General features: G+C 50.6%; 1 protein-coding gene across 2 annotated transcripts; it reads right to left on the reverse strand.

Annotated features, from left to right (window-relative positions):
• Positions 1–9,126: 9,126 nt before the first annotated feature.
• LOC122923432 (glycogen synthase kinase-3 beta) lies at positions 9,127–81,545 on the reverse strand. Of its 2 annotated transcripts, none has more exons than XM_044274242.1 (11): positions 80,735–81,545; positions 56,272–56,465; positions 47,366–47,449; positions 43,360–43,470; positions 41,629–41,759; positions 24,250–24,356; positions 23,168–23,265; positions 20,791–20,886; positions 20,321–20,525; positions 17,215–17,313; positions 9,127–12,103 (listed from the first exon to the last, which is right to left on the reverse strand). In XM_044274242.1, the coding sequence occupies exons 1-11, from the start codon at positions 80,820–80,822 to the stop codon at positions 12,036–12,038; spliced, it is 1,281 nt and encodes a 426-aa protein (XP_044130177.1). In that variant the 5' UTR covers positions 80,823–81,545; the 3' UTR covers positions 9,127–12,035. The 2 variants fall into 2 exon arrangements, with proteins under 2 accessions (XP_044130177.1, XP_044130178.1); XM_044274243.1 differs by having other exon boundaries at positions 20,321–20,507; positions 80,735–81,542.
• Between the last annotated feature and the right edge of the window lie 24,140 nt (positions 81,546–105,685).

The following is a 105,685-nucleotide window of genomic DNA, read 5'->3' on the forward strand; positions in this document are numbered from 1 at the left end:
ACATCTATGGTCCCCAAACCAGGTGGGATCGGAAGCGTCTCTTTATGAAGATCAAACCTTTCCTTTTTACGAGTCGGCAGGTGGTCTTTGGCGGGGACTTTAATACAGTCACAAGGTCCCAAGACCGGGGAGGCGCCAGAAACCGGCTGGCTTATGATAGTGTATCCCTGAATAGCATAGCTAGCGAGGCTCGCCTGGCGGATGTCCACATTAGGCACACCCCAGGCCACGGTGGTTTCACTTATTATAGAGGTAGTCAGATTAGGTCTAGAATAGACAGGTTTTATTTAAAGGAGGAGACTACTTTTTCACCTTTAGAGGTGATAGAGGTGGAATTCTCTGATCACTGTTTGATTATGTTCTCTTTGAATGTTGCAGAATCCCCCCAAATGGGAAGAGGCTATTGGAAGCTAAATTCGGCCCTCCTGGAGGAAGCAGAGGTGAGACAATCCTTTAAGGACTTCCTTCAGAGTCAGGTAGAGTTGCTGGATCTTTGTGACACTAAGTCTGAGTGGTGGGAGATATTCAAAGATCGGGTGGCAAAATTCTTCCGCCAGCTCTCAAGCCTCAGGTCCCTGGACAGGTACCGCTTGTATCAGGGTCTGAGGAGGAAACTCGAACAACTGGTCTCGACTGGAGGTAGCCGAGAGGATATCTCCAGGGTGAAATCTTTGCTTAAGAGGTGCCAGTACGATAGACACACATCTTTGGTTTTTGAGAGGGATTTCGGGAAGTACCGCTCGCCCGACCCTTACAGAAACTGTAAGATGTCAGTGAAAAGTAAGTTGGTGACGGGACTGGTCGATGGTACGGGATCTCTGGATAGGTCCAGATCAGGGATCTTGGAAATCGTCAAGTCCTTCTACTCGTGCCTCTTGAGGAAGAAGGATCTGAATTGGGACAGGATTTCGGCTTTCCTGGCTGAAACCATCCCTGAGTCAAGAGTAGACCTCTCTCTTGGCGTTTTGATAGAAGAAATCAGAGAAGAGGAAGTCAGCCTGGCGATCGAAGGGCTTGCCCTAAAGAAGTCGCCAGGCCCGGATGGCTTAACATCCGAGTTTTATAAGACCTTTAAGGACTCCTTGGTTCCCCTCTTGACTAAGGTATTCAATGAGTGCCTTTCCTCGGGTGCTCTGCCGAGGTCAATGAGGAGGTCAGCTCTGATCCTTATATCAAAGGGTAAAGATCCGAGCCGTATTGAGAATTGGCGTCCCATAGCGCTTCTCAATACGGACAGAAAGATCCTGGCCAAGATACTGTTTAAACGGTTGGTGCAGTTTGTGCCCCGGCTCCTTTCGGAGACCCAACATTGCTCAGTTCCAGGCCGAAGCACGTTTAGTGCTGTGCTCGGTGTCCGAGAGGCAGTGGAGCAGAGTAGGGCGGGTAACTGGAAGGGGTACATGCTGGCTTTTGATCGGGTTGACCACGAGTACCTCTGGGCAGTCCTTCTGAAATATGGCCTGCCGGGGGGGTTTGTCGATTGGTTAAAGATCTTGTATGCAGGGGCAGAGAGTTTCCCTCTGGTGAACGGTTGGTCTGGCAGCCCTTTTGAGGTCGGGTCTGGAGTCCGCCAGGGTTGTCCATTGAGCCCGCTCTTATACGTGTTTGCGATTGATCCTTTTATTAGGAGGATTGATCGAGGACCGTTGGCGGGAGTCAGGATGAGTCTGGAAGAGCCGGAAGCCACTCTGAGGGTGGTGGCGTATGCCGATGACGTCACTGTTTTCGTGTCCTCGGGAGGGGAGGCGGAATACGTGATGTCGGAGGTAGAACGCTACTCGGAAGTTTCCGGGTCCGTGATTAACCAGGATAAGTGTGAGAGTCTCTGGCTGGGAGGGGGTGATCCATCTTTCGGTCTCCCGGACACCCTCCCAGAGCCCCAGTCGTCAGCCAAAGTCCTAGGCGTTCAATTCGGCCATGGGGATTATCCCACCCAAAATTGGGACAGCAGGCTCACGCTCAGAAGGTTGACCAGTGGAAGGGTTGGTCTTTGACCCTCAGGGAAAGGGTGAACCTGATCAAGACTTACCTTCTCCCTTTGCTTATCTATTTGGCCAGTGTATGTGTCTTGCCAGAACCTCTCTGGACTCGGGTTTACAGTCTGTTCTTTCAACTGTTATGGGGGAATAGGCTGAACCTAGTCAAGAGAGAGGTGACATACCGTATGAGGAGATTAGGGGGTTTGGGTATGGTCAACCCAGTGGTGTTCCTTGTGAACACCTTTGTTAAGATCAACCTGGCAAACCTCTGGAAAGAGAGGGCTCCTCCGTGGGTAGTCTCTTGCAGGGGTTGGTTTCGGCCTTTCTTCCAGGAGTGGGAGACAGGAGGGCAAGTGAAGGATTTGCGTACACCTCACGGATATCTTCCGGCTTATGTCACCCCGATTCTGAAGGTGATCCGCCGGTGGGGTTTGGGAGTGAGGGAAATCAAGACCCAGTCAAGGAGATCCCTTGACGAGAGGGTCTTGTTGACCCACTTCCGAAAGCCCCTGGCCCTTAAGGATTGCCCAAGCCGGGATCTAGACAGGGGCTTACAGTTGTTAAATTCGGCAAGGATCCCCTTGAAGTTTTGGGACTTGGCTTGGCGCTGCTTTCACGGGAAGCTGTATGTAAGGGGCAACTTGAGGTATAGGAACTCTGATGAAAGGGGTTGTCCCCGGGAGGAGTGTGGCGACATACTGGAAAGTATGGAGCACTTCCTGCTTCAGTGTCCCTTTAATACAGAGGTATACAAACGGTGGGCGCATCCATTGGCTGGCCTAGGCTAGCCAACCTCTCCTATGCGGAATGGGCTTATGGAGCATTCAAAGGTTTGGGAAGAAGGGACCCATGCACAGCTTTTGTAGTTAGCATAGTGGTCAGGTACTTCACATGGAACGCACGGTGTTTAGTTTCAACCCAGCAGAAAGTCCTCCCTGTGGAAGAGGTGTGTAGGAACATTCTAGGTGACCTGGCGAAGGTTCGCTCTCTTGAGTGCGAGAAGGTGGGTACGGATGGGGTCTCTTACCTCTGGAGAGGCTTCACCTTTGATGTACCTTAGCCTCAGTAGCACTTTTCCTGGTGTTGGGCTGAGGCTTTCACATTAGGTTTTTGTTTTGTATTTAAGATGAGTTTTTGAAGAAAGGTTTGCAAATGACTGAACTTGGGCCTTCGGGTGGATTTTAATATTGGTTTGTATAGATAGATATGGTTGTTATAAGATGTATATATTGTATGATAGGGTAAGTGGGGTGTAGTTAGGTTGGGTGGGATGGGGTGGGGGGGGGGTTCATATTTATTTATTTTTTCGTGTGGGGAGGCCTGCATCCAGCCCTGGACTATGCGGACATAGGAGGACATGAGGCGAGGGGCTGGGTGTGGGTGGTGGAGGAAGGGCTGGCCTCATGGAGGGACAAGAGGCGGAGGTTGGCCCTGGGTGAAGGTGATGGGATAGATAGATTGGTAGGGTTAGTATAGGTTTGTTTTTGTTTTTCTCATATATGTGTGTGTATATATAAAAAAAAAAAATAAAAAAATAAAATAAAAATGTAATTGTTATTATTTATGTTAGAAACAATTTGTATATAGTCGGGGTTCAGCCGGATCGGATGTTTACATTAGGCTAGGTTTCATTTTCTCTTTTTAGTAGGTATGAATGAGATAGTATGCATGGAGCTGGGCCAGGAGGGTAAGTGTATATACTTGTTTTATATATTGTTTGTAAATTTTATGGCAAAGTTTTGTATTTTTGTATAAAATTAAAAAAGAGTTCCTCAGTATCTGCTCTTATTCTGTATATATATACACTGCACAGTACCACTTCTCCTGTCCTGTATACTGGGTGTAATCCTCAGTATCTGCTCTTATTCTGCACATATATACACTGCACAGTACCACTTCTCCTGTCCTGTATACCGGGTGTAATCCTCAGTATCTGCTCTTATTCTGTATATATATACACTGCACAGTACCACTTCTCCTGTCCTGTATACCGGGTGTAATCCTCAGTATCTGCTCTTACTCTGTATATATATATATATACTGCACAGTACCACTTCTCCTGTCCTGTATACTGGGTGTAATCCTCAGTATCTGCTCTTATTCTGTATATATATACACTGCACAGTACCACTTCTCCTGTCCTGTATACTGGGTGTAATCCTCAGTATCTGCTCTTATTCTGTATATATATACACTGCACAGTACCACTTCTCCTGTCCTGTATACTGGGTGTAATCCTCAGTATCTGCTCTTATTCTGTATATATGGACACTGCACAGTACCACTTCTCCTGTCCTGTATACTGGGTGTAATCCTCAGTATCTGCTCTTATTCTGTATATATAAACTGCACAGTACCACTTCTCCTGTCCTGTATACTGGGTGTAATCCTCAGTATCTGCTCTTATTCTGTATATATATACACTGCACAGTACCACTTCTCCTGTCCTGTATACTGGGTGTAATCCTCAGTATCTGCTCTTATTCTGTATATATACACTGCACAGTACCACTTCTCCTGTCCTGTATACTGGGTGTAATCCTCAGTATCTGCTCTTATTCTGTATATATAAACTGCACAGTACCACTTCTCCTGTCCTGTATACTGGGTGTAATCCTCAGTATCTGCTCTTATTCTGTATATATATATACACTGCACAGTACCACTTCTCAGGTATTTGTTAGGTTTCATTCTTAGTATTAATTGTTTTTTTATTTGCCTGTAAATTCACTGCTCCAGTAATATCCAGCGATGCAATTGTAATTCCGCCATTCTCGGCTCTCTGCTGCTCCTGCTGGAATGTCAGAGGAAATGCAGCTCTGAAGGTGACTGGAGGACACAGGTTGCTGCAATCTCAAAATACACTGATGAATGAAAATCCTGCACAAGAATCTGTTGTTGGGATGAAGGTTTCTCTGTGATGATGATAAACAGAAGACCTTATATTAGAGGAGAGGAGACTCCAGCCTGGATACAAGAGGAGATACGGCCTCTAGCCCGGATACAAGATGAGATACGGCCTCTAGCCTGGATACAAAAGGAGATAGGGCCTCTAGCCTGGATACAAGATGAGATGGGGCCTCTAGCCCGGATACAAGATGAGATACGGCCTCTAGCCCGGATACAAAAGGAGATACGGCCTCTAGCCCGGATACAAGATGAGATGGGGCCTCTAGCCCGGATACAAGATGAGATGGGGCCTCTAGCCCGGATACAAGATGAGATACGGCCTCTAGCCCGGATACAAGATGAGATACGGCCTCTAGCCCGGATACAAGATGAGATACGGCCTCTAGCCCGGATACAAGATGAGATGCGGCCTCTAGCCCGGATACAAGATGAGATGCGGCCTCTAGCCCGGATACAAGATGAGATACGGCCTCTAGCCCGGATACAAGATGAGATGCGGCCTCTAGCCCGGATACAAGATGAGATACGGCCTCTAGCCCGGATACAAGATGAGATACGGCCTCTAGCCCGGATACAAAATGAGATGGGGCCTCTAGCCCGGATACAAGATGAGATGCGGCCTCTAGCCTGGATACAAGATGAGATGGGACCTCTAGCCCGGATACAAGATGAGATACGGCCTCTAGCCTGGATACAAGATGAGATGCGGCCTCTAGCCTGGATACAAGATGAGATGGGACCTCTAGCCCGGATACAAGATGAGATACGGCCTCTAGCCTGGATACAAGATGAGATGCGGCCTCTAGCCTGGATACAAGATGAGATACGGCCTCTAGCCTGGATACAAGATGAGATGCGGCCTCTAGCCCGGATACAAGATGAGATACGGCCTCTAGCCCGGATACAAGATGAGATGCGGCCTCTAGCCCGGATACAAGATGAGATACGGCCTCTAGCCCGGATACAAGATGAGATACGGCCTCTAGCCCGGATACAAGATGAGATACGGCCTCTAGCCCGGATACAAGATGAGATACGGCCTCTAGCCCGGATACAAGATGAGATACGGCCTCTAGCCCGGATACAAGATGAGATGCGGCCTCTAGCCCGGATACAAGATGAGATACGGCCTCTAGCCCGGATACAAGATGAGATACGGCCTCTAGCCCGGATACAAGATGAGATACGGCCTCTAGCCCGGATACAAGATGAGATGGGGCCTCTAGCCCGGATACAAGATGAGATGGGGCCTCTAGCCCGGATACAAGATGAGATGCGGCCTCTAGCCCGGATACAAGAGGAGATACGGCCTCTAGCCCGGATACAAGATGAGATACGGCCTCTAGCCCGGATACAAGATGAGATACAGCCTCTAGCCTGGATACAAGATGAGATACGGCCTCTAGCCTGGATACAAGATGAGATGGGGCCTCTAGCCCGGATACAAGATGAGATACGGCCTCTAGCCCGGATACAAGATGAGATACGGCCTCTAGCCTGGATACAAGATGAGATACGGCCTCTAGCCTGGATACAGGATGAGATACCACCTCTAGCCTGGATACAAGATGAGATGGGGCCTCTAGCCTGGATACAAGATGAGATACGGTTGGACATGGTGTTCTGCTGAGTGATGGAAGCCCTGCCATCAGAAGAACACATGTGGCGGCAGGATGTCCTGCACATATCACGGAGATGTTATTGTCCTCGTATCATACTAGGGGGTGACCGACTGTCCTATGGGATGCTCACCAGCAGTGGGGGCAGTGTGTCGCTCCACAGGCAGGACTGAAGCCTTCACCACCAGGCCTCCATACTACTAACTGTCACCAGATCTCGAATAGAACCTGAATTCATCACACTTCAGTTCCAGTCCATACTCCCGGTTTCTCGTACACACCACCACTGCAATACGAAGGTGATGGTGGCGGTCTGTCAATGGCAGGACATGTCATGTGCGCCGTGACACCAATTCCCTTCTGCTGAGCTCCTGGAAAAGGTCCGGACAGAGTCGGGGTGTAATGAACGGGCCGCCAGTGTCTGGACGGTGGAGCTGCTCGTCAATCCTCTCTACTGGTGTCTGCATGCACTCGCACAACTACTGCTCCCAACATCTAGGGCAGAATGGGCTAGGTCAGTGATAGGCAAACTGCGGCTCTCCAGCTGTTGCAGAACTACAACTCCCAGCATGCAAAGACTGCCTACAGCAGGGCAAGGTGGGAGTTGTAGTTTTGCAACAGCTGGAGAGCCGCAGTTTGCCTATCACTGGGCTAGGTGGTTGGCAATTCATTGAGACGACCATCCTGCCCTCCTCAGTCCACGTATCCACGCGTTCTCAGGCCTCTTTCTCACACGAGCGTGGCGGATCAGGTCCGGATGCGTTCAGTGAAACTCGCACCATTTTGCAAGCAAGTTCAGTCAGTTTTGTCGGCAACTGTGTTCAGTTTTTTCCGTGCGGGTGCAATGCGTTTTTCACGCACGTGATAAAAAAAAAAAAAAACGTAAGGTTTACAAACAACATCTCCTAACAACCATCAGTGAAAAACGCATCGCACCTGCTTGCGGATGCGATGCGTTTTTCACTGAAGCCCCAATCACTTCTATGAGGTCAGGGCTGCATGAAGAACACAGAATATAGAACATGCTGCGTGTTTCACGGAACGCAGAACTGATGCGTGAAAAATAAAGCTCATGTACGCGGACCCATTGAAATGAATGGGTCAGGATTCAGTGCGGGTGCTATGCGTTCACGCCCTGCATTGCACCTCGCTCGTGTGAAAGGGGCCTCAGAGTCTGTCAATTGGGCAACGTGCCTTAAGAGGAATGTCTAGCAGTCAACAAGCTCTCACCAAGAGGTACACTGCCCAAAAGTATCCTCTGAGAGCCTTTTTTATAGGACAGCGGTGGAATCCCTTTTAGGCCCTCATGTGGCGAGTCCCAGACCTGTAAGCATTTACTTATCTGCAGCAATCCGACCTTTCTATAATTTCAAAGAATCAGTTAAAGGGGTATTCCGATTATATTGTTACCCCCCATCCTATGTAGAGGAAAAACTATTAGACACCGATCACGAGAACGGGTCGTGCCTCATGGAGCCTCCCAAAATGGGGCAGCCATTCCATTCATTTCTATGTGATCGGTGGGGGTCCCAGCTCTAGGACCCCCACTGCTATAATAATTATACCCATCCTTCGGGTAGGAGGAAACAATATAATCATTTGTTTGGATTTTGGGAGATGCAGGGGACACGTCTGTCAATCATGTCGTACACATGAAGTCCAGCGTTGGGCCGACCCACAAACACATCAGCGATAACCTTAAAGGGTCTTTAACTCTTAGGGCTCATTCAGACGGCTGTTTGCCGTTTTTTTGTGGACAGTTCAGCATGGGCCCCGTCCCCAGCATTCATACACTGGCTCTATGGACAGAACATCATTGTGGAGAATTCCTTTAAGACCATGACCAGCTGCTGTGCAGGAGGCAGATCATGTCGCGGCCCCCATGACTCCAGAGGCGGCTGGGAGTCCTCAGTCGTACTGAGCAGTCAGAGACAACCCCAATCATCCGCAGAGGTTTCCAACCCCCTCCAATCTGTAGGGCAACATCAAGTCTCCACGCTCCAGTCACATCCAAAGCAGCAGTTTACCATGCATTTTTTTTCAGCTGATATGCCTCTGTGTGAGATGCAGCAGTTACACCCTTTCCAGTTTGCTTTTGGGCCTTCTCTCCTGGCTCGTTGCCTGGTGGGAGTAGTAGTAGAAGCAATAGGAACACAATGTCATGTCGCTATGTGACCTCAGCACAGCATGGACATTATCCAAGTTCACTGAGCAGAATTTTAAATGCAGCTCTGGCTGTGACTGGAGCACCTTTCCAAGGTTGGAAAGTATACATAACAGCTGTGTGCGTGCGCAGCGGATCAGTGAAGCAGATGTAGATTCTAGCTGCACGCTATGCCCACTTTCCACCCTGCCTGTGGACACGCACGCTCGGCCGCCATTGGAATGAGCCCCTGCGGCGCCTCCTTTCTTCATTTCATACCAATGATAAAACAAACACCCAAACCTTGCGGGCTTTCCATGCCCCTCACTGTTCTTTTCCTTCACACAGACACGACCATGACGTGCGCCCCCAACACATGGACATACGCCGCAAGCACTTCACTCCCCGGGCGCTTTTTCTCCAATTTTGTTTTTGAGTATTTTTTTTTTTTATTATTTCATTTCCAGACTAAACCTACTTTTTTTTATTTAATGCAAATTACAGATACCAGGTAACTATCTCCGGAATTGTGTCACACAGAACAAAACGTATTTACAGAGAGGGAAGGGAGGGGGAGGGGGGCGGACATCAGAAAATAAAAGATATATGCAGAACGTGACCGCGCCGAGGGCCGAACACACGAGGTTGGTGGATTTCAGTCACAGAGGCGTTCAAGTAGTAGTAATGTCCTCAGCCCGTGGATGCAGATCTCGGAGTAACCGCCGCCAGCTGGAAACTTTAGGGTTTTTTTTCTTTTCTTTTTTTCTACACGTATCATAATGGACTCTTCGCAGCTGATTCAAGGCTGTTCGCCAACTCGTCCATCAGAAACCACACACTGAAGCGATATTACAGGCAAAGCAAAAAAAAAAAATATATATATATATGTGTGTATATATAATCATCTATAGAGACGAAGTCACAGCTGTGGGCGACATTCTGGAGCACGATGCCGGTCACGTCCCTTTCCAACTCGCGTCGGGTAAGACTTCAGAATAAGAATTAAAAAAAATTAAAATAAAATTATTGCATTTTTTGCAGATTAAGAAAAAATAAAAAAATAATACAAAGAGCGGACACCAGGGCCTCATCCTCACCAACCCCTCCCCCCCCATGCTGACGTGACATGGAACTTTCCGGTCGTCCGATGCATGCACTGTGCTTTTATTGGGGACATCGCATACGTGATTGTGGGGGAAAGTGGTTTAAAACAAAAAAAAACCTGCGGCCACTTAAAGGGAACCCGTCTCCCCTCCTGACATGGCTGTCACCTGCATTCCCCTTGTAATAACAATTCTGGAGCATCTATTCCTGAATTATTCCTACTAGAAGTTTATTAATAACTGGACACCTGGGTGTTACCAGTTGGGGGCGTGTCCCTACAGTCCGACACTGTCCAATCAGTGAAGTCCGTGTCAGACGCCCAACTGGTAACACCCGTCAGTACCTTTATCAAGAATAATAGAGGAACAGCGCCAAATAGTCAGGAGAAAGGCTGATCCAGAATTAGTATTACATGGGGAACACAAGAAGTCACTTTGACACGTCCAGAGAGGGGACAGCTCCTCTTTAACCTCTTCATGGCTGATGGGGGGGGGGGGGGGGGGACAGGGGCCTGTTTCACTGGAGTGGGGGGGGGATGGTGGAGCGGCATAGTGCATACAGATGGGATGGGGATATGTACATTGTCGCCAGACGCCGAGCTCTGATCTAACGCTCCCCAGCATTTCACAGGTTAAATCATGCCTCATACTCCAATCACATCCAAAGCTGCATTCACAAATCCGCTGGCTGCCACTTGGAATTCGTCAGCACTGTGCGGACAGACACGGCCTGTAGTGCACTGTATTATAACACCCCATGCCTGGTGTCATTACTAAGCTGCCCACATTGGCAGAACATGCTCAGTGCAAGCGCAGCACGGGCAACCTGAGTGCAAATGGAAACCAGCCCCGTGTGGCTGCAGCCCTGGCTGTGAGTAGAGAATAAGACAAGCTACTAATACCGCTTTAGAGGTCCGGGACCTTCGGAGGAGCAGCTGCTTTACACCTTCATGAGAACGGAGGCCGCTCCACCCTATGGAAGTGTACCGCAGCTGCAGAGCGCCACCAGGTGGACGACAGGCAGGGTCAGATCTCCGCTTTATGATCTACATATAAAGTCCATAGGATACAAGTGTCTATCTACTCATTGGTGGCCTCAGTGAGGTAGCTGGTGCCTCATACCCCAGACCTCAGGTTTACGTATGAATTACCAGAGACGGGGGCAGAGCGCACTAACACCAAGGACTAGCGGGAAATAAACCGAAATCAGCCGCGATGTGCCCCCACCCATCATATGCAGCGAGGTCCGTGACCTCCAACCCGCACAGCGAGACCATTCTGCAGGCGCCATTTTGTCCAGCAGGTACATTGATGTGCACAGGGCTGTGCGCTCAATTCTCCAGTACCCCCCCCCCCCCCCCCCCATGCCCAGCCGCAGCAGTGAAAAGGTTAATGGCCACTCTCCTGTGCCGAGGGCTAATGTGACGCAGGGGCAACACTAGTCCAGCAAGCAGAGTTAATGCCCATGGGTGTAGCAGAACGATGTGGAGGTATAATGTCCTTATTACATAGTGAAGCCCCTCCCTTTCATCTAAGCCGACCAATAACAGAGGCCAAAAAAGAGCCAATGAGAAGCCACATACACGTCCCCCCCCCCGCCCCCCCCTCCAGAAAACCAGGCAAAACTTACAACAGGAAAGTAATAAAACTAAGAAACATGGAGGAGAAAACAGAGAGCGGGCGTCACCAGGGGGCGCTGTGCGCAGCAGCGGGGAGGGGCGGTCACGGGTCTCATACAATAAGGCACTCCGAGATTCAATCCGGTGCAATGAAGGGAGGAGCCGACCCCCCGCTGACCGCGCGACTTACAGTGAAATAAAAGCCACAGTAACAGACAAGGGCCCGAGGAGCGACGAGCGTGGCAGCGGCCAATCACCAAGCCGTCCTCTGCTGGGGCCAGTGGGGGGGGGGGGAGGGGAGGAGGACACCCCCCGCACCAAGAAAACTCCTATGGAGTGAGATTTTAAAAAAATAAAAACAAAAAATAAAAATTACAGAAAAAAAAAAAATCCTGCGATATTTATAGATATTTTACAAGGTTAAATAACAATAATAATAATTATAATAAAAAACTGAACCACTAAAATCCACATGGATGGCGCTTCCTTTACAGTTTATGTATATATATATATTTTTTTTCTTTTTCTTGATAAATGTGGCCAGTGTTTGGTGGAAGAGTCCGGGACACCGGGTGAGTGCTACCCCTCTCTCTTTCCCCACCCTCTTGCTACTTTGCCCGTTTCCTTCTCGTCCGTGCGCGGAACATGCTGCGATTATTGGCTCAGGTGGAGTTGGAGGCCGAGGCGGAGGCTGCGTTGTTGGTCGGTCCGCGGTCCCCGGCGTTCGAGTCTAAATGGGAACAATGGAGGGAAATGAACATAAAAAGATTCAAAATCACATACACAAGACACCGGGGTGGGGGGAGGAGAGGTCACACCCACCAGACACCGGGGGGGGGGGGGGGGGGAGGAGGAGAGGTCACACCCACCAGACACCGGGGGGGGGGGAGGAGAGGTCACACCCACCAGACACCGGGGTGGGGGGGGGGGGGAAGGAGAGGTCACACCCACCAGACACCGGGGTGGGGGGGAGAGGTCACACCCACCAGACACCGGGGTGGGGTGGGGGGTGGGGGGGGAGAGGTCACACCCACCAGACACCGGGGTGGGGAAGGGGGGGGGAGAGGTCACACCCACCAGACACCGGGGTGGGGGGGGGGGGGGGAGAGAGGTCACACCCACCAGACACCGGGGTGGGGGTCACACCCACAAGCCATCGGGAGGGGAGAAGAGGTCACACCCGCAAGACACCAGGGTGGGGGAGGAAGCTTGTCAACCCTTAAAGTAATGGCGGCACTGGACTCAATAATGTTTGAGACCACAATGGATGCAAACATTAACCCCTTTACTGCCCTAGACTACCAAGCACGCAGATACTGGCCCCTTCCTAACCTCTAATATTAGAGATGTAGACTTAAAGGGCTTCTGTCACCCCACTAAAGTGATTTTTTTTTTGGGCTAGTTACATTCCTTATAGCGCGATATAGGAGAATATAATCTTGTCACTTACTTTGATGCGGCCGTTTCTTGAGAAAACGAAGTTTTATTATATGTAAATCCGGTCTCTACCAGCAAGAAGGGCGTCTACTTGCTGGTAGCCGCAGCAGAAAACGGCCCCCTAGTCGTGTTGATTGACAGGGCCAGCCGGGATCTCCTCCTCCGGCCAGTCCTGTCAGTATTTCAAAAATCGCGCGCCTCTGTTCATTCGGCGCAGGCGCTCTGAGATGAGGAGACTCATCTCCTCAGAACTCCCTCAGTGCGCCTGCGCCGATGACGTCTTCTCTTTCGGTGATGTCATCGGCGCACGATTTTTGAAATACTGACCGGGCCGGCCGGAGGAGGAGATCCCGGCTGGCCCTGTCAATCAACACGACGAGGGGGCGGTTTTTTGCGGCGGCTACCAGCAAGTAGACGCCCTACTTGCTGGTAGAGACCTGATTTGCATATAATAAAACTTTGTTTTCTTAAGAAACGGCCGCATGAAAGTAAGTAACACCATTATATTCTCCTATATCGCGCTATAAGGGATGTAACTAGCAAAAAAAAAAAAAAAATATCACTTTAGTGGGGTGACAGAAGCCCTTTAAACCCAAAATCTGCCCTACACCAAGAAAACAGACATCGCACCCTCCATTATCTTGGGCAATGAATGGGTTAATGTCTTTCCCGGGTGGCCTAGAGCAGACAGGGAGTCAGTGTCACTGGAGGTTTAGGACAGATAGAGTTAATGTCCACATTCCTGGTGGTCTAGGGCAGAGTAGAAGTCAGCGAGGCAGCGGAGTGTGGACATGCCCTAGACCACCAGGGATAGACATTAGCCCCTTCCATGCTCCAGCCCACAGGGGTGTAACCCCAGATCTCCTAGACAACACCATGTCTCCTAGGCCACCATGAGTAAAGACACAGATCCCCGACACAATCTGTACCGCTCCTGAGCAATAAGCCCAAAACCCTTCACTAACCTAGACCACCCGAGACGCTGGCACAGAAACAGACCAGGGGTGCACCACCTTTTTAGGTCTGGGGGCCGTGTTGTCATATTGCTGTATTTCAAGGGGTCACAAAACAGGTCACTGTTACACAGACCAATCCAAAGTGGACGGGGAGGAATGATCGCTGCCGCAGTCGTTCCTGCCTCACTGAGCTCTACTGATCATTGGTAGCAGTGATTACACCGGGAGATGTGCGGACGATAATCGTACGTCTTTCACCCGAGTGATTGCTTTATCGGCTGATGTAGATGATGTCGTGGGAAGCGGGAAAAAAAATGTCCGACACAGGATAAATTTTTATTTTTTTTACGACGTTCAATATGCGATAAAACGAACCAGTTACGTTCATTCTATAGGTCTGTACGAATCCAGTGATACCTTATACGTATAGTTTTTCTTGCGTTTTGATACTGACAAATAATAAAAACCTTAGAAAAAAAAAAATCTGTTTTATTTTTTCTTCACCATGTCCTGACCCCTATAACTTTTTTGTAATGTGTACGGAGCGGTGTCAGAGCTCCGCGGGGCGATCTGTACTTTTCATTGATGCCATTCTGGGGCGTGTATGACTTTTTGATAACATTTTATTACATTTTTTGTGGCAAATGAAGCGACCAAAAATGGCGAATCGGTCATTTCAACTTTTTTTTTCCCACCTGTAAGGCGGAAAATATTTACATATTTGTATAGTATGGGTGTTTTCGCACATAGCGATACCCATTATGGAGTTTTCATCTTTTTACATTTGGATTTGATTTTTTTTTTTACAGTTCCCATAGGGAAGTACAAGCAGCAATCGGACTGCTAATGTCACAGACCCATGGAGCTACAGACCGCGGCTCCAGCTACATACAAGCTCCGGCTCCTCCGATCGCCGCTGGAGCGAGTTCTGGGTTTGCGCGTGCCGCAGTTGGCGTGGACTTTTATATTCTTTTACTTATTTTTAATTTATTTTTGGTACATAATATGTCCCGCAGGAGGAGAGGAGCAGATTGCTAAAAGTTTTACACATTTCTATCTGTGCTCTTTCTGGGCTTTGAAGTCACAGAGGGGGTCCTATCAGTGACTGACAGCCTGCCCTCTATGAGGAGGAGGAGGTCCTATCAGTGACTGACAGCCTGCCCTCTATGAGGAGACGGTCCTATCAGTGACTGACAGCCTGCCCTCTATGGGGAGGAGGAGGAGGTCCTATCAGTGACTGACAGCCTGCCCTCTATGGGGAGGAGGAGGAGGTCCTATCAGTGACTGACAGCCTGCCCTCTATGGGGAGGAGGAGGAGGTCCTATCAGTGACTGACAGCCTGCCCTCTATGGGGAGGAGGAGGAGGTCCTATCAGTGACTGACAGCATGCCCTCTATGGGGAGGAGGAGGAGGTCCTATCAGTGACTGACAGCATGCCCTCTATGGGGAGGAGGAGGAGGTCCTATCAGTGACTGACAGCCTGCCCTCTATGAGGAGGAGGTCCTATCAGTGACTGACAGCCGGCCCTCTATAAGGAGACGGTCCTATCAGTGACTGACAGCCTGCCCTCTATGAGGAGGAGGAGGTCCTATCAGTGACTGACAGCCGGCCCTCTATAAGGAGACGGTCCTATCAGTGACTGACAGCCTTCCCTCTGTAACTGTGCATACAGAGTCAGCTGTCAATCACTGACAGAACCGCCTCCTCGACTTCAAACCCCAGAATGAGCACAGATATACCGTATTTTCGCTCCATGAGACATACTGTGGCAGTGCGCCTTATAAAGCAAATACTAATGACATTATGGAAGCTGTCTTCAGTATGAAGGAGCGGCGAGTGTAGTGGTGTCCTGGCTGTACTCACTGAACCCTGGTCTTCTTCCAGACGACATCAGGTCACAGTGCAGCGCTAGGATGGCAGAAGCCAGGGAGAGGAGAGTGTCAGCATCCTCCGGAGCAGGAGAGGTAAGTTCATTTATTATTATTATTTTATTTTTTTGTTTGATGGAGCTTTGGGGTCTGATGAGCTTGGGGTCAGAGGAGGAATGGAGGTCTAATGGACATCTGATGGAGCTTAGGGGTCTGAGGAGGAATGGAGGTCTAATGGACATCTGATGGAGCTTAGGGGTCTGAGGAGGAATGGAGGTCTGATGGAGCTTAGGGCTCAGAGGAGGAATGGACGTCTGATGGAGCTTAGGGGTCTGAGGAGGAATGGAGGTCTAATAGAGCTTAGGGCTGAGAGGAGGAATGGAGGTCTAATGTAGCTTAGGGGTCTGATGAGGAATGGAGGTCTAATGGAGCTTAGGGGTCTGAGGAGGAATGGAGGTATAATGGAGCTTAGGGGTCTGAGGAGGAATGGAGGTCTAATGGAGCTTAGGGATCTGAGGAGGAATGGAGGTATAATGGAGCTTAGGGGTCTGAGGAGGAATGGAGGTCTAATGGAGCTTAGGGATCTGAGGAGGAATGGAGGTCTAATGGACGTCTGAGGTAGCTTAGGGGTCTGATAAAATAGATTTTTTTTCTTATTTTCCTCCTGTACATCCTAGCTGCGTCTTCTAGTGCGGTAAATCGCCTGACCTACGAAAAGTGCTCAGACCCCCCAAAATGCTCTATGGTTTATAGTAGGAGTACTCAACTGGAAGACTGCATTCCAAATACGGACCGTGGACGCCAGCTGTCCGGACCCCTGCCATCCCTTCCATAGGAAGCAGCACTTTAGGCAGCTTCCTAATCTTAGAATGCGTCCGGAAACCTCTGGGGCACAAGCTCCTCCCCCCACGCAGGCACCAGGACATGTCTCTCTCAGCACTTTCACCCGGCGCCTGCACGTGGAGGAAGCAGTCTCTCTCAGCGGCTCAGTCCCTTCTCTCCTGCAGCAGCACGTAAGGGAGCTTCAAGCTCCAAAGGACACTTACCTGCTGCTAGAGGTTCCACAATCCCCATTATTGGACGTGGGCCCTTCATTTTAAGGGGGCCGCAAAAGATGCAGAGAGCACACTGTAGGAAACGCTCACTGCTGACTGGAGCGCCGGTCCTGTCCTGAGCTTCCAGTCAGCAGGGGGCTTTCACCTTGGTGCGAGAAAATGAAGGAGGGGAGTGCTTTTTTTATTTTATTTTTTGCAAAAGCAGAGATGGGGGCATTATTCTGACTGGGGGCACTAATGGGGGCATCATCTTTACTGTTGGCATTCAGCTCGGACCTTCACCTGACTGCAGACCCAGGTATGTGGACCCCTGGTTTACAGGGAACATTCAGGAACCTGGGAGAGCTGGGCAGTCACTTATACGGCTGCTGTAGCGGCAGCTATATGGTTGTCGCCCAAATTTTATAGACCCCACAAACAACGCAGGATCTGTTCCCCTACTGCTAAATCCACGACCATCACCCCCATACATCAGGAGGAGATCCGACAGACCACCACTCAGTACCACGGGGCACGCGGACTCACCTGATGTCGCTGTGGCATTTGTGGGGGTGGACACAGAGGCTTGGTTCCGAGCGTGGGCTGGGATCAGGATAGACGATAGGGAAGGGTTACTGGACAGTTCTGCAAACGAGAGAAAAGAAAAGGAAGAGAAAAGTCAGAAAAGGCGGCAACGATACAAACACTGAACGTCTAGAGGGCGGCTGGAAAGTCTGTGACCCTTCAGAGTTCTGCATCGGCCCTAAAACTACATCCGTCCTAAAAGCAGATAATGAAGCAAATCAGACAAATGAGTCAGAAATGTTAGACTTGGAAGGGTGCCCTTAGTCTGTACACAGTGGGGGTCATCTACTAACATTGGTAGTAAACAAAACAAAACAAAAAAAGGTCGAAAGCCAGCTTTAACAACTTAACGCAAAGTGCGACAATATTTAGTTGTACGGCCTCATTTACACCGTCCTCATCACTAGGGTGGGAGGGGAAGTGACGGGGGCCGGGACCTCAGCTCCAGCAAATTTACCACAAAGTAGGAAAAGAAGAGTAAAAACAAGTAAACCAGGGCCTGGAGCACAGACCGCCAGAGGTGCACGCCTCGTCACAGCCAATCCTCCAGCAGCACGGGGAAAACGCAGCTTATTTTTAAGTGATCCCCAGGGCTCCACCGGCAGAATAGTGAGTGCAGCTCTGGAGTATAATACAGGATATAACTCAGGGTCAGTACAGGATAAGTAATGTATGTACACAGTGACTGCACCAGCAGAATAGTGAGTGCAGCTCTGGAGGATAATACAGGATGTAACTCAGGATCAGTACAGGATAAGTAATGTATGTACACAGTGACTGCACCAGCAGAATAGTGAGTGCAGCTCTGGAGTATAATACAGGATGTAACTCAGGATCAGTACAGGATAAGTAATGTATGTACACAGTGACTGCACCAGCAGAATAGTGAGTGCAGCTCTGGAGTATAATACAGGATGTAACTCAGGATCAGTACAGGATAAGTAATGTATGTACACAGTGACTGCACCAGCAGAATAGTGAGTGCAGCTCTGGAGTATAATACAGGATGTAACTCAGGATCAGTACAGGATAAGTAATGTATGTACACAGTGACTCCACCAGCAGAATAGTGAGTGCAGCTCTGGAGTATAATACAGGATGTAACTCAGGATCAGTACAGGATAAGTAATGTATGTACACAGTGACTGCACCAGCAGAATAGTGAGTGCAGCTCTGGAGTATAATACAGGATGTAACTCAGGATCAGTACAGGATAAGTAATGTATGTACACAGTGACTGCACCAGCAGAATAGTGAGTGCAGCTCTGAAGTATAATACAGGATGTCACTCAGGATCAGTACAGGATAAGTAATGTATGTACAGTGACTGCACCAGCAGAATAGTGAGTGCAGCTCTGGAGTATAATACAGGATGTAACTCAGGATCAGTACAGGATAAGTAATGCATGTACACAGTGACTGCACCAGCAGAATAGTGAGTGCAGCTCTGAAGTATAATACAGGATGTAACTCAGGTTCAGTACAGGATAAGTAATGTATATACACAGTGACTGCACCAGCAGAATAGTGAGTGCAGCTCTGACGTATAATACAGGATGTCACTCAGGATCAGTACAGGATAAGTAATGTATGTACACAGTGACTGCACCAGCAGAATAGTGAGTGCAGCTCTGGAGTATAATACAGGATGTAACTCAGGATCAGTACAGGATAAGTAATGTATGTACAGAGTGACTGCACCAGCAGAATAGTGAGTGCAGCTCTGGAGGATAATACAGGATGTAACTCAGGATCAGTACAGGATAAGTAATGTATGTACACAGTGACTGCACCAGCAGAATAGTGAGTGCAGCTCTGGAGTATAGTACAGGATAAGTAATGTATGTACAGAGTGACTGCACCAGCAGAATAGTGAGTGCAGCTCTGGAGGATAATACAGGATGTAACTCAGGATCAGTACAGGATAAGTAATGTATGTACACAGTGATTGCACCAGCAGAATAGTGAGTGCAGCTCTGGAGTATAATACAGGATGTAACTCAGGATCAGTATAGGATAAGTAATGTATGTACACAGTGACTGCACCAGCAGAATAGTGAGTGCAGCTCTGGAGGATAATACAGGATGTAACTCAGGATCAGTACAGGATAAGTAATGTATGTACACAGTGACTGCACCAGCAGAATAGTGAGTGCAGCTCTGGAGTATAATACAGTATGTAACTGAGGATCAGTACAGGATAAGTAATGTATGTACACAGTGACTGCACCAGCAGAATAGTGAGTGCAGCTCTGGAGTATAATACAGGATGTAACTCAGGATCAGTACAGGATAAGTAATGTATGTGCACAGTGACTCCACCAGCAGAATAGTGAGTGCAGCTCTGGAGGTATAACACAGGATGTAACTCAGGATCAGTACAGGATAAGTAATGTATGTACACAGTGACTCCACCAGCAGAATAGTGAGTGCAGCTCTGGAGTATAATACAGGATGTAACTCAGGATCAGTACAGGATAAGTAATGTATGTACACAGTGACTGCACCAGCAGAATAGTGAGTGCAGCTCTGGAGGATAATACAGGATGTAACTCAGTATCAGTACAGGATAAGTAATGTATGTACACAGTGATTGCACCAGCAGAATAGCGAGTGCAGCTCTGGAGTCTTGCTTGGTCCAGTCACCTTCCTTCCCAACCATTGTCACGTGTGAACATGCTCTTTGATCAGCCGACAATCGATCAACTGCCATCTTTTATATGGCTAGACCTCTCCCCTGGTCCTTTCAATCTCGCACCTGCGCTGTTACTGTTACTTCGGGGTGTATCAGGACATGAGTGGCGCATGCACAGTCGGCATCTGCACTTGCATCGGTACTCAAAATAACAGCGCAGGTGCAAGATTGAAAATGCCAGGGGAGAGGTCGTGGCAGTTGCTCGATTGTCGGTTGACCACAGAGCATGTTCACACGTGACAATGGTTGGGAAGGAAGGTGGCCATTGCGCAGTATTCTGATGCTGGGGCTGGGCTCACAAGCCAAGACTACACAGTAAACCGAGGGGTGCGCTCTCCCTTTAAATGCACTCCATTATGCCCTTGTACTTACCTTGAGTGGTAAAGTTAAATAGTGCAGGGAATTCACGGCCATTGGGAAGCTTGGGGTTGGGGTCTCGCAGCTCATCAAAGAAGGAGTGGGCGCAGGCATCCAGCGGGGTGAGGCGGGCGGTGGGTGTGTATTCCAGCAGCCGGCTGCACAGTGCAATGGCCTCCGGGGGAGTCCGAGCTCTAAAAACCTGCAAAAAGACATAACCCTTTAAAAATAAAAAAAAATAGATCTGACTGAGTGTGCGGCTTGTGAATCCTGGTCATGGAGCAGATGAGATGGAGGGGGGAGGGCAGGAAGAGGTAATGATGGGGAAGTCAATGAGAAAGGGGGAGACTGCAAAGGTTAAAGGTCACACCCCATCTCCTCCCCAGATATCCCCCCACATGCACTGCAGGCTCGCTGCTCTTCTCTCCTTGACACAGTCTTTCCCACTCCATCAGACTGGGGGGCAGCTGGTACGGGGGGCTCACCTTAGTCCAGGGGTGCGCCTTTATCTGAGGGAACTTGAACTCTGTATAGTTGGGGTTCATTTCTCTGATCTGCTCCCGCGTTGGGGTGCCCAGGACCTGCAACAAGACACAATCCGATTACAACACAATACATGGGAATGTGGGGTGACAGTGCCACCGTCATCGTGGGCGACCTCAAATAATCCCCTCCCCCGCAGCAAATGCCAGTGTTCTGACCTCCCCCCACCCCTTCACTGATGAGGTGACGGGTGACTGGGATAAAGGGGTCGGCAGCAGCAGACGAGGATCCCGGTCAATGAGGGGGAATGGATTTAAGATGACAGGTACGCGTGTCCGTGCCAGGCACTGAACAAAGGACAAGACCCAGACTGCTCTGTGCGCCGCCACTCCCAACATCTTCAATATGATCCGTATAATCATGGCTCGGAGAAGACTCCCTATAGTCATCTCTCTGCCCCCACCGCACCCTGTGCCTCACACACTATGAGGCGCACAGCTCTGCTATACCACCGCCTCGCCCCGGCAGAGTAACGCTTCCCTGCTAAATCACCTCCTAAATATGTTACAGGGACAACGAGGAACAAATGGTCTACAGGTTAAGCGGACGATGGGTGATGTAGTGCATTAGAGATGGACATGCAGCAGAGCGATTCAGACTCTTCTTATCCCCTGCGGCACAGACGTCAGCGGCTCTAGACTGGAAGATCTGCGCTAAATTTAGTTCCTGGATGACGACACAGAAGCGAGGCCTAAAGCAGGCAGACCCCCGGAGACCGATGCCCACCACAGTGGGGGGAGGGCAGGCGATGCAGCACACTGCTGGCCCATGACCCGCCTGGACCTGAGGCTAATTTTTAAAGAAGCATCTCCCTCCCTCCATGTTCTCTCTGCCATAAGATTGAGAACCTCAGCATGAGCAGTGGCTGCTAGGTGATTTCATGTGGTGACACTAGAGGGCAGCACAGAGCAGGGCCCGGCACCTACAGAGAAAACACCCGAATCTGGGGTTTATTCAAAGAAACTGGGGTCAAATACACCCCCTACTGCCAATAGAGGACGTGAGGTGACACAGTATACAAGGTACGGGGAGGACGTGAGGTCATACAGTATACAAGGTACAAGAGACGGGGAGTATGTTAGGTGACACAGTATACAAGGTACGGGGAGGACGTGAGGTGACACAGTATACAAGGCACGGGGAGGACGTGAGGTGACACAGTATACAAGGCACGGGGAGGACGTGAGGTGACACAGTATACAAGGCACGGGAGGACGTGAGGTGACAGTATACAAGGCACGGGGAGGACGTGAGGTGACACAGTATACAAGGCACGGGGAGGACGTGAGGTGACACAGTATACAAGGCACGGGGAGGACGTGAGGTGACACAGTATACAAGGCACGGGGAGGACGTGAGGTGACACAGTATACAAGGCACGGGGAGGACGTGAGGTGACACAGTATACAAGGCACGGGGAGGACGTGAGGTGACACAGTATACAAGGTACGGGGAGGACGTGAGGTGACACAGTATACAAGGTACGGGGAGGACGTGAGTGACACAGTATACAAGGTACGGGGGAGGACGTGAGGTGTCACAGTATACAAGGCACGGGGAGGACGTGAGGTGACAGTATACAAGGCACGGGGAGGACGTAAGGTGACAGTATACAAAGCACGGGGAGGACGTGAGGTGACAGTATACAAGGCATTGGGAGGACGTGAGGTGACACAGTATACAAGGCACGGGGAGGACGTGAGGTGACAGTATACAAGGCATTGGGAGGACGTGAGGTGACACAGTATACAAGGCATTGGGAGGACGTGAGGTGACACAGTATACAAGGCACGGGGAGGATCTGAGGTGACAGTATACAAGGTACAGGAGACGCGGAGGACGTGAGGTCACACAGTATACAAGGTACAGGGAGGATGTGATGTCACACAGTGTACAAGGTACAGGGAGGACGTGAGGTCACACAGTGTACAAGGTACAGGGAGGACATGAGGTCACACAGTGTACAAGGTACAGGGAGGACGTGAGGTCACACAGTATACAAGGTACAGGAGACGGGGAGGACGTGAGGTGACACAGTATACAAGGTACAGGAGACGGGGAGGATGTGAGGTCACACAGTATACAAGGTACAGGAGACGGGGAGGACGTGAGGTCACACAGTATACAAGGTACAGGAGACGGGGAGGACGTGAGGTCACACAGTATACAAGATACAGGAGACGGGGAGGACGTGAGGTCACACAGTGTACAAGGTACAGGAGACGGGGAGGACGTGAGGTCACACAGTATACAAGATACAGGAGATGGGGAGGACGTGAGGTGACATACACCACGATACAGGAAGGCCTTGGGGCTTACCTTGATAATCTCCACCAGTTGGTCTACACCGCTGTCCCCAGGGAAGATCGGCTGACCCAAGAGAAGCTCTGCCAGCACACAGCCCGCTGACCACACATCTGAGGAAGGAAAGCAGAGCAGTCAGGTGGCATTGCACTAGTGGTGCCATCTCTGTGCACTTTACATGCTCGTTTAGCCATTATTTACCAGCATCCCAGAATTACTCAGTGCAACAACACTACACTACACCTCCTGCAATGCAGCAGAGTTAAGAGTATTATGTGCAGGTGATAGAACAGCTAGGGGACATGGAGGAGTTCTTGAGCCTGGAAATTTGGCTGCACTGGATATGAATAGAACAGGGATGCCCAACCTGCAGCCCTCCAGCTGTTGCAAAACTACAACTCCCAGCATGACCTAATAGCTGTAGGCTGTCCAGGCATGCTGGGAGCTGTAGTTTTGCAAGAGCTGGAGGGCCACAGATTGGGGACCCTGGACTAGACGATAAGAGGTTAGGTAGAACATTTACAGGAAAACGCCTACAAAAGGAGACTGTCTGAACCTCACCCATCCCCTCCACCAGTGACAGGTATGGACGATGCACCCAGACGGACTGTTTACAGTGAACAGTGCCAGCAATAACCCTGCACTGTGCGGGTCCCTGTACGGCTGCGGAGACGTCAAGTTAAGGGCACTCGCTGGGGTTGTTTGCCCCAGGGACTACAGCTCTCATCTGCGCTGGGTTTGTATAGAAGTTGAACTTTTCTGTGACAGGGCGGTGCCCCTTTAATCGCGGCTGTGTGGGGTTAGGATAAGTACGGTTTCTGTGACCGTAGCCTAATACCCCGCTAACCACAACACAAAACGGATAAAACACATGAAAATAATCCCAGCAATTCCCACCGTAATCTCCTCATAATACTGAAGACAAAACTGAGACCCCAAAGAAGAGATCAGCCATGACGGTGCCCCCTCCCCACCAACCTCACATCAGACCGCCATCCCCTGTAAGGACCGTACGCCCCCCCGTATCCCAGGTGAACACTCGCCCCAACCCAGTCACTGATCTCAGCCACCCCTGCACTAACAAGATGGCTACTTACCTATGCTGGAAGTGTAGTCAGTGGCCCCAAAGATCAACTCTGGAGCCCTATAGTACCGGGAGCAGATGTAGGAGACATTGGGTTCCCCACGGACGAGCTGCTTTGCACTGTGAGAAAGGAGGAAAGATCGGATGAAAGACGCCGTATACTGTAAAACACACAATATATGATATAGCGGCATATCAGTCACACATCGTCCAGTACAACACCTCATGTATGCAGATATATATATGTATTATAGAAGTGGCCCCTGAGCTTAGAGCATCACAGAGAGTCCTCAGCAGGTTGTATCAGAGATACAGAGACTGGAAGAGTCACAGAAAGGCAGAGAAGTGGACGTCCTGTGGCCACATCCCACACCGATGACCGCTTCATTGTGAACACTGCTCTGCAGAACCGGATGATGAAAGCCACACAACTCCAGGCACAATAAGGGAGGTGAGAGGCACCAAGTGTCACGTCAGACCATCGGAAACCGTTTACATCAGCGTGGTCTGAGTGCTAGATGACCTGCAAGGTACCTGACTGCACCACCAGGCACAGGCGTCATCGTCTTGCATGGGCCAGGTTGCATCTACACTGACGAGGGACCGGTGGCCTCAGCGCTGTTCACTGATGAAAGTCCATTCACGCTGAGCAGAAATGATGGCGACATCAAGGAGAGCGCTCTGCATCAGCCACTGTGGTCACCAGACGAGCCTGTGGTGGGGTCACAGTGCGGGCCGGTGTGTCTGGTCCATACAGAACTGTCCTATACTGTGAAGGGTCCAGTGACCGCCCAGACCACCTGAAGAACATCAGTAATCCAGTCATTGTGCCTCTGCAGGAACAACACCGGCCTAATGTCATCTTCATGGAGGACAATGCTCCAGCTCATCGAGGTCCCATCATTAGGGAACAGCTGCTGGAGACGGGGGACCTCACATGGAGCGGCCTGCACTTTCTCCAGACCTGAATCCCATTGAAAACCTCTAGGATCAGCTGAGGCCCCGTGTAGAGGCTTGTAACTGTACCCCAGAACCTCCATGACCTGAGGGCCGCCCTTCAAGAAGAGTAGGATACCATGCCTCAGCGGACAATAGGTGACTTGTGAACAACAGGAGACGTCGTCAGGCTGGAATTGATGCTCAAGGCCACAGGGCAAGTCATTGAGACACAGACATTTTGTGGCAGTGTACCCAGCACTGTGGTCGGCTTCTGTGTCAGTAAATTGTCCGAGATGAGGAGATCACCATCGCTGCTTCTACTTAATGCCCGACTTTAGCCGGAACTGGTTAAGTTTTCCATAAATTTCACCTGAAAGCCTTTTTGTGAGTACTGTATGTATATTAAAATTCCAGCAGCGAGAAGAAGCTGTAAGGTTGTGCAAATCGAGGAAGACCTTGGTTTATCACTCCAGCAGATCACTATGCGCCGAGGCCAAGATATCAGTGCCGTTCAACTTTGTGCCCCAGTGTTAGGGAGAACGACAGCAAGAGGTACAGAGAGGAAAACCTCTGCGCGGACGGATCGTCTGATTAGGAGAATGTAGCAGTGATGATCCAGTCTGTACTGCAAGAGAAACAGCCGAGGGCGGCAAACCGCGTCTACACAAAGTGCACCACTGGCCTACGAGCCAGAGGTCCAGCTATAGGAGTCCACTGACCTCACACCACCGCTATCAAAGGCCATCATGGTGCACAGCAAGACAGCAATGGAGGCCTCTCTGACACAGTGATGGCTGGAGACCACGTGGGCAACACCATGAAGAGGCCTTCACAAGGGAATGCCACACCGGCCCTACTCCCGGGATTATGGTGCGGGTGGTATAATGTACAGTAGCTGGACAGCTCAGTGTTACTTTGATTTAGTTGTTGAGCCAGTGATACGGACATTTTTCAACAGGAATAAAAGGTGAGGAAACAAGAAGAAACCAATGTGGATAAATAGAACTGTAAAGAAAGCAATAAATGTGAAAAAGAAAAGCATTTAAATCACTAAAACAGGAGGGAGCGAGGAAACACTGAAAAACTATAAGGAAAAAAATAGAATATGTAAAAAACAAATAAAAGCGGCCAAACTAGACGAGAGATTAATTACGAAAGAGAGTAAAACTAACCCTAAAATGTTTTTCAATTATATAAATGGTAAAAAGTATAAATCTGAAGGTGTCGGCCTCTACAGAGTGATGAGGGGGGAGTCGCAGAGAGCGACGAGGAGAAAGCAAAGCTGTAAAAAAAAAATTTCTCCAATGTATTCACTGAGGAAAATAAATTGTCAGATGAAATACAGAATGTAAAAGTAAATTCACCAATAAAAGTGCCCTGTCTGACCCAGGAAGAAGTACAACATCGACTTGAAAAGATTAAAATAGACAAATCGCCGGGACCAGATGGCATACACCCCCGTATCCTAAGGGTATTAAGTGATGTCATAGCCAGACCCTTATTTCTGATATTTGCAGACTCTATACTGACAGGGAATGTCCCACAGGATTGGCGCATAGCAAATGTGGTGCCAATATTCAAAAAGGGTCCAAAAACAAAGCCTGGAAACTATAGGCCGGTAAGTGTAACATCTGTTGTGGGTAAACTGTTTGAAGGTTTTCTGAGAGAGGCTATCTTGGAGCACCTCAATGAAAATAAGCAAATACCGCCATATCAGCATGGCCTCATGAGGGATCGGTCATGTCAAACTAATTTAATCAGTTTCTATGAGGAGGTAAGTTGTAGACTTGACAGCGGCGAATCAATGGATGTCGTGTATCTGGACTTCTCCAAAGCATTCGACACTGAACCACATAGAAGGTTAGTATATAAAATGAGAATGCTCGGACTGGGAGAAAACGTCTGTAAGTGGGTAAGTAACTGGCTGAGGGATAGAAAACAGAGGGTGGGTATTAATGGTACACACTCAGATTGGGTCACTGTCACTAGTGGAGTACCTCAGGGGTCAGTACTGGAGGGGTCACTGTCACTAGTGGGGTACCTCAGGGGTTAGTACTGGGGGGGGGGGTCACCGTCACTAGTGGGGTACCTCAGGGGTCAGTACTGGAGGGGTCAGTGTCACTAGTGGGGTACCTCAGGGGTCAGTACTGGGGGGGGGTCACTGTCACTAGTGGGGTACCTCAGGGGTCAGTACTGGGGGGGGTCACTGTCACTAGTGGGGTACCTCAGGGTCAGTACTGGAGGGGTCACTGTCACTAGTGGGGTACCTCAGGGGTCAGTACTGGGGGGGGGTCACTGTCACTAGTGGGGTACCTCAGGGGTCAGTACTGGAGGGGTCACTGTCACTAGTGGGGTACCTCAGGGGTCAGTACTGGAGGGGTCACTGTCACAAGTGGGGTACCACAGGGGTCAGTACTGGAGGGGTCACTGTCATTAGTGGGGTACCTCAGGGGTCAGTACTGGGGGGGGGGGTCACTGTCACTAGTGGGGTACCTCAGGGGTCAGTACTGGAGGGGTCACTGTCACTAGTGGGGTACCTCAGGGGTCAGTACTGGAGGGGTCACTGTCACTAGTGGGGTACCTCAGGGGTCAGTACTGGAGTACCTCAGGGGTCAGTATTGGGCCCTATTCTCTTCAATATATTTATTAATTATCTTGTAGAAGGCTTGCATAGTTTATATATATATATATATATATATATATATATATTATATATTATATACATACACATACACACACACTACAGAGGACAGTATACTGTATATATACACTACAGAGGACAGTATACAGCATATATATACTACAGAGGACAGTATACAACTACAGATGAATATGGATAGATTGGAGGCTTGGGCAAATAAGTGGCAGATGTTGCTCGTGCTGTGGCAGCCTGCGTGGTCTGGGGCGCTGCACTACCATGGCCTGCCGCGTCTCCGGACTTGTCTGCCATCAAGCACATCTGGGACATCCCTAGGCGGCAATTACAAAGGGAACTGCCAGCAGCAGATCTTGATGATTTGTGTGCCCAAGTGCATTCAGTGCGGCAGTACATGCCTCAGGCGACCATTAATAGCTGCCAAGGCGTCAAAGTGCGTAGGTTTCCATGTGTGGCCTCATACTCACTACTGAATACATTCAGATGTTTTGTTTCCATTTTTTTTTATCATTTGCAGATAATTAACATGTCTACCGATCCCGTGATTTCACAACTTTTTCCTTCTTGGTGTTTCAATTTCAGTACCGCTATTTATTTATATATATATATATATACACACACACACACACACACACACACACACACACACACGTGCAGTACCACTACATACACAATACCGCTATATATACACACACACACACACACGTACACTACATACACAGTACAGCTATATACACAGTACCGCTATATATACACACACGTACACTACATACACAGTAACGCTATATATACACACACGTACACTACATACACAGTACAGCTATTTATATTTATATATATATACACACACACACGTGCAGTACCACTACATACACAATACCGCTATATACACACGTACACTACATACACAGTACAGCTATATACACTACCACTATATACACAGTACCGCTATATATACACACACACGTACACTACCACTATATACACAGTACCGCTATATATACACACACACACGTACACTACATACACAGTACAGCTATATACACAGTACCGCTATATATACACACACGTACACTACATACACAGTACCGCTATATATACACACACGTACACTACATACACAGTACCGCTATATACACACACACACACATGTGCAGTACCACTACATACACAGTACCGATATATATATACACACACACACACGTACACTACATACAAAGTACCGCTATATATATATACACACACACACGTGCAGTACCACTACATACACAGTACAGCTATATACACTACCACTATATACACAGTACAGCTATATACACTACCACTATATACACAGTACCGCTATATATACACACACACGTACACTACATACACAGTACCGCTATATATACACACACGTACACTACATACACAGTACCGCTATATATACACACACATGTACACTACATACACAGTACCGCTATATATACACACACGTACACTACATACACAGTACCGCTATATACACACACACACACACACATGTGCAGTACCACTACATACACAGTAATATATATATATATATATATATATATATATATATATATATATATATATACACACACACACACACATGCAGTACCACTATATATATATATAGAAAAAGAAAGTCCAGCGGGAGCACCAGCCTGAAGAGTGGGTGCAAAATCCAAGGGGGATGACGGCAGTCCCCAATAGTATAATCGAAAAAATAGGACTGCACTCCAGATATTGATGAAAAAATCAAGTGGTTTTATTCACCCATGTTATGGCAAATCATGCGACGTTTCAGCTCTTGCGAGCTGAAACGTCGCATGATTTGCCATAACATGGGTGAATAAAACCACTTGATTTTTTCATCAATATCTGGAGTGCAGTCCTATTTTTTCGAATATATATATATATATATATATATATATATATATATATATATATATATATATATATATATATATATATATATATATATATATATATATATATCACAAAAAAATCTGCGGCACTCCTTAAAGTAGAAAAAATGTGCAATTTATTCACACATGTCAGCAAAGACAACGTTTCGGTTCTCTCACAGAACCTTTTTCAAGTCAAGTGAACATATAAAGTGCATATGTGCATATATAAATACATCATCACATGGTGACTAATTAATTCAACAGCCAATGCAATAGCAGTGCACTCCCCTTAGGGGTAAGCTACAACTCATGTGGTCAATTCCAAATGTTAACATGGATACCAATCTATCCTAAATGCATGTAGGTGAGATTTCAAAAAACATATAATTCATTGAAATCCTCATCAATGCGTGCAGGTGCATATCATAAGGTGAACAGTGCAGTTAAAATCATGACTGTAGTACCTTCTCAGAGCAAGTTTATGGAGAGAAATATGGGACAGGGCGTCTTCACTTGTATGGAGGCTCACGCCACTCTTCCGCGTCTGCTACTCCCCACTGCGCATGTGTCAATCCTTCTTCCCTCGTGCCGCCATTCATAGCCACCCTGCGTCACGTATGGGCGGAGCCCCATATGGTGACGCTCGATCGGCCGCGTCAGCACCATCCCCGCACGCGCTGCGTGCGATATTGAGCTGCGCCAGTCGCACCGAGCCCCATCACTGGTCTGTAGCCGCCATTTTAAGTTAGGGCACTCATCTGGGCAAAATATTACACCTCTGTTTTTCCATAGTTCTTCTCCAAACTTATAATCCGATGTGGACCACAGTCAGAATAACAATTTAAACAATGCCTACAAGCAATTAAGCCATATGTTTAACATGAACATATCCGTAGCTTCTATTAATTCACTATATACAGTATGCAATGTACATCAAATCACAGGACTGCGAACATGAGATTAACTGACCATTTCTCCTGTTACCCTAAATTCAACGTTTAACCCTTTTGGTTTCAAAGTATCTAACCGAAAGATCCACCTGAGCTCGGTTTTCTTTAATATATTTAAACGATCCCCTCCTCTCACCAAAGGTTTAACGTGGTCAATGACCATAAATCTCAAGTCACTCTCCCTGTGATTTTTTTCCACAAAATGTTTCGATACAGGCAAATCAGTTCTTTTACTCCTGATGGACTGTCTATGGTTATTCAACCTGGTCTTTAAATCACATGTCGTTTCACCGACATATAGCTTTTTGCAAGGACACCATAGTACATATATCACCCATGACGAGTCACAGGTGAGATAATGCCTTATGTTAAAGATCTCTCCCGTGTCCATCAGGAGTAAAAGAACTGATTTGCCTGTATCGAAACATTTTGTGGAAAAAAATCACAGGGAGAGTGACTTGAGATTTATGGTCATTGACCACGTTAAACCTTTGGTGAGAGGAGGGGATCGTTTAAATATATTAAAGAAAACCGAGCTCAGGTGGATCTTTCGGTTAGATACTTTGAAACCAAAAGGGTTAAACGTTGAATTTAGGGTAACAGGAGAAATGGTCAGTTAATCTCATGTTCGCAGTCCTGTGATTTGATGTACATTGCATACTGTATATAGTGAATTAATAGAAGCTACGGACATGTTCATGTTAAACATATGGCTTAATTGCTTGTAGGCATTGTTTAAATTGTTATTCTGACTGTGGTCCACATCGGATTATAAGTTTGGAGAAGAACTATGGAAAAACAGAGGTGTAATATTTTGCCCAGATGAGTGCCCTAACTTAAAATGGCGGCTACAGACCAGTGATGGGGCTCGGTGCGACTGGCGCAGCTCAATATCGCACGCAGCGCGTGCGGGGATGGTGCTGACGCGGCCGATCGAGCGTCACCATATGGGGCTCCGCCCATACGTGACGCAGGGTGGCTATGAATGGCGGCACGAGGGAAGAAGGATTGACACATGCGCAGTGGGGAGTAGCAGACGCGGAAGAGTGGCGTGAGCCTCCATACAAGTGAAGACGCCCTGTCCCATATTTCTCTCCATAAACTTGCTCTGAGAAGGTACTACAGTCATGATTTTAACTGCACTGTTCACCTTATGATATGCACCTGCACGCATTGATGAGGATTTCAATGAATTATATGTTTTTTGAAATCTCACCTACATGCATTTAGGATAGATTGGTATCCATGTTAACATTTGGAATTGACCACATGAATTGTAGCTTACCCCTAAGGGGAGTGCACTGCTATTGCATTGGCTGTTGAATTAATTAGTCACCATGTGATGATGTATTTATATATGCACATATGCACTTTATATGTTCACTTGACTTGAAAAAGGTTCTGTGAGAGAACCGAAACGTTGTCTTTGCTGACATGTGTGAATAAATTGCACATTTTTTCTACTTTAAGGAGTGCCGCAGATTTTTTTGTGCTACATTACTGGTCCTGGATCGAGGGATCACTGCGGGCACCGCTACAGCTTCAGCTGCATATTAAGGAGTGCTGCCTGACCTTTGTTATGGATATATATATACATATATATATATACACACATATACACACACACATACAGTACAGACCAAAAGTCTGGACACACCTTCTCATTCAAAGAGTTTTCTTTATTTTCATGACTATGACAATTGTAGATTCACACTGAAGGCATCAAAACTATGAATTATCACATGTGGAATTATATACATAACAAAAAAGTGTGAAACAACTGAAAATATGTCATATTCTAGGTTCTTCAGAGTAGCCACCTTTTGCTTTGATTACTGCTTTGCACACTCTTGGCATTCTCTTGATGAGCTCCAGGAGGTAGTCACCTGAAATGGTCTTCCAACAGTCTTGAAGGAGTTCCCAGAGATGCTTAGCACTTGTTGGCCCTTCTGCCTTCACTCTGCGGTCCAGCTCACCCCAAACCATCTCGATTGGGTTCAGGTCCGGTGACTGTGGAGGCCAGGTCATCTGGCGCAGCACCCCATCACTCTCCTTCATGGTCAAATAGCCCTTACACAGCCTGGAAATGTGTTTGGGGTCATTGTCCTGTTGAAAAATAAGTGATGGTCCAACTAAAGGCAAACCGGATGGAATAGCATGCCGCTGCCAGATGCTGTGGTAGCCATGCTGGTTCAGTATGCCTTCAATTTTGAATAAATCCCCAACAGTGTCACCAGCAAAGCCCCCCCACACCATCACACCTCCTCCTCCATGCTTCACGGTGGGAACCCGGCATGTAGAGTCCATCCGTTCACCTTTTCTGCGTCGCACAAAGACACGGTGGTTGGAACCAAAGATCTCAAATTTGGACTCATCAGACCAAAGCACAGATTTCCACTGGTCTAATGTCCATTCCTTGTGTTCTTTAGCCCAAACAAGTCTCTTCTGCTTGTTGCCTGTCCTTAGCAGTGGTTTCCTAGCAGATCTTCTACCATGAAGGCCTGATTCACACAGTCTCCTCTTACCAGTTGTTCTAGAGATGTGTCTGCTGCTAGACCTCTGTGTGGCATTGACCTGGTCTCTAATCTGAGCTGCTGTTAACCTGCGATTTCTGAGGCTGGTGACTCGGATGAACTTCTCCTCCGCAGCAGAGGTGACTCTTGGTCTTCCTTTCCTGGGGCGGTCCGCATGTGAGCCAGTTTCTTTGTAGCGCTTGATGGTTTTTGTGACTGCACTTGGAGACACTTTCAAAGTTTTCCCAATTTTTCGGACTGACTGATCTTCATTTCTTAAAGTAATGATGGCCACTCGTTTTTCTTTACTTAGCTGCTTTTTTCTTGTCATAATACAAATTCTAACAGTCTATTCAGTAGGACTATCAGCTGTGCATCCACCTGACTTCTCCACAACGCAACTGATGGTCCCAACCCCATTTATAAGGCAAGAAATCCCACTTATTAAACCTGACAGGTTGTGAAGTGAAGACCATTTCAGGTGACTACCTCTAGAAGCTCATCAAGAGAATGCCAAGAGTGTGCAAAGCAGTAATCAAAGCAAAAGGTGGCTACTTTGATGAACCTAGAATATGACATATTTTCAGTTGTTTCACACTTTTTTGTTATGTATATAATTCCACATGTGATAATTCATAGTTTTGATGCCTTCAGTGCGAATCTACAATTGTCAGTCATGAAAATACAGAAAACTCTTTGAATGAGAAGGTGTGTCCAAACTTTTGGTCTGTACTATATATATATATATATATATATATATATATATATATATATATATATATATATATATATATATATATATATATACATATACACATACATATACATACATACATACACACACGTGCAGTACCGCAACATACAGTCGTGGCCAAAAGTTGAGAATTAGATAAATATTGGAAATTTGAAAAGTTGCTGCTTAAGTTTTTATAATAGCAATTTGCATCTACTCCAGAATGTTATGAAGATGATCAGATGAATTGCATCGTCCTTCTTTGCCATGAAAATTAACTTAATCCCAAAAAACCTTTCCACTGCATTTCATTGCTGTCATTAAAGGACCTGCTGAGATCATTTCAGTAATCGTCTTGTTACTCAGGTGAGAATGTTGACGAGCACAAGGCTGGAGATCATTATGTCAGGCTGATTGGGGTAAAATGGCAGACTTGACCTGTTAAAAGGAGGGTGATGCTTGAAATCATTGTTCTTCCATTGTTAACCATGGTGACCTGCAAAGAAACGCGTGCGGCCATCATTGCGCTGCATAAAAATGTCTTCACAGGCAAGGATATTGTGGCTACTAAGATTGCACCTCAATCAACAATTTATAGGATCATCAAGAACTTCAAGGAAAGAGGTTCAATTCTTGTTAAGAAGGCTTCAGGGCGTCCAAGAAAGTCCAGCAAGCGCCAGGATGGTCTCCTAAAGAGGATTCAGCTGCGGGATCGGAGTGCCACCAGTGCAGCGCTTGCTCAGGAATGGCAGCAGGCAGGTGTGAGCGCATCTGCACGCACAGTGAGGAGAAGACTTTTTGGAAGATGGCCTGGTGTCAAGAAGGGCAGCAAAGAAGCCACTTCTCTCCAAAAAACCATCAGGGACAGATTGATCTTCTGCAGAAAATATGGTGACTGGACTGCTGAGGACTGGGGCAAAGTCATATTCTCCGATGAAGCCTCTTTCCGATTGTTTGGGGCATCAGGAGAAAGGCTTGTCCGGAGAAGAAAAGGTGAGCGCTGCCATCAGTCCTGTGTCATGCCAACAGTAAAGCATCCTGAGACCATTCATGTGTGGGGTTGCTTCTCATCCAAGGGAGTGGGATCACTCACAATTCTGCCCCAAAACACAGCCATGAATATAGAATGGCACCAAAACACCCTCCAACAGCAACTTCTTCCAACAATCCAACAGTTTGGTGAAGAACAATGCATTTTCCAGCACGATGGAGCCCCGTGCCATAAGGCAAAAGTGATAACTAAGTGGCTCGGGGACCAAAACGTTGACATTTTGGGTCCATGGCCTGGAAACTCCCCAGATCTTAATCCCATTGAGAACTTGTGGTCAATCCTCAAGAGGCGGGTGGACAAACAAAAACCCACTAATTCTGACAAACTTCAAGAAGTGATGATGAAAGAATGAGCTGCTATCAGTCAGGAATTGGCCCAGAAGGTGATGGAGAGCATGCCCAGTCGGATTGCAGAGGTCCTGAAAAAGAAGGGCCAACACTGCAAATACTGACTCTGCATAAATGTCATGTAATTGTCGATAAAAGCCTCTGAAACGTATGAAGTGCGTGTAATTATATTTCACTACATCACAGAAACACCTGAGACAAAGATCTAAAAGCAGTTTAGCAGCAAACTCTGTGAAAACTAATATTTGTGTCATTCTCAAAACTTTTGGCCACGACTGTACACAGTACCGCTATATATATACACACACACGTGCAGTACCACTACATACACAGTACCGCTAGAGAAATATATATAAAAAATATCTGGCCCTAGGAAGGAGTTGTTGGGATGAAGGTTTCTCTGTGATGATGACAAATGGAAGAGATTATATTAGAGGAGACTCCAGCCCGGACACAAGAGGAGATGCGGCCTCCAGCCCGGACACAAGAGGAGATGCGGCCTCCAGCCCGGACACAAGAGGAGATGCGGCCTCCAGCCCGGACACAAGAGGAGATGCGGCCTCCAGCCCGGACACAAGAGGAGATGCGGCCTCCAGCCCGGACACAAGAGGAGATGAGGCCTCCAGCCCGGACACAAGAGGAGATGAGGCCTCCAGCCCGGACACAAGAGGAGATGAGGCCTCCAGCCCGGACACAAGAGGAGATGAGGCCTCCAGCCCGGACACAAGAGGAGATGAGGCCTCCAGCCCGGACACAAGAGGAGATGAGGCCTCCAGCCCGGACACAAGAGGAGATGCGGCCTCCAGCCCGGACACAAGAGGAGATGCGGCCTCCAGCCCGGATACAGGATGAGATACAGCCTCTAGCCCGGATACAGGATGAGATACGACCTCTAGCCCGGATACAGGATGAGATACGACCTGTAGCCTGGATACAAGATGAGATACGACCTGTAGCCTGGATACAAGATGAGATACGACCTCTAGCCTGGATACAGGATGAGATAAGACCTCTAGCCTAGGATTGAAGCGCTCACCACAAGGCCTCCATGCTCCAACCCAACAGTCATTAAACAGAACCTGGATTCATTGCTAAAGACGATACGGTTCCTGTCTGTAGAGGTCCAGGTTTCTGGTTCACAACATGACTGCAAATGAAGGTGAAGGCGACTGTCAATGGCAGGACATGTAATGGGCGCCATGACACCAAATTTCCTCCTGCTAAGTGCCTAAAATCAGTCCGAGCAGAGACCGGTGTGGAGCACCCAGTGATGCACCCCATCTCAGCAGATGGGAAAGCACTTTTACGCCCTCTTGTGGCAAGATCCAGCGTCTAATCCGACCAGACCTGTAATAACTTGCATATCAGCCGGAGAGATAACTGCAGCAATCCAACATTTTTATCTGAGGGCGGGATTGTTTTGGTCAATGAGTGTATGAGTATATACATATATCTATACATACCGGTCACATGTCATCCTGTATATAACCCCTGGAACCATATAACCCAGGCACAGGCTGAGCCCCTGTATAACCTGCTATAACCCGGGCACAGGCCGAGCCCCTGCATAACCCAGGCACAGGCCGAGCCCCTGTATAACCTGCTATAACCCGGGCACAGGCCGAGCCCCTGCATAACCTAGGCACAGGCCGAGCCCCTGTATAACCTGCTATAACACGGGCACAGGCAGAGCCCCTGCATAACCCAGGCACAGGCCGAGCCGCTGTATAACCTGCTATAACCCGGGCACAGGCAGAGCCCCTGTATAACCTGCTATAACCCGGGCACAGGCAGAGCCCCTGTATAACCTGCTATAACCCAGGCACAGGCCGAGCCCCTGCATAACCTGCTATAACCCAGGCACAGGCCGAGCCCCTGCATAACCTGCTATAACCCAGGCAAAGGCCGAGCCCCTGCATAACCCAGGCACAGGCCGAGCCCCTGCATAACCCAGGCACAGGCCGAGCCCCTGCATAACCCAGGCACAGGCCGAGCCCCTGCATACCCAGGCACAGGCCGATCCCCGGCATAACCCAGGCACAGGCCGAGCCCCTGCATAACCCAGGCACAGGCCGAGCCCCTGCATAACCCAGGCACAGGCCGAGCCCTGCATAACCCAGGCAAAGGCCGAGCCCCTGCATAACCCAGGCACAGGCCGAGCCCCTGCATAACCCAGGCACAGGCCGAGCCCTGCATACCCAGGCACAGGCCGAGCCCCTGCATAACCCAGGCACAGGCCGAGCCCCTGCATAACCCAGGCACAGGCCGAGCCCCTGCATAACCCAGGCACAGGCCGAGCCCCTGCATAACCCAGGCACAGGCCGAGCCCCTGCATAACCCAGGCACAGGCCGAGCCCCTGCATAACCCAGGCACAGGCCGAGCCCCTGCATAACCCAGGCACAGGCCGAGCCCCTGCATAACCCAGGCACAGGCCGAGCCCCTGCATAACCCAGGCACAGGCCGAGCCCCTGCATAACCCAGGCACAGGCCGAGCCCCTGCATAACCCAGGCACAGGCCGAGCCCCTGCATAACCCAGGCACAGGCCGAGCCCCTGCATAACCCAGGCACAGGCCGAGCCCCTGCATAACCCAGGCACAGGCCGAGCCCCTGCATAACCCATGCACAGGCCGAGCCCCTGCATAACCCAGGCACAGGCCGAGCCCCTGCATAACCCAGGCAAGGCCGAGCCCCTGCATAACCAGGCACAGGCCGAGCCTGCAAAACCCAGGCACAGGCCGAATGCCCTGCATAACCAGGCACAGGCGATCCCCTGCAGAACCCAGGCACAGGCCGAGCCCCTGCATAACCCAGGCACAGGCCGAGCCCCTGCATAACCCAGGCACAGGCGAGCCCCTGCATAAACGGCACAGGCCGAGCCCTGTAAACCTGCTATAACCCGGCAAGGCCGAGCCCCTGCATAACCCGCAAAGGCCGAGCCCCTGTATAACCCTTAAAGGCACAGGCCGAGCCCCTGCATAACCCGGCACAGGCCGAGCCCCTGTATAACCTGCTATAACCCGGCACAGGCCGAGCCCCCTGCATAACCCAGGCACAGGCGAGCCCCTGCATAACCCGGCACAGGCCGAGCCCCTGCATAACCCAGGCACAGGCCGAGCCCCTGGCAGAACCCAGGCACAGGCCGAGCCCCTGCATAACCCAGGCACAGGCCGAGCCCCTGCATACCAGCACAGGCCGAGCCCCTGCATAACCCAGGCACAGCGAGCCCCTGCATAACCCAGGCACAGGCCGAGCCCCTGCATAACCCAGGCACAGGCCGAGCCCCTGCATAACCCAGGCACAGGCCGAGCCCCTGCATAACCCAGGCACAGGCCGAGCCCCTGCATAACCCAGGCACAGGCCGAGCCCCTGCATAACCCAGGCACAGGCCGAGCCCCTGCATAACCCAGGCACAGGCCGAGCCCCTGCATAACCCAGGCACAGGCCGAGCCCCTGCATAACCCAGGCACAGGCCGAGCCCCTGCATAACCCAGGCACAGGCCGAGCCCCTGCATAACCCAGGCACAGGCCGAGCCCCTGCATAACCCAGGCACAGGCCGAGCCCCTGCATAACCCAGGCACAGGCCGAGCCCCTGCATAACCCAGGCACAGGCCGAGCCCCTGCATAACCTGCTATAACCCAGGCAAAGGCCGAGCCCCTGCATAACCCAGACACAGGCCGAGCCCCTGCATAACCCAGGCACAGGCCGAGCCCCTGCATAACCCAGGCACAGGCCGAGCCCCTGCATAACCCAGGCACAGGCCGAGCCCCTGCATAACCCAGGCACAGGCCGAGCCCCTGCATAACCTGCTATAACCCAGGCACAGGCCGAGCCCCTGCATAACCTGCTATAACCCAGGCACAGGCCGAGCCCCTGCATAACCTGCTATAACCCAGGCAAAGGCCGAGCCCCTGCATAACCCAGGCACAGGCCGAGCCCCTGCATAACCCAGGCACAGGCCGAGCCCCTGCATAACCCAGGCACAGGCCGAGCCCCTGCATAACCCAGGCACAGGGCCGAGCCCCTGCATAACCCAGGCACAGGCCGAGCCCCTGCATAACCCAGGCACAGGCCGAGCCCCTGCATAACCCAGGCACAGGCCGAGCCCCTGCATAACCCAGGCACAGGCCGAGCCCCTGCATAACCCAGGCACAGGCCGAGCCCCTGCATAACCTGCTATACCCAGGCAAAGGCCGAGCCCCTGCATAACCCAGGCACAGGCCGAGCCCCTGCATAACCCAGGCACAGGCCGAGCCCCTGCATAACCCAGGCACAGGCCGAGCCCCTGCATAACCCAGGCACAGGCCGAGCCCCTGCATAACCCAGGCACAGGCCGAGCCCCTGCATAACCCAGGCACAGGCCGAGCCCTGCATAACCCAGGCACAGGCCGAGCCCCTGCATAACCCAGGCACAGGCCGAGCCCCTGCATAACCCAGGCACAGGCCGAGCCCCTGCATAACCCAGGCACAGGCCGAGCCCCTGCATAACCTGCTATAACCCAGGCAAAGGCCGAGCCCCTGCATAACCCAGGCACAGGCCGAGCCCCTGCATAACCCAGGCACAGGCCGAGCCCCTGCATAACCCAGGCACAGGCCGAGCCCCTGCATAACCCAGGCACAGGCCGAGCCCCTGCATAACCCAGGCACAGGCCGAGCCCCTGCATAACCCAGGCACAGGCCGAGCCCCTGCATAACCCAGGCACAGGCCGAGCCCCTGCATAACCCAGGCACAGGCCGAGCCCCTGCATAACCCAGGCACAGGCCGAGCCCCTGCATAACCCAGGCACAGGCCGAGCCCCTGCATAACCCAGGCACAGGCCGAGCCCCTGCATAACCCAGGCACAGGCCGAGCCCCTGCATAACCCAGGCACAGGCCGAGCCCCTGCATAACCCAGGCACAGGCCGAGCCCCTGCATAACCCAGGCACAGGCCGAGCCCCTGTATAACCTGCTGTAACCCGGGCAAAGGCCGAGCCCCTGTATAACCTGCTGTAACCCGGGCAAAGGCCGAGCCCCTGTATAACCTGCTGTAACCCGGGCAAAGGCCGAGCCCCTGTATAACCTGCTATAACCCAGGCAAAGGCCGAGCCCCTGTATAACCTGCTATAACCCAGGCAAAGGCCGAGCCCCTGTATAACCTGCTATAACCCAGGCAAAGGCCGAGCCCCTGTATAACCTGCTATAACCCAGGCAAAGGCCGAGCCCCTATATACCACGGGCACAGGCAGAGCCCCTATATACCACGGGCACAGGCAGAGCCCCTATATACCACGGGCACAGGCAGAGCCCCTATATACCACGGGCACAGGCAGAGCCCCTATATACCACGGGCACAGGCAGAGCCCCTATATACCACGGGCACAGGCAGAGCCCCTATATACCACGGGCACAGGCAGAGCCCCTATATACCACGGGCACAGGCAGAGCCCCTATATACCACGGGCACAGGCAGAGCCCCTATATACCACGGGCACAGGCAGAGCCCCTATATACCACGGGCACAGGCAGAGCCCCTATATACCACGGGCACAGGCAGAGCCCCTATATACCACGGGCACAGGCAGAGCCCCTATATACCACGGGCACAGGCAGAGCCCCTATATGACCCGGCAGTGCTTCCTGGCAGATTGTGATGGTTTCTGGTTTGTGACTCTTGTGGTGAAACCATCAGAGTCAAAATGAAAGCAGCAGATCGGCGTCTGGGGAATTTGTCAGTACGAGTCACAGCGCGGATAACAGCCCCTTTCATATACACGGGCACCACAAATATACATCCGGCCCATCCCCCAACATACATCAGCATTGTGTAATAAACTTCATAATACACTCCCGACTTTCTATTTCTCACCACTTTATAAAGATCAGCAAGCAGAGGTCTTGAAAACGGAATTAAAATAATATGAGAAACTTCCCCCGGAGAGTTAATAGCTCTGGAAGAATTGGGTGCAGACATCATCCCCGTCCCCAGGAGCTCACAATCACATGTCACTATAACAACACATAGTAATATAACCACCATCATCCCCGTCCCCAGGAGCTCACAATCACTTGCCCCTATAACACATAGTAATATAACCACCATCATCCCCAGGAGCTCACAATTACATGCCCCCATAATAACACATATTAATATAACCCCCATCAGCTCACAATCACATGCCCCTGTAATGACATATAATAATACAACCACCATCATCCCTGTCCCCAGGAGCTCACAATCAAATCCTCATCTCATGGGGCAGCCATAACACAGAACAGGCAGACAAGTGTACGAGAGGTGGGCAACTTACCTGCCAAAGTCACAAAGCTTCAGCACGGCGGTATCGGGGTCCAGCAGCAGGTTCTGTGGCTTGATGTCCCGATGGCAGATCCCAAAGGAATGGATGTAGGCTAAACTGCGGAACAGCTGATACATGTACAACTGTGGAGGCGAGAGAACAGGCAAGCGTGACTGCGGAGAACTGCGCGCCTCTCACCCCAAATGTAAAGAGGAGGCCGACTTCTAGGTCCGAGCAGCTAAACACTCACAGCTTTCTAGTATCGTGCGTGTTTCAACGCCACCATTTTCAAGATCACCGTTTACTGTCAATGAATGTGACCAGACACTTGAATACCTGGCTAAATTTAGCATTTCTCACAGCGGAGGGTGTGTTACAATGTTATGACGTAGACCACACTTTAAGCTAAAAACGTCTGGGGTACTAAAGTCGTCCTCAAACTTTGTTACAGTGTGTCAGTCTGGAGTCAGCGCTGATTAGCTCACGGCCAGAAACAGAACCCTCAGCTGTGAGAAGGAGGCCATGATGTCTCTGTTCACTGAAAGCAAGCAGGTGTCTGGAAAACAACGCTGAATTGAAACAGAGGGGGTTTTATCAACAGCTTTTTGGCAGTTTATTGACATAAACAAGTCATAATTTGCACAAAAATGTCAATTTTCACACGTGCTTTCCAAAAAGAATTAAAGAGCGTCTGTCAGCAGTTTTGTCCCTCTGACACCGGCTGACCTGTTCCATGGGCGCTCGGCAGCTGAAGACATCTGTGGTGGTCCCATGGACATCTGTGGTGTCCGCATTGCAGAAGAAAAAAAAAAAAAAAAAAAAAAGAAAGAAGATTATATGCAAATGAGCCTCTAGGAGCATCGGGGGCGTTACCATTACACCAAGAGGCCCCGCTCTGCAACTGTCAATCTAAGTGCAGAGAGAGCTGAGCCTCTAGGTGTAATGGTAACGCCCCCGTTGCTCCTAGAGGCTCATTTGCATATAATAAAACATCGTTTTTCTCAGCAATGCAGGCACATCTGAAAATGGGACCAACGGAGATACCTTCAGCTGCCAAGCAGGGGGGCCCGGGCACTTGCAGCAAACTCTCTGCCCCTTGGCACGGCTCATTAGCATATGATAAAAACGGAGTAAGAAAACCGATTTGATACATATGCAAATTACAGTGAGATGAGTCCTGTCCCTGACTCCTCTCACGTACAGGACTCCTCTCGGTTTAATTTGCATATGTATCAAATCGGTTTTCTTACACAATAAAAGCACACAGAGCTATGGGGACTGGATATTGCGGATGTGCTAGCGGCCGTCTAGCAACCGATGTCCTCAGCGCTATACACAAAATTCCGGTGACAGGTTCCCTTTAAACGGCTGCAATCATTACAGGGGTCTCCAGGTTATGGGTCCTCAATACAAAGTGGGTTAGGTCTGACACCTGGCACCCCCCATCAACTGTCTCCGGACACTATACGGGGTGCAGAGCTGGAGGCGCAGGGCTCCGTCCGCGGCATATACTGCCGCTCGTGGCTTCTACACAGCATACCGGGCCCTCTGCAGCTACCCAAAGTAGGGGTACCAGGTGTAGGAACCCCACCAATCTGACATCAATGACCTGTCCCAAGGATAAATCCTTAATATGGAATTCCTGCAACACCCCCTTAAGTTTAATAACTCAGTGAGTGGCACTATGGCATCGGTGTGCTCGGCAGGGCCAGAAGGACGGGGCAACGTGCCAGTATACATCACCTTGACGTAAATTATGGGGAGGGCTTGCTTGGCTCGGCTATAGTGTCTGGCCACTCTGTACACCGTCTCCGGAACGTAGTCCAGCACCAGATTCAGGTAGACCTCATCTTTCTAGAAAAGGAAGAAATAAACGGTTATATAAAAAAAAACAAGTGCTGGTAATCCAGCATCTAACAATCCAGACAGGCTGGTAATCTGGCGCTTACTCCCAGTGCAGATGTGGAATACTATACTGGAAGGCACTGGCTCCTAGCAGAGCTGTCATACCGAGTCTCACAGGCAATGGGAAAAAGGATGCAAACTACCGCCTCTCCAGAAGGAAGACCGCTGACCCCCTAGTGCCACCGACGAGGAGCGTCATGAGTGTAAAGGACATGATTGCCACCAAAGAGGGGTGGGGCACAGTGGAGAACACTGCCACCAAAGAGGGGTGGGGCACAGTGGAGAACTGCCACCAAAGAGGGGTGGGGCACAGTGGAGAACACTGCCACCGGAGGGGAGACACTGCTACCAGAGGAGCACTGTGGGGATATAATTAGCAGCATTAATGGGGCACTCTAGGGGAATAAAAATCATTACTGGTGGCACTGGGGAGTTTTATTACCGAGGCCCTATAGGGGGCATTACTGGGGGATTTTTTCAATATGTGGGTACTATATTGGGCCTTACTGGAGGCATTTTAATACTGGGACACTAGTATAGCAGGATTTATTACTGGGGGCACTATAGGGGACATTAATAATGGCATTTATCCTGGGGGGTAAAGTAGGGGCATTTCTATTACAGGACATTATGTCTGCGGACACTACACATGTTCCAAATTATTATGCAAATTATATTTTTCTCTGATTTCCCTAAATGGTCGATAATTTTCAAGACATCAATTCTTTTTTTTTAAAACCTCCCAATGAGAACAGGATACTTTTTCACAAACTAAAAGACTCGAAATGCGCTGTTCCAAATTATTCTGCAAACCTTTTATAGGTTGTAAAGAACGGAAAGTGGTCATTGGTTGAAGTTGCAGCGCTGGGCGATCACATTTAGTGAAATCAGAAGCCATTTCAATCACAAACACCTTATCAGGCCAAGTTACATGGTCACGTAGGACGCCTCCTCCGATGTCACCTTCACTATTCTCGCATCCATTCAGATTTTGGAGAGTTTCTGCTCGCAGCGTTCTTTGCAGGATCTCAGAATAGCCTCCCAGATGTCCACTGCCTCCCACCTCATAGATCTTTTGCTCGAGGAGACTCCATAGGTTTTCCATAGGGTTGAGGTCAAGGGAGGATGGTGGCCACATAATGAGCTTCTCTCCTTCTACGCCCATAGCAGCCCATGACTCGGAGGTCTTCTGTGGAGCCTGAGTTGGGGCATTGTCAGCATCAAGAGGAATTTGCTTCAGGTTCTTCTTTTTGTATCATGGAAGACAGTGGTCATTCAGAAATTCTACATGATGTCATTTCCGCACCTTCAGGGACCCTAAAGGGACCTATGGGCTCTCTCCCCATGACTCCACCACTTCCTTGCTGACGTTGCAGCCTTGTTGGAAAATGGTGGCCTTCCACCAACCATCTACTACTCCATCCATCTGGAAGACGCAGGGTTGCACAGCCCTCATCAGTAAACAGGTCTTCATGCGTGTCTCGGCCCACCGTGACCGGTCTCCTTGTGACTGCTGGTTGGGGGTGGCCGAATCGTAGGTTTATGCACAACTGCAGCCTCTGGAGGATCGTACGCCTTGAGGTTCGCAGACTCGAGGCTCCAGCCGCCTGTGCTCTGAATCAGCCGCAATCTCTTCACAGTGTGATGATCACGCTCAAGTTTTCGGGAAATATCCAATGATTTCATACCTTGTCCAAGGCATTGCACTATTTGACGCTTTTCCCATATTGCTGGAAACCTGTGGCCTGCTTAATAATGTGGAACATCCTTCTTAAGGCCTCTTGCACACGAATGTTGGGTGCCCGTGGCCATATTGCGGCCCGCATACAGCGGGACCACAATAGACAGGCACCGGCCCGAGTGTACTCAGCATCATGGATGCGGACCCATTCACTTGAACGGATCAGCAATCACGGGACGGAACCCCACAGAAGCATTACGGAGTGCTTCAGTTTCTGTCCGTGCCTCCGCACCGCAAATAAATTTTTGTACTTACTGTAAAATCTTTTTCTCGTTGGATGCATTGGGGGACGCAGATCCCACCCTTGTTGTTTTTTTTTCTTCGTTCAGATTTTGCGGGACTCTTCGATAATGGTCCTCTTTCTGGTCTAGGACATGATGGCTTCATTTTTCGCTCTGGATTTTGGTGCTCCTACTGCTTTAGTACCAACTGGTGAGTTTAGTGCCCGTGCAGAGGGGCTAGCCATCTGGGTGGAGCCAACACTTTACTTTTCTAGTGTCATCTGGGCATGTACCCATGGTGCTGTGTCCCCCAATGCCATTCACGAGAAAATAGAACTATTTATTTGTGGTGCGGACAGATCACGGACCCATTCAAGTTGAAATTGCAAATTGCGGTCCCCAATGCACGGAACGGATGCACAACGATCGTGTCCTAGAGGCCTAAGGGCATTTTCACACCAGCGTTATTCTTCTCCGGCATAGAGTTCCGTCCTAGGGGCTCAATACCGGAAAAGAACTGATCAGTTTTATCCTAATGCATTCTAAATGGAGAGCGATCCGATCAGGACGTCTGCAGTTCAGTCTTTTTGCCTTATCAGGACGGAGATAATACCGTAGCATGCTCCGTCCAAAAAATCCGAAACACTTGCCAAAATGCCGCATCCGGCATTTTTTCCCATTGAAATGCATTAATGCTGTATCCGACACCGGCAAAACTGATCCGTTTGTTACGGCAAAACTGTTTGTTCCGGCAAAACTGATCCGTTTTTGCAGTCTGCGCATGCTCGGACCGCAAAAAAATGTGAAAAAAAATAAATAAATGACAGATCCGTTTTTCCGGATGACACCGGAGAGACGGATCCGGCATTCCAATGCATTTGTCTGATAAAAGTCTGACAAATGCCATTAGTTTGCATACGTTTTGACGGATCCGGCAGGCAGTTCCGGCGACTGAATCCTCTGCAGCAAGCGTGAAAGTAGCCTTAGTCCCTTTAATTGGGCTCACCTGGAGAACTAATCATCAGCCCTGAGACACAAAAGCATCCATGGCTCTGACACTGGTATACAGGCACTATTACTGGGAGCACAATGGAGGGTTTTATTATTATTGCTGGGGCATTACAGGGACACCATTTCTACTGGGGTCACTATTTTGTCAGCAGTATAGTATTTGGGGGCATTGTGGAGCACAGTGGGCACAGTACTGGGGGTGGCAGCAGGGTGACAATGTTGGGACACCAGGACGGGGAGGTTGATGGAAAAATTGAGAAATCTAACCTGTCTGTGTAACAGACGCAGATGACAGAATGTGTCATGGCGGTCTGGGTCAAACGGAGGAGAAGGGGAAAGAGAAGGTCTACATGATAGGAGATGTCCCTGGGTATAGGAGGGGAGTAGTGCTGCGTTCTCCTGTATGTTTGGTAGTGGCCAGCAGTAGAGCAGCGCGCCACCTCCTCCAAGTCTTTTTTTATTATAATTATTAGTGTTGAGCGAGGCAGGGCACAGATCAGAGATCCAAAGCCGCTTCATTCAAAACTGTGTGTGAATGCTGTATGGAAACCCGTCTGTACAGCACTAAAATGTATGGGCTTCGGGGAGGTGAAATTCGTCATGTCCGAAGTCTCAAGAGACTTTGATGAATAACTTCGGACTTCAATTATACAATTGAAAACCATTTTAAAACTGGCATCCAAAGTCAGATATACATCCCATAATACCTAGCACGTTCCGCCGACATCCCATAATACCCAACACATCCCACATACTTGCCATAATACTCACTGTATCCCATAATACCCAACACATCCCATCTACATTGGGTACATCCCACCTACATCCCATAATTCGGCCACCTGCCGACACACCCCATAACGCCCCTCACCTTCTCTCCGCTGGAGTAGAAGAAGTAGCGCAGCCGCACGATGTTGCAGTGGTCCAGCTTCCTCATTATCTGCAGTTCTCGGTTCTGAAATTTGAAAGAAAAAAACATAATCATCATTGAAGCGTTACAATGTGTCAGGAAAAGAGTACAACAAACCCTCATCCGAAAAGTGGAGAAGGGTAGACAGTGGTGGTCGCCCTCCTGAACGGTAAATCTTCTCCACCATTCAGTAGTGTGGGAAAGCCACAACCAATATGGCCGCTTCCAGAACGGTCCACGGCGACCCCCAAAAGGTCACAGATGGGCGAGTGCCCCTGGGAAATAAGGAGAGGACTCCAGCACCCTGCAATCTACTGACTGGTGGTCAGGAGCCCGGCCTACTGAGCATAGGGGGGCCACAGGGATTATCGCCCCACCAACCCCCTGCCCCTACACAGCCGGCAATACAAGGGTTAACGGTCACCAAACCAGAATTCTGAGATACCAAGAACAGTATTGTGATACTCAATACCAGGCGAAAAATACCCCACATTAACCCCATAACACCTTAATGTGAGGCACATAGAGGTACCAAAATATTAACCCCATGTGCCTCACATTAATACAGGCATACAGCAGCGTCTGGACTCCATGAGGCATCACCACAATAAGACCTCCTGGATGCTGGTAGGATAAAGGACCTGTGATGATGTCAGAAACATATGGATGGAACTGGTCACATGGCGATGATGTCATCACAGCGCGGTCAGTGAACACTACTCCTATTCTCCTCCCCGACACTCCCCCCATCCTCCACTGTGCGGCCTGTGTGCACCCTCCCATCATCTGGCCGGGGCGGGCCTGTGGAGCGGGATTATCTAGATCTTCGAGGGATTCTCCATCACTTACTATTTATCCCCTTTATAATTATGAACACATTTTTAGGTTTTTACATAACCGGTCTCAATTTAATTTGAAAACGATGATAGGACCTTAACTCCTTAACGTCATATTTGGTATCGCCGCGTCCGTAACAACCTGCTCTATAAAAATACCACATGATCTAACCTGTCAGATGAACACTGTAAATAACAAAAAATAAAACCGTTTTGTTACCTTACCTCACAAAAAGGGTAATATAGAGCAACCAAAAATCATATGTACCCTAAAATAGTACCAACAAAACTTCCACCCTATCCCGTAGTTTCCAAAATGGGGTCATTTTTGGAGTTTCTACTCTAGGGGTGCATCAGGGGGTCTTCAAATGTGACATGGCAGCTTAAAATTATCCCAGTGAAATCTGCCCTCCAATAACCGTATGGCGTTCCTTTCCTTCTGCGCCCTGCCGTGTGCCCGTACAGCAGTTTACAGAAACACCCCATATGTGGTCGTAAACTACAGAATCAAGGCAATAAATATTGAGTTTTGTTTGGCTGTTAACCCTTGCTTTATTAGTGGGAAAAAAATGGATTAAAATGGAAAATCTGCCAAAAAAGTGAAATTCTGAAATTTCATCTCTATTTTCCATAAATTCTTGTAGAGCACCTAAAGGGTTAAGAAAGTTTGTAAAATCAGTTTTGAATACCTTGAGGGGTGTAGTTTCTAAAAGTGTCATTTTTCGGTGGTTTCTATTATGTGAGCCTCACAAAGTGACTTCAGACCTGAACTGGTCCCTAAAAAGTGGGTTTTGGAAATTTTCAGAAAAATTTCAAGATTTGCTTCTAAACTTTTAAAGCTCCATTCACACGTCCGTAGCGTGTTTTGCAGATACACAAAACACGGACACGGCAATGTGCGTTCCGCATTTTTTGGACCGCACATCGCCGGCACTAATAGAATATGCCTAGTCTTGTCCACAATTGGGGACAAGAATAGGACATGTTCTATTTTTTTTCGGGAACGGAAATGCGGACCCAGAAGTGCAGGTCCGCATTACCGGAGCCGGGCCGCAAATGCAGAACGAAATTGCGGACGAGTGAATGTAGCCTTAGGCTTCACAAAATGATCCAAACATGAAGTAGAATATGACATGTCAGATTTGCTAAAAATGGCCTGGTCCTTAAGGCGTTAAACCAACCTCAAAACAGAAACCGCCATGAATAGAAGGTCCGCTCGCGGCTCCGCCGACGCGTCTACACAGAATGATGGGAATTCTTCTTCTTCTTATTGTACGCACGTGTATAGCGGTGACATATCGCACACTGTCCCCAATGGGGCTCCCAATCTAAGGTCCCCATCAGCCACGCGCTGCCCCAAGTGACGGAGAGTCCTCACCTCTGACACCTCGCAGCTGATAATGAGAACCACACAGAGCGGGAGTAGTAGCATGGAGGCCACGGAAGGGGGCACCACACAGGTCACGCCCAGAGAGCGGAGAGTTACTGGTGTAATAAAGGGTAACAGCAAAAAATACAAAGGCCCAGCGGAGGGCAGCACCACCGGCAGAGGGTAACTCTGCAACGGACACCCTCAGTACCCCACCCCGAGGCCTCCACTACCTCCTCTGTACCCCACCCCGAGGCCTCCACTACCTCCTCTGTATCCCCACCCCGAGGCCTCCACTACCTCCTCTGTACCCCACCCGAGGCCTCCACTACCTCCTCTGTACCCCACCCGAGGCCTCCACTACCTCCTATGTATCCCCACCCGAGGCCTCCACTACCTCCTCTGTATCCCCCCCACCCTGAGATCCTCCACTACCTCCTCTGTATCCCCCCCACCCTGAGATCCTCCACTACCTCCTCTGTATCCCCCCCACCCTGAGATCCTCCACTACCTCCTCTGTATCCCCCCCACCCTGAGATCCTCCACTACCTCCTCTGTATCCCCATGCCAACATCCTCCACTACCTCCTCTGTATCCCCCCCATCCTGAGATCCTCCACTACCTCCTATGTATCCCCCCCATCCTGAGATCCTCCACTACCTCCTATGTATCCCCATGCCAACATCCTCCACTACCTCCTCTGTATCCCCCCCATCCTGAGATCCTCCACTACCTCCTATGTATCCCCCCCATCCTGAGATCCTCCACTACCTCCTATGTATCCCCATGCCAACATCCTCCACTACCTCCTCTGTATCCCCCCCATCCTGCGACCTCCACTACCTCCTCTGTATCCCCACCATCCTGCGACCTCCACTACCTCCTCTGTATCACCCCACCCTGAGGCCTCCACTACCTCCTCTGTATCCCCCCATCCTGAGGCCTCCACTACCTCCTCTGTATGCCCCATCCTGAGATGTTCCACTGCCTCCTCTGTAAGCCCCCCCCCATCCTGCGACCTCCACTACCTCCTCTGTATCCCCCCATCCTGAGGCCTCCACTACCTCCTCTGTATCCCCCCCATCCTGCGACCTCCACTACCTCCTCTGTATCCCCCCCCATCCTGAGGCCTCCACTGCCTCCTCTGTATCTCCCCCATCCTGAGGCCTCCACTGCCTCCTCTGTATGCCCCATCCTGAGATGTTACACTGCCTCCTCTGTAAGCCCCCCATGTCCCAAGCCCTCCACTAGCTCCTCTGTATCCCCCCCATCCTGAGGCCTCCACTGCCTCCTCTGTATGCCCCATCCTGAGATGTTCCACTGCCTCCTCTGTAAGCCCCCCATGTCCCAAGCCCTCCACTAGCTCCTCTGTATCCCCCGTCCCGAGGTCTCCACGACCTCCTCGGTATCCCTCCGCTACCTCTGCTGCACTCTGGAGGACATGGCGTGTTGCAGAGCGGACACGTGATTTATGGCTGCACTTTAGGACAATCAGGGGAGGGCCGTTTCTTGGCTGCTTTGAAGTGTAATCTATTCCTGGAGGGGAGGAAGCCCCCGTGACCCTGCAGCCCACCCGACTCACCTGCACAGAAAGTCAGGGAACATGGAGTAAAAATAACATCTGCCCCAAACCCCAGAGCAGCCCCTGTACAGACTAGGTCTTCTCCTGCCAAAAAACAACCCATACATGACCTACAACACACAGGAACTACACACACACATACATACAGAAATAACCCGGCAGCGAGGATACCGCCAGAGAACATGCAATGACCCCGCAGCGAGGATACCGCCAGAGAACATGCAATAACCCGGCAGCGAGGATACCGCCAGAAAACATGCAATAACCCTGCAGCGAGGATACCGCCAGAGAACATGCAATAACCCTGCAGCGAGGATACCGCCAGAAAACATGCAATAACCCTGCAGCGAGGATACCGCCAGAGAACATGCAATAACCCTGCAGCGAGGATACCGCCAGAAAACATGTAATAACCCTGCAGCGAGGATACCGCCAGAGAACATGTAATAACCCCGCAGAGAGGATACCGCCAGAGAACATGTAATGACCCCGCAGTGAGGATACCGCCAGAGAACATGTAATAACCCTGCAGCGAGGATACCGCCAGAAAACATGTAATGACCCGGCAGCGAGGATACCGCCAGAAAACATGTAATGACCCGGCAGCGAGGATACCGCCAGAGAACATGTAATAACCCGGCAGCGAGGATACCGCCAGAGAACATGTAATGACCCGGCAGCGAGGATACCGCCAGAGAACATGTAATAACCCTGCAGCGAGGATACCGCCAGAGAACATGCAATGACCCCGCAGCGAGGATACCGCCAGAGAACATGTAATGACCCCGCAGTGAGGATACCGCCAGAGAACATGTAATGACCCCGCAGTGAGGGTACCTCTAAAGGACACAGAACATCCATGAAGCTTGGGGCCTTATTTTCCCGGATGCCTGCCCTCATCACCATGCTTCCGATAAAAGTGGACCAAGCGGCAGCACCACAGCCCGGACCTCCACTCTCCACACGGAGTTCAGTCATTTTACAGTGAGGTCGATACATAAGTTGTGGATCAGGAGTAGGTGGATAATGGGGGGGTCCTGAAAACCTCACTGATGAAGGGGCGTCTGTGCTTACAGGGGCTATAAATGGTGCCCCCTGCTGTGCCCCTAACTCCATACACCTCAATCACACAGCACCACCGCCATATACTGTACAGTTACATGTAGGGAACCGTCCCTGACCTAGTCCTGCACACACAAAGAAACTTTGTAACAGTGTTTCAGTGTAGGCAATCCACAGTCCTATATCTAAACTGATACAGCTGAGGGTCTGATACAGCGTATCAGCAGGACTACAGTTATCAGCCACTCCGCCGAGGCAGCGAATGCAGGATCCCCCCCACTACAGCACAGACAGCACCAAGGAGCGGGCACCCCCTCCGTGCCAGATACAGCAGCAGTCACATGACTGGATGGTGCCTGGGTAAGGAAGGGTTAAGGTGTGCTCAGACATGTGACCTGAATTCCTTTGTCCCAGCTCCAGATCTGAGAGGGATGTGGGGGTGGGGGAGGCTTTGTCTGTCCTCACAGCTGTCCTCCTGCTACAATGTGTCGGAGCCCAGCTGCTGCCCGGACCTCGGCCCAGCCTCCGCTCCATCATTAGCTCCAGACCTCACCCCCTGCTGCAACAGACGCTGCCGCCACCGCAGCCAGACAGCATGACAGTCAGACTGACCGGGAGCGCAATGTGATCAATGTTTACACAAAGCAGAAGTGTAAGGACCCGCGATCTCCCAGCCCCAATTACCTGCGCCGATCCCCAGCCCCATGCCCAATTACCTGCGCCGATCCCCAGCCCCATGCCCAATTACCTGCGCCGATCCCCAGCCCCATGCCCAATTACCTGCGCCGATCCCCAGCCCCATGCCCAATTACCTGCGCCGATCCCCAGCCCCATGCCCAATTACCTGCGCCGATCCCCAGCCCCATGCCCCGCTACCTGCGCCGATCCCCAGCCCCATGCCCAATCACCTGCGCCGATCCCCAGCCCCATGCCCAATCACCTGCGCCGATCCCCAGCCCCATGCCCAATCACCTGCGCCGATCCCCAGCCCCATGCCCAATCACCTGCGCCGATCCCCAGCCCCATGCCCAATCACCTGCGCCGATCCCCAGCCCCATGCCCAATCACCTGCGCCGATCCCCAGCCCCAATCACCTGCGCCGATCCCCAGCCCCATGCCCAATCACCTGCGCCGATCCCCAGCCCCATGCCCAATCACCTGCGCCGATCCCCAGCCCCATGCCCAATCACCTGCGCCGATCCCCAGCCCCATGCCCAATCACCTGCGCCGATCCCCAGCCCCATGCCCAATCACCTGCGCCGCTCCCCAGCCCCGCTACACGCGCCGATCCCCAGCCCCGCTACACGCGCCGATCCCCAGCCCCGCTACACGCGCCGATCCCCAGCCCCGCTACACGCGCCGATCCCCAGCCCCGCTACACGCACAGATCCCCAGCCCCGCTACACGCACAGATCCCCAGCCCCGCTACACGCACAGATCCCCAGCCCTGCGCCCAATTACCTGCACCGATCCCCAGCCCAATTACCTGCAGTTACCTCTATGTACAGTAACCCCCCGCACTGCCAGTCCATGCACAGTAACCCCCCGCACTGCCAGTCTATGCACAGTAACCCCTCCCACTGCCAGTCTATGCACAGTAACCCCTCCCACTGCCAGTCTATGCACAGTAACCCCTCCCACTGCCAGTCTATGCACAGTAACCCCTCCCACTGCCAGTCTATGCACAGTAACCCCTCCCACTGCCAGTCTATGCACAGTAACCCCTCCCACTGCCAGTCTATGCACAGTAACCCCTCCCACTGCCAGTCTATGCACAGTAACCCCTCCCACTGCCAGTCGATGTACAGTAACACCCCGCACTGCCAGTCTATGCACAGTAACCCCTCCCACTGCCAGTCTATGCACAGTAACCCCTCCCACTGCCAGTCTATGCACAGTAACCCCTCCCACTGCCAGTCTATGCACAGTAACCCCCCGAACTGCCAGTGCACATCAAAATTTCATTTTTTGCCAAAATCACCCAGCCCTAGTTCAAGGATACATTAGTGAAAGCATAGACATGCCCACGCACATATATACACCGACCTACCTATCCACACACAAAGGTAAGTGTATCCAATCAGTAGGGAGGTGAAGCCGCTCGGACGCACACCTACGTGTGGACCCGCATCCCCAAGGGGAAGTGCATGACTGTATGAGGAGCTGACACGTATTAAAGGGAATGTATAAAATATGGATGGTAAAAATAATCATAAAAGGGAGAAAAGGATAAGATATAATGATCATTTCTATACGTAGCCATATGGGTCTCATTCATTTAACACGTGTCATGCTTTTTTGCCTGTGCCGTCTTCAGAGGCCGCACCGTCCTGCGCAGAGGGGAACCGAGGGTTAAGAAGCCTTTACCCCAAGGACAGACGTCGTCAGCTTCCCAACACCCTAGGAAATGCCAACAACATATGATAAGCGGCGGTCCCATCTCTGGAACCTGCTCCTATCTCCAAAAAGGAACGCCGCGCAGCCGCCTCTCCATTCACCGATATGGGACAGCATTCGGCTATTTCTGAAACTGCCATAGCGGTGAAGGATGGGTAGCCGTGCAGGCTTCACTTTGGGGCCGCACATGGGGAGAAGATCCTAGCGATAAGCCATCAATGTCAGATGGCAATGCCCCTCAAACCGATCAATTCATGGACTTCGTCAAGAAGAGGACCACCTCCCTCTCAAGGACCGGGGGCTTTGTATTGGACACCTCTCTGGGGTCAGTAACCTCTGGCACTCCAGCCACTGTGACACTACAACTCCCAGGAGGTTGGACGCTCTACTCTGCCCTACAGTCCTCAGGCCATATTCACATGTAGAAGTTACGGCATGCGTATTCGCCACGCTTTTCAATAGGGCTGCAGTTTTTACAGGTGAAACATGTAAATGTGCTTCACCTATAAGAACTTGACGTTGGGTGCGATTCCGCCCTTACTAGACCTGTCCCATCACCGTCCTCCGACGAATCTCAGGTATATATATATATATATATATATATACACATATACACATACACATCCTCTCCATAGGGCAGAACCTGAGATTTATACACACACAGGGACCCACCAGGGTCAGGTGCAGAATATGGAAGGTGGCAGCGCTCCCGCAGAATATATACTACACCATAAGGTGGTGCCCCAATCTCTACACTGCATCCATGCCACGACAACCCCCATACTACAAAATCGACAGACTGGGCAGTGACGGAACCAGTCACCCATAGCAAGCAAAACAGCAAGTGGCACAGCCCTGGTGCCATGGAGGAAGATGGCAGCTGGAATGTAGGGCTGCTGTATGTATTTCTATTTGCCATGCGGAGGGGACGGGGCTGCACCTTTATCCAACATGGCAGCACTTCACCCGGGGCTTGGCATCCCTGGCACAGGACCTTCACTGCTACAAAGGAGGAGGAGGATCTGGACCCAATTCAAGCAAGTCACAAATCAAACGCCGTCTATTGCACAACAGGCATATTAATAGCAGCAGGACGGCCACCCACAGCGCGGCACCACACAGGACACCCAGAAACCGGGCAGTCAGCGGAGAATGACCCCCCCGCGATGTGTGAATAAACCCCTGTCAGTGCCATGTGATCAAAAACCGCCCAGCAAAACCATCGTCCTGCTGCGGTTTGGGCCGTGTGGTCTTCACAGGCAAAAGGCTTTTACCATTTCACCTATAAAGGGCACGAGGCACTGACGGCCGGAGTCACTGCGCTCTTGGGGTCCATTCACACATCCGCAATTTCGTTGCGCATTTTGCGGAATGGAATTGCGGACCCATTCATTTCTATATGGAATTGCGGACCTGCACTTCCGTTCCCGAAAAAAAATAGAACATGTCCTATTCTTGGGCACAATTGCAGACAAGATTAGGCATATTCTATTAGTGCCGGCGATGTGCGGATCCGCATAAAAGACACAGATGTGTGAATGGACCCCTAACCACAGGTCTGACCACGTCCACACGACAATTCCCTGGAAGGATGAGGGCGACATGTCGGCCAAACGCTCACCTTGAACCTCTTGTCCTGCAGAACCTTCTTAATGGCCACGAGCTCCCCTGAGTCGCAGAGTTTGGCCTGATAGACCACACCGAAGGAGCCATTGCCGATCACCTTGGTGTCTGTGTAGCTGACCTCCTGCTGCCGGTCCGGACCCTGACCCGGGGTGGCCACCACAGTGGTGACTTTGCTGCCATCCTTGTCTCCTGGTAAAAAAACAAAACAAACACAAAGTTAGAAATGAACGTCTGGAATCAAGGCTCCGATTAACCATGTATTATAACATCTCGTGCTGCGTCTGATGAGGTCCCGCAGGGTGTGTGGCCCCTGTACTATAGGACATACAGCATCTACACTACTGCGGTAAACTACATCTCCATCACACGGAACAGACACAACACCAAAGGGAAACCATCAGAATGGAGGCAACTGGAGCAGAAGACACAACAGCAGAACTTGGGACTACAGCTCTGGATGTGAACGGAGCATAATGTAAAAGATGTATAAAGTGACAACACTGCATGGAAACATAAAACGCAGACACAGCCTGAATAGCTGCTGGCCGACAACTACTACTCTTATCATACATATGCATCCACCGCTCGGCACGTGCGAGGGGGTAAACCGATGTCGGACCCCTCTCCTGGGTGCAGATGAAGGAGCAGTGACCCCCTGACACCTCTGGGTGCTGCCCCTTGTACCCCATCTGACCAAATCAAAGCGTCGGATTCTGGAAAAGCAATACGACAACCAATATGGCTGCACTGGTTACTACTTGGTTGTCACTCTCAGGAACTAGTGGAGACCATGGTAAATGAGGTGGCAGAAGAGGAGGGCGGTGTGCCCGGGTAAGGCAGCACAGACTTCTGCCGCTGCGTGGTCTTACCTCGTCTGGTGCTTATTAGCCTCAGATCTGTTCCTTGCTCAGCCATAAATAGCCTCGTCTGCCCTGCGCGGCTGGAAAATACCGCCACACCGACTGCAAAGTCAGCTCGCTAATGACATGAAGCTGCGTTATGTAAGAGCATAGCCGGCGGACACAAAGGGTTACCAGCGGAGGGGCTAAGATCAGCAATCACCACCTAATCCGATCCTCAGAAGGAAGGCAAGCAGAAGAACCCCGCAGCAAACCAGCAGGTAAAGGGCGGTGCAAAAGATCACCAACAGCACTAGATTACAGGACTCTGCTTGCTGTCAGTGAATAGGAGCATTCTTCTTTACATCCGGAGGCTGGAATCTAACAACTCCTTTACCCATGAATGACTGAGGAGGGAGTCCTGCGGAGGAGCTCCTTAAGGGGGCTCATCAGAATGGTATTGAAAAACAACAACGGGCTAGAAAAGGATGAGCCATCATTGGCCTCCACCGATCCCCTGCCGCCACTCTCCACTTCCTGCACCAGGAGATGCCGCCATGCCGCCCACCCAAATTCCGACTTTTTTTTAAACATCACTGCAGAAATCCCATTAAAGGGGTGTCAGATGACAAAGTGTCCCCAGCGATCAGCTGTAGACTGTGGGGTAACCTGCAGCACCACCACAGGTGACATTGTGCGCCCGTCACCGCGCAGCGAGGGGTGTAATGTGCGCCCGTCACCGCGCAGCGAGGGGTGTAATGTGCGCCCGCCACCGTGCAGCGAGGGGTGTAATGTGCGCCCGTCACCGCGCAGCGAGGGGTGTAATGTGCGCCAGTCACCGCGCAGCGAGGGGTGTAATGTGTGTTTTAGAAAACAGGGTAGGGGGGATTTACTATCCAAAAACATACCCGTAAATACAGGCGCTGCACCCAGGCGTATATACCGGTAAATACAGGCGCTGCACCCAGGCGTATATACCGGTAAATACAGGCGCTGCACCCAGGCGTATATACCGGTAAATACAGGCGCTGCACCCAGGCGTATATACCGGTAAATACAGGCGCTGCACCCAGGCGTATATACCGGTAAATACAGGCGGGGCACAGTGTTGTGGGATCAGAGGCTCCTGGTATATGACATCTCTGTGGTACTGATGGGCACACACAAAGCAGTGGCGGCACTGGTGGCACCAAGCAGGCACTTCGGTGGGATGAGTTGCAGCGAGTCTTACAAGTCTCTGGACATATCTTACCCGGCTGCAGTGGAGAAAGTGTCTGCCGTCAGGCCGCATTCCTGAGCAGTGGTCCTGTGTAATGAAAACAGGAAGGAGAGCAGGAGGCTCCGCAGCAGGACTACTACCCCATCAGATCCGCCATCACAGGTCAACATCAAATCTGTATCAGCAGCGTACAAAGCTGGACCCCATATATTAAATCGATGAGACTCACAGGGGCCCCATTGTCTGAATATTTCTGCCCGATATGAAGACACGGCAATAAATTGTAAAAGTGGCCAGATGGTGCGCCTAACATATCAATATTACTGGACGGTGGAGAAGCACTTTATTCATTCATCTTCCCGGGCTGGAGGCTGACAATGTCCCAAGTGTCGCCATAAACCAACAGATGTCTTGCTGATAATCACGGCACTGGTCACTAGAAACAGTCAGTAAGAGCCCCTAACAGCTTCGCTGAGCTCTCAGGATGCAGACACTGAACAAGCAGGGAATGCTGGGAGATCAGCAGCTCCGGCACTTTTGGCAACAGGACGTGCTCAGTCCATTGATATCGAGCAGCATATTCTGCACAGTGAGGCTCAGATTATTGAGACCTACCCCTGGCCTGGGGCTGACGTGTTCTTACCGCTACATGGCCGATGTACGGACAGAGCAGTCATCGTCTCCACACGCCATGCGGCAGAACGCTGTCCACTGCTCCCCGTTATCAGCCATTACAGGCTGGGGGACGTAGAGCTGCCCCTATAACTCCGGTGTGGAGAACCTCTGGTTGTTCAGCCATTTGATTCTGGGGTAAGTCTAAATATGATGCATATACAGGGGCCGCGCTCCGAGCCGTCTCCACATATACGGGGGGCGCGCTCCGAGCCGTCTCCACATATACGGGGGGCGCGCTCCGAGCAGTCTCTACATATACGGGGGCCGCCCTCCGAGCCGTCTCTACATATACGGGGGCCGCCCTCCGAGCCGTCTCTACATATACGGGGGCCGCCCTCCGAGCAGTCTCCACATATACGGGGGGCGCGCTCCGAGCCGTCTCCACATATACGGGGGGCGCGCTCCGAGCCGTCTCCACATATACGGGGGGCGCGCTCCGAGCCGTCTCCACATATACGGGGGGCGCGCTCCGAGCCGTCTCCACATATACGGGGGGCCGCGCTCCGAGCCGTCTCCACATATACGGGGGGCCGCGCTCCGAGCCGTCTCCACATATACGGGGGGCCGCGCTCCGAGCAGTCTCCACATATACGGGGGGGCCGCGCTCCGAGCAGTCTCCACATATACGGGGGGCCGCGCTCCGAGCAGTCTCCACATATACGGGGGCGGCGCTCCGAGCCGTCTCCACATATACGGGGGCGGCGCTCCGAGCCGTCTCCACATATACGGGGGCCGCCCTCCGAGCCGTCTCCACATATACGGGGGCCGCCCTCCGAGCCGTCTCCACATATACGGGGGCGGCGTTCCGAGCCGTCTCCACATATACGGCGGCCGCCCTCCGAGCAGTCTCCACATATACGGGGGCCGCGCTCCGAGCCGTCTCCACATATACGGGGGCCGCGCTCCGAGCCGTCTCCACATATACAGGGGCCACGATCTGACCCTTCTCCACATATACAGGGGCCGCGCTCCGAGCCGTCTCCACATATACGGGGGCCGCTCTCCGAGCGTTCTCTACATACGAGGGCTCCGCTCTGACAGTTCCCAGACTCCATCCTTGAACCCGGAGCTATGGCTGCAGATTACCGGGTAATATTTAACTGCGATAATGGATTCATTACCAGTGGGTGAAGGGTGACATGGGGGGGTGGGCATTAATGAGACCACGTCACATGCCTGGGGCCACACAGGTACAGTCTGGACTGCAACCTTCAATCATGGAGCCCAGGAGGCCTCAGTCTTGGGGGAGTCCCTGCAGAAACCAGGGGAGAATGGCACAGACTAACACAACTACACCCATCATCAACTCTGGGATTCTTAGTCAGAGCTGATGGGTCCGTTTCAATGTTTCACTACAAGCTGAACACAAGTGTCTCCTCTGATACATTGTAACGGACCCAGCAGCTGTGTGAGCCACTTACAGTTTGACTGTAAGTGGTTTCCATTCACTGACGTGAACAGTGATTTTAAGGGTGTATTACATCTGCCGATCTTCGAAGTAACACTCGTTAGCGGTCATCTGGCAGTGTAATACTGCCGACGATTACCCGACGGCTCGTTCATCAGCAATCCAAATCTTTACACAGATTAAAAAATCCTCGTTTGCTGGCGGCAGAATGTGGTGTGTAATAACGATCTGCTGCCGGCAAACAACTAGTCAGTATAGGGACGAGCGATCCCTGCGCCCTACACTGTGGAGGAGATCGCTGCATGTAATAGCAGCGGTCTCCTCCTCTAACGAGCAGGCGAGAAGCGGGAAGGAACGCCTCCCTCCTGCAGAATAGGGCTGTGTAATACACAAAGAAGATTAGAAAGACCGAGACGCTCCCCTTATATCGCTCCAGCACTATTATAACGTTACAGGGTTCAGGGGTTACTGGCCCTATAAAATTACAGCCACACCTGCACCCCAATACTCACTCATCCCGCAATAGGGCCCAGGCAGTAAATACTTGTGTCAGTCCTTACTGTAGTTGTAGCATTCTGTTCCTGCTTTAAAAGGGCCATGTTGAACAGATCGATAGACCTCCATCACACAGGGCAATATGGCCGAGCACAGAACAAGAAGATGAATATATAAACGTGCAATAAACCCAGAAATGTCCATTGGTCACAATGCCAGGGAGAGCGGTGCCTGGTGCCCAGCACATTGACCTAAAGCCAGCTGTGGCCCCTGGCCCCTCAGAGGTGACGCTTTCCATCCCGGCAGTCGCCACCTCTGCACCACACACAAGAAACGAGTCCAACCTCTGCGGCCAATAGAAAACCTCTGACGGACAAATGTGCAGGAGGGCGAGCGAGGCGTCACCCATCTGTGCCTCGGCACGCCAGCACAGCCCTGGAAATCCAACAGGTGCTGCAGCGCCCGCTGCCCTACACATGCCTCCGGGCCTGGCACAGGACAAAACCATGCAGCGCGCCGGCCTCAGCAAGAGCAGAGCTGCAGGACAGGTCATGACCTATTCATCTAATGGTGGGTCCATAGCAGGTAACGGGGGCCGCTCCAGCCCCACAGAAGGTCTGCCCCCGTGGACACCTCCATACAAGAAGTGAAGGAATTTTCAGGGTGGCATTAACCCTTTCAGAGGAGGTTTACGAGCTCCACACGAGGATAGGATCAGACGAGCCTCACTGCCCTGCGGAGGTGGGCGCAGACAGCATTGGCCCCCAGGACAGAAATGTACGTGGGCCCGGGCACAAATCTGCGGATTACCACCGTTGGCGCTCATGGGCAAGTTCTGGAGGACTACAAACAGAGCGGACTAGAAGGAAGCGCCATCATTTATTTCATGGTGGGCCCTGTATGGCTCCGCACAAGGGTAAAGACGCCTTCCCTGGTCAGACAGTCTGGTCGCTATGGGCTGATAGAGGCACGAGGTTCAGCAGGACTCAAATCACATGACAAGCTATACCAGCATGAGGGGTAAAGGGTACTGCCGATAATAATGACCCCATGTATGAAACCATCACACCCCTGTACTAAGGAGTCAATACCCCGGGAAGCTTTCACCTCTCCATTATGGAGTCCAAATGCCCTCGCGTCTGCTGAACTCCACCTCTGCTCATGCACTGTTTGTGACACGCAGTAAAGCGCTCCCTGCTCCAACACATAGCGGTAATAGAGAATGCGCCAAACAGCGTCACGACTCCAGAGGACAAATGTCAAACTCATCAAGAGCAGAAGAGGAGACATCACTAGACAGAGGGGTGCACAGCGACACCACACATCTGTACACCCCTAACTGCAGACCATGGAAATGATCAACAGAATCCCAACCTTACAGGTTAAACGTGCAATGGAAGATACAAACCTAGACATTTTGTCAATGTATTATTTATCCTGTATTCTACTCCAGAGCTGCACTCGCTATTCTGCTGGTGCAGTCACTGTGTACATACATTACTTATCCTGTACTGATCCTGAGTTACATCCTGTATTATACTCCAGAGCTGCACTCACTATTCTGCTGGTGCAGTCACTGTGTACATACATTACTTATCCTGTACTGATCCTGAGTTACATCCTGTATTATACTCCAGAGCTGCACTCACTATTCTGCTGGTGCAGTCACTGTGTACATACATTACTTATCCTGTACTGATCCTGAGTTACATCCTGTATTATACTCCAGAGCTGCACTCACTATTCTGCTGGTGCAGTCACTGTGTACATACATTACTTATCCTGTACTGATCCTGAGTTACATCCTGTATTATACTCCAGAGCTTCACTCACTATTCTGCTGGTGCAGTCACTGTGTACATACATTACTTATCCTGTACTGATCCTGAGTTACATCCTGTATTATACTCCAGAGCTGCACTCGCTATTCTGCTGGTGCAGTCACTGTGTACATACATTACTTATCCTGTACTGATCCTGAGTTACATCCTGTATTATACCCCAGAGCTGCACTCACTATTCTGCTGGTGCAGTCATTGTGTACATACATTACTTATCCTGTACTGATCCTGAGTTACATCCTGTATTATACTCCAGAGCTGCACTCGCTATTCTGCTGGTGCAGTCACTGTGTACATACATTACCTATCCTGTACTGATCCTGAGTTACATCCTGTATTATACTCCAGAGCTGCAATCACTATTCTGCTGGTGCAGTCACTGTGTACATACATTACTTATCCTGTACTGATCCTGAGTTACATCCTGTATTATACTCCAGAGCTGCACTCGCTATTCTGCTGGTGCAGTCACTGTGTACATACATTACTTATCCTGTACTGATCCTGAGTTACATCCTGTATTATACTCCAGAGCTGCACTCACTATTCTGCTGGTGCAGTCACTGTGTACATACATTACTTATCCTGTACTGATCCTGAGTTACATCCTGTATTATACTCCAGAGCTGCACTCACTATTCTGCTGGTACAGTCACTGTGTACATACATTACTTATCCTGTACTGATCCTGAGTTACATCCTGTATTCTGCTCCAGAGCTGCACTCACTATTCTGCTGGTGCAGTCACTGTGTACATACATTACCTATCCTGTACTGATCCTGAGTTACATCCTGCGTTATACTCCAGAGCTGCACTCACTATTCAGTCACTGTACCTGCAGATCTTGCTCCGATGATTTGAGTATTTGCACCAGGCTCTGTGCACCCATTTGATATAGGAAAACTCTTCTGTCCAGCTTGCTGACTGTTTCCCCTTACTACTGATCTAGACTATGCATACAGTTCTGCTCAGGTGGACACGGTTTCATCAGCTCCCCAGTGACTTGGCCGAAAACAAGAAGCAATAAATGACACTCACACAATAATTTTAGGCACAACAGATGTAGCATCTAATGAAAGCGTTCCTCAGGGTTTCTCAACATTTCTAAGGAAAGCACCTCCTGCGTCAAAGGTGTGATCAAATACTGTACTGCAGGCTAAATGCACAGTGTGAGCGCCCCCTGGAGACCAGGCATGTAGCCTGCAGCACCGGAGACCACCTGGACCATGCACAGGTCTCCACGTTTTACATGGTAATAACCTTACATGACTCAAAGCTCATCAGTAACGGCCAAGTCACCTGAGACAGGAGTCAGCAGAGCGGTACGCCCCAGCGCTCACCCGCCAGTGCACATGTCCCAATCATCCGCCTGACTCATCACTCAGTGACGCGGTGTAATACGGCCCTCACGGGTTATAGAATCCTAAGGAGTGAGGTCACCACACGTCACATTCCTCCAGCAGCTCACACAGACTCCACCCGCTCATCATGTGCAGACCTGTGTCCACCAGCTGTGATCAGGCGCCAATCCTGCCTGCAGCCTCATCCTCCAGCGGCAGCGTATCCAGAGCTGCCGCCTCCTCCTCCTCCAGCGGCAGCGTATCCAGAGCTGCCGCTTCCTCCTCCTCCAGCGGCAGCGAATCCAGAGCTGCCGCCTCCTCCTCCTCCAGCGGCAGCGAATCCAGAGCTGCCGCCTCCTCCTCCTCATCCTCATCCTCCAGCGGCAGCGTATCCAGAGCTGCCGCCGCCTCCTCCTCCAGCGGCAGCGAATCCAGAGCTGCCGCCGCCTCCTCCTCCAGCGGCAGCGTATCCAGAGCTGCCGCCTCCTCCACCTCCAGCGGCAGCGTATCCAGAGCTGCCGCCTCCTCCACCTCCAGCGGCAGCGTATCCAGAGCTGCCGCCTCCTCCTCCTCCAGCGGCAGCGTATCCAGAGCTGCCGCCTCCTCCTCCTCCAGCGGCAGCGTATCCAGAGCTGCCGCCTCCTCCTCCTCCTCCTCCAGCGGCAGCGTATCCAGAGCTGCCGCCGCCTCCTCCTCCAGCGGCAGCGAATCCAGAGCTGCCGCCTCCTCATCCTCCAGCGGCAGCGTATCCAGAGCTGCCGCCGCCTCCTCCTCCAGCGGCAGCGAATCCAGAGCTGCCGCCTCCTCATCCTCCAGCGGCAGCGTATCCAGAGCTGCCGCCGCCTCCTCCTCCAGCGGCAGCGTATCCAGAGCTGCCGCCTCCTCCACCTCCAGCGGCAGCGTATCCAGAGCTGCCGCCGCCTCCTCCTCCAGCGGCAGCGTATCCAGAGCTGCCGCCTCCTCCTCCTCCAGCGGCAGCGTATCCAGAGCTGCCGCCTCCTCCTCCTCCTCCAGCGGCAGCGTATCCAGAGCTGCCGCCGCCTCCTCCTCCTCCTCCAGCGGCAGCGTATCCAGAGCTGCCGCCGCCTCCTCCTCATCCTCCAGCGTAGCCAGAGCTGCGGCCCCCTTCGCCTCCAGCAGCGTATCCAGAGCTGCGGCCCCCTTCGCCTCCAGCAGCGTATCCAGAGCTGCGGCCCCCTTCGCCTCCAGCAGCGTATCCAGAGCTGCGGCCCCCTCCGCCTCCAGCAGCGTATCCAGAGCTGCGGCCCCCTCCGCCTCCAGCAGCGTATCCAGAGCTGCGGCCCCCTCCGCCTCCAGCAGCGTATCCAGAGCTGCGGCCCCCTCCGCCTCCAGCAGCGTATCCAGAGCTGCGGCCCCCTCCGCCTCCAGCAGCGTATCCAGAGCTGCGGCCCCCTCCGCCTCCAGCAGCGTATCCAGAGCTGCGGCCCCCTCCGCCTCCAGCAGCGTATCCAGAGCTGCGGCCCCCTCCGCCTCCAGCAGCGTATCCAGAGCTGCGGCCCCCTCCGCTCCAGCAGCGTATCCAGAGCTGCGGCCCCCTCCGCCTCCAGCAGCGTATCCAGAGCTGCGGCCCCCTTCGCCTCCAGCAGCGTATCCAGAGCTGCGGCCCCCCTTCGCCTCCAGCAGCGTATCCAGAGCTGCGGCCCCCTTCGCCTCCAGCAGCGTATCCAGAGCTGCGGCCCCCTTCGCCTCCAGCAGCGTATCCAGAGCTGCGGCCCCCCTTCGCCTCCAGCAGCGTATCCAGAGCTGCGGCCCCCTTCGCCTCCAGCAGCGTATCCAGAGCTGCGGCCCCCTTCGCCTCCAGCAGCGTATCCAGAGCTGCGGCCCCCTTCGCCTCCAGCAGCGTATCCAGAGCTGCGGCCCCCTTCGCCTCCAGCAGCGTATCCAGAGCTGCGGCCCCCTTCGCCTCCAGCAGCGTATCCAGAGCTGCGGCCCCCTTCGCCTCCAGCAGCGTATCCAGAGCTGCGGCCCCCTTCGCCTCCAGCAGCGTATCCAGAGCTGCGGCCCCCTTCGCCTCCAGCAGCGTATCCAGAGCTGCGGCCCCCTTCGCCTCCAGCAGGTATCCAGAGCTGCGGCCCCCTTCGCCTCCAGCAGCGTATCCAGAGCTGCGGCCCCCTTCGCCTCCAGCAGCGTATCCAGAGCTGCGGCCCCCTTCGCCTCCAGCAGCGTATCCAGAGCTGCGGCCCCCCTTCGCCTCCAGCAGCGTATCCAGAGCTGCGGCCCCCTTCGCCTCCAGCAGCGTATCCAGAGCTGCGGCCCCCTTCGCCTCCAGCAGCGTATCCAGAGCTGCGGCCCCCTTCGCCTCCAGCAGCGTATCCAGAGCTGCGGCCCCCTTCGCCTCCAGCAGCGTATCCAGAGCTGCGGCCCCCTTCGCCTCCAGCAGCGTATCCAGAGCTGCGGCCCCCTTCGCCTCCAGCAGCGTATCCAGAGCTGCGGCCCCCTTCGCCTCCAGCAGCGTATCCAGAGCTGCGGCCCCCTTCGCCTCCAGCAGCGTATCCAGAGCTGCGGCCCCCTTCGCCTCCAGCAGCGTATCCAGAGCTGCGGCCCCCCTTCGCCTCCAGCAGCGTATCCAGAGCTGCGGCCCCCTTCGCCTCCAGCAGCGTATCCAGAGCTGCGGCCCCCTTCGCCTCCAGCAGCGTATCCAGAGCTGCGGCCCCCTTCGCCTCCAGCAGCGTATCCAGAGCTGCGGCCCCCTTCGCCTCCAGCAGCGTATCCAGAGCTGCGGCCCCCTTCGCCTCCAGCAGCGTATCCAGAGCTGCGGCCCCCTTCGCCTCCAGCAGCGTATCCAGAGCTGCGGCCCCCTTCGCCTCCAGCAGCGTATCCAGAGCTGCGGCCCCCTTCGCCTCCAGCAGCGTATCCAGAGCTGCGGCCCCCTTCGCCTCCAGCAGCGTATCCAGAGCTGCGGCCCCCTTCGCCTCCAGCAGCGTATCCAGAGCTGCGGCCCCCTTCGCCTCCAGCAGCGTATCCAGAGCTGCGGCCCCCTTCGCCTCCAGCAGCGTATCCAGAGCTGCGGCCCCCTTCGCCTCCAGCAGCGTATCCAGAGCTGCGGCCCCCTTCGCCTCCAGCAGCGTATCCAGAGCTGCGGCCCCCTTCGCCTCCAGCAGCGTATCCAGAGCTGCGGCCTCCTTCCCCTCCAGCAGCGTATCCAGAGCTGCGGCCTCCTTCCCCTCCAGCAGCGTATCCAGAGCTGCGGCCTCCTTCTCCTCCAGCAGCGTATCCAGAGCTGCGGCCTCCTTCTCCTCCAGCAGCGTATCCAGAGCTGCGGCCTCCTCCAGCAGCGTATTCAGAGCGGCCTCCTCCTCCTCCAGCAGCGTATACAGAGCGGCCTCCTCCTCCTCCAGCAGCGTATACAGAGCGGCCTCCTCCTCCTCCAGCAGTGGATTCTGAGACTTCAAAAGGAGCAACTTCCTTTTAATCCTAACAAATAAGTCCAGATGTCTCCGGAGTGCGCGCCGCCGCCGCCGCTGCCATCCACAGCCAAGCAATCAAAGCCATTAACCTTTTCCTCCATGAAGAGGCCGGGACCAACTACAGAGGAGAAGCCTCCTCGCTGGGGAGCACCCGCTCTCACACGTGGACCTGCAGCTCTCAGATGTGCCGTCTGCAAACTACAGGTCACAGAAGCAGATAAGAGCGCATTACATAAGCGGTGGCCGGGGTCCAGTCATCGGCCTGTGCGCCCCTCATCTCCCCGGTGAGGGCCCGAGTCGGTAACAATAGGGATCACAGCTTCCAGGCCCTCTGTTCACAGCCTGCAGTTTTGATGGAAGAACCCGACGGTGGTCTTCTCTGGCGGGGGTTGGGCTCCTATTCTTCTGCCCAGCAGCCACAATGCTATAACTAGAGCAAGTTGTCTATACAGTGCCCCGTACAGAACGACGTGGCGCGGCCAGCGAGGGGGTCTCATTATATGGGACTGGAGATGTCAGAGACCCTCAGCTCATGGCGGAGAACCTGACAGCGAATCCGGAGATCAGAAATCCAATATCTATGGGTTTAGAGATATCTGGACAGCAGAAGAAACCATGGACCAGACATAGAACCTCCAACCAGTAACCCAGAAAGTCCGGACTGGCAGGAGAACGGGGACCACAGACTGCAGAATAAGGCGGGTGGCAGAGTCCACATATAGCGGGTGAAGGGCAAGCTGCCCAGTGAAGTCTATGGAAAACGCTGTGTGAGTTTGCAGCTGTAGAACTAGAAGTCCCAGCAGAGCCCAATGATTCTCCTATTACTACATTCAATGAGATTCCCATGTATCATATCAGAGACCAAAGTACCCCCCACCCCAAAACACTGAAGGGGCGTATTATCCCCCGGACCAAGGGAATAACAGGAAATCCATTCACTGGGGGCGGCAGATAATCAGCGGAGATTACAATTAACCCTTCATGGGTCAGGAGAGCACTCGGCTTTCACTGCCCCACGTACACGGTGGCACAGAGTCGAGAAAATCTTCCGCTACCTCACGTCTCGACCACACGTACATGTCCCTCCACATCAGGTTCCAGTCTGTAAGAGGTCTGCGACTTATTTAGCCGTGACCCGGTCTTCATTTACACCCCTTTGTGCCGTAACACGCAGGAAAGCGAACCAGTCCTGAGAGACGCAGGGTTAACCCCAGCCATGTCCATGACGAGACGCGCTCTGCGTCCTACCAGGTTATCAGAAATCATTGCATTAAAAGGTAAAGTTGACCCATTTAAAACCACCGCTTGGCGCTCACATTGGATCGCCGCTTGGCGCCGCCATTACTGCACTCTACGGCCACAGCAGCATCGCACTTTTACCCTGGAGTCTATAGGTGATGCCTCTATCAGTCTCTGCAGAGCAAGCCCCAGACCCCGGTACTCCGTACACACCGCTGTCACATCGGGGGTGCGCCTCCCATATTGCTTAGGTCACAACTTCTTGTTTCACCCCGCTGCAGTTTTTAGGATAACCTCAATAGTTAAATAAAAGCCGGCAGTGACATCATCAGCTGCAGCCTTGCACCAGGTGACATCATCAGCTGCAGCCTTGCACCAGGTGACATCATCAGCTGCAGCCTTGCACCAGGTGACATCATCAGCTGCAGCCTTGCACCAGGTGACATCATCAGCTGCAGCCTTGCACCAGGTGACATCATCAGCTGCAGCCTTGCACCAGGTGACATCATCAGCTGCAGCCTTGCACCAGGTGACATCATCAGCTGCAGCCTTGCACCAGGTGACATCATCAGCTGCAGCCTTGCACCAGGTGACATCATCAGCTGCAGCCTTGCACCAGGTGACATCAGCTGCAGCCTCACAGGGACATCTCACCTAGTGAAGTGACATCAGCTGTAGCCTTATATTATGTGACATCATCAGCTGTTTCTACATCAGATGACCTCATCAGCTGCAGCCTTACATTAGCTGACATCATCATCAGCACATAGGGGTGACTAGGAGCAGGTTATAAAGGGAAAATAATAGCTTTCTTAATACAGAACGTTAAGTAAATTAGAGATGGAGGGGTTGCAACCCGGCTTGTCTTTCTTCTTCTTTGATGACCTGGGAGGAAAAGGACCTTTGGTGATGTCACTGCGCTCATCACCACAGGTCCTTTTTCTCCTGCACAGCAAAGACGACAGACAGAAGAGAAGCCGGCTGCGCGAACAAGTGGATTAAGGAGAGTTAAGTTATTTTTAACCCCTCCAGCCCTATTGTACTATGCATTCTGTATTAGGAATGCTATTATTTTCCCTGATAACCATGTTATAAGGGAAAATAATAAAATCTACACAACTCCGAACCCGAACTTCTGTGAAGAAGTCCGGGTTCAGGTCTGGGTACCAAACATGTCGATTTTTCTCACACGCGTGCAGAACGCATTAAAATGCTTTGCACTCGTGCATTTTCCCGAAACGCACCTGCATCCTCTTCGGCCCTCACACGCGACGCCCGTGTGAAAGAGGCCTTAGAGTAGGACCTGACTGAGACCACCTTGGCGTGGGTAGGTGGGCACAAATGGGTTTTGATCAAAGTCTCGGATTTTATCATATCACGGTGAGGTAGTCCATCTATAATGTTTGCATCTATCGCGTTAGTGCATTACTGTTTTTTTGTGATTTTTTTTTTTCCTCCATAAACGTAGCCATGGACATCAGCATATTTATCTATCGCATCGTGCATGGAGGTTTTTAATCTTTGTTTTTTTCTCTGTGATTATTTACGTCGCCAGCCGCAGCCTCACACTAGTGACCGCGCGTCGCCAGCCGCAGCCTCACACTAGTGACCGCGCGTCGCCAGCCGCAGCCTCACACTAGTGACCGCGCGTCGCCAGCCGCAGCCTCACACTAGTGTCCGCGCGTCGCCAGCCGCAGCCTCACACTAGTGACCGCGCGTCGCCAGCCGCAGCCTCACACTAGTGTCCGCGTCAGCTCTAACTGTACATTAGGTGACATCATCAGCTGCAGACTTACATTAGGTGACCTCACACCGGATGAAGTGACATCACCTGCTTCAGCCTTACACCTGTCATGTGACATCAGCTCCAGCGCTGCCCCCCTTCTCACATCTGGGGAGTTGATCTGCTGAATGTTATGAACTGGTTTAGGCAATGTACGACTCAGGACTAAAATAGCTGAAGTGGGTGGAGCAGAGTTTATTATATAGATGGCGAGCTTCCAAGACACAGACGGAAATGTGACTCACGGATGACACTCCGGTAAAGATCTGATCCAGTCGTAGTCTGGGAGTGATCCGTGACCTCAGGCGGCCATTAAACCGGCACCGATCCCTACACACCACCTAGTACGGGGGAGGCATCAGTCAGGGGCATAAGGAAAAGACCCCCTCTGCCAACAAAGCTAAAACTACCCTTGTCCACAGGAATCTATAGGTGTTGAGAGACTACAACTCCTAGCATGCTCCGAGATCCATAGATCATGCTATATAATGTATATACAGTAGTGCTAGCTGTCAGGTCATGCTGAGAGTTGTAGTCTCCCGGTTACACACAATTTCTCCATTGACATGCACAGCATAGACGTTGGACCATTAATAGGACTCCTTACCAGTACAGAGATTAGGTATAATGGGTAGACTGGTATTAGCATGCTAGGTGATGCCCGACATAAGACGATACAGGACATGGAGGTCAACGATCTGGGCAAGAAGATAACAGTCCATCACTTCTGCTGCGCACACATCTCAGCGTCGCCTGCTCACACTACATGTGATGCCACCAGACGTGACATGTACTAGATGGCAGTGGCACCCGACGCTGCAGGGGTCCACTGGAGCTGCACACTTCACTCCGGTGGGATTATTAGTAGTCAAGCAAGGAGGAGCCCATAGACCAACAGAAAACCCAAAATGTCAGACACCTGCCTAAGAGTGCTGGGCACATCAGCTACTGGGCTCTTGGCGCGGGTACAGCCATACAGAGTGGGTACACCCATACAGGGCGGCCACACAGCCATACAAGGTGGCCAAAATGAGGCAGCCACTGACAATCAAGATGAAGCCCATGCTGATCTGTGGTAAAACCACACGACAGACACTGGTCAGTACTGAGCGCGGATGTAAACCTATTCACAGCAGAACGTTTCCTCTAATGGGTTTGTCACGAGCCCTGGATCAGACCCCCCCCCAATGGTAGACCGTCTATAACAGACCCCCCCAATGGTAGACCGTCTATAACAGACCCCCCCAATGGTAGACCGTCTATAACAGACCCCCCCAATGGTAGACCGTCTATAACAGACCCCCCCAATGGTAGACCGTCTATAACAGACCCCCCCAATGGTAGACCGTCTATAACAGACCCCCCCAATGGTAGACCGTCTATAACAGACCCCCCCAATGGTAGACCGTCTAAACAGACCCCCCCAATGGTAGACCGTCTATAACAGACCCCCCCAATGGTAGACCGTCTATAACAGACCCCCCCAATGGTAGACCGTCTATAACAGAACCCCCCCAATGGTAGACCGTCTATAACAGACCCCCCCAATGGTAGACCGTCTATAACAGACCCCCCAATGGTAGACCGTCTATAACAGACCCCCCCAATGGTTGACCGTCTATAACAGACCCCCCCAATGGTAGACCGTCTATAACAGACCCCCCAATAGTAGACCGTCCATAACAGACATTTTATATGACATCCCCAATAGTACTCCTCTTATACTGCGCGCCCCCCCATAGTACACCTCTTATACTGCGCCCCCCCCATAGTACACCTCTTATACTGCGCCCCCCCCCATAGTACACCTCTTATACTGCGCCCCCCCCCATAGTACACCTCTTATACTGCGCCCCCCCATAGTACACCTCTTATACTGCGCCCCCCCCATAGTACACCTCTTATACTGCGCCCCCCATAGTACACCTCTTATACTGCACCCCCCCCATAGTACACCTCTTATACTGCACCCCCCCCCATAGTACACCTCTTATACTGCACCCCCCCCCATAGTACACCTCTTATACTGCACCCCCCCCATAGTACACCTCTTATACTGCACCCCCCCCATAGTACACCTCTTATACTGCACCCCCCCCATAGTACACCTCTTATACTGCACCCCCCCCATAGTACACCTCTTATACTGCACCCCCCCCATAGTACACCTCTTATACTGCACCCCCCCATAGTACACCTCTTATACTGCACCCCCCCATAGTACACCTCTTATACTGCACCCCCCCATAGTACACCTCTTATACTGCACCCCCCCATAGTACACCTCTTATACTGCACCCCCCCATAGTACACCTCTTATACTGCCCCCCCATAGTACACCTCTTATACTGCGCCCCCCCATAGTACACCTCTTATACTGCGCCCCCCCATAGTACAACTCTTATACTGCACCCCCCATAGTACACCTCTTATACTGCGCCCCCCATAGTACAACTCTTATACTGCGCCCCCCCATAGTACAACTCTTATACTGCACCCCCCCCCATAGTACACCTCTTATATTGAACCCCCCCCCCATAGTACACCTCTTATACTGCGCCCCCCATAGTACACCTCTTATACTGCGCCCCCCCCATAGTACACCTCTTATACTGCGCCCCCCCCATAGTACACCTCTTATACTGCGCCCCCCCCATAGTACACCTCTTATACTGCACCCCCCCCCCATAGTACACCTCTTATACTGCACCCCCCCCCCCATAGTACACCTCTTATACTGCACCCCCCCATAGGAACAGTGGATTTGATTTAAATCACTAGTCAGTAAGGTTCGATTTAAATCATAGTTTTCTACATAAAGACTAATTCTTGCTGGTGTAACTTATAATATGCAAGTAGATGAAGATTTTTAGAATAACAACTTTTCATATTAGTTTGATTAGGTTGATTCTGCATTCATAGGTTTGTAGAAGTTAGGATTAAGGTATTTTTCTCAACTCTGTTCATGTTATAACATTTTTGCTGTGAAGAAGAGGCCTGTGATCTCTGCTGAGTCCAATTCAGTTTTGAGAACGGCAAAAGTAAACCAAGCATCTGTGATAATATCTTGTAGGCAAAGAAACTGCCCAATAATCTTACAAAAACCTCTGGAAGAGCCGGACATTGTGAATGGATCAATGGAATTTACTAGGGGTGCACCGAAATTTCGGCGGCCGAAAATATCGGCCGAGAATGCACCTAATCTGTTTCTGCCGATATTTTTACATATCGGCCGGAAATAGCGGGGAGGGACTGGGAGGAGGAGCTGGGGGCCGGTGCGTTCACTGTGCTCCGGCCCCCAGCTCCAGTAGTTATAAAATGTTGTACAATTAATAAGCATTCTATTCATGAGGCCCCCTCTGCAGTATTACATTCAATACAGCCACATCCTACTCACAGGGCTGTCATCTTAATGCTGGCGGCAGCGTCACGACTGACGTCACATGCCTGCGCCGCCTCCTTCATTGAGAAAGTAGGCCGGGCACATGACGTCAGTTGTGACGCTGCCGCTCCTCTGCCCACTGGAGCTGGGGGCCGGAGCACAGTGAACGCACCGGCCCCCAGCTCCTCCTCCCAGTCCCTCCCCGCTATTTTGAAATATTTTCTATTAATCTATTAATTGTACAATGGGGGCTGTGGATGGCACTGTTATGGGGTGGGGGTCTGTGGATGGCACTGTTATGGGGTGGGGGTCTGTGGATGGCACTGTTATGAGGTGGGGGGGGTCTGTGGATGGCACTGTTATGAGGTGGGGGGGTCTGTGGATGGCACTGTTATGAGGTGGGGGGGTCTGTGGATGGCACTGTTATGAGGTGGGGGGGTCTGTGGATGGCACTGTTATGAGGTGGGGGGGTCTGTGGATGGCACTGTTATGAGGTGGGGGGGTCTGTGGATGGCACTGTTATGAGGTGGGGGGGTCTGTGGATGGCACTGTTATGAGGTGGGGGGGTCTGTGGATGGCACTGTTATGAGGTGGGGGGGGGGTCTGTGGATGGCACTGTTATGGGGTGGGGGGTCTTTTAAAAGTATTTGGGCAAAAAGGCAGTTTCGGTTTCGGACCAGAATTTTCATTTCGGTGCACCCCTAGAATTTACCCCAAAAATTACACACATAGAAACATAGAATGTGTCGGCAGATAAGAACCATTTGGCCCATCTAGTCTGCCCAATATACTGAATACTATGGATAGCCCCGGCCCTATCTTATATGAAGGATAGCCTTATGCCTATCCCATGCATGCTTAACCTCCTCCACTGTATTTGCAGCTACCACTTCTGCAGGAAGGCTATTCCATGCATCCACTACTCTCCCAGTAAAGGAATACTTCCCGATATTACTTTTAGGGTCCATTCACACGTCCGTTGTTTCTTTCCTGATCTGTTCCGTTTTTTGCGGAACAGATCTGGACCCATTCATTTTCAATGGGCCCTGAAAAAAAATCGGACAGCACAATGTCTGATTTTTTTTTCAGGACCCATTGAAAATGAATGGGTACAGATCTGTTCCGCAAAAAACGGAACAGATCAGGAAAGAAACAGCGGACGTGTGAATGGACCCTTAAACCTTTGCCCCTCTACATTATAACTATGTCCTCTTGTAGCAGTTTTCCTTCTTGTAAATCTTCTCTCCTCTTTTCCTTGTTGACTCCCTTTATGTATTTAGCCGTCTCTCTCATCTCCCCTCTGTCTCGTCTTACTTCCAAGCTCTACATGTTAAGGTCCTTTCATCTTTCCTGGTAAGTTTTATCCTGCAATCCATGTACCAGTTTAGTAGCTCTTCTCTGAACTCTCTCTAGAGTATCTACAGACGTGGACAAAATTGTTGGTACCCTTTGGTCAATGAAAGAAAAAGTCACAATGGTCACAGAAATAACTTTAATCTGACAAAAGTAATAATAAATTAAAATTCTATAAATGTTAACCAATGAAAGTCAGACATTGTTTTTCAACCATGCTTCAACAGAATTATGTAAAAAAATAAACTCATGAAACAGGCATGGACAAAAATGATGGTACCCCTAGAAAACACAGAACATAATGTGACCAAAGGGACATGTTAATTCAAGGTGTGTCCACTAATTAGCATCACAGGTGTCTACAACCTTGTAATCAGCCATTGGGCCTATATATATGGCTCCAGGTAATCACTGTGTTGTTTGGTGATATGGTGTGTACCACACTCGACATGGACCAGAGGAAGCAAAGGAAAGAGCTGTCTCAAGAGATCAGAAAGAAAATTATAGACAAGCATGTTAAAGGTAAAGGCTATAAGACCATCTCCAAGCAACTAGATGTTCCTGTGAGTACAGTTGCACATATTATTCATAAGTTTAAGATCCATGGGACTGTAGCCAACCTCCCTGGACGTGGCCGCAGGAGGAAAATTGATGACAAATCTAAGAGACGGATAATCCGAATGGTAACAAAAGAGCCTAGAAAGACTTCTAAAGAGATTCAAGGTGAACTTCATGCTCAAGGAACATCAGTGTCAGATCGCACCATCCGTCGTTGTTTGAGCCAAAGTGGACTACATGGGAGACGACCAAGGAGGACACCATTGTTGAAAACGAATCATAAAAAAGCAAGACTGGAATATGCCAAACTACATGTTGACAAGCCACAAAGCTTCTGGGAGAATGTCCTGTGGACAGATGAGACAAAAATCGAAGTTTTTGCCAAGGCACATCAGCTGTATGTTCACAGACGAAAAAATGAAGCATATCAAGAAAAGAACACTGTCCCTACTGTGAAACATGGAGGAGGCTCTGTTATGTTCTGGGGCTGCTTTGCTGCGTCTGGCACAGGGTGTCTTGAATCTGTGCAGGGTACAATGAAATCTCAAGACTATCAAGGAATTCTAGAGAGAAATGTACTAGCCAGTGTCAGAAAGCTTGGTCTCAGTCGCAGGTCATGGGTCTTGCAACAGGACAATGACCCAAAACACACCGCTAAAAACACCCAAGAATGGCTAAGAGGAAAAAATTGGACTATTCTAAAGTGGCCTTCTATGAGCCCTGACCTCAATCCTATTGAGCATCTTTGGAAGGAGCTGAAACATGCAGTCTGGAAAAGGCACCCTTCAAACCGGACACAACTGGAGCAGTTTGCTCATGAGGAGTGGGCCAAAATACCTGCTGAGAGGTGCAGATGTCTCATTGACAGTTACAGGAAGCGTTTGATTGCAGTGATTGCCTCAAAAGGTTGCGCAACAAAATATTAAGTTAGGGGTACCATCATTTTTGTCCATGCCTGTTTCATGAGTTTATTTTTTTACATAATTCTGTTGAAGCATGGTTGAAAAACAATGTCTGACTTTCATTGGTTAACATTTATAGAATTTTAATTTATTATTACTTTTGTCAGATTAAAGTTATTTCTGTGACCATTGTGACTTTTTCTTTCATTGACCAAAGGGTACCAACAATTTTGTCCACGTCTGTATATCCTTCTGGAGATATGGTCTCCAGTACTGCGCACAATACTCCAGATGAGGTCTCACTAGTGCTCTGTAGAGCGGCATGAGCGCCTCCCTCTGTCTACTGGTAATGCCTCTCCCTATACACCCCAGCATTCTGCTAGCATCTCCTGCTGCTCTATGACATGGTCTGCCTACCTTTAAGTCTTCTGAAATAATGACCACTAAATCCCTTTCCACAGATACTGAGGTTAGGACTGTGTCACTGATTGTATATTCTGCCCTTGGGTTTTTACATCCCAGGTGCATTATCTCGCACTTATCCACATTACATTTTAGTTGCCAGATTTTTGACCATTCCTCTAGTTTTCCTAAATCCTTTTCCATTTGGTGTATCCCTCCAGGAACATCAACCCTGTTACAAATCTTTGTGTCATCAGCAAAAAGACCCACCTTACCATCGAGGCCTTCTGCAATGTCGCTGATAAAGATATTAAACAATATGGGTCCCAGAACAGATCCCTGAGGTCCCCCCCACTGGTAACAAGACCCTGGTCTGAATATACTCCATGGACTACAACCCTCTGTTGTCCGTCCCTCAGCCACTGCCTAATCCATTCAACAATATGGGAGTCCAAGCACAGCCCTATTCTACATAATAAAAATAAAAACGTATCTTTATTTCATGATGGAATAACCTTTGGATGGTAATAGGTTTTCCTCAAAAAGCATTTTCTATAAAAAAATTTATTTTTTATTTTTTTATCATTGATTTTTATCCACCCCCCCATAGTACACCTCCTATACTGCGCCCCCCCCATAGTACACCTCCTATACTGCGCCCCCCCATAGTACACCTCCTATACTGCGCCCCCCCATAGTACACCTCCTAAACTGCGCCCCCCCATAGTACCCCTCCTATACTGCGCCCCCCCATAGTACCCCTCCTATACTGCGCCCCCCCCCATAGTACCCCTCCTATACTGCGCCCCCCCATAGTACCCCTCCTATACTGCGCCCCCCCATAGTACCCCTCCTATACTGCGCCCCCCCATAGTACCCCTCCTATACTGCGCCCCCCATAGTACCCCTCCTATACTGCGCCCCCCCATAGTACCCCTCCTATACTGCGCCCCCCCATAGTACCCCTCCTATACTGCGCCCCCCCATAGTACCCCTCCTATACTGCGCCCCCCCATAGTACCCCCTCCTATACTGCGCCCCCCCATAGTACCCCTCCTATACTGCGCCCCCCCATAGTACCCCTCCTATACTGCGCCCCCCCATAGTACACCTCCTATACTGCGCCCCCCCCCCATAGTACACCTCCTATACTGCGCCCCCCCCCATAGTACACCTCCTATACTGCGCCCCCCCCCATAGTACACCTCCTATACTGCGCCCCCCCCATAGTACACCTCCTATACTGCGCCCCCCCCCATAGTACACCTCCTATACTGCGCCCCCCCCCATAGTACACCTCCTATACTGCGCCCCCCCCATAGTACACCACCTATACTGCGCCCCCCCATAGTACACCACCTATACTGCGCCCCCCCATAGTACACCTCTTATACTGCACCCCCCCATAGTACACCTCTTATACTGCACCCCCCCATAGTACACCTCTTATACTGCACCCCCCCATAGTACACCTCTTATACTGCGCCCCCCCCATAGTACACCTCTTATACTGCGCCCCCCCATAGTACACCTCTTATACTGCGCCCCCCCATAGTACACCTCTTATACTGCGTCCCCCATAGTACACCTCTTATACTGCGTCCCCCCATAGTACACCTCTTATACTGCGCCCCCCTCTATAGTACACCTCTTATACTGCGCCCCCTCTATAGTACACCTCTTATACTGCGCCCCCCTCTATAGTACACCTCTTATACTGCGCCCCCCTCTATAGTACACCTCTTATACTGCGCCCCCCTCTATAGTACACCTCTTATACTGCGCCCCCCTCTATAGTACACCTCTTATACTGCGCCCCCCTCTATAGTACACCTCTTATACTGCGCCCCCCCCATAGTACACCTCTTATACTGCGCCCCCCTCTATAGTACACCTCTTATACTGCGCCCCCCCCATAGTACACCTCTTATACTGCGCCCCCCTCTATAGTACACCTCTTATACTGCGCCCCCTCTATAGTACACCTCTTATACTGCGCCCCCCTCTATAGTACACCTCTTATACTGCGCCCCCCTCTATAGTACACCTCTTATACTGCGCCCCCCTCTATAGTACACCTCTTATACTGCGCCCCCCTCTATAGTACACCTCTTATACTGCGCCCCCCCATAGTACACCTCTTATACTGCGCCCCCCTCTATAGTACACCTCTTATACTGCGCCCCCCTCTATAGTACACCTCTTATACTGCGCCCCCCTCTATAGTACACCTCTTATACTGCGCCCCCCTCTATAGTACACCTCTTATACTGCGCCCCCCTCTATAGTACACCTCTTATACTGCGCCCCCCTCTATAGTACACCTCTTATACTGCGCCCCCTACAGTAGATTCAGTTCTCCTCTGAGGTTTCCCTCTAGTAGTTCAGACATTCAGTGAAGCGGTGACAATTGACAACCTCCTATAAGGCAGAGCGCGATGTGCGAGGGCTGCACCACGAGATGAAAGGCCGGAGCCCTCCCCCGGGTAACGGCGCCTGCAGACCGTCACTCAATCATTAATAATTAATGGAGAATATGCAGCATAAGAAATCTATCAGCTGCAGAGGTGTTGACCCCACCAGAACAGGAGCACCCGAATATTACCCAGAATGCACCTGTAAGTCCCCGGGACAGCAGCTCTATGACAAGGGGGGCAGCAGAATGATTAAAACGATCCAGATTTATAACAACGCCTCCTCCTGATAACCCTTCACATATCCCTGCAATATGGCGTCCTCCCCGATAACAGCAGCGCCGGCCTCCGGCGGATCCACGAGCCGACGAGACCTCATTTGTCATGTGCAAAAAATGAATGCACTCAGCCCCCCCCCGAGCAGACCCTGGCATCATTCATGGCCGTGTCCCTGCACCGTCCCTTTAAGGGTGATGCCTAGTATAATGTGGCTTCTGCAGCGGTCCCTGTCACATGTGTGAGGAGTGAATGAGGGGCGGATTCGGGGGTAGTAGTCCTCTCCTGCCTGCAGCTATGGGGTCACTATTCTTTCTGACTATTGAAGGTGAAAAAGGGTGGGGCGGTGGGAGGCAGACGCTGGGAAACGGTGCTCCTCCGACACCACGGCCGCCGGGTGCTGCAGCCTGCATTTAAGGTGGGGCTGTCAGAGGAGACAGCTGCACAATGAAGACCCCGAGCCGCTCCGCGGCGGCCATCATCAGCTCTGCAGCAATGGCGGATCCTGCGCTGCCTCACAGCAGAGCAGTCAGCGGTGCCGTAAAACAGCGGGGGAGGGGGGGCCATGGTACAGGTCATTGTCTGACTGAGGGGGTACGGCCCCCCCAGAACAAAGATGAAGAGATCTCCCACATGATTGCTGCATCCCCCGACACAATGTAGCAGAGCAGGCGGCCCCGACAGGAAGGACTCCGCTACATCGTATGGCAGCCCACCCCCACTACGGGGAGAGCTGGTATGAACCAGGGGCCCCCCACCCTGCGTGAACCAGCGGCATAGATGGTAGAAAGGAGCGAGGGGCCCCCACAACCATAGGATGGGTGGCCCAGACAGATGACCGCACCGGGTGCGCCCCCCAAACACAGGACACAAGGGGGGGGGGGGGGATTTGGGGGTACTCACGGCTGACTTTCATGCTGCCGAACGATGACGGTTGTTGCACGGGTTTGCAGCTCTCTGCAAAAGAAGTGGTTCGCGGCCTCCCCGACATGCTGCGCCCTGCTGCCTCTCTCTTCCTTATAGAAGCCGGATGGGGGGCAAAAACATCAAGATCCCGGCGGGCGGCCAAGCAACCTTGCACCCCTCGCTCTAAAACGGGGCGTCTAAAACCAGCAGCGACAGTCACCGTATCCTCCGCGTCCGTCCGGGTCACTCCAGATCCCGCATAGTCCGTCCTCCGGCAGATGTGGGGGTCTCACAGGCCCATGGGGGGCACAGGGCAGTGGGAGATAGCGGGGGGCCCCACAGGGCTTGGGGGGCTCCTCTTAGATCAGGGGGAACACTGGGTGTATTAGTGAGATTGGGGGGGGCTCAGGGGCCCAATGACACTGAGGGGCCCTTCAGGCTGGGGCAGGTGTCAGTACTGGGGGGCAGGGTCTAGAGGGTTAATCCCACTCCGGACTGGGGATACTGGGGGCTCTCACAGCAGTGCACACACAGCGTTCATGGCGGCTTCTTCCCCAAGCTCAGGCCCGGCCGCCGCCTCCTCACAATGCCGCCCAGACAATGAGCTGCGGCCCGTCCCCGGACGTCACACACGGCCGCTAACGGCTGCTCGGGGGCCCCGCTCGCTGGATTCGCCGGGATTCCTGTCACACGAGCGGATGCTGCTCCGATCTCCGCCTTCAGATCGTTCCCTTTCCCTTTGTCACTCTCCGTCCGACTGACCGCATTTGCCTGTCGGTTTTTTTTTTTTTTTTCTGCACAGCGCTCCCCCCTCCTTGTCACATGACGTAGAGCGCGGGGCTCAGCGCGCAGGTACGCTACGGAAACGGCGCAGCGTGTGGCGAAGAATAGGCGTAGGGGAGGGGGAGCGCGCAGCCAGTTCCTTCATGACGTCCCACTCTTCGCGCGCTCCGCCCACATCACTCGCCAGCGTTCAATAGCCAACCAAGCCGCAGGAAGTGGAAATGGGGCGGTGCCGACAATCTGTACTAACCAGTGAGGACCGTCGTCAGGTTCCCCTCTGCGCTCTCACACAACTCCTCCTCCATAGCTCAGCGCTAACGATCCTCTACGCTGATTGGTTCTAATCCAAGCATTCTAGGCACTCTGCCCAATAGGGATCCAGAATACAGAGACCCGCCTCTTTATCGATATAAGTCAGCTGTTGATTGGTCACTCTCCTGCCCGTCTTCATTAACGCTTCAGGATAAAGGCGAGGCGAGCGCGGAATGAAAGGCGACCACTGATTGGTCGGGGCGAACAGCTGCCGCTGAAAGGAATAGGCGGAAGTGGGTGTGGTCAGGACCTTTTTAAGACGCCGGAAGTGTGACCTTTCACTTCGACGGCCCGATAGAAGTTGAGTTGCTATGGAAACAGGTGTTGGCGCTGGGACTCCTGAGGTTTCAGGGGTGCAGGCCGCTTATTATAGGTCATCCCTGGGTTCTGTACTGTTCCCATAGGTTTCTATAGGCTGCTGTGACCTAATGGAGTCTGTAAGGTTGGGTCACATATACATGCACTGGGATTCTGTAGTCAAGTCTTATTCTGGCTGATACAGTGACGCCTGGGCCCCTGCGGTGCTCCCCTTTATGCTGACCCCACAGTAACTGGCTCAGAATGCTTGGATGTGGAGGCCAGCGGGGGATGGGTGAGCGGAGGCCACGCTGGAATGGCCACGTTATTGGACACCCTGATCTAGTCGGGCTCTGGATCTTCTTTGGCCGCCATAACAGCGGTAATTCATGGCGACATGAACCCCACTAGGTGAAGGCTTGTCATGTGGGCAGGATATTAGATGGAGGTCCTGACGCGTGACCGGCCTGATCTGCCTCCCCCAGAGAGGCCCTACAGGATGAGATCTGGGGGAGCCTCGCTGCCATGTCCCTGGAGCCAGGCCATGACCGTATCACCCTGGTGGCCCGCCGGGGCAATGTCCTGCCATAGGGTACACAGCTGCCATGATGGTGGTCAGACACAACTCTACCGTCCACACGTCCATCAGAGCAGCCCAGTAAATGTCCCCGCCGTTACTGCCTCTCCTGACAGGACCTCCATCTGTGTGGTGCAGCAGAAAGCTGGAGCCATCCCTCTGACCAGGCCGTGTTCTCCACTGCTCAGTCATCCAATTTTTGGAGTCTTGACTTCCCGTTCTCCATTGATAGAAATGGCGCTAGAGCTGTTCTATCCCATCCATGATAAGATGATTGTGCCTGATGAGGGGGCAATCCGACCTTGAAACGCGCTGTTCAAATAAGTGTTTTCATAATCCAGTGCAGTGCACGAGTTGTGCGTCCGGACATGATACTTGTAGCACCAGTGCAGTGCACGAGTTGTGCGTCCGGACATGATACTTGTAGCACCAGTGCAGTGCACGAGTTGTGCGTCTGGACATGATACTTGTAGCACCAGTGCAGTGCACGAGTTGTGCGTCTGGACATGATACTTGTAGCACCAGTGCAGTGCACGAGTTGTGCGTCCGGACATGATACTTGTAGCACCAGTGCAGTGCACGAGTTGTGCGTCTGGACATGATACTTGTAGCACCAGTGCAGTGCACGAGTTGTGCGTCCGGACATGATACTTGTAGCACCAGTGCAGTGCACGAGTTGTGCGTCTGGACATGATACTTGTAGCACCAGTGCAGTGCACGAGTTGTGCGTCTGGACATGATACTTGTAGCACCAGTGCAGTGCACGAGTTGTGCGTCTGGACATGATACTTGTAGCACCAGTGCAGAGCACGAGTTGTGCGTCTGGACATGATACTTGTAGCACCAGTGCAGTGCACGAGTTGTGCGTCCGGACATGATACTTGTAGCACCAGTGCAGTGCACGAGTTGTGCGTCCGGACATGATACTTGTAACACCAGTGCAGTGCACGAGTTGTGCGTCCGGATATGATACTTGTAGCACCAGTGCAGTGCACGAGTTGTGCGTCCGGACATGATACTTGTAGCACCAGTGCAGTGCACGAGTTGTGCGTCCGGACATGATACTTGTAGCACCAGTGCAGTGCACGAGTTGTGCGTCTGGACATGATACTTGTAGCACCAGTGCAGTGCACGAGTTGTGCGTCCGGACATGATACTTGTAGCACCAGTGCAGAGCACGAGTTGTGCGTCTGGACATGATACTTGTAGCACCAGTGCAGTGCACGAGTTGTGCGTCCGGACATGATACTTGTAGCACCAGTGCAGTGCACGAGTTGTGCTTCCCGACATGATACTTGTAACACCAGTGCAGTGCACGAGTTGTGCGTCCGGACATGATACTTGTAGCACTAGTGCAGTGCAGGAGTTGTGCGTCCGGACATGATACCTGTAGCACCAGTGCAGTGCACGAGTTGTGCGTCCGGACATGATACTTGTAGCACCAGTGCAGTGCACGAGTTGTGCGTCCGGACATGATACTTGTAGCACCAGTGCAGTGCACGAGTTGTGCGTCTGGACATGATACTTGTAGCACCAGTGCAGTGCACGAGTTGTGCGTCTGGACATGATACTTGTAGCACCAGTGCAGTGCACGAGTTGTGCGTCCGGACATGATACTTGTAGCACCAGTGCAGTGCACGAGTTGTGCGTCTGGACATGATACTTGTAGCACCAGTGCAGTGCACGAGTTGTGCGTCTGGACATGATACTTGTAGCACCAGTGCAGTGCACGAGTTGTGCGTCCGGACATGATACTTGTAGCACCAGTGCATGGCACGAGTTGTGCGTCTGGACATGATACTTGTAGCACCAGTGCAGTGCACGAGTTGTGCGTCTGGACATGATACTTGTAGCACCAGTGCAGTGCACGAGTTGTGCGTCTGGACATGATACTTGTAGCACCAGTGCAGAGCACGAGTTGTGCGTCTGGACATGATACTTGTAGCACCAGTGCAGTGCACGAGTTGTGCGTCCGGACATGATACTTGTAGCACCAGTGCAGTGCACGAGTTGTGCGTCCGGACATGATACTTGTAGCACCAGTGCAGTGCACGAGTTGTGCTTCCCGACATGATACTTGTAGCACCAGTGCAGTGCACGAGTTGTGCGTCCGGACATGATACTTGTAGCACCAGTGCAGTGCACGAGTTGTGCTTCCCGACATGATACTTGTAGCACCAGTGCAGTGCACGAGTTGTGCGTCCGGACATGATACTTGTAGCACCAGTGCAGTGCACGAGTTGTGCGTCCTGACATGATACTTGTAGCACCAGTGCAGTGCACGAGTTGTGCGTCCGGACATGATACTTGTAGCACCAGTGCAGTGCACGAGTTGTGCGTCCGGACATGATACTTGTAGCACCAGTGCAGTGCACGAGTTGTGCGTCCGGACATGATACTTGTAGCACCAGTGCAGTGCACGAGTTGTGCGTCCGGACATGATACTTGTAGCACCAGTGCAGTGCACGAGTTGTGCGTCCGGACATGATACTTGTAGCACCAGTGCTGTTTTTGGCTGCAGATTGCCGCCTGTTCATTTTGATTCTTCACGTCCTCCCTTCATTGAGATGTTTTTGTCCACTGGACCCCCTGTTGCTGGATGTTTTTCCTCAGTCTCTCCATTCTCTGTATACCCTCCATACGAGGTCTGCCGTCTCTGAAACTCAGTCTTGGCTAGTCTACCCCCAGTGACCGCCGCTCACTCCAAGTCACTCAGGCCATGCAATTTTGTGGATTCACAGCGATCACAGAAAACTTGTCCGTGGATTTTATACTGCGCCCTGGGAAAGCTGCAGTCATGATGGGGCCAGGGCCCTGATAAAGAGGGCGTTCACTATAGTGCGGTAGTGAGCAGCTGAGGGAAGCCAGTATGTGACTGGAAAAGAAGGGAGATGTGGCTGATGGGGTTTTACCGATTGCGGAGTTGTTGTTGTTCGGCTTCAGATAGGGTTTGTCCAATGAGCGGTCCTTACACCCCATTAGGTTACATAGATATCGTAGACGGGTTATCTCCAATCCACTGGATAGGGCATAGTTTTTAGACCAGTGGGGATCTGACTGCTGAGATCCCCACCGATCATGAGGAGTCCTGTGCCCCCATATGAATGGAGCGGTAGGCTGAACATACCCACTGGCGCTCCATTCATTTTTATGAGATTCACAAGAGCAGCACTCTCCTATCACCAGCAGTCCCATAGACTAGAGAGAGCGGGATCCCCATTCTTGTGATTAGTTTTTGTTTGATTCTTTTTAAGGTTTATGTTCTATAGGTCTATAGTTACCGAACATAATGAAAGCCATAAAAGAAGAGAAGAAAGTGAAAACAGAATGAAGGAACCCAAGTCGGCAAGAAAAGATTAGTCTGGTGACGCGGCAGCCAATAAAGTTCTGTAATCTGGAGGAGACGTTCCTGGGAAACCCTTGCTGTGCAGGCGAGCGTTATCCTGCCATGAGATGGGCACATGGGGCGGCCGGATGTCCTGCACATATCACTGAGCTGTTAGTGTCCTCATATCACTGCTAGGGGTGACCGACTGTCCTATGCGATGGCTTCCCCGATCAGCACCAACACTTGGGGCTGTGTGTCACTCCACAGGCAGGATTGAAGCGTTCACCTCCATACTCCATCCCAACCGTCATGGGATCCCAAACACAACCTGGATTCATCACTAAAGATGAAGCAGCTCCACTCCATAGCCGTCCAGGTTTCTCATTCATGAGACCTCTACAAATGAAGGTGACAGTGGCTGCTGTCAATGTTAGGACTCATAATGGGCGACGTGACACCAAATTCTCTTTTACTGAGCCCTGGAAAAGGTAATGAAGGGGCCGCCTGCTTGTGTGGATCAAACTATCCTCTCTACTGGTGTCTGGGCCGTCTGGAGCCTGTTCACCATGTGTGCTCTTAAATTACTACTGCTCCCAACATCTCCTAACAGCGAGGTCATAATGGCCAAAAAGATGGCAGATATTCATCAAAACCATCATCCTGCCCCTCAGTCCAGTGATGCCCCATCTCAAAGTCTGTCAACTGGTCAAAACGGGGGAGATTTATTAGGAGGATGCGACTGATTTATGACGAGGTGCACACCATGAGCCTACACAGAAATCTATGGCAGCTCAGAGGTCATTTGCAGCAGAAAACTGGCAAAAGTTCAGATAAATTTGTAATGGCTGCTGTACATGCCCTCGCTACAGCAGTGAAAGTGGCGTAAAAACACCACTTGACAATATATTGTCTCAAGGCCTCTAAAAAGTCGCAAGCATGTTTTCTAATGTGTCATAGAGGCATGTCTAGCAGTCAACAATCTTTCACCAAGACGTGCACTACCCAAAAGTAGCCTCTGCGAGCCTTTTTATAGGGCAGCAGGGGAAGTACTTCTATGCGCTCTTGTGGCAAGACCCTGTGTCCAGTCAGACTACATCTTCTACACAGTGTTGCAGCAATCTGACTTTTCTATTTCGGGGTGGTATTTTTTTTCCCCCCCTCAATGAGAGCTACCACTGCGATAGAGACGGAGGAGCCTCGCGACACCCGGGAGGGACCAGTGATCCCTGAGGCCGTGGAACTTAACTTTCGCCAAAATGGAGCAGGAAAGACCCGAAGACACGGGCGAGAACGCCGCCGCCCTCCTCCTCTCCGCTCCTCCAACATCAGGTGGGGGAACGGAGTTGTATTTTTTTTATAACGGCACCATTTTGGCGCATAGAATTTATTCAAGAACGTGATATTTTCCCGCTCCTGGAACTGTGTGAGGTTTGTTTTTTAGCCGGATAATTGACCACCTAACATCCGGGCCATTTGCCCCCTTCCTGACCGGGCCTAATTTGGCAAATCTGACGTGTCGCTTTATGTGGTAATAACTTTGGAACGCTTTTGCTTATCAAAACCATTCAGAGATTGTTTTCTCATGACACATTGTACTTCATGAATTTGAGTCAATATATTTTACCTTTTATTTATGAAAAAAATCCCAAATTTACCCCCAAAAAATTAAAATTAGCAATTTTCAAAATTTCAATTTCTCTGCTTTTAAAACAGAAAGTGATACCTCATAAAATATTTATTACTTAACATCCCCCATATGTCTACTTTATGTTGGCATAATTTTGTAAATGTCATTTTATTTTTTGGGGACATTTCAAGGTTTAGAATCCTGGAACACATTAAGAGTTAACAAAACAAACCTCCATATTTATTACCTTGATTCTGCAGTTTGCAGAAAGGCCCCATATGTGGTCGTATACTGCTGTTTGGGCACACAACAGGGCACAGAAGTCAAGGAGCGCCATATGGTTTCTGAAGGGTAGATTTAGGTGGGATGGTCTTTGGGCACCGTGTTGCATTTGAAGAGACCCTGAGGTAACCCCACAGTGAAAACCCCCAAAAAGTGACCACATTTTGTAAACTACACCACCCAAGGAATTGTTTTTGGGTGTAGCAAGCACTTCACTCAACAGCTGTTTCATAGAATTTTTAATACTTGGGTGTGAAAATGAAAAATAAAATTTATTTTTTTTACAAGAAAATAGTGCTTTACGCCAAAACTTTCTTTTTCACAAATGATAACAGGAGATTATCCCCAGCCCCCCCTCCCCCACACACACAATTTGCTTCCCATTTTTTCCTGAATACAGTAACACCCCAATTATGGTTGTAAACTGTTATTTGGGGACACACCAGGGCTCAGAAGGGAAGGAGCGGCATCTGGATTTTCTAACATGGAAGTTTCATGTCATGGTTTTTTAAGTTTTTTTATTTTTTGCTGAATGAGCTGCGTGAGGGCTTATTTTGTGCAAGACAAGCTGTAGTTTTTATTGGCACCATTTGGCTTTCTGGTAGCTTTTTATCATTTTTGGGAGGTAAAGTCACAAAAAAAGCAGGTGTAATTTTTTTCTTTTTTTTTTTGCACGGTTCACTTGATGGGGTAGATCATGTGATATTTTTATCGATCCGGTCATTACGGACGCAACGATACCAAAGATGTCTAGTTTTTATTTTTACGTTTAACACAATAAAAACATTTTTAGAAAAAAAAAATCATGTTGCCATCTTCTTAGAGCCATGTTTTGTTTTCGTTTTTTTCATTTTTCTGCCTATAGTTTTGTGTGAGGGCTTGTCCTTTGCGGGACGAGGGGACTTTTTTTTTATTGCTCCAATTTTGGGGTACATACGACTTTTTGATTAATATTATTATGGTTTTTTTTGTGAGGTGAGGTGACAAACAAACTTTTGTCATCATTTTTTTTTTTTTTTCACCGCTTACTTGATGGGGTAGATCATGGGATATTTTTGTAGAGCCAATTGTTACGGATGCGGCGATACCAAATATGTCTTTTTTAGTTTATTTTTTTTACATTTTACACAATAAGAGCACTTTTAGAAAAAAAAAAATCTGGTTTTTGTGTTGCAATTTTCATAGAGCCATATTTTTCTATTTCGTCCACTATGACAGCTTAACCTGGAGATTGACCCCTTGACATCTGTAGGGGCAGGAACACAGAGTTTAAAAGGCCACCACCCACTCTCACCCTCATGTTTCCTGTCCCTACGGGGGCACCTCACAGAGAGACCTCCTGTGGGAGGTGAAGGATATCACCCTTTTTTTTTTATTTTAAATACCTTACAGGATTTTTATCCCTTTCCCTCTGCCCTCCGGCGGTTCCTTCCAAAGCTGGGCAGAGGAAGACATAATGGAGCTGCATCTTGTTCCTGTCCAGCAGGGGCCTGAATCTCCTCATGCGCAGGGTCCCCCTTCCCTCTATTGGGAAGCTGACCGCGTACCACAGAGCACGCTTCACACGGACCCCTGTGTGTGAAGCCACAGCGCTGTGCTCTGTTCAGGACCGGCAGGAGGCTAAGGGGGCGGAGCTAGGAACCCAGGCGCGCGCAGTGATGGATCCTACAGATGCCCCCTCGGCTACTCAGACCACGGGTTCCCCTGTGGGGAGAAAAATGTGTATCATGATGACATGCTAACTGTGTATAGTCCACTGATATAGCCCAGAGTAAAGGCTAAGTTCCCTAGATGCACTACTTGTGGCAAGAGATTATCTGGAAATCCCAAAAAGAAGCTCTGCCAAGAATGCATTAACGAGCTTGTAAAAGAGGGGCAACCGTCTATACTTATGGAAGTTAAATCAATGATCCAGAGCGAGATAAAATCTTCCCTGGCTTCTCTCAGATCTGCCCCTCCTACTCCGCCTGCTGAAAAATCTAAGGTGTCCGCTCCATCCTCCTCTGAATCGGAAGACATGGACGCGGAGGCTTCCACCTTTAGACAGAAGGTAGATGCACTGTCAGAAGGAGAACTAGTGGAAGACAGTAAAAAATTATTCTTTTCGTCTGAGGATATGGAGAAGTTATTAGGCGCCGTAAGGGCAATCATGGGCATTGAGGAAGTACAAAAACCTTGATCAGTCGAGGATGAAATGTTTGGGGGAATCAGAGCTAAAAAATCAAGTGTTCCCAGTAAACGAAAACATAAAATATATGATTATGAATGAATGGACTGATCCAGAGAGGAGATTGGGAGTCTCCAGGGAATTCAAAAACAGATTACTGTTTGCTCCATGTGAAGATATTTAATGAAACACCGAAAGTTGACGTCCAAGTAGCGAAAGTGGTCAAGAGAACCTCCCTTACATTCGAGGATTCCTCTGTTACAGGATCCGATGGAAAGGAAGCATCCATGTTCGGAATAAAAACGAACTTAGCTGCAACCTCTGTAGCTAGGTCCATGTATTTTTGGCTTAGTGAACTAGAAAACCATATAAAAAAATAAGACCCAGAGAGAGGAAATCCTAAAATCTATTCCACTCCTCAAGTCGGCCACAGCATTCTTGGCGGATGCCTCAGCTGAGTCCGTGAGGTTCGCCACCAAGGATGCCGCTCTCTCAAATTCCGCAAGGAGGGCTCTGTGGATGAAATCTTGGGAAGGGGATAGAACGTCAAAAGCAAAATTATGTTCTATCGCTTTTTCAGGGGTATACGTTTTTGGTCCCGTACTGGATTCTATCCTTGAAAAAGCAGCAGACAAAAAGAAGGGGTTCCCTGAGGAAAATAAAAATAAGCCCTTTTATTCCTTTAACACACAATCCAAGTCCTATAGGGGAAATAGAAAAACGGGTAAGTGGAGCTACTAAAAAGGGGGGGGGAAGGCGGAGGGTTCCTTCTCAACCCCCAAAACAAACAGTTTGACAAACAATGACGCCAGAGTGGGAGGAAGGTTGAAGAAATTTCTATCCCACTGGGAAACAGTGACCCAGAACCCCTGGGCCTTGGATATCTTAAAAAACGGTTACCGAATAGAATTTTCCTCAGCCCCTCCAAAAAAGTTCTGGATAACCTCCCACAGCCTGAATGTTCTAGGAAGGATTTGGCAGGGGATCCTACAGTTAACAGAGTCAGGGGTTGTGGTAAAAGTCCCCAGTTCAGAAGAAGGAAGGGGTTATTATTCAAACCTGTTTTTGGTTCAGAAACCAGATGGATCCTTCCATACTATCATAAATATAAAGGGGTTAAACAGATCCATTGTATACAGAAAATGTAAAGTGGAATCTATAACGACCATCATTCCTTTAATCAAAGACGGAGATTACATGACGTCCATAGATTTGATGGATGCTTATTATCACGTCCCCATACACGAAAACGTGACGAAGTACCTCAGGTTCGCACTGATGGACAGCACCGGAGTGGTAAACCACTTCCAGTTCACTGCTCTACCCTTCGGAATTTCTTCTGCCCCAAGGGTTTTCACAAAGCTCGTGGTAGAAATGATCTCTCCTCTCAGATCAGAGGGAATAAAAATCTTTCCGTACCTAGACGACTTTCTTATTCTGGGAAACTGAGTCAGAGGCATCCAGTCACACCAGTTACCTGACTCGCAGATTTTCAGAGTTGGGCTGGATAATAAATCAGAAAAAATCTTGTCTGGTCCCCTCCACCAAGATAAAATTCCTGGGGGTACTTCTAGATTTGGTAACTCAGACGTCGTTTCTCTTCCTCAAGAAAAACTGATAGCCTTCAGAGAAAAAACTAAAAAACTTCAGTGCCAAGCCCAGTTCTCCATCCGCAATGCCATGAGTCTCTTGGGAATGATGACCTCCTACATCACATCAATATTGTGGTCCCAGGCTCATACCAGGATAACCCAATCCTGGATCCTGAAGAATTGGGTCAAAAAACAGTCCTCTAGAATATCCATCCCCATTCACGTAAAATCAGATTTGAATTGGTGGACGGAAAAGAGGAATCTGTCAAGGGGCGTACCCTGGATAAAAAATCCGGAGATTCAGGTGTTCACAGACTCAAGGGGCACAAGGGTGGGCTTCTCAAACTACCAAGGCAGATGGTCGGACGACCTAAAAATAAGATCGTCAAACTACCGAGAGCTGAGGGCGATCTGGGAGACTCTAAAAGCATCCCAGAAAATGGTACTTGGAAAACGCCTGAAGATACTTTCCGACAATGTGACAGCAGTAGCATACTTAAAGCACCAGGGAGGCACAAGATCGCCAAGCCTAAAAGATCTGGCGGAGAAAATATTATTTTGGACAGAAAAGAATGTGCTCTCCATCACAGCAATCCATCTAAAAGGTACAGAAAATGTACAAGCAGACTTCCTCAGCAGGAAGACCATAGACCCAGGGGAATGGTCACTAAGTCCAGAGGTGTTCTGACAGATCTCCAGAAGGTGGGGAACACCTCAAGTAGACCTCTTCGCATCAAGAAAAAATGCGAAGGTAGGACTCCTTTGCTCCCTAAACTCCAGGGAAAGGCCTTGGGCGGTGGATGCCTTCTCGATCAGGTGGACCTGGGATCTCGCCTATGCTTTTTCTCCTTGGGCGTTAATTCCCCGGGTACTACAAAAGATAAGGTCCGATCAAGTAACAGTGATCCTAGTAGTCCCATACTGGACGAAAAGAAACTGGTTTCTGATCTTAAAAGAATTAGCGCTGGAGGAACCATGGAGAATTCCCCTCCAGGAGGACATTCAATCACAGGGTCCGATCCTCCATCAGAATCCGGGCCTGTTCAAATTCTCAGCATGGATCCTGAGCGTGAGGAATTAAAAGGCAAGGGGCGTGGCCTGGACACCGGCGGGAATGGAGGCGTGAACGCAGAGCTCCGCCGCAAGCCTCTGAAAAAGGAGACTCACCAGCTATCACAGCGCAGCATATGGGGAAGAAATTGTGCCCCAGACCTCCAGCAGACACCCGACTTCTTCCCAGGGGACTTCCATGCTAGATGCCTACCTCCGCCGGTCGTCCGCCCAGCCGCTTGCCGCCTACTTACTTCCACAATCCCTGCTGGCAGCGTGGTAGCGGAACCCTGTGAGCTCAGTCGGGTAAGAGGGAGGAGAACCGGAAGCCTCCTAGACGGCTTCTCTCCTGCTCTGTCCCCTTTAGCGCCGGTTTTCGCCCCCCAGACCCTCGGGCAAGACAGGGGGTGTTCCTGCAGCACTTTTGGGCCCTCCATTACTAGGACCTGCTGAAGATATGCTACCTAAAGCTCCCTCCAAACAGGCCAGGTAGCAGGCCACCCCATCACAGAGGCGCAGAGACTGGGCTGAACCGCCTGATGGCCCTGCAGAGCTCTCCCACTGCAATCCAGGGGGAGATAATGAGGCGGCTTCCTGGGACCGCATGTCTGATTCTATGGACAAAGGGGAGGCGAGGGCCATGCAATCATCACAGCCGTCTGCTCTTCTGCAGCATACTCTGCAACATTTGCCTACTAAGGAAGACTTCAAGGTCCTCATAGCAGAGGTTAGAAGCACTTGCAAGTCCGAAATCTCATCCCTCAGTCAAGATTTTAAGCAATTGTCCACTCGCATTGACTCTCTTGAACAATGACACTCCCAAAAGTGTTTCACACCTACAGTCTCATAGCCCTCCAGTCACAGGTCATCAGAGATAATGCACGGCACCTGGAAGATTTGGACAATATAGGGCGCCGCAATAATATTAGGGTTCGAGGCCTCCCCGAGCCTGATGGAAAGGAAAATCTGCAGGAAGTGCTATCTGAGCATTTCCAATACTATACTGGACACTGAACCGCCACAACCTATTAAAATGGACCGAGCCCACAGAGCGTTACATCCTAAGTCTACCACCACACAGCCTAGAGATGTCATCTGTTGTGTGCATGACTTCCAATTGAAAGAAAATATAATGGCGAAAGCAAGACAATTGCGTTCTATTCGACTTTCATGGCGCTACAGTCCAGCTGTATCAGGATCTGTCCTGGTGGACACTCCAAAAAAGGCGAGCCTTACAACCCCTGCTACATCTTCTGCGGGATAAGAAAATACCGTACAGATGGGGCTTCCCTTTTGCACTAGTGGCCACAAAAAATGGCAGGTCCTCTGTCTTACGTCAGCATGCAGATCTCTTGGCCTTTTGTACAGCCCTGAATATTATGATACCACAAATTGTGGACTGGGAGGTTCCGGATTCGCAACCTGCTCTTGAACCAGTCTGGCAACCCATCAGACAGAAGAGAAAACGTACACCCCCCCAAGATGAACGACTTGACCTTGAAGCCAGTGATGAACCCCCTTGACTGCTGTGCTGTGTTTGCTATATGTAATGCACGTCTCATATCTTTAATGCCGTAATACTGCAGCGTATTCTCCGTTCCGATTTCTTTTGAAGCCGAGTTTGGTTTCTTTCACTGTTTGATGATGTATTGCTTACTTTTCTTATTCCTTTCAGTGTATTGCTGCTTATTTTCTCCGTTGTACCTGTGAAGGCCCAGTCATGCCTCTGTGACATGGATCAGTGCTTACACCCTTACTCTCCCTCTGTGTTGTGGGAGTGGGGTGCCAGCCCTACAATGTTATAGTGATACTGGTCCATATCTGGGTAGATTCACCCAAAGAATTGACCATTTTGTGGTTAGGCTATATATATGTTTTGTCTTTCGTGTTTCCCCCCTCCTTGTGTTTCTTTTTTCGTTTTTTGCATCCAGGCTCTCTAGGCTGACCCCTCAAGTGCCTCTAACCTCTGAGATTGTCCCTGACCAGAAAGCTTCTCAGGAACTACAGATTGCCTCCTATATAGCAAGTATATTCTTCACAAGTATAGGCAATGATGAGACGGACAGATGGGACACTGATATATAGACCGGAAGCCATTTCCAAACTCTTCCAGGAGTACTACATGTCGCTTTATTCCATTCCACAACAGTTACCATCTGATCCGGTGAGACGCCAGCGTCTCTTTGACTCCTTCCTCTCTAAATGTGATCTCCCTAAAATTTTAGATGAGGCTCTTTTGTCACTGAATACCCCTATAACTGAGGAGGAGTTACAGGAGGTGCTAAAACGGCTCCCAAACAAGTCCCCTGGACCAGATGGTCTGCCCTACCTATATTATAAAACCTTTTCTGATATTCTCCTTCCCCATATGACTCAGCTGTTTAATTCCTTCCTACAAGGTTCCCCGATCCCTACGTCTGTATCACACTCTCATATAACCTTGATTCCTAAACCCGGGAAGAATCCCCTAGACTGTGCCAACTATAGGCCCATTGCTCTCCTTAATTCTGACCCTTAGCTGACAGACTCTCTAATTGGCTCCCCCAACTAATTCATAAGGATCAGGTTGGCTTTGTCAGGAACCAACAGTGGGGGGATAATACCAGAAGGACCATTGACCTGATCGACATTATCAACAAACGCAATGACTCAGCCTTGCTGCTAAGTCTTGACGATGAAAAGGTGTTTGACCGCCTCAACTGGTCATTTATGTTCGCTACCTTGCGGTCCTTTGGCATTGCTGGCCCATTCCTAACAGCCTTACGTGGTCTGTAGGCCCAACCTACAGCCACGGTAAAACTCCCTCATGCCCACTCTCAGGCCTTCCCTATTTTCAACGGTACACGTCAGGGGTGTCCCTTATCCCCGTTGTTATATGTTCTTTGTATAGAGCCCCTTGCAGCTGCCATTAGGGCGAACCCCGACGTTCGTGGAATTATAGTCAACCGTGTAGAATTTAAACTGTCCTTATTCGCGGATGACGTTCTGCTCACATTGACTGATCTACACACAACGCTTCCCAATCTTTTTAAACTACTTGAGTCTTAGGGGAGATTGTCTGGCTATAAAGTCAACACCACCAAAACTGAAGCCCCTTCCCCCTGATGGATTAGATATTCTGAAGGCTAATTACCGTTTTCACTGGACAGATACTAAGCTCCGCTACCTGGGCGTTAATCTAACAGCGCCTTATTCCTCACTTTATTTACACAACTTCCCTGCCATTTTCAGTGAACTTAAAAACCTCATGAGCAAATGGATGCCTCTTCCCATATCCTTGTTGGGTCGCATAGCATCTCTCAAAATGACTATTTTGCCCAAGCTGCTTTATTTATTTGAGACTCTCCCAATCCCTGGGAGTTGCGTTCCTTTCAGTCTTGCATGCTACGGTTTATATAGAGTGGGAAGAGGCACCGAATACCGCGTGCGATCCTTACAGCACCTAAGGTGCGGGGAGGCTTAGCGGTCCCGGATATCAAGAAGTACTACTGGGCTGCCCATCTTAGAAGACTACCTGATTGGTCCAAGCTATTTGCGTATTCTAGATGGTTAGAAATTATGGATAGCACCTGTACATCCTAATTCGCTGCTCTGGTATCCGCTCCCACCTGCTTTGTTGCCCGATTTGTTGGGACCAATGTCCTTCGCACACCGTATTCTCTCTAGCTTCGGAAAAGTCCTCCTATGGTTTCTTTTCTATTCAATCCATTGTTTCCGATGGGCATGCAAGCTTCCTTCCTTAGGTCATGTTTTCCCAACAAATTGTTCCATTTTGCAGATGTTATGGATTATAAAACCCTTGGATTTCTGCCATTTAATAAATTGCAATCCTCCTATCATTTGCCAGAAAATTCTAGATATCAGTATATACAGATAAGGCACCTATTCTCTAGTGTATCCAACTCGACCAGTGCTTCCACTCTTATGTCCTTTGAGAAACTATGTAAATTATCAGGTACCACACGAGGTCTTCTATCAGAGATCTATCTCCTCCTGTCGACTCCCACAATCCAGCATTCATACATGGCTAAATGGGAGACCATTCTTGGGCGCTCGATATCGTCTGCTGAATGGACCATGATATGGAATAGGATAGGGAAGACCTCATCTTGCATCACTCACAGGGAAAATGCTTATGAAATCCTAATGTGTTGGTATCATACCCCGCAATTGCTGAAACGCCTCAATCCTGCTCTCTCTGATAGATGCTGGAGATGTGGGACGAGCGAAGGATCCCATAGCCATATTTTTTGGGACTGCCCGTTGATTCTGTCGTTCTGGAGGGAGGTGAGCTCAGTCCTCTTCCAGGTGCTGGGGACTAGATTTCCATTAGACACCATTTTTTATCTATTAAATATGCTGCCGATTACATTGAAGAAACATTTCATGTCTATAACATTGCATGTTCTGACGGCAGCCAGACGTCTCATTGCAGGATTCTAGAGGAGGACTGATTTGCCTACTCAGCTAGACCTTATCGTGAGTGTTTTAGAGGTCAGAAAAATTTAGTATCTGGAAGCTAGTGTTTCTAATACGTTGGATAGGTTTAATAAAGCCTGGCAAATATGGGATGACTACATGGATCTCTGCGAGCAAAGAGCCGACTAAAGCCTAGATATGCTACCTTTCCCCCTCCGTGTCATGTCTTGGGTCTTTACCCTAAATGTCTTTTTTCTTAATTCTTTTTTTTTCTCTTTTTCTCTTTGTGTGATATTTTGAGTCCTTAAGGACTATTATCTTTTATGGTTGCATACGTTCATTTCTGTTCTACTGTGTGTTTCTAGGCATAGCCATTGATTGAAAATGATTTTGTCTGCTATGGTTCTGTTACTTATGCACTTGCAGTAACTATTGTTCACCTATTATGTTTCACACCATGTGATTATCATATTGGACATATAATGTGAGTCAATACTACTCTGTATTTGAGATTTGATTCTGTTTGGAAGAAAAAAAAAAAGGAAAAATAACAATAAAATATACAATTATATAAAAAAAAACCAAAAAAAAAAACAAGGGTCTTTCCGAAAAGGTTATCAATACCAGTACGCTTAAAGTACAGATCTCTGCCGTAGGGGCATGCTATGATACAGACCTGGCCAGCCATAGATGGGTAAGAAGATTTGTAAGAGCCGCCTCTAGATTAAGACCATCTATGACCCCTCAGTGGGACTTAAACCTAGTCCTGAAAGGCTTAATGAAACCGCCCTTTACCCCTGTGCAGGACATTTCAGTCACGCTTAAGGCTGCCTTCTTAATGGCCATAACATCAGCTAGACGTCTAGGGGAGATCCAGGCGCTCTCCTGTCGGGAACCCTATCTTTCTATATTTTTCGGATAAAATAGTGTTGAGGGTGGATCCAGGATTCCTTCCAAAAGTCTCTTCAGACTTTCATAGAGACCAGGAGATTGTCCTTCCGTCATTCCCTAAAGAGGTGACGAGTGCATCTGAGGATCAATACCAACTCCTGGATGTCCGGGATACTGTCCTACAATACCCTAGCGGCAACAAAGGAATTCAGGAAAGAGGGAAATCTTCTCGTTCAGTTTGCTGGTCCAAACAAAGGGAAGAAGGCATCCAAGGCCTCCATTGGGCGCTGGATCAAATCCACTATATCCTGCTGCTACCAGATGTCGGCTCTTAATAGTCCTACAGATATAAGGGCCCATTCCACAAGAGCTATGGCCTCCTCATGGGCAGAAAAAGGAGGCGTTCCCTTAGATAAAATCTGTGAAGCAGCCACCTGGTCCAGTATTAATACATTTATTAGGCACTATCGTATTAATGTTTCGGCAGTTACCCTCCTACTAAGTAATCTGGTAATTCTCCAGGTTAAGCTGTCATGGTGGACGAAGTGGAAAAACTGTAATTGGACTTACCGGTAATTCTGTTTCCTTGAGTCCACCATGACGGCTCGTATATTCCCCCTGAGAATTTAAAGGGAACCTGTCACCGGGATTTTGGCCATAGAGCTGGGGACATGGGCTGCTAGATGGCCGCTAGCACATCTGCAATACCCAGTCCCCATAGCTCTGTGTGCTTTTATTGTGTTAAACAGTTTTGATCGATATGCAAATGAACATCATATGTGTCCTGCATCCGGAGATGAGTCCAGCGGAAAGGAGCCCAGCACCGCCCCACGTCCTCCGAATCTCCTCCTTGCTGGCTGACGTCACAGAGCTGGAGCGCCGAAATCTCGCGATGCGCGATCTAGCGCATGCGCAGTGTCGGTATCATGTTCATTCCCTGTGCTGGCATCAGCACAGGGAACGAACTACGCATGCGCTAGCTCGCGCATCGCGAGATTTCGGCGCTCCAGCTCTGTGACGTCAGCCAGCAAGGAGGAGATTCGGAGGGCGTGGGGCGGTGCTGGGCTCCTTTCCGCTGGACTCCTCTCCGGATACAGGACACACATGAGGTTCATTTGCATATGGATCAAAACGGTTTTTTAACACAATAAAAGCACACAGAGCTATGGGGACTGGGTACTGCAGATGTGCTAGCGGCCATCTAGCAGCCCATGTCCCCAGCTTTATGGCCCAAATCCCGGTGACAGGTTCCCTTTAAGGAGGGATTCGAGTATAAATTAATACTTAAAAAATAATAAAAAAAGATATATATAATTAAGGCTGCACCCACTTGGTAATTTGGAAGCACTAAGGGTGAGAGTGGGTGGTGGCCTTTTAAACTCTCTGTGTTCCTGCCCCTACAGAGGTCAAGGGGTCAATCTCCAGGTTAAGCCGTCATGGTGGACTCAAGGAAACAGAATTACCGGTAGGTCTAATTATATTTTTATTTTTCTGGCTATGGTCTTGTGTGGGGGCTGATTTTTTTGCGGAATGAGGTGACTTTTTTATTGCTACAATTTTGGGGTACATACGACTTTTTGATCGATTTAACATTATGTTTTTTGGGAGGAGAGCTCACAAAAAAATGTTTTGGTGCAATGTTTATTTATTTTTTTACGGCGTTCACCTGATGGGGTAGATCATATGATTATTATAGAGCCGGTAATGATACCAAATATGTCTTATTATTTTTTTTCTTCTATTTTTTTAAATAACTGATTTGGGGGGAAGGGAATTTTTTGTTTTTAACAGAGAGGCTGCACAGCAGTATACAGCGCTGTACAGCCTCAGTGCAGGGCTGACATAGTAGCCCCAGTTACAGGGGAAATACACCCCCCCTCCCCCCCCCCCCAGAGAGGCTGTACAGCAGTATACAGCGCTGTACAGCCTCAGTGCAGGGCTGACCTAGTAGCCCCAGTTACAGGGGAAATACCCCCCCCCCCCAGAGAGGCTGCACAGCAGTATACAGCGCTGTACAGCCTCAGTGCAGGGCAGACATAATAGCCCCAGTTACAGGGGGAACACCCCTCAGAGAGGCTGTACAGCAGTATACAGCGCTGTACAGCCTCAGTGCAGGCTGACATAGTAGCCCAGTTACAGGAGAAATACTCCCCCCAGAGAGGCTGTACAGCAGTATACAATGCTGTACAGACTAAGTGCAGGGCAGACATAGTAGCCCAGTTACAGGGGAAATACACCCCCCAGAGAGGCTGTACAGCAGTATACAGCGCTGTACAGCCTCAGTGCAGGGCTGACATAGTAGCCCCAGTTACAGGGGAAATACACCCCCCAGAGAGGCTGTACAGCAGTATACAGCGCTGTACAGCCTCAGTGCAGGGCTGACATAGTAGCCCAGTTACAGGGGAAATACACCCCCAGAGAGGCTGTACAGCGGTATACAGCGCTGTACAGCCTCAGTGCAGGCCTGACATAGTAGCCCCAGTTACAGGGGAAATACACCCCCCAGAGAGGCCGTACAGCAGTATACAGCGCTTTACAGCCTCAGTGCAGGGCTGACATAGTAGCCCCAGTTACAGGGGAAATACACCCCCCAGAGAGGCTGTACAGCAGTATACAGCGCTGTACAGCCTCAGTGCAGGGCTGACATAGTAGCCCAGTTACAGGAGAAATACTCCCCCCAGAGAGGCTGTACAGCAGTATACAGCACTGTACAGCCTCAGTGCAGGGCTGACATAGTAGCCGCAGTTACAGGAGAAATACACCCCCCAGAGAGGCTGTACAGCAGTATACAGCACTGTACAGCCTCAGAGCAGGATAGACATAGGAGCCCCAGTTACAGGGGAACACCCCCCAGAGAGGCTGTACAGCAGTATACAGCGCTGTACAGCCTGAGTGCAGGGCAGACATAGGAGCCCCAGTTACAGGAGAAATACACCCCCCAGAGAGGCTGTACAGCAGTATACAGCACTGTACAGCCTCAGTGCAGGGCTGATCGAGGTCTAGGGAAGACCCGTCAGCTCATGCAGTCCTTCAGCCCTGGCGGTCACATGACTACCGGTACAGGAAACGGCATAGCGCTTCCTGATCTGTATACAGCGATCTAGCATGCAGAACGTCCATTCAGAGATAAACCGACCGCCCAAGGATGTTTATAGTCAATGGGCGATCGGGAAGTGGTTAATATCCTCACTGGTACCACTCTGGGGTGCAGAAGAGATCACTTTAAGAGCTCATGCACACCACTGTATGTATTTTGTAGTCGGCAAAACACAAATCCGCCCAAAAATACGGATGATGTCCGTGTGTTTTTTTTTTTTTTGCGGATCCATTGTAGCAATGCCTGTCCTTGTTTGCAAAACGGACAAAAATAGGACGTTCTGTCTTTTTTTGCGGAACAGCCATGCGGACATACTGAAATGGAATGCACACGGAGTTATTAAAAAAAAATTTGCAGACCCATTGAAGCGAATGGTTCCACATATGGGGCGCAAAAAAAAGGAAACGGACAAGGAAAAAAGTATGTTCCTGTGCTTGAGCCTTAGCTTTTTGGAGGTTAGTAAGGAGGTTAGTAAAAAAAATTCTGCCTTTGAACACCTGTCAGCAGGATCAACCCTATTAAATCAGTCATACTCCCTCTGTCCCCCTGAGGAAGCAGCACGAAACACGTGTTAGGGCTGTTGTCTGCGGCGCCCGCTGGGTCCGTATAACTATCCATCCATTGAGGCCTTGTTACTTATGCCACCTGCATTGTAAGATGCATCTTTATTGGTCCAATTGTGTTCATTTTGACCCCAGTAGGTGTCTTGTGATGTACACTAAGGCTATAGCGTTCGCAGTCATACCACCGGCTAGACTTGAATTATACCTGCCTTGTAAAAATCCTTTGTGGTGGTTCTTTATGCAATTTACGCCCTCGGTGCACGACCACAGCGCTCTGCGCTCTGAGGTCCTAATTTGCATAAAGAATTAAAGGGGCTGCCACACTCGGGTCCCTGCTGTCAACATCTGCTTTGACACCACTGCAGCCGATGACCGGTTGCAGAGGTGACCTGCTCCTGAGCCCATGCGATTACTGTAACAGTAGTGTGTGAAGAGTCACAAACTGCCTCAGCACACCGACGTACAGTTACATCGCAGTGCGGGAAAGAGTCGTCGCCGCTCTCGTCGATGCCTCGCTCCGCACAGATGATCACAGCCACATTCTTCAGCTGTGGACGGACAGGTGAGTACCTTCCTGATGCCGGAGGAGCTCCGTGTCAGACATGTCTAGACCTCATGCTCACCCTGACGGATCATTCATCACCCAGCACTGCGCTCGTCTTCACATGCCGCGCTCATTCACTTCGCTTTGGAATGGATTTCGCCATCCACATTCCTGACGGGACAGGCGGTGTATTTCCAGGATCTGCCCTGGTGTGTACTACAGGCGGTAATTCTAATTGTGTGTGTGATGTTAATTACATCTTCCATGGTGACTCCACCAAAATCCCCGTGCCCTGTCTGGGAAATACAGCCCGTGTGCCGGCCGCATCTTGTAGACCAACCGCGGCTCCCCTGATCTGTGATACATTGGGTTCCCATCTGGTCTCGGGTCGATTGTTCTGTACTCACGGGACCCTTAGGCTGGGTTCACACGTGAAGTTTCTATCTGGCCCCCTCCCTGTACACCAATCAGTAATATGACCTTTATAAGGTGTTGTCTACACTGTGGCCCCCAGATATAAAACGGGTGTATTAGAAATGTGTGGGGGTTTTATCTGCAAATTTATTTGAAGCTTCTCCACCTGACGATCCAAAACACCACCGCTTCCCTTCTTGTTGGAGAGCAGAGGAAGACTGCACCGATGGAGCTTCCTAGGCTTGTGGAGTCCGGGTCCTGGGGCGTACTTACCCTAATGTGCCATTGAATTACAGCCGTCTGAATCTAGCCTGAGGTGTAAAGCATATACAGTATTTTTCGCCCTATAAGACGCACCTAGGTTTTTTTGTGGAGAAAAATAATAAGAACATTTTTTTTTTTTATTCAAAAGGTGTGCTTTTGGTGGGTTTTGAACTAATGGTGGTCTGTGGATGACGCACTGTTATGGGGGAATCTGTGGATGACACACTGTTTTGGGGGGATCTGTGGATGACGCACTGTTATGGGGGATCTGTGGATGACGCACTGTTATGGGGGATCTGTGGATGACGCACTGTTATGGGGGGATCTGTGGGTGACACACTGTTATGGGGGGATCTGTGGGTGACACACTGTTATGGGGGGATCTGTGGGTGACACACTGTTATGGAGGCATCTGTGGGTGACGCACTGTTATGGGGATCTGTGGATGACGCACTGTTATGGGGGGATCTGTGGGTGACGCACTGTTATGGGGGGATCTGTGGGTGACGCACTGTTATGGGGATCTGTGGATGACACTGTTATGGGGATCTGTGGATGACGCACTGTTATGGGGATCTGTGGATGACGCACTGTTATGAGGGATCTGCGGATGACGCACTGTTATGGGAGGATCTGTGGATGACGCACTGTTATGGGGGATCTGTGGATGACGCACTGTTATGGGGGATCTGTGAATGACACACTGTTATGGGGAATCTGTGGATGACACACTGTTATGGGGGATCTGTGGATGACGCACTGTTATGGGGGATCTGTGGATGACGCACTGTTATGGGGATCTGTGGATGACACACTGTTATGGAGGATCTGTGGATGATGCACTGTTATGGGGGATCTGTGGATGACGCACTGTTATGGGGGATCTGTGGATGACGCACTGTTATGGGGGATCTGTGGATGACGCACTGTTATGGGGGATCTGTGAATGATGCACTGTTATGGGGGATCTGTGGGTGACGCACTGTTATGGGGGATCTGTGAATGACGCACTGTTATGGGGGATCTGTGGATGACGCACTGTTATGGGGGATCTGTGGATGACGCACTGTTATGGGGGACCAGGGGGTGACACACTGTTATGGGGGATCTGTGGATGACACACTGTTATGGGGGATCTGTGGATGACACACAGTTATGGGGGATCTGTGGATGACGCACAGTTATGGGGGATCTGTGGATGACGCACTGTTATGAGGGATCTGCGGATGACGCACTGTTATGGGGGATCTGCGGATGACACACTGTTATGAGGGATCTGCGGATGACGCACTGTTATGGGGGATCTGTGGATGACACTGTTATGGGGGATCTGTGGATGACGCACTGTTATGAGGGATCTGCGGATGACGCACTGTTATGGGGGATCTGTGGATGACACTGTTATGGGGGATCTGTGGATGACACTGTTATGGGGGATCTGTGGATGACGCACTGTTATGGGGGATCTGTGGATGACGCACTGTTATGGGGGATCTGTGGATGACGCACTGTTATGGGGGATCTGTGGATGACGCACTGTTATGGGGGATCTGTGGATGACGCACTGTTATGGGGATCTGTGGATGACGCACTGTTATGGGGATCTGTGGATGACGCACTGTTATGGGGGATCTGTGGATGACGCACTGTTATGGGGGATCTGTGGATGACGCACTGTTATGGGGGATCTGTGGATGACGCACTGTTATGGGGGATCTGTGGATGACGCACTGTTATGGGGGATCTGTGGATGACGCACTGTTATGGGGGATCTGTGGATGACGCACTGTTATGGGGGATCTGTGGATGACGCACTGTTATGGGGGATCTGTGGATGACGCACTGTTATGGGGATCTGTGGATGACACGCTGTTATGGGGGATCTGTGGATGACGCACTGTTATGGGGGCATCTGTGGATGACACACTGTTATGGGGATCTGTGGATGAAGCACTGTTATGGGCGGGTCTGTGGATGATGCACTGTTATGGGGGATCTGTGGATGACACACTGTTATGGGGGATCTGTGGATGACGCACTGTTATGGGCGGGTCTGTGGATGATGCACTGTTATGGGGGATCTGTGGATGACACACTGTTATGGGGGATCTGTGGATGACGCACTGTTATGGGGGGATCTGCGGATGACGCACTGTTATGGGGGATCTGCGGATGACGCACTGTTATGGGGGATCTGTGGATGACGCACTGTTATGGGGGCATCTGTGGATGGCACGACACTGCTATGGAGGCATCTGTGGATGGCACACTGTTATGGGGGGATCTGTGGATGACACATATATAGCATCTTATGCATCGGGCCCTGCTGCCGTCACTGTATTCTATTACACCGGGCCCCGCTCACTGTAGTAATCATATCTAACCTGTAGGCAATGTTAAACTATAGAAATCATGTGCAATCCAGCGTGTAGTAACCGGTACTTACTACAATCTTCCGTAGCCGGCAGGAGGCCAGGCGGGCGGGGGCAGCGTAACTCACTATGTTTGCGCCGCCTGCTTCATTCATAAAGTGGGAGGAGCAGGCGCGTGACGTAGTGAGTTACGCTGCCCCCGCCCGGCCTCCTGCCTGCTACGGAAGATTGTAGTAAGTACCGGTTACTACACGCTGGATTGCACATGATTTCTATAGTTTAACATTGCCTACAGGTTAGATATGATTACTACAGTGAGCGGGGCCCGGTGTAATAGAATACAGTGACGGCACCAGGCCCCGCTGCCAT

The sequence above is a fragment of the Bufo gargarizans genome, unplaced genomic scaffold (genome assembly GCF_014858855.1).
Source record: "Bufo gargarizans isolate SCDJY-AF-19 unplaced genomic scaffold, ASM1485885v1 original_scaffold_1615_pilon, whole genome shotgun sequence".
NCBI lineage: Eukaryota > Metazoa > Chordata > Amphibia > Anura > Bufonidae > Bufo > Bufo gargarizans.

Coding starts and splice junctions, on each gene's coding strand:
- LOC122923432 (XM_044274242.1), bottom strand. CDS start 80,822: ATGTCGGGGAGGCCGCGAACCACTTCTTTTGCAGAGAGCTGCAAACCC. Junction 41,760..43,359: donor TCCCCATAATTTACGTCAAG/GTGATGTATACT, acceptor TCGCCTCCACAG/TTGTACATGTATCAGCTGTT. Junction 17,314..20,320: donor ATTTAACTTTACCACTCAAG/GTAAGTACAAGG, acceptor TCTCGTTTGCAG/AACTGTCCAGTAACCCTTCC.